The sequence below is a fragment of the Coloeus monedula genome (assembly GCF_965178545.1).
Source record: "Coloeus monedula genome assembly, chromosome: Z".
In the NCBI taxonomy this organism is placed as follows: domain Eukaryota; kingdom Metazoa; phylum Chordata; class Aves; order Passeriformes; family Corvidae; genus Coloeus; species Coloeus monedula.
In genome coordinates, this window is record NC_138822.1 from 71,356,116 (window position 1) to 71,500,294 (window position 144,179).

At 41.7% G+C, this 144,179-nt stretch overlaps 2 protein-coding genes across 2 annotated transcripts in view; both read left to right on the top strand.

Moving 5' to 3' along the window:
- Positions 1–9,219: 9,219 nt before the first annotated feature.
- Positions 9,220–93,921, top strand: PLCXD3 (phosphatidylinositol specific phospholipase C X domain containing 3; the record flags this gene model as incomplete). Its single annotated transcript, XM_082300968.1, has 3 exons — positions 9,220–9,322; positions 57,911–58,619; positions 93,765–93,921. 3 exons carry the CDS (start codon positions 9,220–9,222, stop codon positions 93,919–93,921), a joined length of 969 nt encoding a protein of 322 aa, XP_082157094.1.
- Positions 93,922–127,792: 33,871 nt separating this feature from the next.
- Positions 127,793–144,179, top strand: part of C6 (complement C6) — a gene marked incomplete at both ends in the record, with an annotated part of 21,171 nt that continues 4,784 nt past the window's right edge. Inside the window, 13 exons of the mRNA XM_082301699.1 lie at positions 127,793–127,935; positions 128,787–128,943; positions 131,202–131,346; positions 131,962–132,103; positions 132,950–133,088; positions 135,067–135,267; positions 136,995–137,235; positions 137,913–138,035; positions 138,989–139,155; positions 140,084–140,309; positions 141,506–141,677; positions 142,676–142,787; positions 143,249–143,381. Of these exons, the coding sequence (XP_082157825.1) occupies positions 127,793–127,935; positions 128,787–128,943; positions 131,202–131,346; positions 131,962–132,103; positions 132,950–133,088; positions 135,067–135,267; positions 136,995–137,235; positions 137,913–138,035; positions 138,989–139,155; positions 140,084–140,309; positions 141,506–141,677; positions 142,676–142,787; positions 143,249–143,381 (2,101 nt within the window). The remainder of the gene's footprint in view (positions 127,936–128,786; positions 128,944–131,201; positions 131,347–131,961; positions 132,104–132,949; positions 133,089–135,066; positions 135,268–136,994; positions 137,236–137,912; positions 138,036–138,988; positions 139,156–140,083; positions 140,310–141,505; positions 141,678–142,675; positions 142,788–143,248; positions 143,382–144,179) is intronic.

Below are 144,179 nucleotides of genomic sequence, written 5' to 3' on the forward strand. Positions count from 1 at the left end.
TGTGTGCAGATTCCTGCAGAATTCTTTCGCTTTTCATTGTGTTGTCTGGCTGAGTCCCTACTAACCTCCAGAGGGCCTGGAGCCAACGTGAAGAAGAGTAGACACTGCACATTATAACACAGTCATGTTCTGACCTGTCCAGCCCTTGCAAAAATTCGTGTTAAAGCAGCTGGTTTGTGGACAGGACAGGGAATATTTATTTCTATAAAGTACTGCTTTTCTCTATTGCCCTTAAAACTTGTAACTAGAAGACTGAGTATGTGAAAAAAAACCCAGAACAAGTCAGATGTATATTAAGGCAAAGTGATGGTACGCTGAGTTCAGTCTATGTGTCAAGCAAAGGAGCTGCCCAGCACTGTTGTGGGAACCACTGGGGCTTTGTTTTGTCATTGGGGTGATGCTCTAGTTTTGCAAGTGAGCCTTGAAACTCAGACTCCACTTTTGATGAGAAATCCTTGTCCCTTAAAAAAATACAGTGGATGACCCATAGTGCTTGCAGTGGTTGTTGTGGGGATAAGGCAGACACAGCCATGCTCCCAGCCCCACACTAGTCTTGCTGGCAAGGGTGCAAGCACTGTTGTTTCCTCCAGCTGCTCATCTTGAATGGCCTCATCCCTCCCTCTGTTGTGCTGCTGGGATCTGTCCTCCCTGTTACCTATTTGACTCAGTTCATGGCCAAAGATTTTAGTTTGGTCAATGTGTATATTTCAACAGGACTCAGGACGTCAGGAAAGTGCAACCATACTTTAAGGTCTTGAAGTCAAAAAAGCAGGTGCTGAAACCCTCTTTGTTAGACTATAACCACAGTAGGTGTTTCAGTGGATGAAGGCATTATTCTGATTACTAAGCTACTGCATCCAATGAAAAAGGGTAAAAAAATTTTTAAATGAGAAAACACTGTTAAGATACTGTCAGGTTGTCAGAAGCAATGTATTAAAGCCGCAGCCTTTATGAGCTGCTGGAATCCTGCAGCATATGCAACACATAGGAGGGTGAATTGCAGGCTCTCCTGCCTGCTCATGAGCAGATGAAGGAGGCTGGCCAGAGAAAGACTGCTCCCTCTGTCCTTTGCATTGGTTTATGGTGCCTGTGGGTTACCTGGGGAGACGCCTCTGATCCTATTTAATCCCTCAGCCTATTTAATCCTGATTTTTTCTCCAAGAAATTTGGGAAAATACTTTATGGCCTAGAAGCTAAAATGTTTGACTTTGTATTGCAAAGAATAATGAATTTTAGTCTTAAGGGGATTGTATTCGTATTAGGAATTCCTGATATCTTTTATTCACTCAGTGTCATATGGATCATTACAAACTTAATTATCTTGATAATCCTGAGCTGTGCTGCATTTAATGAAACTGTTTTTAACAAGAAGAAAGTCGCGATGAACAGCAAGTAGGGCCCAATCCTGCTGGCAGAGAATTCTTTCAGAAACTGATGTCTGATTTCCAATCCCTAGCTAGAAATATTTACAGACTTTTGGGATGGTTCACTAGGTACAGTGCAGACATGAAATTAAGGTCTTAGGTGCATAATTTAATTTGCCATGAAGGCCAAGGGTGAGGCAGCAATTCAAAGCAGAGAGATGTGGAGATGAGTCCAGAAAAAACAGAAGGAGTTAGATGGCAGCAGAACAGACACTCCAAAGGAAAAGCAAGACCAGCTCCTCCACCCCATTGTCCCAGAGAATGGATGTTCAGGGGCAGAGATAATCCCAGAACCTGGTTTCTACACTCGGATTCCTTTCCTTTCTTTGTTACCACCCACATTTTCCATTCTATTGTTCCATCTCCTCTCTCACCCTATGTTCTTGGGCTAGAAGAAAAAAAATCCCTGGTTTCAGCTAAGAAGTTTTATGCTGTTGGACCTTGAGTAATGACCACATAGTGTTGTATCACATCACAAAGTGGAGTGGAGAAATGTAGACCATGCAAACGCTGACTTCTCACACATAATTGTCATTTCTCTTTCTCTAGCGTTTGTGCCAACCTCATCCTGCCTCTTGCCCTTCAGAAGTCAGATGTACCACCCTTTTGTTTGGGGTTGAGACACTGCCCTGTACCCTGTACTACCCAACCTGCAAATGCCAGGCTGAAATAACTGCACTGCTCACAGTGATCATGGGTGCGTGTAATTAAAAAGGAACATGACCTCTCATCCACTGAGCAGGCACTGACTGCAGCCTGTGAAATGTGGCTGGCATACTGATTTGAGTCATGTGCTAAGATCTCATTAGTCCTGCTGACTATTTTCAACACCTTTTGAGAGTGCTTCATTACCATGCAAACAGCAAGAGCTTGTTTGGAAAGCCTCATCTGGGATGCAGACATGCATCTTTCATGAAACATGACTCCAGTTGCCAAAAGTAGTGATACACAGGACTCCTTTAAACACAGGACTCCTTCAACATATGAAACATAGAACTCTTTTAACATTAGCACTTCAGTATAAAGTGTAGATTAATAAAAGTTGGCTGTTGGCTGCTATACTCGACCGCAACTGCTTTTGCAAGACAAGAAGCCTGGCCCTGGAGGGGGCTGTGATGATAACTGAATAGGAGATGTTATGCCTAACACTAACTGCTCTTGAAAAAAAACAAACCCGAGCGGACTAGGATGATAAGGGACTGGAATGCGAGCTAATGGGTTTGTCTCACCGCCTGTCTGCAGAGCAAGGGCCTAACCCCTACAGGCTAATCGACAAGGGGGAAGACGCATGCTAACTGCTGTTTTAATGGCAAATATAAGAACTGTCACAAAAGGGTAGAAAAATGTAATAGGAGAATAGGAATATAATCAATACACAATTATAAATGAAGTATAACAAATACAGCAACAAAGTGTGTAATAGTAAAACTAAGTGTGTATTAGCAAAATAGATGTGATAAATGTATTAAGAATAGCGTACTGTGTTTGTAACTCTAAGATAAGGAAACCAGTCATGTGAGACCCCTTAGGGCTGTAACTTTAAATAAATGACCAAAACAAGGGCAGATTATGAACTTGTAAATGTATAATTACAAACTTGTAAACGTATAAAAAACCTCTGTAAGATGACTATGGCGGACATGCACATGGAGGTGTTAACCCCTGCGTGCTCCTGGCCTGGCCAATAAAGGTGTGTTTTACTTTATAGTACCTTGCTATGGAGTAGATTCCTTTGAATCAGGAGAACTGACCACTGCTAACACTCTGGAGTTCCTGTTGGAAAGTCTCTGTGTCATCCATCATCTTTTCTATTTAAAAATAGAAAATACTTTTCATCTCCAGTGGCTTAGAATATAAGTAGGTGCATCAGCTATTAACCAACCGATACCAGTTTTACATCCAGTGGATGCAAATTTGGTGGAGTATTTTCATCATCTCTCTGATTTTGGACTATTCTTCAACAGGCACAGAAATAAAAATACTTAATTATTGCCTAATATTATTGCCTAATATTTAATAAGCCTAATATGCTTAAGCAGTCATTATACTTCTATTTGCTTTCACTATTTTCTGATTTAATGCAGTTCCCATTTCTTTAAGCATTTTTAAAAAATGTTTACTACAGAGCATGAACTGTTTCATTTACTCTTTTAAAAGTAATCATACAGCAAAGAGATGGGAACTATGTAATAGTATGTATGTGCTGCTAGCCATATCAATTACAAAATGCCACTCTAAATATCTTGATGGTAAACAAACTGTTGTAAAACCTGAGAGTTTCTTTTTATAGGAATTAATTTCCATACCTCGACAAATTAAAAAATACTTTAATATCTATTTAGAAACACTGTTTTCCTCTTTTCTCTCAGTTTCTAAATACCGTGCATGGTAGTTCTGAACTACATCCTAAATAGCTTACACATACAAGCAGATTGCATCTTCTGTTTCTGGTGGTCCATTCTAAAATCCCGGAAGCACTATCCACTTCTGATTATCTCATCCATTTAATTCCTGCTACTTTCATTGATTTTTCTGTGTATGGACTTGTTTTTATTTACCACTATGTGATAGCCTAATAAATAGTCAATGAAAATAACTTTTTTATTTCACTTGATTTTTTCTTGCATTTTTAACAGTTTTTACCCTGCCTTGAACATTCCTAATCTGTCTGTGCTGGTTACAACCCAAGGGAGATCAGACATCATCTGGACAATCTTCTGGAATGTTTTGTCTATTATTACTTTTTAGTGAAGATTTTAGTTAGACTAAAATTTTCTATTCGTACAAAGGGCTGTATTTTCTGACAAAACTAAATAGTCATGGGAATATCCAACTGCCTCAAAAACACCACATACTTTTTTGATAGGGCTAGAAAACACAGGAGGGGAGAGGTTGGTTTGGGTCTTTCAATTATTTTTTTTAACCAGAGTAGATATTTTCATATGGATAAAGTCTTTTTTGATCATGTCAGCACTATTTTGGGAGGTTACAAGGATTATGATCAGCACTGAACCTTCCTTCTGCATTGCTAGTGGTAAGCCCACCACTAAACTATCTTGTTTAGCTTTTGTTTTCAATAAAACAACAGTTTTCTACCAAGAGAATGTGCTCAAATTCAAATGCTTAAATCAAGATTTCTCTGCAAATTCTTAACCATGTCAAACATGGGACCTTCAAGCCTCACAGATGCTTATTCATGACAAAATGTTCATGAGCTTCTATAGAAACCTTTTAAATGTCATCAGGTTGGTCTAGAAATAAAAAGCAATCCCTTTCTCACCTTTCCCTGTACCAAATTTGCTGACTTTGCTGTGATCTTATAGCACTGGCTATGAGAAAATAGGGTTTTTCATGTTCTGCCACTTCTGCTTTTGGTAATGCCAACACAACCAAACTTGCTTGTTTTTAACCAGGTAAAAAAGTAGCCACTGGTGTGCCTTTAAGCAACTATTTTGGGTGAGACACAGCAGGATTCTGCTTGACAAAGTTAAAAAAGAAAAAAAGAAAAAACAAACCTTCTTCCAGAAACCTGAAAAATACTCTTCAGAAGGAAGTAGCTAAGGTGAAACTGATTTCCACCAGAGGACTGGATACAAAGACTCGAATTTGCCTTTTATCCTGTTTATTTCAAGTTTCCAGAATTTCATTAACCATAACAAACTGTCTTGTCAAACACTTCAATTATTATATTTTCTGTATATTTTTGTAATGTCTTTGCTTTAGTTATAAAGTATACAAGTAAAAACATGTGCTGTACCTTTATATTAACCCATCATCTTCACAGTCACTGTAATTTACCACAAGAGAGTTGGGATAACATTAACATCAACCTGACATTTGTCAGCTGCTTAGAGCAAATATTGTTTCTTCTCAGATTCATTATTGGCACAAGCAAGGATGCTCAGGTTTTCTTAGTAAAGAATAACAAATCAGAATACAGAATAAACCACATTTTCTTCTGCTTTAAATTCAGAAACATTTATTCTTTCAGAAAAAATGAATCAAATATTATTTTCCTGTTTCCACAAGGTTTCTCACTACTGAGGAATTTTGTAATCTGTTTTGACAGGACAAATACTGCTAAACAGAAATTGCTTAATAAATGCAGGGTGAGATTGTCACAGTAGCCAGGCAAAGTATGAAATGACAACAAAATACCTGTCACGACTTCTATTCACCCATATGGATATTGAATAAATTATCTCATTCGATCAATATACTTTGACTCCTTGAGATTTTACATGCTTTTCCTACTTATTATACCTCTTAGCCATGAGAAGTAGCAAAATTGAGAATATCATGGATCCACTGTGTTCTCAAGTAACAAGAATATAATTGGGAACCCAGCTGCAAACAACTGGAAGAGCTTTACAGCCCAAATGTTACTGATACAGTCCCTGAAAGCCTTGAGAATTGCAAACATGGGATGGCAGCCAAGATTTGTTCTGAGAAACTTCTATAACAACAGAAATGGGTAGTAAGAAGAAGGAAGAAACCAAACTTCAGAAGAAGAATCCACTGAAAAAGTTCAAGTAGTTAAACAATATTAATTCTTCAGTTCAAAGCCTCATTTTGAATTCATTAACAATAAATTTAAAGTAAATACATCAGATGTAATAGGAAAATCACAGAAATACAATGCTCCATTAAGTATTTTTTTCTTTTACCTTTCAGAATGGAATGTACTTTATGGAATTTACAGGAAAAGATCCTGTTAGTCCTTTGTTATTCACATGATTAAAATAGATGCCAAGAACATATGAAAAAGCAAAGTATCTGACTGTTGAAATGAAAAAGTGTAACAGTGAATGTATACTGTTAAAATGTTATTTTTTTAGGAGAATAAAAACAACAGTAAGTCTTTTTTAATGGTGTAATTAATTTTGAATGCTGAAGAAACATTCCTACTGGCTAAATTACTCTTTTGCCATTCCATGGAAGCAGAGGTGTCTCTATTAATCCACACTGCAGACTGGAGAGAACACAATACATGATGAACAGATAGCACAACTTCAATTTTCCATCTCTTCATGGCATCTTCAATGAGCTCAGCATTGCTGTGAATAAAAGAGCAAAGATGGTAATTTTTTGTATCTTGGCTCTGCTTTTAATTTTCATTTTACTTGGTATTTTTAAGCTCTTAAATTATTTGATTCCTGGAAGCTACTTTCTTTAACAGTTCGGACTTGTTATGTATAAAGATTTCAGTAATATATCTGAAAATGTGATTTTTTGTTTTTCACTGTTTTTCAACGGGAACAAAAGTTTTTATGGATACTCTGACTTTGATTTACAGGCCGCCATTATTTATAAATCAGTGAAAATTAGTAAAATGACAGGTTCAAACTAAACCACAATGAGCTGCTCTTCAACCAAGATAAACGGTTTGCTTTTTTAAAATTAAACAAGCAGATACAAAGACAAATGCTGAAGTCTCATACCACCAAAAAGCTAAAAAAAAAACCTATTTATTTGAAGTCAAAGCTTCAAAGTCAGTGTTTCTCAGTTTGCTTGATATTTCTGACTTTCTGTCCCATAGAAGCCTTCTTTCCTATTCCACTTCCTTCCAAATTATTTAAGCCTGTGATTCCCAAATTCATAGAGGCACAATGACAGATTGTTATGCAGTTACATTGCATTAGGAACACAGGCAAACCTCTTAGAACACGATTAGTGTGAGACATGTTAGAGTGGATGAGCTTTTATGAAGCAGAGTATCCATGGTTTGAAAATTCAGACGATAAAGAATCTTACTTTGGGCATTAAGAAAAAAGAAGATACAAAAGCTCTAATTACTTGAGAAAGCAAATGCAAACGAGTTTCTAGTCAGCACAGAGAAGGATATTTACAGTTCTTCAGCAGAGTAGAAAGCATTATTGAATGGTTTTTTTAGATATTATTATACATATTAATACATTTTAAAGTGACAATGAGTTTGCTGGTATTTGTTTTATTTTCCTCTGAGCTATACCCAAAGCTTCAGAGACCATAAGAGATCAACAACAGCATTAACAACATGTCTAACCTTTCAAAAAGATGTATACTTCAGTTTTCTCTCAGAAAAGGTAGGCCACATAGTGAAATGGATGAAAATTTAGCAGCAATTTTCCAGGTAACCAGTGCAATCCATGAATCACTTTGCCCCTTAAATAAAAAACCTGAGTTTATTCAAATGTGTTGATAGAAATATTCATTGCTTCTTACTGGAATGCTCTTCAGAAATCTTGAAATTTTTACTAAAATTTCTTCCTGTTCTTAGAAGATGATGTAATATAACATCTTCCACCTTTACGTGAGTAACATCTTCTGTGTTTTTAGCGAGGTCTATGTCTTCATATCCAAAATATGGATTTGTCTTTTTTTTTCCTTCATGTTTGCTAGTACCAGTGATTTTGGGGCAGATTTACATCTTCGTACACAGGATGCAATACTGCAAAAACCTAACAGGCCTTGGTGACTGTTTGCAGTCTCCTTCCCCTTTTTAATGTATTGTTCAAATCAGACTCAACATCGCCCCCAAGGTCAACCATCTGATCACATTTCCCCAGTCAAATCCCACCTTAAGAGCTTTTTTTATTGCAAAAAGCGAGTCAGCAAAATTTCCTTCATTTAAATACCTCAGAAACAGTCACTCAATTTCCAAGAAATCGTGGCTGAAGGAAGAGCTTCTCATCATACTTGCCCTGGAAACTTCAGACACAAAGAGAAGGGAGGGCTGTTATTACTCCTTCCCTGAGTTTTATTTTTAAAGCCAGCTATTATAGAAGCATTTGAGTAAGAACACAAGCTACAGGACCAGAGCTGACCCTCATAAGAATTCAAGGTGAACTGATAAATTGAACCTGTCTCAATCACAGCTCTCTCCAGGCACTGCTTTTGACAGCTCTACCATGTGAACCTCTACACATTTATAAACAACTTTCACGAAAATAGGTAATGCTAAAGTTGAAAAGACCAGGCTTGTTCTAACAGTTCAAAATGGCTCACATAGCTTTATCATGTTCATTCATTCATCCATCTGGAGGCAGCCACACAAATACTTCATTACTGCCAACACTAAGATGTTTCTCCAAAGTCAGGCTGGGGATGAGAATAGAAGATACTACTTTGGATCATCTTCAAAGAAGAATAAAAAATAATTGCCAAAAAATTAGATTTCCATGGCGTGCTCAACTAAGGTGCCCAGTTTTTTTTTCATGTGAGCGACCCATTGCAAAAAGAGACGTTCTTAGCAAAGGCAGATGAAGCCGGCAGGGATGCGAGGGATGCCGGGTCCAGACGCGGGGCACTCAGCCGAACCATCACCAAGGTCAGGGAGATTCTGCTGAGGCCCAGGGACACCAGCCGCCAGCTGGGGCCCCGAGCGCCATCCCAGGCACGGACGCCCGGCCAGCGCCAGCCCCGCGCTCCCGGGGGGTTCTGCTGCCGCCCCTGGCCCGGGCCGGGATGGTGGGGCCGGAGGGCTGCGAGCCCGGGGTGCCCGGGGCCGGGGCGGTGCGGACCCGCCACGGCCGGGCCGTGACGCCGCTCCCTCCCCAGCCCCGCGGCAGTCGGGGCGGGATCGCCAGCCGAGTGCCCGGGCCGAGCCCGCCGCTGCCGTCCGGCCGCGCAGCGCCCGGTACCGGCCCCGAGGGCGCTCACGCCGCGCCGCGGGGAGGCGGCGGGGGCTCGGCGGGGCGGGAGGAGGCGGTGCCAGGCGGGCGGGGCCCGGGCTCGGCGGGGCTGTGGTAGTGGCAGGGGCCGGGACTGGGCGAGTTGGAGCGAGAGGCGGCGGTGGCACAGCTGCGGCGGCAGCATGGCTTCGTCGCAGGGGAAGAACGAGCTGCTCTTCGCCGACTGGATGGCAGCGCTTCCCGGCAGCCTGCACAGCACCCCGCTCACCAACCTGGCCATCCCCGGTGGGTGCTCCCGGCTCCCCGCCCCGCGGCCGCCCTGCGCCGGGAAGGGGAAGCGCTCGGCGCGGTTCAGTGCTCCACGCCGCTGGGGAGGCGGCGCGCCCCGGCCATGCTGCCACGGGGCTCCGCGGAGATCCCTACCGCGCTGCCGCGGGGCTCCGTGCCCGTCCTTTGCCGCGCTGCCGTGCACTGCCTGTGGGAGGGGGGTGGGAGCGAGCCGGGCAGGTGCGGACACAGGCGCCGGCGGGACGCGGCTCCCGCAGCCCCGCGCTCTGAGCGGCTGGGGGCGGCGGGTGCGGAGTGCGTGGCTGTACCTGGTGTCGGGGTGAGAAGGGAGCCTGTTCCTTCCTGTACCGCCGAATTGGCCGATCAGTAAACCTCCCCTGACTTAAATGCCACATACTGACCCTTTCCCCGTAAAGTTGTGCGGCGAGGTCGGTCGGAGCGGGAACGGACGCAGGGCTGCGGCTGCGGGAGGGGAGGCAGGCTGCGGCAGTGTGCGGCTTCATGTCATGTCGCTGTCAGAAAACGCTCGATCTCAACACAATTTTAAGTAAGATCAGGGATGGCAGGTGATGGTGCTCAGACTATGAACTCTTTCCTGCCCTCTCAGCATTTCTTTTTTTTTTTTTTTAAGATATTAACTACGGTTGTAGACTTAGGCAAAACACATGTTAGAATGCAAACCAGTAATTGATTCAGATGATCTCTGGTTTGAGGGAGCACCTCAAGGTTTTGCAAGACCTCTTTACCAGCATCCTTCCTCTCTGAGGTGTCTTACTGGAATGAGGTTTTGGAGATGTTGAAGCTCTAGTGTCTTTTAAGCTTCTTATGAGAACGTTCACTTCTTCCAAGTTTTGTGTAGTAGCTGCTCATGTTACACCAGTTTTTACAACGCTAAAGATACTTTAAGACAATGTAGCTGATATTTGCAGAAATGTGTTTTCTACAGTTGCATTTAGACACAGGTGTGCCCTTCTAAAATTGCCTCTTAGTTTCTTGCAGTTCACACAAGCTGTGTCTAGCGTTTTAGTTGCTACACGGAGTGCTGCTGTTGGTTGAATAAATCCTGTATAAAATTCTGTCCCTCCAAGGCATAGGAACCCAGCATCTGCAAGTGTTACATCAAATTCTATTGGATCAAAATCTTTTAGTTTTAATAACTTTTCATTAGCCCACACACTGCAGAATGCTCTTATGGAATATTGGCACGATGAGAAATGAATCTCTTTCAGATGCATGGTGGCTTTTCAGGTTAAATGTATTGTTTTAGAGACTTTTTCCTGGTTCGAGGAGATATGATGAAACATAACTTGCTTCCAGATGCAAAAATTGCCTTTTTTATGCATCACTGTTAAGTGGCTTCCTTTGCTGAAGGAAGCGTCATGAGGCTGTTACAGGTACATCCATCTCACCAAGATCTCTCAGTTACTTTCTCACAGCCTCTTTCTAAAAACTGTGCACAGTTTTTTGCAGTGGACATTTCTCAGAGCTTTCACAGTAATAATACAACCTTTCACACCTTCTTAACATGTTTAAATTAAAAACAAACAGACCAACATAGAGCAGGCTGGGCCAGTTAATCCTAATATAGCATTATGCAGTGGACAACTTCTGCAGGCTGTAAGTGCAAAGACTGATCCCACGGCAGCACGATTTTGTTCATGTAACAGCCACACACACAGTCTTGCCTTTGGTGAAATTAGCAGAAAAACTTACATGATTTGAGTGGCATAGTGTTAAGACCTTTGAAAATTGTCCTTCTATTAGTGTAAATTGACACAGACCTCTTACCTACCTGTCTCACATTTTAAATGCCAGGTTTGGCAAGTAGAGTCTTATGGGGAGGGTGGCAATATAGCCCATATGAATTTGTCAGCTAGGGAGCATGGCACACAGATTATAGGTAGCAGTGCAGTTAAATACTACCTTTTAACATCATTATTATTATTATTATTTTAACATTATTATTGTGTTCAGCATACAATGTAGACATACACAATATTAGGTACAAGGGCTAATATGGGATTGATTTCATCCTTTAAGAAGAAATAACCTTTCAGACATTCATAATATTTATTTGAAAGTTTTCTCCCATATGTCTACAGGTGAGCATCAATGATGTGTGCATTATAGCTGTTAACATATAACTAGAATTCAAGAGGTTAATGCAAGGACTGTGTGTAATCCAAACCTTCATGTGTCAAATCTTCATAGTTTTAACTTGTGAATTTTTCACTGTTTTTGAAGCTAGTGTTTAACTACTAATGTATTCATAGAAATACTGTCATATCATGTGAACAGCATTTTATTTACATTGCCTTTTATTTCTCTTTACCAGAAGAAGTTAACAGTGCATTTTTTTTTTTTTTCCCCAGCAGGATTTAAACTTCCCTTGCACAGTAGGAATACTGATTTTGACCTTAATTCAGCTGGATGAAATTCAGTTCTGGAGCCAGAGCTAACAGTCAGTCCAATGCTAATGTTGAAGAAAACAAACTCTTAGCTTGAAAATGTTAGAATGAATTTTCCTTTACAAAGGGTGATCCACTGTATTAGGGGGGAAAAGTTTTATTAGAAATCATCAGTACATTTCTCATCGTCTAGAAGGAATGCTTGGAACTGAGGTGATACTCTCTGTTGTCTTTGCACAGATATGCTTGTATCATTGTAACTGTTGCAAAGAGAAGCAAAAAACCCCATAATATTCTGTCATGTCTATATTTAAACAATATTGTTGAAGGAATGTTCTGTTCATAATATTTTTTAAAACATTGATCACACCCTTTTATTGTTCAGTTGCTAAGCTTATGCAGGTACAAATTTATACTACTTACCACCCCTTATACTTTCGTAAATAACAAATCTGTGCTGGATTTTGCTAGTATTTCAGTTAAGTTCTTCTACTCGTTTCATTCTCCACAGTTCAAGCTAGGTCCTTTTGTTTTCCCAACTTCAGGAACCCGCTAGATGAGACAGAAATCTCTAATATAACATGTGCCAGCTTTGTCTGTCAGAAACTTTTCCATTTGAATTTCTTCCAAATATGAGGATGATGCATATTCTATGAGGTTTTCTTCTTTCTTTGAGCTGACTATGTCTGTGTTCTCTATGCTGCAGGTTTTCCTCAAGTGATAATAGTAGCAAATAACACCATACACTTTTTGGAAATAAAATAATCTGTTAGTTTCCAGAAAATGCCACACATATTTAATCTTCTATTGCTATGACAATTAGAATAATTAAAGGATATATTCTTAGGACTTTGGGCCAAGGTGTATGTCTTCTAGTGTTTGCAAACTGCCTCTTATGTTAAAGGATCTGCCTGGCTAGACTCTCAACTGTTTGGCTAATAAAATATGGAGGACTGTGGATTCTGGTCTTTGCAGGGGGGCTGTCTTTCAGTAGTTGGTAAAATGGGCTTTGTCGGTGCCTGTGACACTTTGACCAAGATAAGAAATAGGTTTTCGTAGATACTGCATGTTTATAGGACTGAAATCTTTGTGCCCCCAAGTTCTGCCCCCAGGTTGAGGCTAAAAGGTGAGGTATGGAGAACCTATGTATTCTGCTGTGTCAATGCACTCTTCTAATCTGAGTTGAGCATATCAGTTACATGCAGTGCAGTAAATAGACATCAGTAGGCAGTATTTCCTTATGAATTGTTCCACTTACTGGTCAATAAACTTTCTTATTGACAGTCTTTAAATATATGTCTAGTTTAATATCAGAGTTTTTGTACAAATAATTTGTGTAATCTTTGTTGCCTTTTCTCCTGGTGCTAATATTCCAAGATTCTGAGAAGTCCATAAGAATAATTTATGATGGAAAAGAGTATTTTCTCCCTCAGGTAATTCATCCCTCAACCAAAACTGGTGCTAGCCTAAGATCAGACATATGAGCAGTCTTGATGCATGCTAGGGACATGTCTGCCCTACATATAGTGTAGTTAAAATCTTCTAAATGGATTAAAGACCCAGAATATCTCTTGAGTGCATAACTTTGAAGAGCTGTGATGCTTCAGGCATTTGTTTCATAGGAGAGTTTCTGATATCCTTGTGCAGGTGCGACCTCTGTCTTCAGCAGATGTTCTTGTTGCTCAAGGATGCAAGATGAACAATACAATTTTCACGAAAATTATTTGCACGGGACCTCATTGGCTTTCATTGTTTTTCAGATGAGTTTTGGGGTTTTTTTTGCATTTTGACATATGAAGTTCTTTGTCCATCAGCTGGAAAGCGATTTCTAGACATAGCAGAACTACCTTGGCTCATCTTTAAGAAGCAGTTGTCAAGTGAAAATTTTAACATTATCTCTCTTTAGAAGGAGACTTTGAGGCTTGAAATTTGTATTTCCCACTATCATCACACTTTGAAAAGAAAGAGCAAGACCTCATAGGGAGTTACTTTACAAAGAGGAGGATGTGTTTTAGTGTCAAATGTCAAAGATGTATTGGGATATTGAACATGGTATGGGGAGACTTGGGAAAAGCAAGTTAATGCAGTTGGAATATTTTAGCCATTTTTGTGAATGATAGCACTGCTGCATTACCATAACAGCTCTGTTTCAAATATTTTAACTTTCACTGTAATAGCTTGCAAATGTTCAAGTGATAATTTTGTTTCTTGGACAGGCATGTCTCATTTTCAACCCCATGGGGAAATTCTTTCATCTTAAAAAAGGCTATAAGTTATTCCTTGTTGGTTATGCAGATGCACAGCATTTTCACTGTTTAAATGTTCTTAGGAAACTCTTCAATTTTGAGCTTGAATAGCCGATGATTTGGACTTGGTTTAAGAGTGAAGGGTGATTGTCTTTGAGAAGTGGGACCTCTTTCATCCTTGTCTTTCTGCTAGCGGTCAGCAGAATACCTCTGCTTCACTTGCCTGGGTCTAATTCTGTACAAAATTAGCTTTGCCTAGAACTGTAAATGAATGATGCAGGTAAACTTATAAATAAAACTATAATGCAAGTTGCCCATTAGCTTTTGACATGTGTATGTACCTAGGAGAGTTCTTTCTTTTTCCGCTGTGCCTTCCATTCCATTTTCAGTGTTCTTCTACCAGAAATAAGTACCTTATGCTTTCTTTTCTGATCAGAAAATGAGCAAATATCCTTATAACTGACCTTCTTTTAGGATAGCTCTTTTTAAATTTGTTGATGGTCTTCTTTTTTACATCAATCACTTTTATCCACAAAACAGTTTCTCACTGGCCTTGCACATGCTAATGTGTCATTTTCAACCCCTTCAGAAACATTTCTGTGTGATACAGTTTCCTGTGGCATTTGCCATTAATTTCTCCTGCTGTGACATGTTTCTAGCACAGACAAAATAAAACTGTTTGGTTACTCACACTGCCGTAAAAATCAAACAGTTCAAGCCCTTCGGTTACTTGCCCATCTGCTACCAGAGGTAATTCGAAACTGCCTTTGCTTGGTTTCCCAACAGGGGCTGTTTATTAATCCAGCAGTCTCTGTCCACTGTGTCTCCCGTGGCTCAGTTCCAGCAGAACTGCCTTCTCCGACCTGCCTTGCATCCTGCCACTGTGGCAGGTGTGGCAGAGGGAACAGCTTTGTTGCCATCTGGAATTATTTGTGTCTTTCCAACTCAATGAACTGCTGGGTTTTTTTCTCTCATCTGAACATTTCTTGACTGTTCTGTGTATCCAAACTGCCCTTACTTTCTGACAGTCTCTAACTTTGTGCTTGGTGTGTGTTTTATGTTTGGTAACTTCCTACAGTTCTTACTATAGTGCAACTTGAACTCCTGTCTTTCACGCAGAATGGATCTTCCTTTGAAGATGCTCAACTGTGAGACACACTCAACTGTGTAAGTAGTTTAAAATGCAGGTCCCAAGTAGACAGAGTTATGCAGACTGCAACTTTAAGTCCCCTAAGAGTGCTATGCAATCTCTTCTACAGTTCTGTATAGAAAAAAAAAAGAAAATGTTCACTACTTTTTTAGAAATTAATTGTATATAATTTATAAATACCATTCAGATTTAGTAGACAGATTTGTGTTTAATTGCTCTACTCCTCAAAGAGCAGCCAGTTCCAGGGAAAATTACTTTCGTTCCCATTTTGTCCTTTCTTCAAAGTAGGTTCAAATTATAGGTGCTTAATTTGTGAACATACCTCCTTGTGCAATTTCTACAGTATAGCCCATGGGACACTGCAAACAGTATAATTGGGAAGAAATGTGGTTCAAAACTTGAAGTTTTGGATTTTAATCTAAACTTTTGCAAAGTTGAATGGTTTTTCATTTGACCTACTGTAGCAAACCTTGGTTTAATCTTTTCCATTATTTTTAACAGCTATATAGTGCCAGCTAATAACTGTACAGAAAGGCTGAAATATATTATTTCATTTTAGAAAGTCCAGGTTTCTATTTTTCTGTCTATTTTAATACCATCTCAGTTTTCACCATAATCTAATTTGAAACAAATTGCTAAAACAGTTTTCAGATGCTTTGCTGTCCTTTAAAATGTCTCTGTTCATATTAAATAAAGTTCCTCTAATCTCTTACCTGGTTAGCTCACATACCTCATGCTTAAATACTTAGTGTTTCAACTGAGAAAATAAAATACTGCAGAATAGCTTAAAAAAGATAGAGGATGGAAAGAAGAAATGGATTTCTGTTGTTGTGGTTCCAGGCTTTGCTCTCCTCTGTGTGTGTCACTTAGGATGTTTCAGATGATTGGAGATACATGACACGTGCTGCTGCCATCAAGGCAAAAACCTATCCATGAAGTCTGCTGGATTATGAATTTTGCTTGTAATTTAAAAAAGCCCAGATAAAGGGCACTGAACTAATGTAGCCTTCAATAAATTCTGTAGCCTTTTTTTTTTTTAACAAAACAAACTCCAGTGAGATGAATACTATACTTCTTGTTTTACATTGTTGTTATGCTATCATCCATAATGTTTTTGTGTTTGAATAGAAGATTTTTAAAAATCCTATTAAACATTTGGCTTTTATTTATACATTGGCAGACATGCAGCTTGGTTTTATAATTATGAAAGATTACCAAACTGTGATTTAAGTTAGAGTGGGAAAAATGTAGAATAGATGAATTATGTGTAGTGCTGTGCAATCAAATTGATGCTTTAGAGCTTCAAAAGTTATTAGTTTGTTAGTTTTGCTAAATCCTTCTGTTAGAACTTGAACCTTCAAAATACACCCTTCAAAAACACATGCTTCAGGCTAGTCTGGGTGTTCACACCAAAACCAAATGGCATGTTTGTACATCTCCTGAACCACCATGTGACTGGAACTGTCTTCTGCTATTTCACTCAGATGCCTGCCATTAAAAGGTGAAAGAGAAATGGAAAAGTTTGACACATTTTCATTAACTGTGAGGCTGCTGAATGATCTTAAGACAGCTGTTAGAAATCTCTGCCATGTTTTCTGATTTGTAGACTGGGTCTGGTAATCTCAAGGAGACCACTGATACGGAGGCTGGCCTTGCTCTTAGGAGGAGAGCTGGGTTAGGAAGTCTGCTCAGTGAGTTACGAAAGATTTCACTCACCCCTGGACTGTGCTTTGGAAGAAAAAGTGCTGTTTTACACTTCTCAAGCTCTAAAAGCTTTTGGTGGAGTACTGCTTTCCATCCATTGTGAATGCTACCCAAAAGTTGCTTTGTCAACTGAGAAGTTTGAGCAGGTACTCATTCTAGGTGCTAGAACAGGAATTGCAGGAGATTTGCTATTTTGGGATTAGTCTTCTTTCTTTCTGTTGAAACCCTAAAATTTTGCAAGACTGTTCTAATTGCATAGATCATGTTCACAAATACTGTATCAGAAGCCATGCAAACTGGGGTAGTGGTGTCCTATTTCATGTGTGAGGATGCATGTTCCCATCATGTGATCCAAAAATGTGAGACGCTTGGATGGGTTCCCTCAGACTTGAAGTGCCAGCATCTCCAGAGGGGCTCATCTGTGTGTGGTGGCCAGATCAGGAGATCACTTTGCAGCTCCTGCAGGAGGCACCTGCCAGTTGCTTTTTCCATTGCTGGAAAGCATTGAAGCCTGTGTTGGCACTCTGCATGGCACTGCAGTAGCCCAGAATCATTCACTGGGGTTAACAGGGACTGGATGAACCTGGTTTTGAACAGGAATTCCGCAGTCACTCCAAGCCACAAAAAGGAGGAGGAGGGTATTGATTGGAAGAGGCAAAAATCTAGCTTGGACACTGAGTAGTGGATGTTGTCATTGTTTGTATTCATCTGTATCCTCAGTGCACTAAAAAAAAACCCTTTTAGGGGGGTTGCATTAGTATGTTTTTGGTATAGAAAAGACTTGTATGTTTAAATTCAGAACACCTATACCATATATGTGTATCCAAATCTGGAATTGTCTGGTTTGGGCCATGTTTGTGTATTTGTTTGTTTGTTTTGTTTTGTTTTGTTTTGTTTTTAATTCTTCAACTTCTATAGTTCCACCTTGTATAGTTCTCTCACCATTTCCATGGTTAAAGCAAAACTTGGCCAGTAGTAGGGAAATATTCAGTTTTGATGAACTGTAATCTACAAAGCATTGCTCAGTGGGAGTTCCGGCTTCCTCTGCTTCTGGTGCAAAATTGACAGCCGTTCTTTCAAGTAGGAGAGATCACCTCAAAACAGCTGCTGTCCAGGATGGGAATGGGGAACACATGTCTAGACGTGCTTCAAGGCTTATCTAGGAGTGCAGGCTCTTGCTGTGAGAGGGAGCTGGACGCATGCTGCTAGCCAAGTGTTATTTAGTGCATGTGCCTAGTGAGTATTTTGAGAAACATTTTATAAGTTGACAATACATAAGGAGAAAACAAGCCAGCTTCAGTAATTTTTGGATGTAGCTGTATTATAGGGGAAACAAGCCAAGGGACACTGTGAAGGACATGTACAGCACATGTACAAATGAATGCTGTTGCTTCTAGTGTGCATGAGGCAGGATTTCCTTTAGAAATTGTAGTGTGAAATATGGAGAAAACTGGGATTTCTAAGACCAGTTTTAATGAACTGGCTGGGAATGCTTCAGACTCTTCTCTCTGAAAATAGAGTATGAACCAATAAAATGAACACTGACTTCTTTGAGAGCTTAGGATGATATGCTGGTGGTACTGCAAAGAAATGACTGGCTTTTGTGCCATTGTGTATTTGGCCCTGCCACATCCTCCTGCCCTGCAGGGGTCAGAACAAGTCACTGTAGAGTTGGGTGGTCTGGTCCATGTTAGGATTTCAGTTCCTAGCTGCTTGTTAATATGCTTTGTACCACAGAATTCTTACAGTTTCCTTGGAGGCTGCATCCTTCACAAAACCAAAAGTAATCTCTGCTATTGGAAAGTGACTTCAGTTTGCAGGCAAGCCCTGTTTGTACCTGGATATATAAACACAAAGAAGATTGAAACAGGGTTAAATTCGGTGATGTGAAGGTGGAGGTCTAGGGCCAGGGGGAGAAGTGTTGTGCTGAAGGGCGATCAATGGTGCAGTTAGTTCAGTGCCCTAGCTCTGGTGTCATCTCTGATCTGTATCATGGAAAAGGCTCAAGGACAAGGTGAGAATAAATGAATATTCCCCCCTGTGTGTATCCCTTTACTCTTCTGGCCTGTGTAGTTTTCAGAACTGGATTTTATCTTTATTTGGCATTGCTTTGCCAGATGTACTAAGAGAGACAACATTTCTTAATCTTCAAACCATCTACCCTAGGCTGTGAATTAGCTTGAATTTTCCCATGGAGAAGGAAGATGATGGTGTTCTGTTGTCATTTTTAGGTTTAATTAATTGTTTTTGTATTTCAGAAGGTATTCAGAAGTGCTGATAAAGAAACTAAATTCCTTGAAAGCAGCTTCTCCAAGTCAAGTGAGAGATAATACCTTTTCATTTTGAAATTGCTATTGTCTACAATAGCATGCTGTTCTTGCAATGCAGAAGCCAAGAAGCAAAATGCAATCCCTTTTACATCTCACTTTCCATCAGGTGTTACTTCAGCTCTGTCTTAAGTGTGGGATACAGGCCAGAAATAGTTAGGGGATTTATAAAACCAATAGAGACATAGAGAAGTATTCTATGTGGAAATCGCATTTGAAAGTAAGTAGGGACAAGCTAACAGACCTGGCTTTCTGCCTGCTACATTAAATCAGTGCTTACAAGTTACTATGTAAGACAAAGTAATGTGTTTTAAAAATTCACTCCAACTTACGGGCAAACCAGGAAAGATCCAGGAGGAGAGAAGGGAAATACTATGTTTAAAGTGAACTTTTTTTACCTAAGTTCTACTAAGTTCATTGTTCTGGTGGGTTCTTTTCCTCTGGTTTGGTTCTCAGCAGTTTATTGGATAACAGGATTTACTCAGTGAGAGGAAAATTTTAACAGGAATCTAACTGAGTCTGGTTTCCCACTGCCATATACCATGTGTAAATGCAGAGCTGTATGAAATGTCACTAAATCAGAGGAGGAATGGTATTTTTACTTTGTACACTATGCAAGGTGGAATTGAATCTCCCTCAGTTAGCTCTTGATGAATAAATTGCTCTGAGCAGCTGAAGAAAGCAATGCGGACGAGATGATGAACTTAAACATGGCCCTCTAAACCACCCAATGTAATGCATTTGTCAGAAAGAAGAGTACCAGTTTATGTTGCTTATAGTTTTTAAGTGAACCATGATTAAATAGCTACATGAAAGAAAAAATAATCTATCTTCAGAGTGAAAAAACCACAAGCTTTATAGTTCAGCTTTATGCAAAAATTCCATTGTCTTTGCTTATGACCTAAATATAAATCAGGGAACAACAAGAGAAAAGCAGGTTCTGGGATTTTACCTATTGCATTGCAAAGTCAGCTGACATATACACTGTGGTGACTAATGGTGCTATATCAGGCCCTTGTGTACAGAAGAGGAGGAAATAGCATATAGTCTAATTGATTATTTTGAGACTGAAATACCACTAAGTAATATTTTGGGTTTTATCTGTACTGTAATGGTGTTTGAGCTAGGAGGCCTTTCACAGACTTGCTCCTTTTTACTGTAGAAAATACTGTGTATTTACATTTATTTAATAAACATTTACGTAATAACACACTTTAATATTTAGCCCAAAGTATTTCAAAAACAAGCTAGCTTATTTTCGAAGTCTTAACATATCTTTTAAGATATCTTTTAATTGAAGTCTAGAGAACTCTTGGAACAAGAGTAGGTAAAGGTTAAAATTTCTGGGTTTTGTCTCCCAATGCAGATGTAGTGATTTTTTTTCCTGGAATTATTATGGAATTGAGATAGACATTGAAACAGAAAATACTCTTCAAGAAAGGGCTTTAAAATTTGGGTTATTTGAGGCTGTGTATAGTTGTTTCATAACAGCAGTATTGGTCTGTTTCCTGAAACCCTGGATCACCAAGGCTCATCATGTTTCTTTTGAACAGCTTCTTCCAAAAGACCAGTCCTCTTGCTTTGGTCTCTGATCTAGGCTGGATTTTCATGTTGTATTGCTGTGTGATGGCTTGAAAACAGTAGTTTAAGTTATGCTGGGGAGAACAGAAGAGTAGCTGTCAAAAACACTACATGGATTTCTGTACTGCACTGAAGGTAAGGACTTACAGACTTTTTGATACCTGGACTGGGCACAGAGAAGAGTAGTAGAGCTGAAGATCCTTGAGACATCACAGTGCAAGTGGCCAGACATGGTGACTTCGACATTAGGCCAGGCGAGTAGACACAGTTTTATACCAGCATGTAAAAACACTGGTTACTGGTGGTGTGGCTGGTCCAGGACAGGGCTTCTGACTTCTGGCTTTTGCTGATGCTTGAGCCAAAGACATAGGCTTAAAGCTTGTCTGAAAGAAATGGTCAGAGCATGGAAAGTGTGTGCATGATTTAACCATCTCCATAGCCTCCATACTAAACACAAATTATAAAGGATTTATTTTCTGTATTATGACAGGATGTTTTCCATGTTTCATTGACAGGAAAACTAAATTACGTGATTAAAATGGGGGATGCTGAAGCAGGAATAGAAAATGAACCTGTGTTATATAGATCTTAATTTAGTGACTTGGCCTTTAAACCATGCATTTTCCTAAGCATAGAGGAGAAAGAGGATATCCAAAGCTTCTCAAGACAGCAGACACATCTGATTTTTATGCCTTGTACATGAGATTAGTGTGCTTTGCACTATGACATAGCAGCAAGGAAAGGAAGCATTTTTCATAGGAAAGCAGCATGTGTTCATCAAATGTGATGGCATACGGAGCACTGCATTGCATTGCCCGCCTCTGAAGTGGTCTCTGAAAAGAAGGACCAGTCAGAGGTGAGACCAGGCTGTAAGCGGTTTGGCAGACCTCCATGGGTTAGAGGGTGAGCTGCAGGAGATAAGGTTTCTGGCCTCACTTGAAAAGCAAATAAAGGGTTACAGCAGCTCCAGCCAAATGGGAGGTTTGCAAGCTCTGCAGAGAAAGGGAGGCCAGTTAGCAGCACATTCTGAATTACATTAAGGGTGCATGTGGTGTCTTGGAGTTCTATGCAAACACTGCCTCGACACTGCACTGGATGTTCCCTAGTGCCATCCGGCAGCACTTCTTCCCCTTTCAGTCTGGGAACCACAGACAGTTGGTTTTATCTGTGTCCTTCAGTCACCCGTGCAAAGAACCAAAGTGTGGGATTGTTTCCTGATGTGAAGGTTATTAAGCAAGTTGCATATTGCTGTAAACTTTAATGTATTCTTGTGGGGAGAGAGGCAAGGTGTGAGCACTTGGAAGCCTCATAAGCATTGCCTGAAAGCATGAAGGCACCAGTAGTTTCATCCGTGCTCCCAAAATGATGCAGGAGAGAGAATAAAGTTAAAAAAAAAAAAAAGGAAGTAAATATTCTGAAGGCTGGAGGATTGTAGATGAGGCATTTAGGTTACTACCCTAAATCCCTGCCTGGAGACTACAGGGTGAGCGCTGCCAGATTTAGCTCCATCTCTTTGCAAAGCCTTGCTTCAGAAAGCATCTAGAGCATAGCCCAGGAGTCTTTTGTTGGCGGGTTTTGCTTTGAAGACTTCAGCAAAAGTTAAAGAAAATGTGTGCTCAGAAAGAGGGGACACAGGTATTAATTACACTGCTGTTGGGGAAAATAAGTGAAATTTACGGTAACAGGGCCCACATTTTACTGCTAAATAACAGGATATACCCAGGCATTTCACCAGCTGCTAAGTTTTTTGTGGGCTCTGAAAAGACTATTTTACTTCTGCTGTTCTCATGTGTGTTCCAAAGACATGCATTGCTGCAGTGCCCTTATCTAGTAAATTTTGTACTCAGGACCCCTGTTTGGAGAGAGCTGTCTGTATACCTTTGCTGCCCAGGCCTTTCTTTAAAAAATATGAGTGTGAGAGAATTTGCTGTGAAGTTTTAGTAAAGTGAGTGATAAATCATGCAGGTAAAAGGTTTCTGCAAGCTCACAGCAGAATGGGGCTGTGTTCTGACAATTTGGTGCTGTGATCAAGCAATATTGCAGTATTGAAATGCTTCATGAGTGCCAAGCTAGGATATTTAAAATGAAAACTGTTGACAAAATTTTTTTATAGTTTGAAATTTTTTATAGTTTGAATTTAAACCAAGATATCAAATTACTGAAGCCCTAAAATGATGTTTGCCAGGAGGCCTATGCCTGCTGTTACATACTTCTTGCTGCTTTTCTTGGCAGTGAATTCATGATGACTTTTAAAAAAATACGCTTCAAGGAATTTCTTTGGGGATGAAGGGTGGGGCTGATTAACAACTTTGTCAAAACAACAGGTTAAAACTTCTTTACAGTTGTCCTGTTATGTATGATACGTGCTAAAAAATCCAAAATAAATCTTGGTAGCAGTGTTTGAATCCAGTCAATCTGAATGGCTTGCTGGTGAAGGCAGCACTGAACTCGTAAAACTGGGTAGTGAACAGGTTGCCTCTTCATTGCTACCATGTTTGGGTCCTGTTTCATTTAAAATTTAATATTTTAATTTTTAAATTAATATTTCACCAACAACCTAGATGAGAACAAGCTCATTATTGAAATAATACCAATATAAAGAAGCACATGAAAACAGTGGCCTATATTGCATCACAGAGAAATGAACTTGATTTGGATAAAAATAAACTGAAAGTCAGTGGTTCTTTTTAGAAGGAGGATTTAAAACATGTTAAATCCAGGAAGAGACTTGGAGGGTGGCAGAGGCTGGGATTCTGACAGGTGAGGCAGCTGGGAAGAAATCACCACTGCTGGTGATTTCTGAGCCACATGCTCAGAAATGTGATGTTTAACATAGAGGTGGTGGATCTGGTGTTGCTGCAAATGAGATATGGTATTCACAGAATAAGCTGGGTTGGAAGGGACTTGCCAGGCCCTGCACAGGACCATCTCTAGGAATCACACGTTACACTGCGTGTGGATAACATCAGATGGATTCCAGGAACACCGGTCATTGTCTGTTGCAGCTGATGCACCTGTCTGCTGCAGGTTGGCAGCATGTTGGTGAGGGATTACTCGTGAGGGAACTCTCCACAAAACACTTCCAGAGACTTCTTAAGCAATGAAAAATGTTCATCCATGCCTCATTGGTTTCTCTTGAATTGAGATTATGTTCTGGCAGAAAGCATTTAGAAGAAGTAGTTTAGAGAGTAGCAATTAAAATGCATTTATATTTCTTCATCAGGGACAAGTTTGGAAGGGTAGTGTAAATTTAGTTTGCTGCTAATCCATACTGTGGGTGAGTTACCACAACTGTTGTTGTATAAAACTTGGTGCTGTGAATGCCTTGGTTAATGGTTTTCCCATGCTGTATGAAAAGCCTGGGCAGGCACTCGAAGACTGAGTTTTTTTACACAACTTGACTTGCTCCCTGAGCTCTTCTCTGCAGGGGGCATCTTAAACGCTGTCAAAATGCAGTACTCCTTTATAGTGAGTTTTGTGATGAGTAGCTGGTAAAGAGTCTGGTGTCTGGTGATGAGAGTCTGGTAAAGAGCCAGCATCTGTGAACTTGGAGCCTGTGTCTAGGTTGCTGTGTGTGTGGCAGAGTCTAAACTAATTGAATTACAGCCTGATGATTATGCAGAAGTCACTACTTACCAAGCAGCAAATTTTGGATTCTTTGTCTCTTACCAGTGAGGTCTTTTATATGAACCAGACTGCTGATAGCACTGTTTACACTATAAGAAACCTCCCCTAAACTGGAGGAGCCTCCAGATGAGCCTTAATTAGTCATTGGTGTAACTCAGGTAAGAAGTAAACTTGTGTTTTTGTTATTTGCTGGAGTCAAAGCACATTCTCTTCTAGAAGAAAATGTATCACAGGGAAGACACCAGGAAATACATTAACACTTAAAAGTAATACTACTTTTCAATATACAGTGATACTTTGAGGTTAGCTGTCCCTGACCCATGGGACACACCTGACCACATGCTGTATCAGGGCAGTTCCTTAGCTGTTGTCTGTAGCTCACTTTCCATCAGATTCCAGCTAGGCAGGCTCAACTATTATTTTTGGGTACTGCCTACACTGTCGTTGCTTCTCTGGCAGCATTTCATCCTTAACCTCTACAAGATCCAGGGCAGAAAATTTGATCTCTCCATGTGTTGTTCTGGGGTGCTAGTCATGTCTTGTGTTGTAGAAATATTCCATAAGAGGAAGACAAACAAAATGTCTGGTGATGTGGAAAAAATAACTAGTGTCTCCCTTTCTGAAGCTTTTTTTTGTAATATGTACTGCAAAAAATTCCTGTTACTTTCAATTTGGACAGTTTCTGAAAACATACATTAAAATGCTGAGGTACGTCTTGGGGAGTCCACATGATACCAAATTATCTTCTTTTTTAGGCAGCAATGCTGACTTTATGAGCTGTCCCTGTATCTGCAAAAGAAAGAAAGAACCAAGCCAAAACCCCACAATCACCACAGTATTTGTTACTCTGTTCATTCTGCTTAAACAGCCCTTCCACCCTTAATGCAATCCTCTTTTTACCCTCATAAAGGCATTATGCTTTTGAAGGCTCTTCAAGGTTCATGTATGTGACAGTGTCATTCTGTATAAAAGTATGTTTTTGACTATGCTGTTCTCCATAATCACAGTTCTCTGGTTGTCTAGGAAGAGGGTATTACTGTTTAGTATGTCAAAGTTGAATTTCAAAGCCTCAAAAAGAGCAAATGATGAGGAATTGCTTACCCCAGTCAAAGGGAAGAGGAGGAAGCTGGCGATACCAAGAGAAGATGCTGAGATCTTTGCTCTGCCTGTGCATTTCAGCCTCTGTATCCTTAGTTGTCAGTTGAAGATGATGTCCCATAAATTATTCCATGAGCTGTCCCTTTAAAGCTTTTAATGACACATTTCATTCCGATACTAGAAATTATGAAATCCTGAAGAGACCATTTGCTACATCAAGACCATGAAGAAAGTTGGTATTAGAGATCCTGTGAGAGTCATATTTTTGATGGAGCTGTCTCTTCCTAGAGGGTATGAAAATGTTTCTGAGTCTGATTAAAGAATATGAGCAATGATTTTTCAGAATGGCTTTCTGGTAGGAATATAACTATCACAGCATACTCTGGGGGTAGTCAAGAAGTGAAATATAAATGTCATTTTTCTCCATATATATTCAGCTTGAAATTAAACTGCATGTTTTTACCGATCAGACTGCTAGAACAACTGATAGATTGAGAAGAGAAATCTGTTAAAAGTGAGATCAGAGTTCTTTCCAGAAAAAGCACACCATCTTAGTATGAGGTTTCAGAGTTGCTGTAGGGTCTATTGAATTGAATTATTCCATGGCTTGAATGGACTTCCTCCATGCAAGGCAACAGTCCAGCATCAATAACCATTACCTATTGTGGCCTTAGAGGTCTGTAAAGAATCCTTGATCTGAAATGCCCTTACTGTTGTTGTCTGTTTTCCAGGAAATGCTGGAGGAAAGGAACTTGGGAAGTAAAAAATGCATTTCCTCATCAGCAGTTGATGAAAGACAGCAAAAAAAGAGTAATCCATTTGGGATGGAATGTAGGCATTCTCTCATTCAAAAATAAAAGTTTTACTTAAGTCCTTTGAAAGTGTATTATTCCAGTAATTGCAAGATATATCAACCCCAAAGTATTTATTTCAAATGAAGACATTATGTTTAAAGTGACATATAAATAGTGTACTGCAATCTCCCCATTGTCCTGCTCTCCAGAAGTGACCATATGCAGACTTACAGGGAAGAGCAAGAACAGGGGCAAGCAGATCTGCTAGTTGTTTTGTATACTCTTGCCATTTCCAGCTACTAAAACTGACATAAATTTTGCATTTGTTTCACTGAAACACTTCTAGTCTTTTGGTGCTGCTGGATGGAGAGATGCATGCATTTTCAGGACCATGGAAAATGTCCATCTAGTTCTGTTCAGAAAGCCTCTCAAGTCAAGCTCTAAGGATTTTCATTCTGTGAGTTTTTCCATACTGTGAGGGTTTTCTAACTTGTGTCTGGGTCATTTTATGAATAGTGCATTTTTTGTAAAGGATTCATTTGCAGGGAGCTGAATGCCCTGTACAGAATGCTTAACTTTAGTGAAAATACACATATTAAGATTTTTCATTGAAAGCTTCCCTTCCTGTGATATCTGAAATACAGATTTTTTTTTTTTTAATTTTGGTTTTAACTGCTTATGTTACATATTTCAGGTTTTGGTGAGTATGGACTTAGATCAGAAACAAGATTTGTGGGATGAAAACTCTTGGCAAAGAGCCAAGATGACCTAGAAATACTCAAGAATTAAAGAATGTTCCAGTTTCCAGTGTTTTAAAGCCACTTCTCTTGTGGAGCTGGTTGTTGCAATCTATGTTTGTTGAACAGCCTATTCTAATATGATTTTGGTGTGAATCTTTAGATGCTGCCTGTTAATCCTGTTGGGTTTTTCTGTTCTGTAAACCAATCATGTAAAATTACCTTCTTATAAAATACTGACTTTCAGGCACTCTTGAACAATAGAATGTGTAAGCATAGATTGATAGTTGAACACACATAAAAAATTAATATTATTTCTTAGTGACTTAAATAATATAGGAAATATTTTATGAAATAGACATGTCTTGTAATTTAGGTATAACAAAAAAAAGCCCTTTCTGTTACCTGCATGACCTGGAGAGTGTGGTAGTCTCACCACTTTGCAGAGACCTCTGTCAGAAACCAAACCATTATCACTTCTTTTTATTAAAAAAATAAAGTTTCAAAAAATTCTTCAAGAGGCAGAGGCTACTTCTGACAAGGTTATGGAAGGATATATCACCACAATGCCAAGTTTGCTGTCTGCTTCAGGGAGAATTTCACCTGGATGACTAAATGATTGCTTCACGTGTATGTATCCTAAAGCACTGAATAATTTTTTGGCTTTTAGGAGCAGAAATTTGTTTTTTAGGAGCCAGAAGCAGGCAGCGATATGCGAAAATACTCACTTAGACATTTTATAGAGAATAAGGGGGTGGGACAATATTGCTTTCCAGACTGAACTAGGAGCTATAGTTGTGGCACAGTTAATCAAGGACATTTAATCATGGCTTCAACAATTTCTTATAACTAGATTTTTTTTTCTTACTTTATTTCTTCCCTTCATAGTTATTAGACTTATTTGCCTTTCATAACAGATAGTGCAATCACACTGACTTGCAGAATTTTTGCTTTCCTCTTACTGTCTTTTCACATTAGTTGTGATATTTTTCATCTTCAGTATTTTAAAAATCATACTCTTATTTTGTAGCATTAGAATTAGATATTTTGTCTTCTAATCCATTTTTGGAAGAAACAATAATGTTTGGTAAGGGTTTTTCTTTGGATGTTTACATTTCCTGCAGCAGAATAAGATGTCAAATATGGACTGTTCAGAATGAATTTATAAACATAGACCGTAGTGGGGTAGATTGGGTTAGACAGAACAAGGTGTAGGAATAAGGTAACACATTGTTTTCAGCGTACTTTTATTCAGTTTTTCTGTCTAAAGTATAATCCTTTCATCATCAGAATTGCTTAGGTAGAGCTTTGTTCTCAAGGTGTTTTATAGAAGCTTAAATTCTGAATGCTTATTCATATGCTCAAAACAGGAAAAGTCAGAATGTGAATAGGGTGCAGTGTGGCTGTGACTCTGGTTCAGTAGCTTACAAACATTTGGGAAATAGTAAATTAAAATTACAAAAAGGTTGTTCTTGAATGCACTGACCAAGTGAACTTCCCTGAATGCTTGCATAACCTTTCTTACACAAAGCAATTATGTGTGGGAAAGCAATTTGCAGGAGTTTACTCACCGCTACTCATAGGAGGATAAACTGATGAATCTGACTGATAAATAGGCTGCGAAGTTCAGACAGTACTATTAGCCCCAGCCAAATTCTCTGTTGCAAAGCAAACTGTGGACTAAGATACGTAATATGAATAGTGAATCCTATACTTGGAATATGTGTAAGGACTCAATGTGTGAACAGCTGAGCTTTAACATAGTGAATAAAACCATACAAGCAATATAGAGACAGGGAGCCTTTTTGTTAAGTGATCAGCAGAAGAGTAAAGTTAATGAAAATATTTTAAATTCCTTGTTTATGACTAGCACTGGCCTCAGAAGAAACAAATACCTGTATATAGTTTTCAGGCTTCCACATGTTTAATGTCAAGTGAAGATTAACAGAATGCAAATATTTTTCTGTGATACTTGGCATATATTAAACAAGTGCTTTTTGGGATTTTGGCTGGCTTGCTCAGGTAACATGGGTACATGATTTTACTTCCATGGGAACTGGTAAAAGTTTAAATTTGAATTTCTAAATGCATCTGGAATACACAAAACTGTGCTCTCAGGAAGTCAGAATTAGGTCACTGCTAAGGTCCATATACACATTGCCCTAAGCTGATCCATTTGAACCTTAAGTAAATGCATGTCGGCTCCCCTGTGAACAAGAAGTTTTTTATGCTTTCAAGGCATTTTGAAAGTGACCCCATTCTGTGACCATGTTCAGGGTGCTTCCCTCTTCCCTAATGTGGGGCAGACTACTTGAATTCCTGGAAAGGGCAGTGAGTGAGATTAGTATGCAACAAATGATTGCAAGGATCCATCCCAGCCTTTTGAAGGTGTCTGTGTACATGTTTCAGGGTACTCTTTAGGCTCACATTCAAAGGAGTCTTGCACAATTTTTAATTCACATACATATATAAATACATATGTATGTAGGAATATTATTTTTAATCTCTGTGTGTATATATATATTTACGTAAGTGTGTGTGTATATATAATTCATTCGTTCATGACTTTTTCCAGCTGTCAAGTTAGGCTTTCACCTATAGTGATCTGCTCAATTAATTATCCTCTGTGTACAGGTCTTCAGGGTAAAGAGGTTAAAACACAGTATGGCATTTCTGCTCCGAGTTCATCACTATTTAATTGTTACATTGGAACTGGCGATATTCAGTGTCCTTACCCTTGTGTCGGACACCAGCTGTGCCACTAATCTGAGTGGTGGTTATTGAAAGTATCAGAAAGATTAACCTTCTCTTCATCAAATATTGTAACCAGCTGAACACAGAGCTTTGTAGCTTACTTATCTCCTTGAATCTGAGTGAAAGGACTAGCATCAGTCATTCTGGGCTTCAAGACTACTCACTCACTTTTACTACAAAGAGATGCTTTAGTCACTGGTGTTTCTTTCTTGAATTATAGAAGTTAGCTCTTTGAAACACATTGTTAAAAATGGACTCAGGACCAACCTGCCCCTCTGTCCTCTGAGAAAACTTGAGTATTCTATCTTGGGTGTTTTACTTGAGGGCTTGAAGATCAAAGATCTGCACTGTATTTGGGCACAGGCCTCGCATGCTGAAAGGAGTTATTTTAAATCTTGTTGAATTTGTGCAGTTGCTTAGAACTGTAGAGCCACAGAATAGTTTCATTTGGAAAGGACCTTGAAAGCTGATCTCATCCAAACCCCCTGCAATAAGCAGGTGCACCTTCATGAGCAAACATTTGCCAGAGATGAGCATGGTCTCACTTTGAGTCAGGTCCTCGTTAGATCATCCCTCCATGTAGGAGAGATGAGGAGGGTTACTCCTCCTGTGTGGGGTACAGGTAGGCCAAACCAACATCAGCATTAACAGAGATTTGAAATTTCTCTCCATTTTTAGCTGCCACCAGTAGTTTTCTTTCTCTTCCTTTGCAGTGTTTTTGTCCGTCCATCTCTTGTCCTTGTAGACTGTAAGATGTCCAGGGCAGACACTGCCTATAGCTTAGCAAACTTAAGTTCTACACAGGGGTAAGTTTAGTAAAATTTTTAATTCTTAAAAAAAATCTCAATAAACAACAAAACCCCCATGAAATAAACAAAAAAAACCCAAGCCAAAACCAAACAGGATAATGAACCACACTTGGTGTTGGACTGGTTGCTGGCCTTGTTTGGATGAGTGAGTGAGAGTGGAGATCTCAAGAACTGAAAAATTATCCTGGGCTGAGTCCTGATTGTTTCATAATCTGCTGTTTTGAAGATGAGATAAAATTTTTCCTCCTCAGGAAAGCAGATTTCCCCTTCAACTTATAAAGAGCAAGGCTTCACATTATGTAAGTGTAGCGGGCAGAAACACCGGGCAGAAACACCAATTAAGTGTAGTGGTTTAGTTCGAAATATCCATTACTTACTTATTTTGCTTCTGTGAGATAAGAATTAGGAGAAAAACAAAGCAGGCACAAAACTTAAAAGAATATAAAGAAGTTTATTAACAGACCTAAAAGAAAGGGAAAAAAGTCAGACTAAACCTTCAGAACACTTCTCCTTCTCCCACTGACAACATAAAAAAGACAACCCTTGAGATTCCCATTCAGTTTACCACCTCTATAATAATCTCTTTTTCAGTTCACTTAGGGAGAGTAGTCTCTCTTGCTCATGCTATGGAGACATCTCCACAAGAACGGTTCCCTTATGGCTTCAATGTCACAGCGAGACAGCCGCCCAGGTTGGTTCTCTGCTCACATGTGAAAGTCCCTTCCCTGACCTAACAGCTTTCCCCACAACTGTTTTTGAGGGTCCAATCTTGACCTACTGGGGTACCATTTTAAGGTTGAGCTGTTCAGAAGCAAAGGTTCTCTTCACCTCTCTCTGGGAGCATCTTCAGCTCCAGGAACAGAGGTCTTCTTCTTCCCTGGGAGCAAGGGTCTTCATCACTTTCATCTCTCTCTGTTCAAGCTTCTCATCAACTACAGCTACTTCAACATTTGCTTATTTCAGCACAGATACTTTTGCTCACAATTGCAATTTGAACGCTCCACCCCCCATGCTTTCATGAAATTACAACAGGTACTCTGATGTATCACAGTCCATCACCATAGCTTTACAACAGAATTTCAGCTTCTAGCTTTGAAGCATGTCCTCCTTCTCCTCCCTCAGGGTTTCAGCTCTTCCTTCTTCACTGACTTTGGTGTCTCTATGGTGTTTTCTTCACTTGCGTCCACCTTTCCTCTTCCTCTGACTCGGGAGAGGATTGATGTCTGCCGGCTTCATCTGTTCTGGAGGAAATTTACAAGCACTAAAAGGATTAATCTCACCTGGTCCTGCAGCTGGAATTTGCTTATTGCTGTTGGTCACATGAGCTTTGCCAGGCAGCAGCCTCAGATGAATCTATGGCTGCACTGGAGGTGGGGGGGAGCCAGGCTGCGCCGCCTGCACGGAGCAGGGCTGCGGGGCTGCCCCGCACTGAGGGGCCGTGGGTGGAACAGGGCCCCAGGGCTCCAGGATGGCTGTCTCCCGGCTGGCCCGGGTGGAACAGGGCCCCAGGGCTCCAGGATGGCTGTCTCTCAGCTGGCCCGGGCCGAGCAGGGCCTGGCCCGGCCCCACTGGGCTGTGCAGGCCCCTCAGTTACCTGTCCAAAGGCCAGAAGCAAGAGAGGTTTCCCGGGCTCTGTTCGTTCTTAAACGTGGATCACAGAGGTGTGTCGAGCTTCTTAAGTGGCTTAAAAAGTTGCCAGCATTCAAACTAGCCAGTTGATTGGTTCTGTCAGGTCATAGAGGAAGCTGTAAGCGCCTCTTCGCAAGAGAATCACTTCCATGGCTGATGGAGCCTTCTTTACCTATGCTAAACCATGACAGTAAGGTAATCACTTGTTTAGTAGATATAATAATTCGTATTAATCATTGCATTGACTCCACTGGATGTGTATGGATGTGTTTGCATATATGCACGTATATTTTTCTGTGTTTTTTTCCTTCAGATGACAACTCCCTTTTGAAAGTTCATAAGGGATGAAATTAAACTTTATTTTGCAAGCTGCACAAAGAATATGGGACAAATTGAATGATAGATGAACAAGCTACAAAAGGAAAACCTGTTTAGAAAGTTTTTATGTCTTTGTAAGAAACCCTGAAAAGCTCAACAGTCCTTTTTCAGAGTAAACATTACTACAATTTTCTCTAATTCTCTATTCCTTTCCTTTCTCTGTGTGTGGCAGTGTTGGACACATGGGTGCCCTACACCAGGTAGTGCAGAAGCAGTTGAGTGGCAAGAACCCATGTGGGACCTCTCAGAGAACATCCATAAGTTGTGCCTGCTCAGGTATATTATAGGGATTGCTGTAATGTTGGCCAGAAAATACCAGCATATTTGTCAAGGCAAATTATTTACTAGATAATATCTTTACCTCTTCACCCCTTGTAAATGCCAGGGAAGTTAATTTAAATTGCCAGATCCCATAGTGTCTGCATAACTCTCATTTAAAAGATACATTACGGTTATTTCCTTTCTCTCAATTTATGTTTTCCCCCCAACACCTATGCATGATCTATCTGATTTGGCTGGAGAAATCTGGTAGGGGGAAGAAAACTGGATATGGGAATTGTGTTTTGCTGTGGGATGGCTTTAATTCCCCAGAAGTTCTTTGTGTGTGAGGTGCAACCCACTTTCCTGCTGCAGGTGCATACCAGGCACTTAGAACATCCCCATGCTTTGAATTTACATGTTTACAAGATTACACTTCAGCCCAGTAACCCTGTCAGAGACATGTTCCCTGTGAATGACTTGGAGTTGATGCTCTGCCTTTTGTGATGAAACTCTAGGATTTAGGGCCACCAATCAAATGCCATTTGTCTGCTTCCAAGCGTCCTTAGTAGCTAAAACATCACTTGGGAAAGCACTGTCTCTGTGTGGTCAGCAGTGCAGGGTGAGCTCCTTCAGGACTTCTGACCAGCTTCAGAGGCAACCTTCTGTGGACTGCGTGAATTTTGTCTGTAGACTGAATTGTGTCCTCTGAAGCAACGTAACTTTTAGCAATGAAACAGGCCATAGCTTTGGAGGCCTTAGGCAAATTCTATGCCCTTCTAATTTCTTCAGTTAAATGCTTGTCATGCTCTCCAGCTTTGCTGTGTTTTGTAAGGACATGTGCTGAGGACATTCTCTACTGAATGGAACCTAATAGGGCATTGAAATATTGATGAGTAAAAGGTCAATTTTTAATTCCCTGTCTATCTGAACTGATAGAAATTCAGTGTGCTTCTGTCCAAGAGAATTGCTGACATGTGGTTTAATGCATATGTACGTTAAACGAGCATGGAGCTACAGGATTTTACTTTGCCAAAGGCCAAGGGGTGCTTTGTTTAATAGAAGAAAATCATGGAATTATTTCAGTTGTAAAAGACTTCTATGATCATCAAGTCCAACCATTGACCTAAAACTACAGATTCACCAGTAAGAGATGTCTCTTAATGCCATGTCTGCCCATATTTTAAATACCTCCAGGGATGGTGACTCCACTACTTCCCTGGGTAACCTGTTCCAATGCTTGCAACCCTTTCAGTGAAGAAATTCTTCCTAGTACCCAATCTAAACCTCCCCTGGCACAATTTGAGGCCATTTCCCCTTTTCCTTTAATTTGTTACCTGGAAGAAGAGGCCGACCTCCACCTGGCTACATCCTCCTGTCAGGGAGTTGTAGAGAGCGATGAAGTCCCCACTGAGCCTCCTCTTGTCCAAGCTAAACCACTCTACTACCTCAGCCACTTCTAACAAGACCTATGCTCCAGACCCTTCACCAGCTTTTTTGCCCTTCTCTGGACACGATCCAGAACCTCAAAGTCTTTATCACCATGTGCTATTATTTGTAGTTGTGCCAATGTCCCAAATTCTGCTCTTGCGTACCTTTGATGGTCACCATGTAATGGTGCATCCATTGAGCTAAACCAGCTATAAGGCCTTCAAAAGCTCATGCCAGAGATCATATATTAATACATTATTATTGAGCACATCTGAAGAATAATATCACGTAAACACAGATATAAAACTTATGTAGTTGCACGTTCGTTCTTTGTGCTCAATCAGTGGCCTGAAGTCTTGAATACTTGCATTTCTGGTAGTGTCTTGGGAGACCTGTGTCAGCTGGAGTGATGATTGTCTCACTTTTGTCCTCATTTGTGATGGTTTTGCCTGATTAAAATGCATTAATTTTTATTAATTTGCATTTTGAAATACATGATGATGGTCACAAATCCTGATTTTTATTAGTGAGATAGAACTCGAGAAAATATAGTGGAAAAGAAATGTGAATACCTGCTTTTCATGGTCAAGTGTTATCTCACTGAAATGGATGAAACACAGCTAAAATATTGGAACCTCTTCATGCTCCAAGATAAAGTAACACTAAAAGACTAAAGGACAAAGAACTTCAGAAGGTAAGGAAATGTTTCCTTATGCCCCAGGAAAATATATTATTCAGTGACCTCCCCTGTGCCTGACTGAGCCAAAATCCATCAGAGTCAGTGGTCAGGTTGTGTTTGTGTTTGAGAGAACTTGGATTGCATTTGCATAAACCACAGACTCTCAGTAGGTTTGGCCACAAGGAGAAACTGCTAATGGTAGGTCACCAAAATATCTGCTTTACTGGGGGCTGTCCAAAAGATTGGTTCCATTTACGTATTTGCCATCAAAGCATTTCTGTGAGGCCATCTCTGGCATTTTAAGTTTAGCTACTCTGCTGCCAGAAGAGATAAACTTGGACTGTTTTGCTCTTGCCTTCTTAATGTTTTGGTTTTTTTCCTGCAAAACTGGGGAGATGATTGCTGGTATATGCACAGTAATAAAGCTTGTCAGACACAGACAGTCAGAATTCTTCTGAATTCACATTTAATTTATTCACAGCACAGCATGCAGCAGAGCTGATGGCAAGTTAATGTGCTGCACTTTAATGAGATAACTGTTTGCCTCCCAGGTTTTTGAGGTTTATGCTAGTTTTATTTGTCAACCTGGCCAAGGCCATAAGGAATCATAGCTCTACACTAAAATATTTTATTTACTTAGCTGATGCTTTTGCCAGAGGAGAAATCAGTGAAGTAATTAAATAGCATTGCTTTTATTTTAGAATAGGAATTGGGTTTTTTTTGAGTTTACAATATGTCCTTGTTATAGTTCTGGCTCACAAATACTACCTAGATAAAAATATTCTATTCAAAATTTTCCAGTTTTGGTGGAATTAAATTTCCACCTGTCTTTGAATTGATCCCCTCTTCTCATTTCCTTTACAGGTGTATATTTCTGGGGTGGAGGGGCAGGGTGAAAAGTAGTATCAAATGCAAATGCAAAAACTTCAGTGTGACAGAGAGCTGCAAGGTCTCCCATTCAACAATAGATGATACGGCTCCACTCAGGTTTTGAAATCTAGTTCATGCCAATTGAGTTATTGTGTTACAACTTAGTCTTTTAGCAATGGCTGTTCTTCCTCATTAACTAATTGCTGCAACTATAATGAAAAGATGAACCCTAGTCAAGCAAAATGAGGTTATGATGTATCATTAATGAAACCATTTCTGTGGCACAGTGGGAACATGCAGGGGTTGGGAGGCACCAGGGTGCATCACCCTGCAGGTGGCTGTGGGGTTCCAGTCCCTGCCAGGATAGGTGGAGGAGAGCACAGTGTGTGGACGCAGTGTCAGTCAGCAGTCCCACAGTCTGAACTGCATGTACTAGTGTAGGTGTCCTCTGAGAGCCTTGCATTAATTTATCTAAAGCCAGTTAAAATGTAATTTAAATCTTGCTTGCACTCACGCCTCTCTTTGGCGGGCTCAGAGTCCATCAATGTATGTTGTTGGATTCGATGATCTTAAAAGTGTTTTCTAACATAAATGATTCTGTGATTCTATATAGAAACATTGCTTCTGTACACAAGAGTGCTGGGAAAAGGGTCTTTGAGACAGAGCTAACATCTCTTGCGTGTATTAACCTTTAATGTCTTAAACCTGTCAAAGTGAAGGTCAGATTGACCTTTCAATTCACCTTTGCATTATGTTTTCTGCAAAGCTAAAGCCACCTTTTGCAGGAGGAATACAGCCAGGTTAAGAAACTGTATAGTTATCTGTCCATTTCGTGCACCCTTTGTGATACAAACCATTGTATATTTGGCTAAGAATGCATAAATAAATAATTACTGGGAAATAACTGATAGATTTATGGAAAAATGCTGTAACAGACTTCAGTTGAAATAAACCTGATGTTGGTTATAATCTCCTCTTGTTTCTTTGCTGCTAACAGAAGGTTGACAGAATTGAGAGGGATGGGGAGGGAGTGTATAGGAGTGGATATGCCACAGAGCATAATCAGTTTTGGGAAGAAGGAAAATCAAATTTTGTGCAGCCCTGTGCTGAGACACTTCAGAAAAATACATGCAAGGTCTATATTTGGAAATATCAAACCATGTTTGGCATTCGAGTCAGGTAATACAATCCATAGAAATCACAAGATCGAGCCGACCTTGTGGGTGTTTCTTTAAGCGAATTAAGAAAATGTTAATTTCCAGTGCTGTGCAGGTGGGAAGATGCACATAGATGAAATATCAGCACATTTGCCAATGTGTAGTGCTTTTTATTTATAAATTTATTTCTTTTCTGTTGGACCATGAGGCTGTGTCTCCCCTTGGATGCCAATAGCGTATCAGAGTGAAAAGTTGGGCATGGGAGCCGGGAGGGCTGGTGGAGGTGACTGGGGGAGAGAGGCTCTGCCTCCCAAAAAGTGCCACCTCTGTACCCTGAGAGTTCACACATCTTCTGTGATTTCTTTCCCATCTGAAAAATGGAGCCTTTGATATCAGATCAGGCTTACTTCAGTAGTTATGAACTTGGCAGAGGAAAATGTAAACTTCTACCACAGATTGCTGGGTGTTGTTACCTGTATTGTTAAGAGCTGGCAGCTGAGTGTATTGACCAGGTATTAAGGGGATTAGCTTAATAAAGAACTTGCAGCTAACAAAAAATATTAAAGGCTTAAGATGTGTGGGGTTTTTATTGGTCTCCTTCTGTGGAAGAAATTTTTTAAGGACTTAACTTTAAGTTTGTGTCTAAGGGTGTTGATTCTGACATTGTTATTTCTTGATGCATTCATAGGGTATCCAGGTTAATTTGTTGCTGGCAGTGGGTGTTTTCATCTTAATGAGATATTTTTTCCCTCGTTTTGTCTGTTACCAGATTATATTGGCAGCGTAATAGGGTTTGCAGTGTAGTGCTTGGTTTTTTTGCATGAATGTTTAAGTGTTTGGGAGCACTTTTCTTGTTTCTGTTGTTTCCTGAGGAGTTGAGTTGGTTGAGTGAAACAGATGATTTCTCAGTGCTTGAAGTTCTCTACTTAGTTGTATATAGTAGTTAAAAATGAGTAATACTTAGAGATTTGGGGGTATAGGTCTTCTGGGCATGGTGTGCAAATTCAAGAAGTGGTAATGTGACTTCATTTTTCTTCATTTTGGACAATCTCCATTCAGACACCAAATTCAGTATCTTCCCATATGCAGTGGTTTCCTTATGACTGTGATAGTCCCGGGCATGTAGGAAAGGTAATAACTTTTGATGACCAGCAGCTATAATTGGAAAAAATTGGATAAACTTTTAGCTATAGAAAGCTTTCTCCAGGCCTGAAATGGAAGCAGCAGACTTCAAGCTATGTACAAAAATACAACCTGACACTAATACTAGTGCCATCTAAGAATATACGCAGTCTGAATAGCACAGTCTGTGAAACCTTAAAGTGTTACTGTCTGGATATCAAGTGTATTCCAGCCTGGGTTGTGCCGACTGTGTTCCAAGAAATGCTTTCCCTCAGTACATCAAGGGCTGACCATCTGGGCACTGTTCTCATGTCATGGTGGGAGAAATACTAAATTGGCTTGTGCTATTTTAGTTTGTCAAACAGAAAGTGTTATGGGTGATACACTGTTTCTCCTAACAAGATTTCTGGCTCTCTGGTAGCTTACAGAGAACACTTGAAGGTTGTGGTGGATGTCTCTGAGCTGTGTGAGGCCACGTTCATTCATTCCTTCACCACTCATGTACCTCAAACATGCAGAAGAAGGGTGTGTTTCCCTACAGGTGTTCCTGCAGGACCTGTGGCAGCAACTCTGGTCTTGTAGGCTCTCTCCTTTTGTCTTTGTGCATGCCTCCCTGCCCACAACACCAAACACTGGGTGCTCAAACCTGGTTCCAGAACCCAGCTTGCCTCTGCCCAGCTGGTAAGTCCTGGTATCTGTGGAGAGCTGGTTCTTGCCTGCATCCCTTTAGTAATGACCTCTGCTCTTGATCCTAAGTCAGCATTTCCCACAAAACACCATCACCTTTTATACTTCTATGTATTACTGAGGTAGAGAAACACTGTTTCAGACTGGGAGTCTTACTCCAGTCAGTCATGGTTTAACCCCAGGCAGCCACTAAGTACCACAAAGCTGCTTGCTCATTGCCCCACTAGCAGGATCAGGGAGAGAATTGGAAGAGTAAAAGCTGTAAAACTCAGACACAGAGACAGTTTATTAGAGAAAGAAAAGCCCACATATACAAACAAAGCAACACAAAGATTTCATCCACCACTTTCTGTGGAAAGCCAGGTGTTCAGCCAACTCCAGGAAAGCAGGGCTCAATCACATATAATGGTTACTTGTGAAGACAAATGCCATCACTCCAAATATACCACCACTTTGTTCTTCTTTCCAGCTACCTTATATCCTGAGCATGATGTCATATGGTCTGGAATATCCCTTTTGTCAGCTTGAGAGACTTGTCCCGGCTGTGTCTCCCCACACCCTCCCATGCTGGCTCCTTGCTAGCATGGCACTACGAAAAGCAGAAAAGACCTTGGCTCTCTGTAAGCCCTGCCCAGCAATAACAAAAGCATCCCTGTATTATGTCTCTGTAGAAGTTTCTCCAATTCCTACCTAAAGCAGAGCAGGCATGCTCCTTGTTGAGGACTTCTTCAGGCTGCCCCATACAGATGTAACTGCTAAAATTGGACCTCAGTGAGACAGAAAGGAGGTAAAGCTTTCTATTCATTACCTGTCTGCCACAGAGGGGTTTTCAAGGTTACAGTTTTAGACTTTAAACTTCTACATTCAGTGTAGATGTACTTTAAATTCTTTGAAAGTACAACTTAGAGCCTCTCAGGACTCTAACTTGCCCATTAGTAATACAGGGATAATATTTCCCTCTCCTTAAATATTCATTAATAGCAAAGATATGTATGCTGGGATACATCTCACCTAATTTTAGCTGACTGAAGTGGGTTGTTTTTTCTCATTTGAAGAGGGAAAAGAAGAATCACCTTCACTAATAAAGTATATTAGCTTATATTTGTCACAGATATGTGAACAAGGTAAACAGACACCAGAGGTCTTTCACCTCAGAAGGAATTTAGACGACCAATACCAGTTTAGACAAGAGGCTTCATTTTAATTGGTTGAAACTTGATGAAATAGTTGATGTGATAAGCATGGGCCAGCTAAGTGAATGTGCTTCTGTGTCATGAAATTAAATACCCAATGAATTGCTGCTCCTGCAAACAGAACCTCTTCAGATAGGGGAAGTTTTAGTGCTATAATTTTGTAGTGATTTCCTAGTTTGTGATTTATAATGGCAGGGATTCAAATCCATCCTGAAAGTGTGGTGGTCTAAATATCACCATACAATTGCAGGGGCAAAATCATAAAAGCATATCTTTCCTTTGGCTTGGTTTCAAACAGGGTGACATAATTTTTATCAAACTGCCTCTATTAATGCTTTAATTCAGCAAACAGATTGCTAAGTAAGGTTCCTTATCTAGCCAAAATGTCAATCAGAACCGTATGCTCCACAGAGTACTGTACAAATTAACATTTAAACATTGCTAGTGTAGTAATTATTTTGAGCATCTTTTTTTTATGACAGTCAGAAGAAAAGGGATGACTTTTCAATGAGTTTCCAGACTCTAATTTTCTCCCTATATAAGTGCTCTACTGACATGTCTTTCCCCTCTGGCTGTGCAGTGTTTCTCTGCTGCTGATACCCAGCTGGGAGCTCCCTGTCTTAGTTATTGAGCTGCCACAATAGAGGCAGAAAGGATCCAAACAGCTTTTGTGTATGTGGTTTGAATGTTCAGGGGATTTGATGAATAGACAAACATATGATTTGAATGCTAGGGAGATGATTTGATGGCAAACAAAAGGTCACATACCAGCAAAACTGTTAAATGGTGGCACGAGGGTGGGAACTGCTGTTCTGCTCACTGCTCGTTTTCCTCCTACACTGAGGGCCAGATTCTGCCTCCATTGCAGCTGCTCTTGCTGCACAGGATAGGGGAGCCTTTTGAGTGATGTGCCTGTGTGCAGCCACTAAAAGGAGCATGCAGCAGACGGGGTGGATTTCAGCACAGATTGTTTGCCTCCTATCCCTCCTTATGGGCTGTTGATGTGTGGCATCATACACAGACCCATGTCTAACACCTACATTCACACTTGCCTTGTCATCATCGAATATGTCATTAACTGTCCAGAGTGTAGTGCCCTTTTGTGCCTGTCTTCTCCTGCTTGGCTGGTGCAAATCAGTCACTGCCATGAAATCTGGCTTGTTGGATGCAAATAAGTGGACTATCTTGTTTCTGGAGTACTTCAAAGGATGCTGACTTGTGAAAGAAGGAAACAATTAGTGTTTAATATGGATTTGTACCTCATCACAGATGGGTATGTAAGATGAAATAAAGCAAAAGGTGGAATGTATCTTCTGTCTTTCTGGGTAGCTAAGCACATGGAGTGAGAAGCTCCTGTGCTTCAAGTACACTTCAGCAAATATAGAAGGCATTGTATTGCCAGTGTCTTCTCAGACAATAGAGCTTGCAATTTGAAAGCCTTTCTTCTCAAGGTTTTTTGCTGATTATTCCTTTGCCTTTCACTTACCTGCACCAAGTTTGTTTTTTGTTATTACTGCTTCAGGAAGATTACATTTCACCCAGCAGATTCAGCAAATGAATAAAACTCTGCACTTGAAAACTGAGCTCAAATCAAACTGCCTGGCACAATGCTTGGAAATCAACAGTGGATGTTGAAGAACTGTATGAGACCTGAACTTCAGGAACACCAACAGCTATATCACTATTACAAAGGGTTGAAATCTTTAATTTCAATTTTAAAATTGTGTTTCTTCAATAGCAGTATTACTGCATGTTGTAGTTAAACACCAACAGGCTTAAAACTGTCTTACTTGGAAGAGCCTAGATGTCATTGACTCACAGCAATAGACAGAATCCCACAAGTCAGGGTGTCAAAGGTCCTTGGGAACAAAAAGACCGAATGATACACCCCAGAGTTTTTTTCAAAAGAACTGAAGATTGGTTTCTGCATCCTGTTGAAATGTATTTGAGGAAAGTACTAGTCCCCATAGCAAAGGAATGCTTTTTTTTGTATTTTCTTGTTTCCAATGAACAGAGATTTTAATGCTTTTACCTAGTAGTTTGTAAATGATTTTCAGAAAACCAGAGTACTTAAGTGGAAGACAGGTATGTCATGATTCATGATGGGAAAAGATACCTTATTTTTGCATTAGTGAATTCTGTAATAATAAAGTGACTGCGTGTTGATAAAGATGCACAACTGCTTCATACCACGTGCATCACAATTTTTCTAGACAGTGATTATAATTTGTGAATTAGAGCTAATTAAAGTATGTCAGTAACCTAATGTAAAAAATGGCTGATTGCCAGTTGTAAGAAAGATTTTTGAACTTCCTACAAATTTTAATCTTGATTAATATATTTAGATTTAAAAACATGCACTCTGATAAGAGGTATTTATTTTTTGTTTATATGTCAGTGATATTGTTAATAACAAGATTTACAGACTAGGTGTTTTCATAGGTGAGAAACAATTTGCCATGCAATTATTTTTATACTTTCTTTTTAAAATACTAAACATTTTAAACGTATGCAAGTGTGAACAGTTTACTGTCATGAGCACAACACAAAACTGAATTTCTGTGAAAAGGCCTCCTCTGATGTCTGTGGGATCTGTCTGATTGTTGACGATGCTACCAGGGTGGAAGGGGTGGGCAATGTCCTTGCAACACCATCTGGAGCATCATATTCCTGCAAGGGCAGGGTACAGGCTCTGCAGCTGCTGTCGTGGCTGGTTTTGGCTGGATGAACTGGCAGCAGTGCTGAGGGGGGCCTGGCTGCCCCTGGTGTGCATGTGTGCGGGGTGAAGGGTGGTACTGCAGCTGCGCTTTTGTGGGTGAAGGCGACGTTCTTATGGTCCATGATGGGTATTAATGAGAATGTTGGGAAGCCACTGACTGAATGTCTATTTGCACCAAGCACTGCCCCAACTAAAAATCCAGCAATACCTAACTCCTATATGGCATTTCTTACTAGAACACCTTTAATGGGGGAGAGTGTACTATTACCCCAGTATTGCAGAAATGACTATTAAGTGATGAAGAGATTTCCACCAAAGATGTGTGCTGAATTTGCCTTTCACACCTCACTCTGGATCACAGCTGTGTATTGGAGGCATGAAGGGTCCTGGGAACTTTGGCTGCACAAGCCCTGCAGCTTCAGTGATGTCCCACCAGGAGGGAAGTTCTGCATCCAGTAGAGAGGCTAAAGTTGTGGAAAAGCTTTTTAAACAGAGTTAAATGTGAAGATCTGGGTCTCTAGCCAGTTGGTCCTCTTTAAGGTACTTGCAAGTGGCTTGCTGTATTGTTATTTTACCTAGTAGAGCTGATCCTAAAATGAGTAAATAGGACTTTCTTTTTCAAAATATCTTAGTTACTCAAAATTTTTCCAATTACCAAATTAATATATATCTCTATAACTGAAGGAAAGGTAGAGAGGAAAAAAACCCAAACCACTGATCATGGTGCAACTTTGACAGTCTCCTTGAAAAACAGCACTAGCAGCATTGTGGAACAGCTGCCATTGTGTTTGGGCATGAGGTGCAACTGTCGAACAGAGATACTGTCTGCCAGTGCCATTTTAGTGAAAAATTATTTAAAGATTTAAAGAAAAGAGTCTCCTTCCATGCAAACCCCTCACATCCTTATGCACCTGGGTCAGAAATGAGCAAGTCCTTGCACATATCTTGAAAATATTCAGGATGATATAGAGCTAAAAAGCAGAGAGGAAAGGGATGTTAAGGCAGTTTGATCTGTGATATTCCTGACCAAGTAATAAAGGTAATCTCTATCCGGAAGAGAAGGTGACACATAGGTTGTTTGAGAATTCAAAGGAAGCATGGAAGAATATCTGCTGGCATCATCACTAAAGTCAGCTTTACTAATATCCTCACCATTACCAGTATCACCAGCTATGGAATTACTGCAGATAACAATATTTTGACTTCCAAGCTGTGTAAAAGTCAGACTGAAGCCAAAGCACTGTTAGTCTAGGTGGACTGCAGTCATTGCCATTATGTCCAGAGAAGACATGGCTTCTTTTTTGGGCATATGCAACGCTCAAAACATTGAATTTTCAGATGATTTGAAAGGCCCTTAGTAAATGCATTTACTAATTTTAAGTTTTATTGAATTAAAGTTAGCTCTTGAAACTTTGAAAACAGCTGAAATGAGTTAGGGGATGACAATAGTATCCAATTACATGTTAAGAAGATACTATGAAATGATGGTATTTTACTTACTGTTAGTATAAAACAGCTAAACTAATAATTGCTTTTGAAGACACAAGAATATCCAGTGTAAATTAGATGTATCCTGAGTCTGGAAAAAGGACAGATCATCTGTCTGTTTTTTCAGTTAATCAGTAGTACCACCTGTGCTTTTTCATTGACTTCTTAATGCTGAAGTCTAACACTAACAGCCAGATCTGCAGCAGTCTAAATTGGCCTAATGGGTCATTACTGATAAATGCCAACTGGGGGTCTGGTGTGGACTGTAGGCTGGAAACTTAAGGAATGAAATAGTATAAATGCTGTCTTATAACTGGTTTCATTCATTTCTTGTAGCTCTCTGTATTGTGCAGTGGCTTATTTGATTGCTGTGTTGGATCCAGCAGGGATAATGTTAGCAGCAAATAATGCAAGAAGGACTTACTGAAATTGGATTGCTGGGCGTTACAAGGTGTTTGGCAGGAGTCTAGGTTGATTGATCATTCAGACCTTTAAATTGCCTCTTTAGCGATGGTAGAAGAGATGCATAGAAGACAGGTACTGACAGTTTGAGTTCTCTCTATTCTGTGCATCTTTACTTGTCTTTATTCTGTTTGCAAAATGAAATTAAGAGTGTCTTTATGTTACTGGGCTGGCAAGGACATACACCAGGTGATGAGGCAGATAGATACATTTTGCAATCCTAGCTAAGACTCTTCTAACAGTGGCACTGTTGATGCTTTTCCCGTATCACAGTGTGGTGGTTGGTTTTGATTGTTTGTTTGGTTTTTATTTCATCTACAGGCTAAAGTAGCATCCAAGTGTGACCTGTTTCCTGTCTGTTGATGAGATTGATACCTCTGGTGTTTTGCTATGTTTTCTGTTCTTTTGTGATATATTTTCATGGCTAAAAGCACAGCTCACCTTTGCTTATATTTCCATTTAGCAGTAACCAAATAAATAGTTTTATTTAAAGTTGTTCTCTGGGTTCTCCTTTTCCATCTGGGTACATCTCTCTGCTGTTTACCCCTATAAAGCCTCCTTGGCTCATTGTCTTCCAGTCTGGGTGCCACCTCACAGCAGGAGGCTATTTTTCTGGCATTGATCTAGTGTTTTACAGGTGTTGCAGTTGCTTTTCTTCATTCAGTGTGTAGCAAGTCACATTTTTATTTTCTGTACCTGCTCCTAGAAAGGATAGCTTACAGTGGCTAAACATGACTGGAGAACTTCCCTGAAAATCTGAGCAGCAAAGTCTGGTGCAAGAAGGAGCTGAGAGGCATGAGGGAAGCACTGTCTGAGGAGGACGTGCTCTGACACCTGCCTTGAGCTCTGGGCGCCAGCACGCTCAGAATGTGTTGTCGCCTGATGGCTCAGGAAGCCTTGCAGCTGACATCTTATGAAAGCCATGACTTGAATGCTCACATACAAAAATCTTTGAATACAACTGTTTTCCTTGTTATGCAGCTGGATGTAAAAGATGAATACTGATTATGTGGAGGAGACAGTAAGGCTTCCTAGGAAGGTTTTTTCTCTGTAGTTTCTTTCTGAGGCAGTCATGTAAATCAGTAGTGTACGTAACAAAGCAGAAGCTGTGCTGTTATTTGAGGACCTCTGGGCATGAGAAGGCCAGTGACACCATGGTGTGGTACCCTGGCAGAGGGGTTATGTTTATGGCCAGCTGAATGAGCCTGAGTGGTTCCTTGTGGTGATGCTGCTCCACTTGCCCATTCTCTTGAGTTACAGCAAAGGAAACTGGCTGTGTGGGAACCCCTGGTTTGGAGGGGTGCTCCACTTGAGCATGCATAGCTGATAAATTCCTAAAGTTTACACTTTAGCTGCTTAGGAATGTTTTTGTGGAGTTTGGCAGGAAAAAAATGCTTTGGGAGAAATGACATCGTGTTTTCCATTGGTATCTCAGGCTCCAAGGGAAATTGCTTCAGTGTTTCCCTCTAGTGCGCACAAAGTTGAACATTACAATGTCTTTGCTTATAGTTGAGGAGACCTTGGATGAGAGAGACTTCTTTTGGAGCACCTGGTCTCAGGAGACAAGTCTTGCATTTGGCAGATTGGCTAAGGGAGTTATTTTGCTTGTAGCTCTTTATCAAATCTGCCAAGCAGTGCACAAAAGTAGAACAATGTCTGATGTGAATGTTTCAGGCAACCAAATGATAAGGAAAGGTGCATAGCAAGGCCAGTGGTCAAAATATAAAACACCTGACAAGCTTCCCTCTTCCTCCTCATACTTTGCAGTATTTTACATCCTTTTGTTACCTCTCAGGCTTGGCACGGCCAGTCAGCTAAGCCTACATGGACAACTTTTTAAAGTGATATTTTAACAGTGTTTCTTTGTGAAAGCTTTTGCAAACTGATTCAGAAAAGGGTATAATATTTCTCCCATTTGCATTTTCAGCTTTTCTCCCCAAGCATCAGGTGAACTGCTCAGATTTGCCTCAGTTTTTCAAACTCAGTGACTGAGAAAAAGAAAAAACTCTAGCCTGGATTTCTTGTATGGTAATAGGAAACCTTATCCATACTGTCTTTAGGACGTCCCATTATAGAGTTCTGGTAAACTGACTGCCAGTGCACTTATTACAGTGCAGGAAGAGTCCTTTTTCTCTGCATTGCAGGTGTTCTTGCAGCACAGTTTGATACTTGTAAAATTGAAAAATCTTGCCTTTTAAATTTCTTGTGGCAATCCATCTCAGATGGCAGTGGCTGTCTTGTAGGGATCTTAAAAGTAACAGAAAACCTGATTTAAGGGATCATTCTTCCACTGGCTTTGCAATGCAATTTCATTTTATCCAGACACACCTCTTGGTTTTCCTTTTCTTGGCCTTAAAATTATGGGGAAATATGCATGTGCAAGTAGTTTCTGTCAGCTACAAGATCACTAGAACTGTTAAGTAGTGATGCTCAGATTTAGTAGAAAATACTGCACTTTTTTCATTTTGTTGGGTTTTAAAAATTATTACTGTTTTTTAAATAGAGAACATAACGAAATAAGAACTTTACTGGGCCTACTAGATGTGTCAATGCACTCATGAGTTAGGAAAAGGTGATATTGTGTGTGTCAGAGAAATAAAAAAGGAGATCAAAGAAGAGGGCATAGGCAAGAGATGAGGAAAAGGCAAAATCAAGTATCCAAAAAGTTCTCTGTTGACAAAAAGGTACAATAGGTAGCAAGAGAGATATCACTGTAATCAGAGGCAATTATTTTAAGGGAAATTTCTCACATTACCACAAGTATTAATGGATGTTTTTCATGAAAGTAAATCAAATAAAATGTCAAGAAGCAGAGGTTGTCTGATTTGATGCTATTTTATGTGTGAACTTTGAATTACCTGTGCTCTTTGTGTGCATGGAGAGAAAGAAATATGAGCACTCTCTTTCTTAGGAGCCATCTCAGGTGCATGCAGTCCTTCAAGGCTGTTCTGTCAATGATAGCATTTGGATTATGAACCAGAATTATGCTCACTGTTGGCAGATGCCATTTTGCATGCTCAGCAAAGCTGCCGGGGATCATCACAGCCTCTCACTAGTCCCAAAGCTATTGGCTCACAATTCTGATTGCCCAGGGGATATGACTTGGATGCTGATGACATACTCAGACTGAGCTGGTGCTGGAACAAAATACGCCCCAAACTATTCCTGGCACATTAATTTTATGCTTAGAATCAGATATACCTCTTCTATTTTTTCCTCCCTTTTTCCTTCCTTCACATTCTTGTCTGCTAGTCCCTAAATTAGGAAGAAAAATAGCTATTACAGTACTTCTGAGACTAGTGTTTAACTAAAATGTGAGATCTGATAGAGATCTCTCATGCATCTGAACACACAGCAGTGAACTTGCAGAGCAAAAAGAAAAGATAGAATACTAGATTTGTTTGCACAGTTCACAGAAAAGCAAAGACTTGAAAGAATTTTCATTTATGGAGTTTGGGTAATAGACAGTAGCTACAGCTCTGCTGCCATGAATTTTATTTCCAAGTGATTAGATAGTTAATTTGTCTTCAAATTATAGTTGTGCATAAAATAGAAGGTTATCTGTAATGCTTATTAACGTGATCTAGAATATTCTATTCAGTTTTCATATATGCAGTCAAATGCATAAACAGGAAGACCATGGCAGTCTACATACTACAGCACTCGACCTGCACCATGCAAGCTGTGGTGGTGTGTCCAGTCTACTGCTGAAGTTACAAATTCTTATGGTCTTAAACCATATGTTTGAGGTGCTTGGTCAATCCTGATGCAAAGATTATTTTTTAAAAACTGTTTATTTTTTTTAAACTTGCTCTGCCAAAAATTAAGACTTGATTTACTAATTTTTGTGAGTTTTGGTTGAAGTTTTTCCATGAATCCTCCTGGGTTTTAGCCTGATAGGTGAAGGGAGCCTTCTTCTATTACAGAATTTGTGCTATGTGTCTGCTCACAAAACTTAGTGAAATCATGTTTACACTTCCACCTGACTGAACAAATAAAAATAACTTTTCTAGAGGCTTGTTGTGGGCAAGTTTTAAAAGTTTTAAGCCTTCTGCACCTTATAAAATTTTCAGTGCAGTGCACAAGTGTTCAAAAGGGAGCTTTTTTGTATGTGATATACAGTGAGCAGTGTCAGTGCCTTCTTCCTTCACCTTTTCTTCTGTGTACAGATGAGAGGTTTAGATCACATCTGGAAAAAGCAGTGGAAATGATGCACCAGCTGAATCTCTCAGTTCTCAGCATGATCCTTTCCACTTGTACACCTATAATGCAAAAGTGTTCCCCAAGGTTCTGTTTGCCTTTGAGTGCCTGTAGGAGTTCTGGTGGCCTGACTGGTACTGGGCAAGCAGTGGGGTATGGCTCTGGGAGTGGAGAGCACTGCTGCTGCCCCGAGTCTGCCCCACTGCCCTGAGCCTGCCCTGCTGCTCCTGCAGCGCTGGGTGAGGGCTCTGCTGCCCTGGGCAAACAGGAGAATGAGTCTCCTCTGACATGTGCTGTGTCCTGACGTTGCTGCCCTTTTTCTGGTTTCCAGCAGTGTTAATCTTACATTTGCCTGTGTAAAATCTGCCTTGTTTAGAGCCTGCATCTGATTAACTAGTTATTCACTTAAAGGTGATCTTTTAGAATATGTAATCTGGGACTCCTGGAAAGTCCGTGCCATCCATGTACTGCTGCACCATGGTGCCTTCTGAGTGCTGGCTGCATGAAGCCTGCAAGAAAAAGTTTCTTTACCTCACCCTACACAAACAATTACAAGACAGTAAAGAAGTTACTAAGAGGGAAAACGCTCAGGAGGGCAGCATGTGCTAAACTTCTATTAAAGACCACTTTCTTTAGAAAAATGGAGCTTGTGATGGCCATGGTTGTGAATGTGCTCACACTATTTGGAGAACTAGAAATATAATTACAGCTTGTTTTTTCTTATTTCTTTACTTTTCAATACAGTATTGAGAATTTGAAAAGTGGAATTAACTGCTGCAGTGTTCTAAAAGGAACAGGAGCTGGTCTTTGTATTGGCAGGAGGGACCTTTGAGAAACTGCATGTGGGTACTATTCTATACATCAAACATATTAATATGAATTGAATAATGAGTAACTCAATCAGATTTATAGCCAAGCTTGCCTGTCATATTGTGATAATTACCAGCTACCCTGGGCCTTAATACCAAGTAGATCCCTCCCCACCTCCCAACCCGTTTTATTTTTTTAGAAGTGAGTTCTTTATCGGAAGGAAGCCGTGCTTAGGCAAGGCACTGGTCTTGGCTCAATCCAGTGACCAGAAACACTTGCTAGTGCAAGCACTGCAATATTCCATAAGCTGTTTCTTAAGAAACAACTTCAAATGGTAACATCTTTGGCCTCAGTCAGGAGCAGTTCATCATGGTTGTGGAGTACTGGCAATATCAACAGTAGTAGGCTCCCCTTGGAAGCAATTACAGCCCTGTTCAAATGTACAAAACAAAATGATTCTCAAGAGTATTTCACAGATGATAAGGACATGTAACAGGAACAAAAGTTGTTCTTGTTATATGAAAATTTTATTTGTTTATAGGGAGGACAAAATAAAGTCATTTCAGGTCTGACAGTTGGTCACTAGATAGGGAATGCCTTTTCCAGACTGATGGCCTACCAGTTCTGCTTTCTTCCTGGCTAAGAAGCTGGTTCAAACAGGTGTTTTGGAGAGTCTTCAATAATCTGTTGTCAACTGTGGATACATTATTTTTATTTCAGTCAGAAGAAGGAGGGATTGGACCGGATGATCTCCAGAGGTCTCTTCCAAACTCAGCTGTTCTGTGAATCTCTGAAAGATAAACTCTCTGTTCTGCATTACACTGAACAAGGAGCAGATGCTTCGTGCTAGGTTTTGAATGTTTTGTACTTTGCCACGTGCAGTTCTAGGCTGTGTCCATCGATCCAGTAGCTGGTGAGTCTATTGAAGTTGTGCTTGGATGTTTGATGTGGATTGAGCGGCTCCAGCTGAGATGTTTTGGCTGGGAAATGCTGATTTCCACCCATGGCAGAAGTAGCCTTAGAAACCCAGGCAGAGGTTGGGAAAATATAATACAAAGTAGTTCTGGTCACCCTTGCAAGCAAACTGTGTTAAAATGTTTGCATGGTGGTTACTGCACACCTGCCTGGTTTCTCAGATTGTCCCTTTGACACACAGCTTTGCCTTCAAGAGCAGTCTCAATAAAGCAGCACAGTGCAGACTCTCAATGCTGTGTTCCCAGGCATAGGACCAGGGTCTAAGTTACAGTTATGTGCAATTCCAGTGGCTGGTCCAGAGCTCACCTGGTGGTGGAGAGAAAATGCAGGAGGAGGGTGGGGATGGAGGGAGCGGCTATCAGTTCTGGTAAGTAATGGGGCAAGAAGGAAGCAAATGTTTCCCTTCATTTTTGTTTCACACATTGTAACCAAGGTCTTCAAGGCAGAATGAGATTCAAGGAGAGTGCAATTTCTTGGAGTATATCAGCATATATGTATATATATATTGTGTACATGTACATATATGTAGATTTTTAATGTCATGCAAGTATTTCTGTTCTCACGACTGGTTCAGTATCTGGATTTTTGGATTACCTGAGGTAGTGTGTACCTCTCTTCCCATTCCTTTAGATTGTGGACTCCTGAGTGTGAATAGGTGACTAAGCCCTGTGAACTTCAGCTGGGGTCAGGGACACACAGGTAGTGATGAACACTAGAAGAACAACTGGAAAGCGAGGCAATTAGCTGTGGGGACACTGAGACACTGGGTAATCTATAATCTCTCTGTTTTTCCCAGTTTTGGTTTTGTTTTCCTGGGTACTGTTGTTACCAAACAAAGCTTTTATCACCCAAGCAGTTTGCATGCTAAAGGGAACTGGACTGTTAAGTCTCAATTGCAGTGCTCTTGGCAGCACCTTTTGACTTCCTGAGATGTGCTATGGCTTTGATGAAGAGAACAGTGCTCAGGCATCTCAAAGAGAAGGCAGTACACAATACTGAGGTGCACTGGCTCTAGTGCTCATGACTAGGCTTTGCTGTTCCTTGAAGTGTTAGTGCAACTAGCTGAAGATTCATAGGGCTTCTCCCTTGACTGATTGATTTTAAGGTCAAAAAAGGCAGGGAGAACAGACCAAATGAGATTGCAGGAACATCTGCGCCAGTCTCCTGTGTACCAGAGGTCATGGACTTTGTCCTAGCTGTTCTCTACATCATCCAAAAAACATGTTCTCTGCTGTCAGTCACTATAGAGCCTTCATTGATAAGGATGTCTTTAAAGAAATTATGTGGCACTGCATGTGGCATTTCAGCAATAGTCACAAAGGGATGACATCTCCTAAATAAAGGAAAACAACAACAGGTGAAGTTTTAATGACACCCAAAGCACTAGTAAAAGATTCCACTTCCAACAGCCATTGGATAACTCCTAGCACAGAGACAAGCGATCCATTGAAGAAGAGGAAGAGAGCAGTACATACTGAAACCTGTGAAATGTTGCTTCAATTTGTTTGTGGATTTTTTCTGATACTTGTGGATCTTCAGGGTGTGATTGCTGCTGTTGGGAGCATATTGATCAGTGCTGTTCAATTTCAGGTTCAGTTTACCAGGCTGTATTTGCCAAGGGATGGCCGGAGCGGGCAGGGAAGCAAGGGAAGGCACAGCAAAGTTCAGCTACACTTGTCAGCTTTGTGAATGACATATTTAAGCTTAGCCACCAAAAATAGTAGCTCTGTGTAAATCTCTAAGAGACTGAAGAAACAATTCTGAACTAAAATGCATTCTCCCTTAGGGACTTTTTTCAGCACTGAGCCCAATTACTTTTTAAATCAGGAAGTTAGCCCTCCAGGGAAGCCATAAATATGTCCACAGTGAGCTCTAGTGGGTTAAATATTCCCAATTGCCCTATTACAGGAATCCAGGAAAGAAAACAGTAGACCGTTCTCCCTAGCAAAAGCTAGGTGTTTTGTAGCAACCTAAGTGATACTGCACAATTTACTCTTTAACGTCTAGTTTATGAAAATTTAGTGTCTCAGTGGTTAAAACTGGCCACTTCTGTTCTTTGAATCATGGCTGGTGTGGACATTTTAAGTGTCTCTTGATAATTACTTATGGAATAATAGAATGGTTTGAGTTGGAAAGAATCTTAAAGATAATTTATTCCTACCCCTTTGCCATGGTCAGGTATAGGTTTCACTAGACCAGGTTACAGACACTATCCAGCACTTGGTCTTGGACACTTCCAGGGATGGGGTATCCACAGCTTCCTTGGGCAACCTGTTCCAGTGCCTCATTGCCCTCTGAGTAACACTGCCCTTTTCTTGACATCTAATCTAAATCTCTCCTCCTTTAGTTTAAAACTGTTCCTCCTTGTACTATGACTGTCTGTGTGAAAAGTTGCTCTCCCACTTACTTATAAAACCCCTTTAGGTACTGGAAAGCTGCTATTCAGCAGCCATCTCCTCTCCAATCTTAAGAACCCCAGCTCTCTCAGCCTGTCCTCAGAGGAGAAGTGCTCCAGCCCTTTGATCATCTTCATGATCAAAGGCATTCCTTTGGACTGGCTCCAGCAGGTCCCTGTCCTTCCTGTGCAGGGACCCCAGAGCTGGATGCAGTGCTCCAGGTGGGTCTCACCAGGGCAAAGCAGAGGGGCAGAATCCCCTCCCTCCCCTGCTGCCCACAGGGCTCTGGATGCAGCCCGGGACACGTTTGGCTCTCTGGGCTGTGAGTGCCATGGCTGGGGCATGTCCAGCCTCTCACCCACAGCACCTCCAAGTCCTGCTGGGCAGGGCTGCTCTGGGTCTGTTCATGCCCAGCCTGTGCTGATACCGGGGGTTGTCCCTGCCCAGGAGCAGCACCAGCACTTGGTCTTGTTAAACCTCATCAGATCCCCATGGGCCCCTTCTTGAGTTTGTCCAGGTCTCTCTGGATGGCATCCCATCCTTCAGGAGGTCTCCTGCCCTGTTTTGTAGCAGACCAGCTTTCTCCTTGCTTTCTTTTGCTGCTGATGTATCAGCAGAAGCTGTCTGTTGCCTTTCCCATCCCTTGCAGGTTTCCCTTCCCAGTTGTGCCCTTCCTAATTCCCTCTGTGCCTTTGTCCTCTGTTCCTCCCAGGCAACCTGTCTTTGCTTAACCTTCTGTAGAGGCTTTTTAAGTTTGATGCCACTCAGAAGTTTCCCTTTCAGCCAAACTTGCCTCCTGCCTTACCTCCTTGTTTCTTTGCAGGGTGTTCATATGCTTTAGAGATGTTGCCTTTCAAGTTCATCCCTTTCTCCTGAGTCTCTTGACATTTAAGGTAATTTAGTTCTTCCAGGCTACCAGTTACCAATTTCCTGAGCAAGCCAAGACAGTTGCTCTGAAATCCAGGATCTTTATTCTGCTTTTTGCCTTCATTGATTTCCTGAGTATTTTAAATTCATATTTCTCCTTGTAACCACTCAGTCCAAGGCTGTCATCAGCCTTCATGTCCCTATCCATTTCTTCCTTAATTCATACAACATCAGCAACTTCACTACTTAAAGGAATACCTGCAGAAAAAAAATTCTTTGATGCTCTCTGGATTTTCTGCTCTCTGCTGTTTTGCTCTTCCAGCAAATTCTCAAAATTCCCCCATGAAAACATGTAATTGTGAAGTTTCTTCCAGTTGTTTAAAGTCTTCGTCCACTTTCTCTTCTTGACTGGGCAGTCTGTAGTATATGCGCATAGTATATGTTAACCCCTTGTTTGCTACCCCCATCGTCCTGATCCATGAGCCTTCATCCTTGACTCCTTGGATCAGGGATATGTTGGGTTGTTGAAATACTGGGAAAGCAGTGTGAAATATTTTAAGAAAATTTTGGATGATAAGTAAACTGCAGAGAAAATATGTTTGCACACAAGAGGAATATCATCTTTTGTTCCCTGAATGACTTGGGATGAGTCATTTCCCCTCTTTACTACTCCATGTCCCAGACTGTGAAGTCTCTGTGGTACAGACCTACCGTAACAGAGATAGATGATGTGCAAGAACTGCCATCTTCCAAAGATTGCAGACATAATTGCTTTTGTATTCCTGAATGTAACTTGCATCCTCTCTTCACGGAGGCTGAGGCTTGGTGATACAGAGAACCTGCAAGAACACTTTCCAGTGCAAATGTAGGAAGGGAATGACCCCTTGAATAAAAGAAAGATTTGGAAGGAAACACGGTTGCTAAAAGTGTGTTTGTACCGGATTCTCTCATTACCAGGAATGTGGTCATTTTGGGCATGATCATGGAAAAGATCATGCTCTAATTTGCTCTGCCAAGTGTAAAGATTTTGAATTTCTGTGAGTTACACGAGTAAGCTGCCTAGGACAACAGGGCAGGATTGTAGATGGAAGTGTAGATGAGTGCATGACGGAAATAAATATTTAATTGACCTGTTGAAATTACTTATACATGTGGAAAGACAAAACATTTGCTGTAATTTTTGTCAGGAGGAATCTTTACGTACTTTTGAAAAGCTGACACCTGCTTCATTTTGTGCCAGCCAAGTCAAGCCTTATTTCCTTTTTGTATTATGCTATAGGGCTTCCCTGTTTGGGTTACAAAACACGGAAATTCTCAGAGCACTGTGCACATTTTTCATTACCATCCACATAGGAATAGCTATTTTTAGGCTCAAATATGTGCACAAAGTCTTTAATGAGAAAAAAACCCCCTTTTCTGACCTATCCTACTTGCAGTGTTCATGTGTTTCTAACTGGTGTTTCCACACACACACACTTCTCTGAGTTTTTCATTACCAGTAGCTAAAAGCTACCCACCGATAAGTTGTTCACCTTAGTTTTCTGCTGTGAGAATTGTGCTCCCTTTCTTGACTAAAGTAGTTTTAAGAAGTGGTTTAAGCCAATATGCACCTACTGGCGGGGCTGGTCGGGTTTAGCTACCTATTACCACAGGCCTGGTTCCTACGGTATATCACCGTGTCCCACAGCCATAGGGAGGAGGAGAGAAGATCCAGCAGGCAGGAATTGAGCAGCAAGATTGATTTATTTAATTATTTTACAAACTCTTTTATAGACTTTTTTCTTCATAGTCTAACTGGACAAAGGACCAGCCACCCCTTGGGGGTGATTGGCCAAAATCCTAAAACATCCATTATCAAAATATTTTCTACTATACCATAAACAAGACTTTCCAAGGTTGCAGGTGGCTTGGTTGTTTACATTCCCTGCTACCTCTTCTGTGAGAGAGAAAAGTCTCTCACGGACTTAGAAAATAACAAGAAAATCCTCGCTAACAGCATTTTTGTACCTACAGCCACCACCTTTTCTGCAACTTCAGGTTACCAGTGTCTGCAGATCAGAAGACAAAAGACAAATGGTTTAATTAATCTTAATACCATTTTGAGCCTACTTCTCTAATCAGTTGATCATGTTTACACAGGTACTTAATCTGGCATAAAACCCTACAAAAATAAAATAGACTTCAATGCACAAAGTGAGGGTTTGCAAAATCCATCCCTTGCTAATATCAGTAGCTGTGCTTTGTTTTAAACAAGACTGGATTTACTTTGATTTCTAGATTAGTGCAGGTTACACTGAGCAGAACATTTAATGCATCTCATTGATTTTCCCTGTAATACTGTTGATACACAGGTCATTGCTCTAATAATTTGTTTTACCATTAGAATTCTGTATGTAGATCTAGTCCCCAAGGATATCAATGTGTAACCAGATACTGCATGATCTAATCAGGTTCTACAAGAAATACATTATCGCTTCAACACTTAGCAGTAGAAAGCTTCATCAAAATGGAAAAATTGTCTAATATTTAAAGCAAAATGCAGTTCAAAGAGACAACCACAAGAAGCAGGTGTGTACAAAATTTAAAGACATTTCTCAGATTAAACAAAGCCAAATCCGAGACAGAGTCTAAGATGTTTTGTCATGACTCCATTTATTGTTAAAGAAGAAAATGTTATAGCTGCTGCTTCAGTTTACGGGGTTTATTCCAGTTCAGGTAAAGTAGCATTGCTCCCAGAAATGACTGATTAGCTGAATTTCATTAATGTGATACTTACTTGCTACAGCATGCGTGCTTTAGAAAGTAATTTTGAAAAGCACCTGCAAAAGCTTTGGTAACAGGCAAGTGCTCTGAACTCATTTTGATGTAGGATTTGGATCTCTGAGTGCCTAGCACTGCAGTCCATTTCCAGAATACAAGTCCTGCTGACCTTGTTGGAGGAGTTTTGCAAGCAGTGTGTCTGTCTCAGGCTGAGCAGCAGACCTGCTTGCTGCTGCGAGTCTGACCAGAAGCATCTGCAGCTGGAATAGCAGGAGTGTGGCTCTGCCAGCAGCTGGACAGTGTTTCTGTGTAAGCTGCCAGGTCTCAGCACGAGGTGTTCAGCAGGGTGATGGTTGACAAAGGTGATAAGCATCTCCTAGGGTCAGCTCATCTCTCCATAAAGCTGCATTCATGTAGATGTCTGAATGCTGAGCATAGTTAATTGGGGCTTTTGTTTTGAGATTGGGGTTTTTTTAAATGGATGTACCTTAAGAGAGAGAATTTTGTATAGTGAAGTGCCACACATATTTGTATTAAACTCTATGTTGTAGAAAATGGTAACTCCTGTACATAGTCATGTTAATTTTTACATCCCATTCTTGTGAAGAGCATGCAGCAGAATTTCTGAATTTTATCAGTGAAATGCAATGTTATCCTTGGCTTTATCTGTTGTACTTATTCAGCAAAGGAAGGTAAAGAATTTTAGAAGTAAATTTAAGAAGGAAAACAACATTCAGTAACCTTGTGGATGACCAGATGAGACTTGAAATAAAGATTAGAAAGGTTATGCTCCTTGGCATTTTTTCAACTCCTATTTTAGCTGGCTATAAAGCTGTGTGTGGAATGATGTTGGTTTGTTTTGGTTTTTTCCTTTGGTTCTACAAACTAGACAGTGCACAATCAGTGTGCAGGGCCAGGCTCTCCTCCTTGGCTCATGGGATTTATTGTGTGACTAGCTTTGCTACCACAATTACTTTGATGTTCAGAGCCCACTGGGTTCATTGAGCCTAAAGGCATAAGCAAGTGCTGGATGACAGTGACTGAGCATCCAGACAAGCTGAAACAGACATTACCTTTCTTTCAAGTTCCTACAAGGTGCTGGTGGGGCAGATGCTGCCAGACAAATGTATTGATGTTGAGGGAAAGGGCAGGAAAGGTGGTTGGTGAGTGTGGGTACAGGTCAGAAATTTATTTTCATTGAGAAAAAGCCATTAAAGGCTTTTAATATAGGAGTACAATGCTGATAATTTTTCTCTCTTGTGTTTTTAGGGTCTCATGACTCTTTTAGCTTCTACATCGATGAAGCCTCTCCAGTTGGGCCTGAACAGCCAGAGACAGTCCAGAATTTTGTGTCAGTTTTTGGGACTGTGGCTAAAAAGCTGATGAGGAAGTGGTTGGCTACACAGACCATGAACTTCACCAGCCAGCTAGGGGCAGGTATACGGTATTTTGATCTCAGAATTTCCACCAAGCCCAGAGACCCAGACAATGAACTCTACTTTGCTCATGGTTTATTCAGTGCCAAAGTCAAGGAAGGTCTGGAGGAGATCAATGCATTTCTCACTGATCATCCAAAAGAAGTGGTCTTCTTGGACTTCAATCATTTCTATGGGATGCAGAAATGTCATCATGAAAAGCTTGTCCAGATGCTCAAAGACACATATGGAAACAAAATGTGTCCTGCTATATTTGCCCATGAAGTCACCCTCCAGTACCTGTGGGAAAAGGAGCACCAAGTGCTAGTGTTCTACCACAGTCCAGTGGCTGTTGAGGTAGCCTTTCTGTGGCCAGGCCAGATGATGCCAGCTCCCTGGGCAAACACAACAGATACGGAAAAGTTGATTCAGTTCCTGCAGGCATCAATCACTGAAAGAAGAAAGAAAGGCTCCTTTTTCATCTCTCAAGTAGTGCTGACACCAAAGGCTAGTACGGTGGTGAAAGGGGTTGCAAGTGGTCTCAGAGAAACAATCACAGAAAGGTAAGTTTGTGGCTGGTAACATGTGCTGGATGAGTGTGGGTAGAACTGTTTTTCTAATTCCATTTAAAGATGCTCTAGCAGATCCATTTCTTCCATGCTACTGTGGCTACTCAGAACTTGGCATAATCCTAAAATATTTAAAGAGAAACACATTGAAGGACATGCTCTTGTATCGTGAAAGAAAATCTGCCACTGAAGCCTAATGAGATATTAAGGGATTGGCTTAACCTTCTCTTTTTTCTGAATGCAGGTTTTACTAATTTGTTTTGTTTTCCAAATGTGTCTTTTTTTTTACCTTAAGCATTGAATATCTTGCCTAAGATTTCCTTACTGGAAAATCTTATCTATGTTGCAGTATCCCACAGCGGTAGGGAGGAGAAGAGAGATCCAGCAGGCAGGAATTGTGCAGCAAGATTGATTTATTTAATTATTTTACAACTCTTTTATAGACTTTTTTCTTTGTAGTCTAATTGGACAAAGGATCAGCCACCCCTTAGGGTGATTGGCTAAAATCCTAAAACATCCATTGTCAAAATATTTTTCTACTGTACTATGAACAAAGCTTTGCAAGGTCACAGGTGTTCATAGTTTATAGAACTCTGCTGATATATTCTGTGTGAGAGAAAAGTATCTCACGGGACTGGAAAGAAGCAAGAAAAATTCTTGTTAGCAGCATATTTGTATCCACATATCCGTATGATCTAGATAATTTAAGCTTTTATTTGTGCATTAGGCTTCGGGTATGGAATAAAAAATTTTTCATTCTGCCTCACTAGCAAAGCCTGATGCTGCAGAATTTGCCTTTACACACCTCAAAGATGCATGGTTTCTCTGTCTCTATACCATCACACATTGTATCGAAGACAGCAGGACACCATCAAAGAGAATTTGACTCCTGAAAGTCTTTCTTCATTTATGATAGAGGAAAGAGACAGCAGACCATTGCACAGGTTCTGTACATGGAATAGTTTGTTGACAGGCCATTAGTTGTTACATTACAAAAAAAGCTGCTTGTGCAAGACATGCATTATTTATACCATTCTGACTTTGATAAATAACATCCAATTTTGAGCTTAAAGGCATATATATGTGACTATGTTCTTGACAACTTGGTAGGAAAACTGAAATTTAATGCCAAGACACAAGAGCTATTTTCTTTTTCTCCTTAAAAATAAAGAAGAGTTGCAGAGTGTAAAAAACATTTACAGTGGGGGTCACTGCTAATGTTTTTCTCTCTGCACAGATGTGCCTGTGACAGGAAGGTCTGTGGCAAGCATATCCTGTTCTATGAGATGAAAATGCAGTGTCTGCAAAGAAAACACTTCTCATATTTGAGAAAGGTTGAGCTATTTTTATGGCAGCTTTCCCAAGCAACTGTGAACTTGAAAAAATAGGTAAAAACTTTACCTGACATTGTACAACAATGACACGGAAGGTTTTATGAGCAGTGGAACATGATTTAGAAGTGCTACTGCACTTGCAGCTGTTGGTATATCCTTCATCTATGTTTCATGGGCTCCATTGGACTGGAGAATCTCCCTCTCTCCTCAGTCTGAAGAGTACTTCTCTATACTAAAATACCACTTTGTTGATGGGTTTTACCAAGAAACATCTTGTTGTTAAGGGTTTTTCGCCTGGTAAACATCTTTCTGAGTGTTCTTTAGAATATGAAGTAGCAAAATCAGGAAGCTAACAGGTTGTTCTTAAAGCTTGTTGTATCAATAAAATAACCATCAAAGCCCATTTTCTTCATCTTTGGCTCATAATGTGCTTTTTTGAAGTTGTTTGGAAAATAAAGATTTGAAATAGATGCTGAATATGTTTGACTGAGCTCTGAATGTCCAGAGCCTTTGAACTCTTAGTAAGCCTTTCTCAACAGCAAATCTTGAAATTGTAACTAACTTCAAATGTCAATAAATAATTGGGCTGAAAAACCTGGAAATGTTGTTTTGCCAGATTCCAACTGAGATTTTTCACATGATCCTCAATTTTGTAGTCGTGTCTGCTACATGAGAAGTTGTTTCCTTTTTTGCATAATTCCTTTAACCATTATGAGAGAAATAGACCTTCAAAATAATCTCCAAGTCTAATATTTAGTCTTCCAAATGTGGTATCTTATTTGGAATTTTTATTTTTAATACAAAAAATGCACTGTATGAAGAAACAGGCTTGGAATGTATGATAATGTAGATAGAAACTGAGCTTGTATTTTGAGTTAACTGCTCTAAAAGTAAACATCAAATATATTCAGAACTGCTCTTCAGATGATTCTGTTAAAAAATAAATGGGCAAGCAATTAAAAGATGAAGTACAATTTACACACTAGAATTTACACAGTTCTCTTCAATCTCACTGCCATAACGTTTCAGTAGCTTAAAATCCATGCAAAAGGTATCAAGATGTATGTTGCAGCTGTGCTGTTTTTGCCACTTTGAACCATCACTCAGTAAAGAGATTATTTTGTCTTTTTCAGAATACATACCCAGATCAAATCCCATCTTTGTGTCCAGGTAGATAATATATGTGCTTTTTTTGCCAGTTACTGTATAGATTTATGTTATACTGTTTTCTCCTCATTAAGAAATACTGGTGAAGAGCCTTACATTAAGAATGCAGTTATCTTGCTTTTGGCAGCAGTTTTGTAACCATACTTGCATGGGGTTCTCCCCTTCCACTGAATTTTAAAAGATCTGAATGCAAATGAATAAGGTTGAATTTTACAAATAGTTCTGGTGTGGGGGGTTGTTTTCAGGTTTGATTTGGGGTTTTTTCCTAAATCAAGTATTACATTTAAGAAATGTTTCTTTGGCATTTTAAAATAAAACATAGAGTAATTTCTTTTGTTTTGTTTCTCCATCTTTACAGTGGCCTTTTATATATTGACTTAGTTTTGAAAATAGAGCAAAGTTTAGATCCTCTCAGATGCAGTAAAACATACCAGGTTTTGATCTCTGAAGTTGTTTGTTAGTCATGAAACTGTTTATGAGAAGAGCAGTGGCTACCTTAGAGGGAGAACATGATTTCCATGGTCCTTGGACATCTGTGAGCAGGCAGATGCCATGCAGCAATCCAATCCACGCTCCATTCCGCTGTTTTGTAGCTTATGTTGGGAAAGAGCACAGTGAAATATTCCTCTGTAGCCAAGACTGTTGGTTTAATGGCTTTTCATCATGTTTGCCCTGTGGTGGTGGAGGTCCACACAGGCACACTGCAGTAGAGCAGCTTTCCAAGGCAATATATATCAGAAGGAGAAGGGATGTTATTCTGTAACTTGTTCCCCACAGCACAGATATGCAATCTGTGAGGCCTACAATAGCCTCAATTTAAAAAACAAAACATTTTCACGCTCCTAAGACTCAGCTCAGTGAAGATATACCAGGACTGTTTTCTACTGATGTTTGCTCACAGGCTTTGCTGTCATCACAGGTAGTATTCTGTGGTACAGTAATTAGAAAGAAGGGGAAATTATAAAGTTACGAAGCTTTCTGTCCTGCACAAATACAAGAGGGAAAAGCCGTTTCTTGTAATGGTCTTCCTAGGACCACAGTTCAGTGTAACAAATCTTGGTATCACTGATTTCACCTTCACTACTTGAATGAGGAGAATCGCTTACATGTGTGCACATTATGTTTCTTGGATTTGATGAAAAACTTTGAGGACTCTCAATACGTTTCCAGGCTTAACATTCTGTCACACACACAGTTTAGATGCCAAGAAATGCTCTTTGATTAGCAAACAGTATATGCCAAATGAACTACGTTTGCAGTTCTCATTGAACTAACTTCACAGTGAGGCAGCTGCCTTCAGTATATCTGAAAGGTGGTTGTGACACACCCTTTTGATTAGTGTAGAGCTGTTCTTCCTAAAAATCTAGTTTGCTTTCTGATTTGCAGTGAAATTACTAATTTTATCTATGACACTTGAGACAAGCATGATACTCTCTTTGTTGTCTCTGTAGTTTAATAATATAGGAGAAGAATAGCTCTCCTTCAGGGGATGTAGAAATCCAGTGGTACTTTTAAAGCTTTCAAAAAATAGAAAGTAAACATATACCCCGCCAATTGTCACTTGATTTCCAAATTAATCTCTAAGGATAATGTTCCCTGTGGCTCACATATGACTAAATCCTTGCCTACCATGCTAAAGCTTCCTCCTTAGCAACCAAACCAAATTAAAAAAAATATATCCTGCACAGGAAAATGAACCTTTTGAAGTGGAGGCAAAGCATCCAATCCACACTATTAACAGAAGGGGTGGTAAGTAGGCCACAGAAGCTGTCAGGAGAAAATCCGTCTCTGGGTACAGTTATGAACTAAGCGGAGTCAGATTTAGCTGGCGAATAGGTGGATATTGTATGAAAAATGATCCCTGAAGTTTCAAGAAGTGGGATTTTTTGAGTCAGTTACTGATGGTGCCACACCTCCGTCAGCTGAATTTTTTAGTTTCTGTGTGGCAGGAAGAGTGGGAATTGATATTTTAATCCACACTTCATACTGACTGATGACATTCTTAAACTATTTTATATGAAAAACAACAGAAATAGCAACTGTGGCAACTGTATTTTCCTAATTGTCTGCATCCTTCCTGATTGTAACCTTGATGTCTGTCTCCATTGTGGTCTGCAAGAGAGCAGGAGGCTCCAGTGAGCTGGTTCAGATTTCAGGACTTAAGAAGCTGATGTGTCAGCTCTTTAGCTGCTGAGAGGTGAGGGGAGACTCAGTCTCTCACTATTGTGTGTGGTACAAGCACGCCTGACTGCACCGTGTTTGCCTTGGAACACGGCTGTCTTTTCCTTTCTTTTGTTTTTTTTTTATTTCCTGACCTCAGAAGGCACAAAATGGCATTCTGGTATATTAGTAGGCAATCCAAAAGCACTCTGGGCAATCCGGACAAATCCTTAGTATTTCTGTTCTTCCTCAAAGTATCCTTAATTACTTTTCCAGTCTTTCTACACAAGAAGCAATCTCTGTGTTTACACACAGAACAGCACAGGGAGATTTCATTGGAAGAATCTATCTACCATGTCAACAGGCCTGCTCAGTAAAATCCTGAATGGGCTGTGTACGTGTAGTGGCATTTCATCATTGGACTGTCTGTCTGCATGAGAATTTTAGTATGGCATTCCCACAGGAAGGGTTGTGTTGTTGTTTGATGGCTTTGGTCATGAACCTGGAATGGTATTAAATTGCCACAAAACAAAGGAGCACAGATTTTTAACAACTTTGCTAAAGTATTTATCTACATACCCACCAGTAGCCTGTGGGATTTGGTGACAGAAGAAGATTGGCATGGTGATCACCACAGTGACCTCTGTGATCAGTGGCTTGGCTTTTGGGTGTTCGTTTGGGGTAGTTGTCTTGATGTTTTCTTCTGGCAGGTATAGGTGTCTTACAGTTTTTCCCTCTGTTTGATGTGCTTGTGAGTTTTATCATGTTGGGCACCAAAACACCTGCTTACAGTTACAGTATATGCTGTGTGACTGCTTGTAAATATACTTTATGTTTTCCTGCCACTGCACTCTGGGCACAGTGTGACCCTACACATACAGACAGCAGCAAGTGTTCTTCATCACAAAAAGGAAATGTTCATTCTCTCAGCTCCACTGCTGTAAGCTGTCACTAACATCTACTTGTCTCAAAGATTTCACACTTCAACTTACGGCTGCTGTAGTGAAATTGCAAATGTCTCATTAAGTCGGTTGGGTTTTCTTTGATCTTTCTGCATTACTCAGATCACTAAGGAAACTCAAAAGCTAATAGATGCTAACAAGTGCTGACCCCAGGGAAAATGCATTTGCTAATGCTGGGCCTGATCTGTGTAGCTGCTTTTAGTTCATTGTGAAGGAAATGGTTCCTTGATGGGTTGATGCTTCTGCTCTTCATTTGTAAGGTACAAAATGAGCACAGAGATTTACACAAACAAGCTTTTCCAGATGTATTCACAAAATGGTGTTCAAGTTGGTAATAATTTTCTGTAAAGCAAAGATGTTTCATACAAACTTGAGCAAAAACAAACTCAGTAGGTATGGCAACGTCCATGTTTCTGTGTTGTGTTAGCTCTTGCATGCTGCAAATCATTGCTTTCAAGACTATATAAGTAGATCTATAGGCACATCCTTGTCAAATTTCAAGCAGAGAACTGGACAGTTCTGGACAAACTATCATGCTCATTAGGTTTGGAAGTTTGAATTTTTAATCTTCTGTAGATGCTCCAGAGTCCTAGAGCGGTAGGATGTGAATAGAAATTGTCAAAACAAAATTCTGTCAGCTCTTAAAACCATGTTGAGCATTCTGTATAATTTCTGATAGGTTTGAGCAATTCTCAGCAGCCTCTAAAGCCTTGGACGGCTTTCAAATGCAATCTGGAGAGAATGCATCCACACTGTCCCTGGAGAGGTCACCTGCATACCCCAGCTTCTGCAGCAGCTATCTCCACTTGGCTGGTAGGAAAGGTTTAAGACAGGACAGGCTGTTAAAGAAGCCTTAGCTACAGAAACCCCTTAAATCTATTTTCAGAATTCACACAAGCCTGCAATTAATTTCATTAAATGCTTCCCTGTGCTTACAAACAAGTAGGCTTTGCAGACTGAATGAACAGTCAGCCATGCAGGCTGCAGCCAGGGACGTGTTGGATAAAGCATGCAGAGGAAGCAGTAAGGGATTCTGGCACACTGGTGCCACATTTGTACAAAAGAGATCACTGCAACAGGGGGCTGGAAATAGCGAAGGCAGCCAGGCCAAAGGTCTTGCTGCTGTACCACCTTCTGTATGATGCAGAACTTGCATAGTCCATAAAAATGCCCATGCTTTTCTTCTGTTGAAACAGAGGTGGTACAGTTTTTTCCCTATGAATTTGGTAATGTCTGTGGGTTGCAACGTAATTTTTTCTTAAGGAGCCACTGTCTCTGTGAAAGGTGCTGGTTTCATGAATACAAATCCTTACAAATATCTAGCCTTCTTTTACTGATCTTTTCTTTACACCTTTATGGTTAGGCAAATGTTTTCTAATTCTATTTTCCTTCAGGACTGATATTTTTTCTTTTTTTTCAGGGGATGAGGGGAGGGCTAGGTCTAACATACAAACTTGATGTAGTCAAAGATTATAATAAGAGTTTGTCTGTAATTATAATGATATAATTGCATGTAATGTCCCAGGCTGTACAGTTGCCCTAGAGAGCACGGCCTGTTATATTAAAATGTCTTTGAGTATTTATTTCAGACACTAAGAAAAATAATAAAAGACATATCTATAAGATGCTGAATGATCATACAGTGGGATTTGACCTTTGGCAATATTTTAATACCGTAGCTGTTGATCTGAGGGTCTTTGTAACTAAGCAACTGTCATCCAGAATGTATTATATCATAAAAGAGTATTAAGATATGAAGACTAAGTAGTTAGAGTGAAATAGGAGCCATGGTGAGATGCAGGCACTTTCATATTGAACATTCTTGTTTTCTGAGCTATAGCACAAAGGATGAACTTTACCATGATTTGTTCCATGGTGGGGTATTGAAACCTGCACTCTGCACTCTCAGTTCTGTGAGCAGGCACTGTTGTGTAGTAAATCAAGTATGATATTAGATCTTGGGTAACAGACATTAATTTTGCTGCTGGACAGCAAAGAAGGACTGCCATGGTTCTTTATTCCCTTCCTTCTTGGATTTAGAATCAAAGACTCACTAAGAAGAGATCTCCAAGATCATTGAGCCCAACCTTTGACTGAATACCTTCATGCCAGTAAACTGTACAACTAAGTGCCATGTCCAGTACTTTCCTGGACACTTCCAGGGATGGTGATTCCAGCACCTCCTTGGGCAGCCAGTTCCAATCCCTAATCAACCTTTTAGTGAAGAAATTCTTCCTGATGTCCAACTTGAACCTTCCCTGGTGCACCTTGGGGCCATTTCCTCATGTCCTATTGCTGATTGTCTGGCAGAGCAGGTCAACCCCACCTTGGTACAGCCTGTGCAGCCTTGTAGAGAGCAAAAAAGGCCACCCCTGAGCCTGTTTTTCTGCAGGCAAAACAACGTCACTGCCTCAGCCACTCCTCATTTGACTTACTCTCTAGACCCTTTCTCAGGTCTGATGCCCTTCTCTGGACTCACTCCTTCACTGCCATGTGTTTTTTGGAATGAGGCTCCCAAAGCTGGACACAGGATTTGAGGTGTGGCCTCATCAGTGCCCAGTACAGGGGGGCAATCCCTGCCCTGGTCCTGCTGGCCACACTATTGCTGATCCAGGCCAGGATGCCATTGGCCTTCTTGGCCACCTGGGCACTGCTAGCTCATGTTCAGCTGGTGGCAGCCAGCACCCCAAAGTCCTTTTCCACAGGGCAGCTTTCCAGCCCCTTTGCCCCAGCCTGTGGTGCTGCCTGGGGTTGTTGTGACCCAAGATCAGGACTCAGCACTTGCCCTTGTTGAACCTCCCAGCACTGGCCTCAGCCCTTTGATCTGGCCTGTCCAGACCCCTCTGCAGAGCCTTCCTGCCCTCCAACAGATCAGCACTACCACCCAACTTATTTACATACTCTGATGTCTGAAACTGGCTTCTTTGCTTTTCCAGTGAGACCTGCTCAAATTACAGCTCTGAGGCAAGGCTGTAATCCCAAATGATTCCTGCAGGTAGAGTAGTGTACTGTGTTGCTTGAATAATGGGGAAAGTAACGCAGTTTTGTGCTCGCAGCACGAGCTCTGGTGTGCCCTCGATCAGAGAGAGTCCAGCTGCATTACTTCTGTGCGTCACAGAAGCGACCTCGGCATCAGGAAAGGCACTGGCTGGGCACGCTCGCTGGCTTCTTTGTAGGGAGACATGGCAGGAGCCGATGATCTAGGCTCACGTTAGTTTGGAGATAAAGGAAGAGACAGGGGGTTCTGGTTTGGCTTCCAACAGGTTTATTGTCAGAAGCTTAGCAACCAGAATATGGCAATAATCTTAAACTTCCCGAGAGCCTTTTCCCTCAGTTTTATAGGGGATTTGAAAACTGCAGGGAAAGGGGAAAACAACCAGTGAGTTACAAGCCCGGGGAGGATACAATTCAACATAGAGTTACAAGCCAGGGGCAAGATACAATTCAACAAGATCCAATGGGGGAAACCGGGAGGCAGGAGTTATAACAAAGAACCCATGAACAACCAAGAGAGAATTTTCCTGAACAAGGGGAGGCAGTTTGGACCCGGGCACAGCCCAGGGGGGATGCAGCTTAAGCTTCTGAACCGCCCCTCAACCCACCCTCCGAGTCTGTGTCTTGGGGAAACTTGATCCGCGGGAGGGTCTGGGATTGATTGGCATCTTGCTGCCCCAGCCCCGCAGTGGGCTGCATCATAGCAACATCTCCTCCCTTTTTATTATATTGAAATGAGGGAGGGGACTTAAGGGATTTTAAAACCAAACACTTAAAAATGGGAAGGGCTAGTAAAATTAACAACACCATAAACAAAATCCATACAATGTCTTTGACAGTGGAGGGAATCCAGCTGCTGAAGCTCCCAGTGCACAGGAGGAGCTGCAGCAGCAGGTGGGACAGCAGCAGGTAGGATGTCATCACGCAGTCAAGGGTGGTAACTTTAGGAAAAGTGTAACACAAATATAATTAACACAAGTACAATTAACTTAAATAACAATGGCTCCCTTGGGCTCCCCCTCTTTCAATAAAAACAGATCATTTTTGGGAAGGGAAACACAGCAGGGAGTCTGGGAAGGGGAGGGTTTGTTTTTCGGGCCTGGAGGAGGAGTCTTTTTCCTAAGTGGTTTGGTTTTTCTTCTTTTCCAGGCTGTGGCAGCTTCTTTCCTCTGTTTGGCATCTGTAGGTGGTCTCAAAAAGGGTTTGATCCACTTCCCATGGATCCATTTTGGACTCTCTGGGGTGGAAACACACCCATAGCCTCTACCCCAGGTGACTAGGGGGTATGGGCCACGTATTTGTAAAGTATCAGGGTCCTTTATTAGGACCTCAGGTCTCTCATTCAGTCTGTGTTTGGCAGAGTTTGTGAAGTGTCTCATGATGGGAGGGTTGGGTTCCTCATAGGAACAGTTTAAAAAGTTCTAAGTGAACAATGCTTTGGAAAGTCTTATGATGGGGGCAGCGATCTCATTGCCGCCTTTTTGTTGTTCTGACAGTCTTCTTAGTGTTTGATGTTTCCTTTCCACGATGGCTTGGCCTGTGGGCGAGTGAGGGATGCCAGCGATGTGATCCACACCCCACTCACTCACGAATCTTTTTAATTCTGCGGAGGTGTATGCTGGGCTATTGTCAGTTTTTATTTTCTTTGGTGTCCCCAACACAGCGAAGGCCTGGACTAAGTGGTTGACAACATCTTTGGCCCTCTCTCCACGATGGGCTGAGGCAAAGGTTGCGCCAGAAAAGGTATCCACAGAAACATGAATATATTTTTGGCGGCCAAATTGGGGGAAGTGGGTGGTATCTGTTTGCCATACCTCACAACTGCCTAGGCCTCAAGGGTTAACCCCTTGACCTAATGATGGAAACTGATGTTTTTGGCAGTTGGGGCATGTGGCCACAATAGTTTTTGCTTGGTCTCGAGTGAGGTGGAACATTCGGATGAGCGCTGGAGCATTTTGATGGAACGTGGCATGGCTCAGCTGGGCTTGCTGGACTCTGTTAGGCAGATTCGCTAACTCGATGGGCATTGCTAGGGCATCTGCAGTCCTGTTCCCTTCTGCAATAAATCCTGGCAGGTCAGTGTGTGAGCTCTCATGCATGACATAGAATGGTTGCTTTCGGTGGGAGATCAGTTGAATCAATTTTGAAAGCAAATTATGAATTTTTGAGTTTGCAACCTCCTTTAGTAAGGCTCTCTCTGTCCTGGAAACTACACCTGAAACATAGGCCAAATCAGTTATCAGATTAAATGGCTCATTTAATCGTTTAAATGCTCTGACCATGGCTGCAAGTTCTGCCACTTATGGGGATCCTTCGACTACCTGCACATCAGACTCCCACTTTGGAGTGCAAGGATCCTTCCAAGTGATTACAGATTTACGAGATGCACCAGAGCCATCTGAAAAGCTTGTCAGGGCATTTAAGGGTTTTCTGCTTTGAATTTCTTTTGGAATCAGTTTGAAGACCAAAGTAAACAGTCTGTGTTTTGGATGGTGTAGAGAAATTTGGCCTGGGTAGCTGTCTAGGGTGAACTGAAGGTGCACATTGTTTTGAAGGAGGTTATCAAGTGAATCGGTTGTCAATGGTAAGTAGATGCATGTAAAGTCAGACCCTGCAAGGGTGCGGAGGCAGGATCTAGCCTTCATCACCAGCTGAGCTGTGAGCTCCTGTGGTGTTGTGGTACTTTTGGGTGGCTGCTGTGAGAGGAAAACCCACTCGATGATTAACAGGGGATCACTCTGCACCTCGTCCCATTGAAATATCAGCCCGTGGAGGTATGGCATTTCCCCTAAAGCAATAAATTGAAAAGGCAGACCTAGGGAGCAGCGGTGTGCCTGCTGGGACGACAGCGCTTCCTGTACCTTACAGATGGACTGTCTCGCCTCCTCTGTTAGATGCCTAGGTGATGTGAGGTCATCTTTCCCTTGCAGAAGGTTGAACAGAGGAGCGAGATCTTCTGTCGTCAGCCCTAGGAGTGGCCTCACCCAATTTATGGTCCTGCAGAGTTGGTGGAGTTCCTGCAAGGTCTTAGGGTTATCATTAATTTTGACTTGTTGGGGAACCACAGTCTGTTCATGGATTTTCAATCCAAGGTATTTATATGGAGAGGTTTTCTGGACCTTTTCAGCTTGGATTTCAAATCCATTTGCCTCTAAGGCCTTGATTACCTTCCCTAATGTCCACTCTAAATAGGATTGGTTAGGAGCACACACCAAAACATCGTCCATATAGTGGAGCACTACTGCCTTTGCTGCTAACTTTCTGATGGAGAACAGAATGCGGGCAACATACCACTGGCAGATGGTGGGTGAGTTTTTCATGCCCTGTGGCAGAACTCACCACTGGTAGCGCTGCATGGGAGCCTTTCGGTTGATGGAAGGTACCAAGAAGCAAACCGGGGCGCATTGTCTGGGTGTAGTGGGATCGGAAAGAAGCAGTCCTTGATATCAATGACTGCTAACTTCCACTGCCTAGGGAGCATAGACGGTGAAGGCATTCCAGGCTGCAGGGCTCCCATGTCCTCAATGACTGCATTTATTTTCTGCAAGTTGTGTAGGAGGCGCCACTTGTCTTTCACTGGTTTCGCTGGTTACAAATACCAGGGAGTTCCAAGGGCTATTTGAGGGTTCAATGTTTCCCTTTTTCAATTGCTCCTCCACGAGTGCGGTGAACGCCTTTTACTTGTGTTTTTCCAAAGGCCACTGATCTGTTTAGATATGTTTGTCAGAGATTCAATTTAATTTCTGGAAGGGGCACTCCGCAGTGGCCTTTATTAAAAATTCTGGGGTTGAGATGGAATTTCGACTCGAGTCCCCTACTGGGACATGAGACCCCTGCCCACAGTGTGAACCCAGAGTTAATTGCAAAAGGACGGACTGATGCTATCAGTCCCTCTGGACCCTCAATTTGGATAACTGCCCTGCTTCTCTGGGCAGATATAGATCCCCCCGCGCCTGTCATAATACCTTCTGCCAGCTGCAGCTCCCAGTGTGACGGCCACTTGTGGGAAGAAATGACTGTCACGTCTACTCCCGTGTCCATCATTCCTGCCAGGCTGATGTCCGAGCCTTGGCAAGACAGTTTGCAATTAAGCATGTGTTTGTCGTTCTCAACTACCTCAGCCCAGAAGACAGAAGGTTTGTAGTCCTGTGGCAGACTGCTGGGCACGAGAATAGCTTGGGCCACAACCTGGTTAGCAGCAAGAAAAAAGGGAGGGTTAACACACTGGATGTTGATAGTAAACAACCCTTGTGGCCCCACTTGAACAATTTCTGGTGTAACACAAATGTCAGCTAGTGTGTGTACAACATCTTTTAACACAAACAATATACAGTCTCTCAGATTCTCACAACTCACAACCATTCTCTGGTGTGTTACCAAATCCATTTGAGTTGCAGTGGTTGTGGTAACAATTTTTCTGGCGGCAGTTTTTTTTATTTGTTCCCCTGCACGGCCCTGCCAAACCACGCAGTCTTGTCAGTTTTTTGGCTGCATCCCAATGGTGGCAGGCGATGTCATTTGCCCTGGGGAGACAGCTTGGAAACCCTGATTAATTGGAGCCAGGGCTTGGCAATTTTGGGCTAAGTGCCCTGATTTGCCACACGTGTGACAGACCCAATTAGCATTTCTTTTGTCCTGAGAGGCTGTAGTTTCAGCAGCGGCTGCAGTTCCTATTAAATTCCCCCATGTTTTTAAATTTGGCTGGTTAATTGGCACTAATGTCATGCAAGCACGAATCATTTGGTTTAGGGTTGGTGGAGGATTGAATGGAACACCCAAAATCACTCTTTTACAAGCTTCATTGGCATTAGTTTTTGCAATTTGCGTTATAATATGCTCTCTTGTTTTTGGATCTTCCACTTGTCTTTCCACTACGAGCCTCAGTTTATCCATAAAATCAATAAATGGCTCATTTTGCAGTTGCCGAATCTCTGTATAATTCAATTGAGGCGCTAATTTAGGGGGCATCTAAGAACACTTGCTCTGCCACTTGCTTTACAGCATTCAGGACTGGCTCTGGTGTATTTTGAGCCTGGCTCTGTGGCTTGGCTAATAACCCCTGACCGGTAAGGTGATCCATAGAAACCATTGCATTGTTTGGATCCTGCAGTAAAATTGGAAGGAGCTCTCTTAGTCGTTCTCTCCAACTATCATCCCACATTTGAAATTCTGATGGGGAAAGCAAGCAGGAAAATATGCCTTTGATATCATACGGCACCATCACTGCAGTAGTGAGGGTTATCTGCAGGAGGTTCTTAAAATACTGACTTTCCCTCCTAAAATCCTTCTGGGCTTTGCAAAGCTCTTTCAGCCCTGCAGGATCAAGAGGTTTCCATGTGGGATTATTGCCTGCTCTGTCATAGGTAACAGGAGCGGCGAAGGGATAGGAGGAGGCTGAGGGGGCTCCCGGACCCAATTTCAAGACAGCGTCAGTTCCGGGTTCTACCCTGTGGGAACCGGAAGTGGGGGTGGTGGGAACCAGGAAGTCCTCCACAGTGGGCAGGATTGGAGGACAAGGAGGAGTGGACACAGGATGGGCAGCGATTCATGACGCAGGGAGCAGTACCCGACATGTGGGAGGAACCAGAAGATGTCATGTCTGGGGGTGGAGATAGGAAAGGCGTGGGGGGGTGAGAGCGAACGGGATTGCGGGAAGAAGAGGGGGGAGGGTTGGTCTGTGCCATGCAGTCTCCCCCATTATGTAGACATATGGAGTGGGGGGCGGATAATGGCAAACAGCATTTAGAACAGTTTTCTGGGCTTACAACTGGGGAAGAGGGCGAGGGATACGGGGTTTGGGAAGGGGTCGAGGCAGCCTGGCCAGGGTGGTTGAAAAGACCGAGAAGGGTCAGGGAGAAGGTAGCAACCCTGTGCCTTTGGGCTTTTTAATCTTTTTGGTTTTTCCAGTGAAGGGGAAGTGGGGTGAGGGATACGAGGAGAGGAAGGAGGGATATGGGAAAAACTGGGGGTCGGGTTTTGTGCTTTTCTTTTACTTTCCGGTCCACTTTATGTAAGTCTCGCAATACCAAAACTAAGGGGAGATATTTTTCTCCAGAGGTGTCTCCTTTCCAGTTTAAATCAGTAATTTTATCACTCACAGGCTGCCAGAAGGCAGGTGATTTTAAATTTGTGGGAGACGCTTGAGGAAGGCAAAAGAAAAGCCAGCGAACCAACTGTTTTATCAAACCCTTTGAAAATTTAAACCCACTAACTTCAAGGGATTTTGCAACTTGGAGAAAAACCTCTTTGGCATTAAGAAAGTTTTGAAGCTGTGGCTTTCTCAACGCTTTTTCCACCTGCCACCCGCAAAAGGAAAAAAGAAACAAAAAAGTCTCAGGGACCGGGGATACTCACACAAGTTTCAGTTCAGCACAAATCAGCACAAATTCACAGTTACAAGCATCCGGTCCTGAAACTAAAAACACGGGTGGAGTCCTCTGAAGCTCGGCTGCTCTCCGAGGTCAGTTCAGTGCAAAATAAGTGGGAGTTAGCAACCTTCTTTCAGGGCACCACTCCTAAAACAGAGTGAGCTGCACCAAGGGGCGTTGGCAGCTCCAAAGTCACTTTTTTCGCTGTCCACCGACAGCCACGATGTCACAGGGATCCGCTTGTATGAGCCCCACACTTGGATGCCAACCTAACACAGTTCTATCCTCACTGCACAAGCTCTGGTGTGCCCTCGATCAGAGAGAGTCCAGCTGCATTACTTCTGTGCGTCACAGAAGCGACCTCGGCATCAGGAAAGGCACTGGCTGGGCACGCTCGCTGGCTTCTTTGTAGGGAGACATGGCAGGAGCCGATGATCTAGGCTCACGTTAGTTTGGAGATAAAGGAAGAGACAGGGGGTTCTGGTTTGGCTTCCAACAGGTTTATTGTCAGAAGCTTAGCAACCAGAATATGGCAATAATCTTAAACTTCCCGAGAGCCTTTTCCCTCAGTTTTATAGGGGGTTTGAAAACTGCAGGGAAAGGGGAAAACAACCAGTGAGTTACAAAGCAGGGGGCAGGATACAATTCAACAAGATCCAATGGGGGAAACTGGGAGGCAGGAGTTATAACAAAGAACCCATGAACAACCAAGTAAGAGAGAATTTTCCTGAACAAGGGGAGGCAGTTTGGACCCGGGCACAGCCCAGGGGGGATGCAGCTTAAGCTTCTGAACCGCCCCTCAACCCACCCTCCGAGTCTGTGTCTTGGGGAAACTTGATCCGCGGGAGGGTCTGGGATTGATTGGCATCTTGCTGCCCCAGCCCCGCAGTGGGCTGCATCATAGCAACAGGAAAGGGTCATTTTTTCCAGTGTGCTCACTGCTGTTTCCCAAGGTTTGAGGGGATATTGAAAAGAAACTTGCCTCCTTGTGAGCAGGCTTTTTTCTCAGAGCTATGTTTATTGCGATTCGTCTTGGATTTGCACATCTTATCAGAGAAAAGCAGCTCCAGGGGCACCTCTCTGTTCCCTGCTTTTGGCTGAGAAAATGCTGAAACAGCAAGGACTTGGCTCTTCACAACTTTTCATACTCTCTCAACTATCTGTCCAGCTGTGTGGGGCTTGTGCCAATCACTCTGTGTCAGAAGGAGGATCTGCCTCTGCTAAAGGAACACTGTTGTCACATCCCTTCCTTAGCCACTTTTCTTCATCTCTCTCCTCCCACACATGCTCTTTTTACTTAGATTTGCTTTTTTCCTCTAAGCTGTTGCAAGTAGTTAGCCCAGCAAGCTTCATTTCTACTTCAGCTAACTGTGAGGTGATGGTTAGGGTTTGGGTAGTTAGGGTGAAAATATAAATCTGAAGCCAGACTGTTACCATCAGCCTTTAAAGATGGTAAAGATTTAGGAAAGGATATTTTGTGCCCAGGAATGCTGTTTCAGGCTATTGTCAAGTGCCAGGCATGTGATCCTGAAGCTCATTGTTGGAATGTCATCAAGGTATTTGTGTGTTGTCCAAGCCTGGTGCTATTTCCATGAAGAGTAGGAGCACATGGCATGGGGTGTGTCTGTGACCAGTTTGGTCCATCTATGAAGCAGCCTTCTGCTTAAGGTGAAGGACAGGACTCAGCTGAGACAGGTGAGTAAGGTCACTGCTGTGGCACTGCAAATGAGAGCCGTGCTCCTGCCCTGTTTTCACACCAGGCACAGTGAGGTCTTCTGAGCCTGTTGCTAATTGCAGCTCAGAACATTTGGCTGATAATGATCTATCTCACCTAGTGGTATTTGCTGCTGGTTTCCTCTCTCCATCAGACAGTGTTTCACTGCTGTTGGTGTCTGGCTGTACTAGAACAGGAGACACATAAATCCAGCTGAATGGTTTTCTCTTGGTGGAAAGCACCCTCATTTGAGCTCTGCAATCTGAGGAATTTTTGTGGAGGTATTCATTCATGTGATGAACATCTGGTTTGGTGGGGTTTTTTTCCTTCTAAGCTGTTTCTCATAAGAAATACAGGTGGATTGTTGTTTGAGAAATATTTTTCAGCTCCGGAAGGACATTGCTTTGTCCTTTAATAACTGGAAGTATGAGTATCCAAAAGAGATCTACAAAGATGCAGAAGAGTCTAGAGAGATACTGTATGAAGAGTGGCTGAGTTCACTTGGGCTTGTTCAGCCTGGAGGAGTCTCAGAGGAGACCTCATAGCAGACTGGAGCTTCCTCACAAAGGGAAATGGAGGGGCAGGCACTGGTCTTTCTGTTCAACAGTAACAGGACCATGGGAATGGCATGAAGCTGTGTCAGGAGAGGTTGAGGTTGGATATCAGGAAAAGGTTCTTCACCTAGAGGGTGATCGAGCCCTGGAACAGGGTGCCCACGGAAATGGTCACAGCACTAAGTGTGGCGGAGTCCAAGAAGAGTTTGGACAATGCTCTCAGGCATATGGTGTGACTCTTGGGGTTGTCCTGTGCAGGCCAGGAGTTGGATTTCAGTGATCCTTGTGGGTTCCTTCCAAGTCAAGAAATTCTATGACACCATGAAATAATGTGTTTTATGGAGTGACACTCAGGATCAGTTACTGTAATTCCCTCTCAGTAACCTTCTGGACTCCTGTCCTGCCAGCATTGACTGTACCAGCTGCCCAGCTCTTCTGAGAAGAAAGGGTGTATCTCTGGAGATACAGACTCATACCTGCTTGTTGAATGTTTTGTAAATGGTCTGTGTCTTTCTCCAGGCCACTCTTTGTGAACTCGTGTTGTCTCTTAAGTAACATCTCTGTTGATGCATGTTATACCAATGCACTGGGTCACACTGATAGAGGTTGAGCTGTCTGGCAGATTTACCCCAGTCTGTGAGGCAGAGATATGCAAGGTCTCTCTGCCTGGTCTTTGATGCAAGACAGGTGCTTAGCTGAGACTGACCATCAGCCTCTAGTGTGAGAGTTTTATTGGAGGAAGAGGACTGCAGCAGCTCTGTGATGAATGTGCAGCTTGGTCTGTAGTCCACAAGAGGAGTGTGAGCTAGTGCAGGGGATCTCATCAAGCACCATGCCTGGCTGATGTGGCAGGTCTCCTTTTCCTTGTGCTGATGAGGCAGCATGACTCAATGTCATGATGATGGAGAAGGGAATGACTTCTCTTGGCAGCCTTTCCTCCCAGATATCTGAAGTGAATTGACATTAAGGCAGGGGAGTAAAACCACAGTAAGAGGAAGATCAGATTTGTGTTCTTTTTAGGTAGTATCTAAGTACATGGGACCTGATGAGATGCATCCCAAAGTCCTGAGGGAGTTGGCTGTTGGAGTTGCCATGCTGCTGTCTGTGATGTTTGAAATTCATGGCAGTCAGGTGAAGTCCCAGGCAACTGGAAACGGGGGAAATGTTGTACCCATTTTTAAGAAGGGTAGAAGGGAGGACCCTGGGAACTACTGACCAGTCAGCCTCCCATCTCTGCCAGGGAAGATGGCGAAAGGGATCCTCATGGAAGTTACACTAAGTCACATAGAGGACAGGGAGGTGATTCAAGACAGCCATCACAGCTTCACTGAGGGCAAGTATTTCCTGGCCAACCTAGCAGGCTTCTGTGGTGGAGTGACCACGTCACTGGACAGGAGATGTCATCTGTGTTGACTTTTGTAAAGCCTTTGACATGGCTCCCTGCAACATCCTTCTCTCTAAATAAGAGAGATATGGATTTGATGACTTTGGTGAATGATGAATGGCTTGGATAGATATCCAGAGTGTAGTGGTTAACAGCTCAGAGTCCTCCTTATGGACATCAGTGACAAGAGGTGTCCCTCAGATGACTTTTAAAGATCCATTTCAACCCAAACAGTTGAGTTATTCCATGACCTCTTTGCTATAGTGTTTCTCAACCAAGTATCTCTCTTGGCTTCTCTCCAGGGGGATTTTACTTTATTGCTGATGCATGCTCTGTAGTCCCCTGGTAAATTTTTACAAGATATATAATGTATTTTTCAGTCTACCTTTTCCCTGATGGTTGGCAACCATGGTTCATTGCTGTGGAGTTCTTGTTAAATAAAATATGAGATCAATTGAAAAGTTATCAGTATTACTGGAAACATGAGACTTCTCACAATGTCTGCCTATTTTTAGTGCTGATCAGAACCAGTAAGAGTGCTCCAAGTAACCAAATAAATTTTTGTTTTTAAAGCTAATTTGAGACCACATCAGCAGTATATTGTTTAATATTTTATTTCCTTTGTTAGGAGTTTGGTCTGCAGTTGTTAGTATTTTAGATGTGACATTAAGTGCATGTTTGTGTGAATTTTTTCAACCCAGAGATTACAAAACCATTTATTCTCTTTCCTATCAATGCAGCTTTTTATTGAAAACTGCAGGTATTTTAAAGTCTACTCTTTTTTTTTCCCAGGAATTCTCCTTTCAGTGTTTTTCCCCAGGGAAAAATCTATTTTAGCAAAATGCTTTATATCAAAACATTCAATTTTCACTCCTATTAATTCTGTCTTGTCTTTAGATTTATGTTAAAGTCTTAATTGCAATATTTAATGCTGTTTCTATATACACAGCTTTTCATTTTTAAATTCAGAAATAGGTCTTGGGCTTTATTTTGTGGAAAGGCCAACATTTTGGTTTTGCTTTCTAACATGAAACAAAATCACATTTTACAATGCTGGAGTCTATCAGAACAGCAGTTCTTGGTTTCAGAATCTTTGCTTTAGATCTATTTCATACCACAGCAGATATCTAGCACTGAAGCATTCAACCTTTGCCAACTCTTGGTATCACTGTTTATCAAGTGACATCTTTTTCTCTCATTCCTAATATCCATTTTGACTTGGCTCATGACTATTAGAACCTGCAGTTTTATCTGCTATCTATAAGGTGCATACCACCAGCCAAGCAATGCAGCAGTATTATTAAGTGTATTAATTAACCTGGTGTGCCTGATAATAAACACCATAGGAGGATGGAGTTCTTCAAGGAGACTCTATTGTCTAAGTAATATTGTGTCACATTTCAGGGTCCTTTACTTTTTTTGCAGGAGAAATAAATCAGAATCTGTCTTTAATTTTTCTCTGAGAAAGTTCAACTGCTTTATTTTGGCTAAATAAAGAAGTTAAATGGCCTGACTACCTTCTCCAGAATCTAAAATTATTTGAACTCAAGGCAGACAACATGTTGGCAGATAGCCTAGAGGTAGTGATTCAGGACTATGCCATGTGGAAGAGTCTGACTCAGCTTTTTGACTGATCTGGATTTTGCTGCCAGTCATGTTATGCTGCCACTGATGGTATCATCTAGACTTTTCAAGACGGTTAGCTATAGAGTTAAAAGGAAAGATTACTATTATTGTTTGATTACAACAGGTGCCAGTAATGAATGCTAAAAAGGGTGTCTCAGAGGTTAGCAGAGCTATCTAACAGAATGAAAGAAGCAGATATTATTTCCTCCAATATCTCCCCAAAGCCTTCTCTTCTCTAGGGAGACTAACCCCAGCTCTCTCTCATGCTGTATTCAGAGGAGAGGTACTTTAGCTCTCTGATCATCTTTGTGGCCTCCTCTGGATCCACTCCAACAGGTACATGTCTTTCCTGTGCTGCGGACCTCAAAGCTGGACATAGTGCTCCACGTGGGGTCTCATGAGGGCAGAGGGGCATAATGACCTCCCTTGACCTGTTTGTCACACCTGGTATGGCCCAGTGCAGCTGGTAAATAATGCATAATGCAGTTGATAAAGTATTAAGTAGTGTATTATCAACTGAAATAGACTTTGGAAATCAGAAATTAAGTTAGACTTTTTAGAAGTACCAGGCTGTAGAAATGGTAGCATTCCTCAAAGATCCTGGTCATCTTTAATTTTGCCACTAAGGACCTTGAATTCTGTTGTAAAGAATAAGAGAGTTTGCTGATAACACAGAATAAGAGACTGTCGTTTTAACTGAGGAAAGCTGAGGGGTAACATACAGCAAAACCTGGATGCCTGCAGAAGACATGAGATGAAATTCAGTGGCATAAAATGCAGGGTGTGCCGGTTTGGCCAAATCTAGAAATACATCCTCTGAGAGAAGGCGGGTCACAACCATCCCTCCCCCACCAGGTTCAGGAAAAAAAAATTTTCCTCGAAGGAAAGTGAGAGAGATAAAAACTATTTATTTAACAAACACACAGAAAAAGGATAATAATGCTAAATAATAAAACCTCCCTCTCTGCTGAGAGAAACCTGGGAAAATTTCAGAGTCCTTCCATAGATCTCTCTCTCCCCCTTCTTGGAGCTGGGACCGGGTGGTGGGCCCACCTCCAGGGCCAAGGCCTCGATGGAAATTCTTCCCGATGTATTCTGATGTTGAAACAGTCCAGCAGAGGGAGAAAAAAAGGAAAAAACAAAGTTCCAAGAAAACAAAATTTCAGCTCTCCATCTCTCTCCGGAGAAAGAAAAAAGAGCTGGAAAAAATGGCCGAAAGCAAGCTGGGTGCCTTCCCCACACTCGCTCTCCTGCCACAGCTGAAAAAAAGTCTCTATCTCTGTGTGATCTTGAACAAGCTGCAAACTGCTTTGAAGAAGTTTTGCTCAGGTTTTCCTCCCCCCTCTCAGGCTCAGTTTAAAGGCACAGAAAGGCACAAAATTAATTTTCTGGGCATAGGGCAGCGATAGGGGATACACATCACAAAGTCACCCCAAGACACAGGGCCATATTGATGGGAGCATGCTCTTGAAAGACAGGATCTTACCAGCTGGGAATGCCAGGCACGGTAGCTACTGTAGCGTCACCCACGGTTGGCTAAATCTTAGGCCTTGGTGGAAACTGTGTGGAAGAAAGGGTGGTATCCTCTTGTTGTGCACCTAGACATTTACAGCATGCACAGAAAGATACTCATACTACCATCCGAGGTGTGGGTAGGATATCTTTTTGGATGCCCAGTGCAATTTTGGTCATCCATGTTCTGAGGAGTAGATAAAACTGGCACAGTTGCAGAGAGGGACTATTAACTAGAAGAAACAGGGAGTGAATTGCTGAAGATGTCGAGAAAGCTTGTCTTGTTTATCCTGGCACAATGAAGCCTGAGAGGCTCTGTGATTACCTACTCTCTGTAAATATCATGAGAATAAATACCAGTGAGGGAGAACAGATTAGACTAAGGGCCAGCATTCTTACAAGAGCAACAGGTATACACTGACTAAATAAATTTAAGCTGGAAGTGAGAGAAGGGCTCCCTACAGTGAAGTTTTCCAGCAGTTTTCCAGCTGGAAAAGTGGGAGTGAGAAAACTGACTGCTTTTAAGATGAGCATCATCAGCTTTTGAAAGAGGAACAGAGTTCACTAGTTGGCAAGTTCCTCCCAGACATTCTACAGGAGAATGTCATGGCTGCTAACCTCCCTTAGCAGAGGCAGCTATGCATGGTCTTGTCCATGGCATTTGCTTTGTCACTGGAGATGGGAGGACAGGACCTCACCATGTTCTGCTCCCCACTGGTCTGCTTGTGGGAGCCCTGGGAGCACTCCGGTCTTGAGACATGGGATGGCGACTCCCGCCTACGGGTGGGGAAACAGGTGCTCTTGTGGGTTTCATTCATGACCCCACTGGTTATTAAGAAGTCAGAGAAGTCTGTGTTAGGGACACAGTTCCCCAAGGTGGGACCACCTTGGCAGAAAGTTAACCTGGTGAGCCTGTCTCCCCCCGCTGTAAAAGAGCACTGTAAAAGAGCAGTGACTATTCTGTAATATCTCCTGGGTACTGTATTTTGGATAATTATAATTGGCATAGTAAAGGGTTTATCATATGAATGCTTTAGGCTTGTTAATTCTAGGTTGTGAGAAAAGTTAAGTAGAAAGAATGAGGAATAGCTCTGGGAAGGCTGCTCCTGGTAAATGATTCACAGCAATGCCCAGGATGCTATTTAGGAGGATAGTACCTCTGGGATCCAGCTGATTAACAAAGCTTGTTTAGCTGTGGGAGTCCAGAACTAGAAGCCAGAAGATGTATAAATTATAATAAGCAGCTTAATCCTTCTCTGTGGAAAGATGAAGCAGTTTTTGTGGAGGAGTTAGTAGGTGTGTGCCTGTGGCCCAGGCACCAGGCTGGGGTTGTGGGGCACGAAAGCACTAGAAGTGGCCATGAGAGCAGAGAAATAACCATCCTTATTATATGTGCTGTGTATCCATTTGGTACATGCCTTGCAAGGGAAATGATAAAGCCAGCCTTGCAGATGAAGGCTGGGTGAAGAAAAAAATAAGACACCAGGAAGCAGAAGAAGTGATGCCTCAGGTGGAGAGATGTGCAGAGAGGAATTTGTGTGCTAAATGAAATGTGCTGGGAAAACAGAATTGTAAATGTTGTTGATTCTATTTGTCAAATGGGACTAACCTGAAGACTAGTTGTATTTGAAGAATATATGTTAGAAAACACTTATGAATGATATTTCCTATCTTAGTGTTTTAGAAATATTGAAGTGTTTTGACAGTTTTAAGAGACCAAAGAGTGAGAAAAGAATGTTTAATTGGCTACGCTGAATATGAACTACACATTTAATATATTTTTAATTAACTAAAAAACTGTGTGTTCCTATATCATTTTGTTTCCACCATCTAATTTTCTGACTTGTTTTAATCACAACATCATTCAAATCAGAGCTGTAATTATGCCCAATTTCTGTTACTTGGATGTGCTGCCTGAAATCCTTACTATATTCTTTGCGTCTTGCTGTCCAAATAGCAGCAGGGATGAAAAACTATTTCCCTTTTTCAGAGGTAATTGTTTCTCTTACAATTTTCCATTTAAACTTTGTTAGGTGGATTGCTTCATTGTAGTCTGTTTGCTGAATGTTTCATGAATAAAGCATGTTTTCACCTTTATTCTAAACACTAAGAAAATATTAAACTCCTGGGAATGATGTAAGATGCACCTCTTTACTGCAATTTTCTCTTTTATATATGGGTATTTTCCTTGCATTTTTCACCTTTGCCTTCCATATGAATTATTCTACATATATCTGTCTGAATAGTCTATTGTGAAATATTCTGAACTAGGTACTATGGCAAACAGTTGCCTGCAGATTTGTACTTTTTGGTTGTCTCTGTATTCAATAGCAAAGAATTCAAATATTGTTGAGATTCACTTTTATTTGAAGGTATCTGCAGGAAGAAACAGTTTTGCAGGCTACACTATTATTCTGAAAAAAAAAAATCCATGTTTTATCTATTTACTTAAGTAATTTAGATTTATTGTAGTAATGATTTCAGTGGAAACTGTACGATGATGTGTGAAATTCTGTTACAAGTTGTATACCAGAGAAATAGTGCTGGCAGTCAGAAGTTTCTTAAATAAACCTTGCCCTCCACCTAGCTGCTCTGCTTTCTCTGCTAGTGTTACATACCTTTTTACTAACTTTTCCTGTTACTCAAAAGTGGGATTTTTGTAACCACTCTGCTAATTCATCTGTGTTCCAAGGCTCTGGGCAGGGCTAAATGCTTTTAAAAATCACCTCTTCTCCTTTGATGTGGTAGATTCTCTTTCATTGTTCTCCATGTCAAATTTCAGAGTATTTCCTCTGTGTACTACCTATTTTTTTCCTCTCTAAATCTCTGTCTTCTTTATTGAATCATTCAAATTTTATATTTTCAAGAATGTGATTTTTTTTAACAAGGAAATGAGCCAGCAGCAGCAAGTGAAACTCTGAAATGGTTGCTGAACAGTTCTATACCTTGAGTCCCCAGCTAAGTTCCTCAGCAGGACAGCTCTTTGAAAGGTCCCAGATAACACATGGTGGCAGCTGTTGGAGAAGACAAAGCCCTTGGCTGAGTCTGGTGGAGGGAACTTTGGCTGTGAGTTGTCTGGTACTGGCTACAACATATGTCTGTGACAAAGCAGTTCCGGCTCTGCAGTCAGATTCTAACACCTGATTTGAAAGCTTTAATACAGGTGTAGTGGTTTGGTTCGAAATATCCATTACTTACTTATTTTGCTTCTGTGAGATAAGAATTAGGAGAAAGCAAAGCAGGCACAAAACTTAAAAGAATATAAAGAAATTTATTAACAGACCTAAAAGAAAGAAAAAAAGTCAGACTAAACCTTCAGAACACTTCTCCTTCTCCCACTGACAATGTAAAAAGACAACCCTTGAGATTCCCATTCAGTTTACCACCTCTATAATAATCTCTTTTTCAGTTCACTTAGGGAGAGTAGTCTCTCTTGCTCATGCTATGGAGACATCTCCACAAGAACAGTTCCCTTATGGCTTCAATGTCACAGCAAGACAGCCGCCCGGGTTGGTTCTCTGCTCACATGTGAAAGTCCCTTCCCTGACCTAACAGCTTTCCCCACAACTGTTTTTGAGGGTCCAATCTTGACCTACTGGGGTACCATTTTAAGGTTGAGCTGTTCAGAAGCAAAGGTTCTCTTCACCTCTCTCTGGGAGCATCTTCAGCTCCAGGAACAGAGGTCTTCTTCTTCCCTGGGAGCAAGGGTCTTCATCACTTTCATCTCTCTCTGTTCAAGCTTCTCATCAAATCACAGCTACTTCAACATTTGCTTATTTCAGCACAGGTACTTTTGCTCACAGTTGCAATTTGAACGCTCCACCCCCCATCCTTTCATGAAATTACAGTGGGTATTTTGATGTACCATAGTCCATCACCATAGCTTTACAACAGAATTTCAGCTTCTAAGCTTGAAGCATCTCCTCCTCCCTCAGGGTTTCAGCTCTTCCTTCTTCACTGACTTTGGTGTCTTTATGGTGTTTTCTTCACTTGCGTCCACCTTTCCTCTTCCTCTGACTCGGGAGAGGATTGATGTCTGCAGGCTTCATCTGTTCTGGACAATCTTACAGCACTAAGAGAGTTAATCTCACCCAGGCCCCGCAGCTGGAATTCGCCTCTCACTGTTGGTCACATGATCTTTGTGGGGCAGTGGCCTCAGATGAATTTTGGCCACGCTGGGCGAGGGCCAGGCTGGCCGAGCCATGCAGCAGGGCTGCCTGCGCGGAGCAGGGCTGCGGGGGCTGGCGCGCACGGAGCAGGGCCGCGGAGGGAAGAGGGACACGGAGGGAGCAGGGACACGGAGGGAGCAGGGACACGGAGGGAGCAGGGACACGGAGGGAGCAGGGCTGCGGAGGGAGCAGGGACGCGGAGGGAGCAGGGACACGGAGGGAGCAGGGACACGGAGGGAGCAGGGCTGCGGAGGGAGCAGGGACGCGGAGGGAGCAGGGACACGGAGGGAGCAGGGACGCGGAGGGAGCAGGGACGCGGAGGGAGCAGGGACGCGGAGGGAGCAGGGACACGGAGGGAACAGGGACACGGAGGGAGCAGGGACGCGGAGGGAGCAGGGCCGTGGGTGGAGCAGGGCCGCACAGCTCCAGGGTGGCTGTCTCCTGGCCGGCCCGGCTCGCACTGAGGGGGCTGCGCTGGGTGTCCAGCGAGCAGAAGCAGCTGAGATTTCAGCCAAGCTGTGCCGTGGCTGACCCAGCTGGGCCGCGCCCTGGGCCCTCAGTTACCTGTCCAAAAGCTGGAAGCAAGAGAGCTTTCCCGGGGTTTGTTCGTTTTTAAATGTGGATCACAGAGGCGTGTCAAGCTTCTTAAGTGGCTTTAAAAAGTTGCCAATATTCAAACTAGCCAGTTGATTGGTTCTGTCGGGTCTAGAGGAAGCTGTAAGCACCTTTTTGCAAAAAAGCACTTTGGTGGCTGATGGAGCTCTCTTTAACTAAAAACCCAAACTATGCTAAACCATGACAACAGGGATTCAAGTGTAATGGGTATGTGAGTAAATCATAACTCTTTCTAAGAGTTATGATTAAAGAACTAGAAGATGGGGGAGGAAAAAAAACCCAAACCTGTAGCTGTTCCCTTGATTGGTGACAGATATTTTGTTCTGTAAAGCAGAGGTTTTCTGTTTCACAGAAAGGGGAATAAGTTCCAATTCCTATTTCCCTATCCATGCATATTGTCACTTACATGAATTTCTTAATGTTTCTTGAACAGTCAGATTTCTACGTGGAACTGGGAGCAGGACAAACTGTCTCAAGCAGATAAAATATGCCTTGTCCAGGTGCCTGTGTAAATGAGTGTTCAGGTTTCGTGTTTGTGCTACAAGAGGTTGAAAGGAATGATGACTGAGCACCACTCTGACGTCCCTGATCACCACTCTGTGATCTCCAAGAGATAACTGATTAACATAGAATCATAGCATGGTCTGTGTTGCAAGCAACCTATTAAAGGTATCTCATGCCAGACCCTGCCATGGGCAGGGACAACTTCCACTAGACTTGGTTGCTCAAAGCCCCATCCAAACTGGACTTGAACACTTCCAGGGACGGGGCATCCATGACTTCTCTGGGCAACCTGTTTCCATGCCTCACCACCCTCAAGATAAAGAATTTCTTCTTAATCTAAACCTGCTCTCTTTCCGTTTGAAGACATTCCTCATGTCCTATCATTACCTGTCCTTGTGAAAAGTCCCTCTTCGGCTTTCCTGTAGGCCTCATTTAGGTACTGGAGGGTGTTCTATGGTCTCCCTCTCTTCATGCTGAACAATCCCAATTCTCTCAGACTGTGTTCATAGGAGAGGTACTCCAGCCTTCTGCTTCAGCCCATCATCTTCATGGCCTCCTCTGGACTTATTCCAACAGGTTCATTTCCTTCTTTTTTGGGGACTCCAGAGCTGGATGCAGCAGTCCAGGTGAGGTTTCACCCCAGCGGACCTGAGGGGCGGAATCCTCTCCGTCAGCCAGCTGGCCACACTGCTCTGGATGCAGCCCAGGTTGGCTTTCTGGGCTGCAAGTGCACATTACTGGGTCATGTTGAGCTTCTTATCCACCAGCATCCCCGAGTGCATCCCTGCAGTACTTCTCTCAATCCCATCAGCCCCCAGCCTGGGGGGTTGCCCTGACCCATGTGCAGGACCTTGCATTTGACCTTGAACTCCATGAGGTTTGCACAGACCTGCCTCTCAAGCCTGTCAGGTTCCCCCTGGATGCCATCCCTTCCCTCCCGTGTGTCGACTGCCCCATGCAGCTCAGTGTCATCAGCAAACCTGCTGAGAGTGCCTTCAATCTGACTGTCCATGTGACCAAGAAAGATGTTAAACAGCACCAGTCCCCATACCAACCCTTGGGGAACACCACTTGATACAGCTTTCCATCTGGGCATTAAGGCGTTGACCAATGTTCTTTACGTGTGACTATCCAGAGAATTCCTTATCCACCTAGTGATCCATCTACCAAATCCATGTCTCTTCAATTTAAAGACAAGGATATCATGACCATGTCAAGTTCTATGCACAACTCCAGATTAGAGATGCAGTTGATAAGCTTCTCTAATTTGATCTGCTGAACCACTGAGGAAAACCAGCCTTTGAACAGAGACATCCTCATAGCAAGTAGTATTTTTCCTTTCAATCCATAGACTATTGTGTATTTTCTGTATTAGGGTAACTCATGTTTTACAAGGCCTTTCAATCATAATGTAAAAGATAAATGCCACATTTTGTATGGCAGCAGCTCAAACTTTTAGCTCTGGCTTTGCCACTTCAATTCCCTACTGCATTTACCAAGAGAGTAGCCAAAATACTATCTCCTTAGTGAGATCTTTTATACTTCAGAGTCCACTGAGTCCTTTTCCTACTGCCTGTATTCCTAATGCTATTAGTTAATGCTCTAAGTGCAATGGCTAAAAACAGGGAATCAGGGAAAAATGGGATGCTGAACATTAATTACCTCCAGAAACCACCATTTGCTGCTATTAAATATCCCATTGCATTTTTGTACAAGATGTAGGTTTAACAAGTTCAGCTGAACTGGTTTTTGAAGGGAGGGCAGGAATATTCCTTTTGAGCTCATTTCTGCGTCCCTTTATAAATGAAACCCAGAAAGGCAACACCAGTTCAATCAGAGAAGGAAGATGTTTGGCCCTTGGTGACACTGCAGAGTATGCTGCTAAGATAATTACATTGAAAGATGCATCTGACCCCAGCATGCTTGTCTGTGTCATGTGTATAGATGCATTTCCAAATTGTATAAAGCAACTGAGGATGACTGAGTTAAAGACAAGTTTTCCAGAAGAATAAATTCAAGGTTGTTAGATACTACTGTAGGTAGTTCTTGCAACAGGGCAGCTCATGTGCAGTAATGTTAATTCAGGATCCAGGGAAAGAAATTCCCACCCAATGCTGCCCAGATTTTATGGTTTGGGTCAGTCTGACCTTGGTGGTGCCAATTTTATGACAATGCTGCTGCTGCCTAAAGAGGATCCTTGGGGTATGGAAGTGCATCTGAGGAGTTCCTTTCCAGCCTTTTTGTGCTGAGCTCATGTAAATCTCTGTGCTTGAGTTAATTTGATCCTTGTTTGTCACATTTCAACAGTTAGGAAGGACCTGTTATAAACTAAAACTTGTCAATGAATTAGGGACAGAGGGAGAGCAAAACCACTTGTTTTGTTTCTGTTAATTCAGACCATTTCCATGTGCTGTATTAACTTTGTCTGTACAGGTCTATTAGCACAGCTGAGAGAACTGTAAATTTTATCAGGGAGTAGAAATAAATGTCTGGCATATAAAAGCAGAGGACCTTTTAAACTAGTTTTACCATAGAGAAAATTACGGTAGAATGATGTAGTGTAGAATGGTACCTAAGGCTTATCGTTCACAGGGGAAGTTATTTGCAGATGCAGAGTAAATCTTTAGCAGGAGCAGAGTGAGGGCATGGTGAACGCCCTTGAGCAGCGTGCCGTAATGCCATTATTTCTGGGTACTCCCACTGAAGCTAATGAGGATGCATAAGGATGTCTGTATAGTGGTGCTCTGTGTACAGAGAAAGGTTGTGACATCTCCCTCACTGGGGGCTTATAAATAGATTAAATTGAACATTTACCAGGAGTGATCTGTATCACTGATCTTTGTGTAGTTGATCCTGTTCAGGGTGGGCTGGATGAACGTGAATGACTTTTCAAAGTTCTTTCCAGTCGTGATTTTCATGCTTCAGTGACACACAGGTAATCCACTGCTCCCACTGAAGCAGTGAATTCTCAGCATCCTTGAAAAGCCAAGGTGAGCATATGCTGAATTACAGCTCTGAAATTCAGTGTTCTTGCAAACAGTGATAAAATTGAACGGAGAGGGGGGAAGTTAAGGAGTATAGGGATTCTGATTCAGGCTCGTGTAAGCACAGCCTCCTGCACATGGGTGCTGGTTTTGTTCAGCAGTAACACCTATTTGCAAAAGACTGCAAGGAGTAGGGTGTGTGCTTCACTGGAGAGGGAAGAAATGCCACGTCAATTTGCCCTGTGCAAGGAGACCTGCTGCAGTTCTCACTGGTGTTACGGGTAGCGGGCACTTAATGCTTGGCAGCATCACACCCTCTGAATGGGACCAGTTTCTCACTGTGGATTAGGTTGTACTGACTCCCTGCACTCCAGAAGAAAACCTGTTCTGTGCCTTTAATGATCAAACCCATTAAATAGTGAATAGACGTTCTGTTTTGTGTTTGAGTGGCTGCTTTTCCTTCTCCTCTCCCGTGAAAGCTCTGCGGAGAGGAGCGGCTGTTGCGCCATGGGAGGTCCTGTCTTAGAACACAGCTGTCATTAGTCTTCTGTCACATTGTCAGGCTTTCATGACTCAGGCATTAAAAAAATCAGATAACCAACCCTCTTTCTGAACTAGAATAGCCTAAGAACAGTTTTTTAAAAGCAAATTTTAATACAGCTAATTAGATCATATTTTCTTTCTGAAAGCTTTTAATGGGACTCACGATTTTACTGCTTGAACTGAAGCTACTTGGATGCTTAATTATTATTTATTAAACAAAATTCAATACCACTGAAGTCACTTGAGAGCTTTGATAGATTTTAAAAAAAGAAGAAATACATCTTGAATACTCAGTAGCTTTAAAAAGGACAATGCCTGTTTTGTAGTTGAGGTCAGTATTTCTCAGCAGAGCTCCTTTAATTCATCAGAAAATGGTTCCTGAAAGAAGAGAACAACTTAAAAATAAATATGTGCACATTTCTGCCTATATGAGCAAGCAAGCAGAACAGGGAAAATAGAGGTAATAAAAGAAGTGTCAAAGCTGAGCCTAGATTTTACTATGTTGTAAATGAAAATCTTTGTAGCAATGCTATATGAGAAAGTACGTGGCTCCTCACGAAAAAAAAAGGCTGAAAATGGTGATGTGGGACATGTTTGCAGTCATGTTGTAAACCGTCCTGATACCCAGGTCATGCCCAAATTATGAGTACCTCTGACTGATATAGTGAGATACTACCTGGAGATAAAAGCTTAGGTCTCAGAAGAAATACAGCCACATAAGTATCTCTGTGTGGCTTTGCACTGTCCAGCACAGGTAGGTCCCTATCACCCAGATCTCCACTTTCCCCCTTCTCATGCAGTATTTGGCAGGTGGAAAGGCTGCTCCAGAAAGCTGCTGGGCATCACGGGTGGTGAATTGGATCTGTCTGCTTATGCATAGGGGCAGTGATGGTGGCTGGGGCTGGACCACAGCCCTTCCCGTGAGGTCCTTCCACTTCAGTCAGTCACATGGCTTTACTCCCGCCATCCTGGTAGTGAGGGGCAGCAGTCTGGTACCTCCTAGTTTCCAGTTAGCAAAAAGAAATTAGATACTCTACATATTCCTTCAGGCCAGAAAATTTATCACCAACATTACTGATCTTAATCCATGGTCAAACCCAGGTAACATGCCATTCCCCTCCTTCCCTGCCAGTGCTCAAGCCTCCCAGCCCTGTGTCTTTGCACTCCCTACACTATTGGTACCACTAGCTCCTCTGCTTCCACCAGGGATGTGGAAAAGCAAGTTGACTTCCGATGCTGCTTTGTGGGGCAGTGCTGCGCTGGCCTGGCAGGGTTGGACCTGTGAAACTCCAACCTAGGTCAGAGGAGCTGCAGCAGGTTGAAAAAAGTGCCTCAGGTAGTGAAATAAGAGGAGAGGACTTCTCTTTCTCCTGGCACAGGTCTTGCAGAGGAGCACACCTACTCTCCTCCCTGGCTCTAAGCAAAGACAAGCAGCATCTTCTGTGCCATGTGGCTCTGGGTTACATAGTGGCTTTGGAACCCGTAGGGGTTAGAAATTATTCCTTTTGAGAACTGGGATTGTGGCTATAGGGGCTGGACTGTACCAGCTGTGGGAGGCACCTTAAAGCATGGATATTCTCCATAGGAGAGCCAGGACTTGCCTAACACAGAGGCAGTGATGCTCTTAGGGTTTGCAGGCTGAGAGGATTGTGTGTAGATGCTTGGGCATAAAATCATTCCTTACCAACCTAGCAAGATGGATTTGGTTTGCGTGGCATGGTTTTGGTAGCAAGGGGTGCTATAGGGTGGCTTCTGTGAGAAGTTTCTAGAAGCTTCCCCCATGCTTGACAGAGAACCACACAAGAATATCTATGAAGACCACGGTACATACTGGGCTTTTGTGAGCTCAGTCATGTAGGTGGTTTATTCTCCTGACTAAAACCCTTGGTGAGAACAATCATTAGTTTGAGGTACAATTTGGAAATTACAAGGCAGGGTGAACAAGGTTTGTACTGCTATCACAAAGGCACCCTGAGGACTATTAAAGCAGGCTTATTCTAATAATTATTGTGAGCGTGTGACATATTTGTGCTGAAACAGAGCAACATGTGGTTTCTTAGTGTCATTGGTGTAATCCACTTTCAAGATGGCACTAGGGGAGGAAGACGATCCATATGGTTTTTTATTAATTTCTGTCATAAACAGAGCTACAGAGCCTAGATCAAATCTTTAAGGTCAGTGGAATCTTTTCTTCAGCTATCTCTTTTCTACAGGATTGTGTTACTTGGTTTTGCTATGGAAATAAGCTTTTTGTTTGATAATGTGATTCATTTCTGACTTTAAATGCTCTCTAGTCTCATGAACAAAAGATTTCCGTGACTTTATCTAGCAATTTACGTATGAGCAGAGGGTCATGCAACTGTGTTCTGTGTGAAATATCAGTAAAACAAAAATAACCCGTTCAACTAACCAAGCCAACTGCAGATGAAAAGGCAAGGCAGGCTAACTTAAGATAAAGCACTAATCAAAAGGAGGCATGACTGTTTGGTGGAGTCTGACTTACTAAGAACACATTAAGAAAGGAAAACAGTATTTCAGTCAATATAGGTAAGTGTATGGATGGCAAACTCTATGGCGTGAAGAAAGAATTACATCAAAACTAGCTTCAGAACAAGTAAAAGACACCAAAATAAGTAAATTATGCCTCAAGGGGGAGTAAAATATCAAGGTCATCAACTTATGCAGAAAGAAGGAAGGAAAAATATGTGCCCACCTACAATGAATCAGTTCACCTTTAAACCTGAAACTCCTTGGGCTTAAATAGGATGGTATTAAATACAAAAGTAACATACTGCCATCTCGTAAGTTCAATCTGGTATCTGTGTGCAGAGTTCAACAGTACCTTTCACATGTGAAGGTGCAGTGGAGTTTACAGCTACTCTGAGCTGCCTTTTATCACCTTGGTGGTCTGTGCTGTTCTGCTGAGATCTGTCTGATTGCTTGCAGATCTTTTCAAACACTCCAGGCATTGCTGGGTATTTAACACCTGACCTGTGCTCTGTTACAGTTCTACAGAGTGCAGCTTTTCAGGATTACATAAACTTAAATCTGAAGGTGTTGGCTGGGTTCACAAACAGCAGAATGCTTGAATTTGGTTTTATGGGCTGCTATGCATAGAAGTGCTTCAGTCATACTGAATCAATGACTGAAATAAAATGTATTGCTTATATGTGGATCTCACAGATTCAAGTACATTTTGGTGAAATAAAGCCTTAGTATTCTCCTGTGAAATCATAGAGAGGAATTTTAGCTGCTTGGGTTTTATTCTGTATTAAATTATTTTTAAAACTGACTGATTCTAGTAGCCACTGACAAGTACAATCTCTGTCTGCTAATAGTTCTTTTCTTTAGATCTGTTTTCCCAATTTTGAGAGAATTAGGTTCAACATGTTCAGCTTCATTTAGATTACTGTCTGACCAAAATTTTCCGTGTACCTTGTGTCTGTGCAAAAGGCTGCACAATATGCTGGTTTAGGGGAAATCACATATTTATAGATCTTAGAGCAAAGGGAGAACAGAATGTTCATCTAAACTGACTGCAGCCCTGCCCAGACCTTAGGTTCTTTTATTTAACTCAGCAGCTTGAGGTTGACCAGGAGTATAATTTTGGAACTATATCCAGGCTTGATTTAAAGACTCAAAGTGCTGCACAGTTTGTCACAGTCATTGGGATTTTGTACCAATGGTCAATTACCCTTTCTCTGAAAAATGCCCTTTCTCTGAAAAATGTGTACCTTATTTTTTTGGAACTCTGGTAACATCTTTCTTCTAAAGACTGGATTTTGCTGTTTGGCAGCCTCAGCAGGACTAAGGAGCCTTTTATTTTTCTTATAGATATTTGTTGTTAGTTTGTATTTTCACAGAAAAATATCAGAAAAATTTCTTTATACTCAGAAACAGTTAGGCAGATATCTTTTATACCCCAGTATTCCTGTGCTAAGGATTTGACATAATTAAAATGCGCCATTTTAGAAAAGAGTTGATGTGACTATGGTGCTTTTTATTTCAGTTACTAACTATGGATTTCTGATTAATTAATTCATGGCTCGGGTATCAATACTGGTGAAGAAAGAGTTTTTGGTATATGCTGTACTTCTGTAGGAATCATGGTTGCTTCTGTGTTCCTCAAAAATACTATTTTCAGCATTTCCTTGAGTGTGTCAAACATGCTTTGCAAATGGCTTGAGTTCTCAGTGGCTTGTTTTTCCATAAACAATTTCCTTGGAGTCATATGGCGAGATGATATCAAAAAGTATCTGGTCCATTCCCTTGTGCGTAGGCAGAATCAGTAATTACTCTGAGCCTGCATGATCTTCCTTCCATTCTTTTCTACTGAGAAGTTGAAGTACAATCAACATATTATTTCCTCACAGAATGAAAATTTAAAAGAGTTTTTAAAAAGCTTGAGCAGTAACCTGTATCCTGTCTGACTTGGTTTCTTTCCTTTAGAAACGAAGTAAGATCAGTTGGAGTCGCTGTCAGTAAATCCTGCCTCAATGCATTTGTCTTGCTGATTTATGAGTAATTATTGTTCCTCTTCTCTCCTTAGGGCTCTTCCTGCAATGATGGAGTGGGTCCGAACTCAGAAAGCAGGAGAAAGTGGTGTGAATATTATCACTGCAGATTTTGTAGAACTTGGTGACTTTATCAGCACAGTCATAAAGCTCAACTATGCTCTGGATGAATGTGAAGATGACACTACTTGATAATACTGTGATATGTGTGTTGTTGCATTATTCAGAATTTGAAAAAAAGATTGTATTCTAAAAGGATTATATTGTAACACACTCATTTTCTTGTAACACACTGAGGTGTTTAGGGCTTTAGTGGGTGGGCATAAGGGAAATGTTTTCATCATTTATGATCATTTTTCATATTTGTGTTTCATGTGAAGAGCAAAACTAAACATGTTTACAGTGTTTGATAAAAGAAGGCCATTTACAGGTTCTCCATGAGGTACCAAATGTGATTCATGTGTCTTCTGTGGTTATGAACAGTGCCAAGAAATTTGTTGTTTTCAGAGCAAGGGGATGTATATATTGTCCTCTTCCTGCTCAGAGCAGGATTCTTGGTGGTGTGAGCACTGCAGCAGGAGACTGAGGACAGTATATCTGGCATGAAAATTTTAAGCTGCTACATTTCATCTGTTAGGTGGTTTAACTGATCACATTTATCAATGAGCTGCAGGTTTAAATGCCTTTGTGATGTAAATCCAAAGTCATGCTTCTAACACATGCATAATCAGTGGACAGTAAACATGATGTACTGTGTAGCTTGCACAAAGCACAGACTAAATCCTGCTTGTTTTCCATTCTCAAAATGGGGTACTCCAATGTCTCTGCCTCAGGTCAAGCCAGCAGATATGTGATACTGGCCTAACTCTAACTGTAATCACAGAATGGCCTGGGTTGGACTCTTAAAGATCATCTAGTTCCAACCGCCTGGCTGTGGGCAGGACACCTTTCACTAGACCAGGTTGCTCAGAGCTCCATCCAGCTGAGCTTTGAACACTTCCAGGTGTGGGGCATCCATGACTTCTCTTGGCAACATGTTCTAGTGCCTCACCACCCTCACAGCAAAGAGTTTTTTCATAATATCTAATCTAAACCTACTCTCAGTCCTTGTCCTGTCACTACATACCCTTGTAAAAAGTCCCTCTCCACCTTTCTTGTAGGCTACCATCAGTATGGCCAAAATTAGGTCGCTCCAAAGCCTTCTCTTCTCCAGACTGAATAATCCCAATTCTCTCAGCCTTTCCTCATAGGAGAGGTGCTCCATCCATCTAATCAACTTCATGCCTCCTCTGAACTCACTCCAGCAGGTCCCTGTCCTTCCTGTGCAGGGACCCCAGAGCTGGATGCAGTGCTCCAGGTGGGTCTCACCAGGGCAGAGTAAGATGGGCAGAATCCCCTCCCTCCCCTGCTGCCCACAGGGCTCTGGATGCAGCCCAGGACACGTTTGGCTCTCTGGGCTGTGAGTGCCATGGCTGGGGCATGTCCAGCCTCTCACCCACCAGCACCCCCAAGTCCTGCTGGGCAGGGCTGCTCTGGGTCTGTTCATGCCCAGCCTGTGCTGATACTGGGGGTTGCCCTTGCACTTAGTTTTGTTTAACCATATGAAATTCCCTTGGACCCACTTCTCTAGCTTGTCCAGGTCCCTCTGGATGGCCTCCCATCCTTCAGGTGTGTCATCAGCACCACTCAGCTTAGTGTCATCTGCTAATTTGCTGAGGGTGCACTCGAATCCTTTGTCTGTGTCATTAACAAAGATAACAAACAACACTGGTCACAATATCAACCTCCAAGGGACAGCTACTGGTGGATATTTTCCCTGGTTCCAGCAGGAACATAGGCCAGCTTTGAGCAACACTTCTTCCCAGGATTAATCTTAAGTAAGAGCCTGATCCCATATCCATTGAATTTAATAGGAAAACATCTGTGTTTAGCATGGATTGAGCATAATGTAAGTGAGTTATCTGTACTATAAGGTATGCAGTATTTTGTCCCATTGTGGAAACCTGACTTCTGCAAGACTGAAACTGCACTTAAAAATAGGTGCAGTCTAAGCTTCTCTTTAAGGCAGCTGTGAACAGAACACTTTTCCACTGATTTCAAAAAATCAGTGCCAGTTTCATCAGTCAAAAGTTCCTGTACTAAAGAGTGTAGTAGTTCAGTTCTAGCTAATAGCAGTACTCTATTGTTCTTAAATTGTCTGTGGGATATAATACTGCAAAACATAAGATTGAAAATTTACTGAATGGCACTGTTCTAGCAACAAAATCACTGATCATCCTAGTTTTAAAGAAACATATATAAAAAGTATATGGAAAACTTAGTAATTTATAAAATGAGAGCATTGAAACTGTATGACACCTAACTGGATAAAATACAGGCTGTCCTATCTCCTGGACACATCAATACACAGGTGCACAACTTTGGAAAGTAAAACATCTCATCTGTGCAAAACAATAGATGCTATAACATCTTACAAGGAAAATGCTCCTTGAAATATTGCAGGGATTTATGGTATAGAATTAAGATCAAATTTCTGTTGATATTACTAGAACTTTTGGTTGAGTGAGAGGAGAGAATGGCATCATACTGTCCTTTGCTATTTTCTGTCAGATGATAATGTCTACTATCTTCCACCAGAGTTTAGAACTTCAGAAATGGTCATATTGAACAGATGGGTAACAAGAGCATTATAGGGGGTTTGTTGGTTTTAGTTTAGGGAGTGGAATAAAAAGAACACTTCCTGCTATTTTGTACTGAGAGGGTGCCTTGGAAAAAGTGTATGCACATGTGAGTGTAGAATAAAAAATAATTTAAGTGGATATGTAGTATATTGACACATTTAAATGTATGTGTATAACACAGACATCCATGTACACTTGCATAATGATATTTAAGGTTCTGGACAGGATTAGTATAAATTTGTTTAAAAAAACCCATGCAGCTGTTACAAAGTCATGACGGCTCTTTCAGTAGCATTCTCTTCTGCAGAGGTTAGGACTTTAAGAGTCATCCCCAGTGAAATCTGTGATCTAAGCCAGTTAGGTTTTTTACAGCATTTAAATTTTATCCAGACTGCCTCAAAAATTTACCTAGCATCACAACTCATGGTTTTGTTGAACAAAGGGTATGACTTTAATGCTTTCACCCACAATTAAGCAAGTTATAGAGTTACTTGACAGACTCTGTTTCTGGTTTCCACAGGCTCTCCAAGTAAAATTTATGTAACAGACATGTAAAATGAAACATGAAAATGTATTTTTAAACCCACACCTATGTGGGTGTCCTACATAGAATGTGAAAATGTTTGCTTATTTATAGACAGTGTGGTGTGAAATGCTCTTTTTTCCTTTTAGCTGGAGTTGGTTGTTTCCAGACTCCTCCTGTGATTCTTCAGCTGCTTAAATATAGTCAAAAGAGTTAATCTATCCTTCTAATATAGTAAAGTGATCTGAAGTCTTGGGTGGAGTGAAAATTAGGTTTCTTTTTTTTGGATTCTGGCTGAAATTCTTTTGCATCTGAGAGCATCAACATCAGGTTCCTGCTGGTACCCCGTGCTCAAACACACACGAGACACACCAGGCTTTTTGCTTGCTCAGAGGTGTACTCAAGGCAAATGCTTTGCTGTATTTTAAAAAGTGTATGTGTGTGTACTTATATATATGAATAAGTATAGAGCTATCTAGAGTTTGTTAGCATTGTTATGAAATGTTTGCTTAGTGTCGGTTTTATTGTAATTCTCATTTGGAAATAAATAGAAAATAAAAGCAAAGCAAAAAAAATTCCTCTGACAAGAAACAGTAATAGACAATTGTATCATTTGTCCATTAATGGGGAAAAATACTAGCAAAATGTTAAAATTCTGGTCAGAAAAATATGTTTTCATTTAGCTGTCGATCTTTCTATTGGAGAAGCACAGCACTTTATGGTAGGAACAGGTAAACAAACTTGCCTTAATTACTAAAAGAAAAAAGTGCATGTGGGGATATACTATCCATGCTCTTCTGAAGATTTCATCTGTGAGGGCCTAAAACTGTAAGTCCTGATAGAGATACACTCCCTGTTGATGTTGTTTGGGGATCTTGCCAAAAAAGAACAAGCCAGAAAGTACTATGCAGCACAACTGGACCATTCAAGAGCCCAGTTTTGCCACCCATATGCAGCTAAAACTGTCTTTGATTTCAACCAGAAATGTGCTTGCAGGGTTGGGTCAGATGTGTTATTCTGACCTTATTAATTTGGAAGGTTTCTTCACATGTATTATGAGGCATCTTGCATGGGAAATTAGTTGTCTGTAATCGGCCCACCAAGGAAAAATACCTGTCTACACTATTGATCTGTATAAGCATCTGCTTAATCAAACTGTCATGTCATTCACTGCCAAAACATTTTTTCTCTTCCTCTGCTTATTTTCCTCCTCACTATGTTCATGATGCATACCTCAAATACTGTTGTTTTCTGGCAGTTTCATGTGATTACTTGATCCTTTCTTTTCACCCATACTTGAAAAACTGTGCCTCTGCTACACACACAGAGTGTCTCAGCTATGTAAACCCATCTGGCTCAATTTTTCAGTTTACACATGCTGAGACATCTTTGTTCCGTACTGATCTAACCTGCAGAAATCCAGTCCAAACAGGAGGTGGTTCCTGGAGTGCAATTCCTGCCTTGTATGATGAGGGGTAAATCAGAATCAGACCACAGGAGCATAGACCACAGTTTTAGAATTAGTGGGTTATTTGCATTCTTTTGCTGTTGGATACATTACTGGTTTTGTAGGTCCTGCCATTTCAAAACATTCTTTTAAACATACACATGTATGTATATACAAATATATATGCATGCATGGCTGAGAGGGAATGAATGATCCTGTATGCTGGGCTCAATCTTTCTGTCTATACAAATCTAGACAGTTTCTACTAACTTCAAAATGGTTACTAAGCCTTTACCCTGAGATGAGAGTGAGCAGATAGTCACTGTGCAGTAAGTATAGGCTGTGTTGCAAAGGAAATTTAAAATTGTGGAGCTTAATTCCTCAGAATAAAAAAAAGAAAGCAGAGTGCCCTGAAAACACAGTTCCAGTGCTGTTTATCCTCAATTTAGTATATGAAGCACTAGTTACTAGCAACTGATTAGGCTATTGGATGATTTCAAGAGTTCAGGTAACACCGTTTAAAAGTTTTAAATTCCTTTTCAGTGAAGTAAAAGCTAATAGTGTAAGATGTATTTGCCATATTTCAGTGGTAGCTTCTGTGTTGCATACAGTCAGTGTTGTTCTGAATTGTATATGTTTACCCAATGATGAGGTTAAAATATGCTGTATAGTATGCGTAATGTGTTGATTACAAGTATTTGGAGTTCAGTGGTCTATTTAGTTTTTACTGTGTTGCTGTTTCGTAGGTATGTGTCTATATGGGATTATGGATTGTCTACAGTGTACAAGGAAATAATAATTAATCCTAAAGGAAAAGGGCAGTTATGTGACCTGCCTTAATGCATTAGGATAATATTGTTAAATCTCATAGTTACCAGTTCTGTTTCAGATGTTACGAAGGGTTGTCCATAGAGCTGACTCCCTCACTTTTTGGCACGAAGGAGTTAAACTTGAAGTTACTTGGAGCTCACTTACATATTTGTAAATAAAGAATAGGATGTTTGCCTGATCAACTGCCTTGATTGTACAAGGTGGCAAAGACATGGTTTCCAGTGTGTTACAGATCAAATCACTTCTGCGCACACACAACTCCTGCTGGTGTCAGTGGGAGTTGTGATCATGTAATTGAGTGGCCTAAAATTCATCTTCTGGAATACAGTCATGATAGGAGGATGGGGATATCCTGGCTTTAAGGAAGTGCCTGGATGCTATGCAATACTGCTCATGTCCTGTGTTGGAACATAGCTTTAAATTTGCAGGAAGAGCTTTGAACTTTGCTCCAGTGTAGATTGGACCTATCAAAAAAAAAAAAAAAAAAAAAGAAAAAAATCCTTAAGTAAAAATTATGAATGTCACAGGCTGATCGGCATGGCCTGGCCTGCCCAGGTACAGTATTCTGCTTTCAGGAACTGTGTCAGCTTTAAATAAAAAAAGCTATGACAATTTCCCTGTCCCTGCAGGACCTACTTAAGAATCTCTACATTGCCTACTGGAATGACTCCTGTACTATTCCCACAGCCAGGTCTAGCTCTCCCTTCATGGCTTAAGATGCCTGATGCATGATGCCAAGGGTAATTAGGAGGGAGGTACTAACAAACAGAGAGTATCCACCTTGTGCCTGGCTGGTTGGAGTAGGGTGCCTGCCCTCCAGCAGCACATTTGGTATGAGGTCAGCTTCAGTCAGATCCACCTGAACAGACTGAGGCAAGGGACAAGTCTGATTTCAGACCCTCTTCCATTGTCCAGTCAAAATGCAGCATTTCCCACTTCTCTCCTTTGCCTCTGCTTGGTGCTGCTTATCTGGACTTCTGCATGCACATCTCTTTACCTGCCAGCTGTGAATATTAGATATTTTTCAGCCTCAGTACACCATAGCAGTCCATAGGGTCGTGTAAGAGATTAAGTGTGTGGGGCTAAAAGATGGCAGTGAACGTTGTCTGATGTCCCAGGATGGTTTCTCTCACACTCCAAGTTAGGCACACATATCCTCTTAAACAGGCATCACCTTGGCCAATGAATATCTCCTTAGAGGGAGGTGCACTTAGGGGTTTTTTTCTGCAGTAAAATGGCATGTACTAATCTCTTCCTTTAGCTTTAGGTCCTGTAAAGGTCAGTTTGATTGGAAGAGATTCCTCAAGTAGCTGTAACTAGTTTTGCTGTGAAGCAGGGATCCTTAAAGCAGAATCCTGGAATTATATGTAATTACTATTACTGAAAATAAAAATATGTGGTTAACAACACAATTTAAAAAGAAAAATAAAAATTATGTGGGCTTGCCAGGATGGTTAAGTTTTTGACTGCCTCAGTCATCAGTAGTTTAGTATCATCTAGGTGATGATTATTAGCATTAGTTATTGCCACACTGCCTCCTGACACTGTTCAGGGTCTCTGTACAGAAGCCTTATTATTCCCAGTGAGCATTAATGCATTTGAATGACTTGTCTCCTTTTTGGTGGAAAGGATGATTGTGTAACATTGAGAACATGGAGCTCCCTGTGTGTTGTGCCCACAAAGGTTCACAGAGCTGCACCTTCTCGTTTTAGGATCTGTTTAATGGTACTTTAATAAATGTTGTGTTAAAAATGCCTACAGTTCTGTATAGCAAATGTGAATTTTTATGACAAGAATGTGTATTTAGAATAAAAAAAAAAGTAATATGAAATCTAGTTTCTTTGCATCCAGTGAAACATCTAATAAAGCTCTGGTACCTGTATTCTTGGTTTATGGCTCCATTGCTTCATTTAAGACTATTCATGTAGGAGGCTTTTAAGCACAGTTTGGGGTTTTGGGGTGGAGCCATATATTAGACACGGGCTGTGCTGTTTTGTTAGGGGTTAGGATCTTGCAAAGGTTTTAGAAGGTTGGTTTCTTGATAAAAAAAATCACCACATTATTTTCCTGCAGTAATGGGAAGGTTTGCCTGTGTTCATTAAACACTTGACCCAAAATCTGAACAAACTCCTTTTCCATGTTAGTTCCTAACATACAGGGACTGCCCTGTGAGGGCATTGCTGTGGGAGTGTCCTTTTCCCTTGGTTGTTACAGGGACCCTTCAGTACCACAGGATGCTGTAATATGTTCATGCTGCCAGGGCCACTGCAGACTCTCAGCCACCTCTTTTCCCCAGTGGGGCTCTCCAGCCCCAATTTGCCTCAAGCACCAAGGCACAAGACCTAGCTGTGTAGCCTGCTGGCTCGTGCTACTGGTTGTATCTGGAACCCAGGGACTGCACTTCAAAAATGTCTTGTTGTCCCCTGAGCCCTCCCGGCATTGCTGGCCACAGTGAGCACTGCTCACCATCGAGGCAAACCAAACCCTGCTTGCCTGCAGGTGCAGTGGAGCAGGCTGGCTGCTGCCCCAAGTCTGGTTCCAGGATGTGCCAGTGAGGAGATGAGTCCCTCCATCTTCTCCCTGCTGTCTCCTACGGGGTGTGGGGACCCCCCTCAGAAGGGGACACAGGCAACTTCCCAGCATGAGCACTCTGTACACAGGAGCATGGCCAGCAACGCAGAGTCCCGCAAAAGCGTGGTGTGGCGTGTTAAAACCTTAAAGCCTTTCTGCATGACAGAAGCTTTAAGTTTCGTGTTTGGGTTATTTTATCTTCCTAGCAAGGCCAGAAATTATGTTTTCCAGGACAGACTTCTTTTGCTCATCTCTCCTACTGCATCCCAGGCAAACTGAGCCCAAGTGCCCTACTCTTTGTGACCTCTCACTTGGCCCAGGTGAAGTCAAGTGCAGGCTGCCAGGGTTGCAGGACAAGAGGTCATGAAAGATGAGCAAGTCTCTCAGTGAGTCCCTGCAGAAACCCATGAATTAAATTTGCCTGCTGCTTAAAATGTCTCCCCACTTCTTCCTACCCCACAGGTGCTGTCTTACCAACAGGAACATGTTAATTGCTCAGTACACAGAATAAATTTCCCACCATTGCTGAAGTGGTTACTAAACAGTAAATGTAGACTTTAGTTTGGATCAGTATCAATCAACAAAGTTTTTATCTCTTCTTTAAAATGTTAGAAGTAATACCAAATTTTCATATGGTTATTAAAAGCTAGCCAACCTGCACGCAAAGGAGTAAAAATCTGTAGGTCTTGGCAGTCTAGTGCTGCTGGACTAGCAGCACAAATTGCAGTAGGAGCTGGTCAGCTGGAAGGGGCATCAAACACAGGGCTTGAGTTTAGCATGATGGCTCTTAGTGCTTTTAGTCCCACATCCAATAGCAAGTGTTGAGGCCAGATGTACTCTACAGGCATCCCTGCTGGGAAGGGGCAGGGGGGTGTGGAGGTGGGGTTGGCACAGGAATATGCCCACAGAAACTGCCTGCAATCTTGAAGACCCAGCTGCTCCAGTGTCCAGCAGCATTTCATACCCTTTAGCAGGCCAATATGCACCAAAGTCAATGCAAACATCTCAGCTCCCCCATCTCTGGAATATATTGCTTGTGCAGTCACACAGACAATTCCTCCTGCAACACCCACCTGGTGTTCCTATCTTAGACAAACTACACTGAACATCAGAGACCTTGGAAAGGGAGAGGGGCTATGCTGGGGAAGGGGAGGATGCACTTGAAGACCCAACCCTCTTGTGTCTCTATCACAATCACACAGATTCAGCCCAACCTGAAAGTATGGCCTGAAAGACATACCTGAGCACTTTCACCTTCAAACAAGAATATTTGAGCCAGATGAAGCCATGGAAATAGAAAAACTTAAAGACTGAACAATAATCTGCAGGCAGGTATGAGTTTGCAGTGCTTCTTGCTAGCTATTGCTCCTTCACAGCTTTCTGATTAAAAGGAAGAGAGTTTTTAAAAACTCCTGCTTGATTTACAAGATGCACATGCTCCTTTCCCATTAATGTCATGCCATTTATGCAGATACATTCTGTTTCCTTGTTCCTGTATAGTTTCCAGGGCTGCAAGCACCACCCTCATTAGCAAAACTATTGTCTGAACAAACCACTTCCATTCCCTGAGTAGCCATCACATTGCTGAAGCTTGAAGCTTGTAAAGTTTTCAAGGAAGAATTTGAGGGCATGAGCTGGGGTGTGTTTCGGATATGTCAGGTACTACACTGGTGAAACAGCCAGGATAGATCCTACCTAGGAGTACAAAAGCCTATTATTATTAGGGAGCGGTCTAAGTCCTATGGCTTTGCTTTTCTAGAAACTCAGAAACATGGACCCCATCTCCCAGTTTGCATTCAAGGTGCTGTGTTACCGGGTGATACCTGAATGAATTCCTTATTGCCAAGTTTCCAAGCCCTGCCTGCCTCAGTGCAGATCTGACTTGCTGTGGCCAAGAACACTGACACCAGCCAGGGTTTGGCACTTTCACCTTTCTCTAGTGCTGTACTCATAAACCTGGCAGTCATGGAAACAAGTCATCAGAGATCTTGCAAAGGTTTTAGAGGGTTGGTTTCTTGATAAAAAATCACCACATTATTTTCCTGCAGTAATGGGAAGGTTTGCCCATGTTCATTAAACACTTGATCCAAAATCTGAACAAACTCCTTTTCCATTGTGTCATGTATCTGCAACCCCATAAAATACATCTCTGCTTTTCCTCCAATTATGTTGCAGTGTGTGAGACTGCACTAGTCAAGACCAGAGAACCAGCTGGCCCAGGGACAAAACAGGTCTCCTGGTGGGACCGTCCCCTTTGCACAAGGAGCCTTCCCACATCTTAATATATTAATATATGCTGTTCCAGTCTTTTGGATTGGCCCGTTGGCCTCCGCCCCTTTATACCTTATGTGGTCCCTATCTAGAAAATTTCCTTCTCCTGGTTCTCCCACTGGTCTCTGCTCTCCTGCCCACCCCTCTCTCTTCCCCATTGGTTGTTGTACCTTCGTCCTGCCCTTACCCTGCCTCCTGGCCCTCAGTCCATTGGCTCTGGTTTCTTCCCACCCCTTCCAGCCCCATATAAAAGTTGTACCCTTGTCTTTCATTTTGTCATTTGTGCCTGGATCCTCATTGTGTGGAATATATTCTTGTTGCTGGAACCTTATACAAGAGACCCTTCTCGCCTCTTCTCCCCCGATCGCCGCATTGTGGATGTGTGAGTGGCTGCACTATCTCAGGTGTGTGTCTGTGCCTTCATTTGGCCCCAGCGCCGAAGCGGCTCCCTCCTGTTGGGTACACTTTTGGAAGGCCACAGCACTTGACCACCTCATCACGCCGGCAGCACAATAACAGCATTGAAAAACAGAAAGTGTGAAAGCTGTTGGAAATACAACATTCCGGGTATACTTTTACCTTCTTTAGACTTCGTTGCTCATATAGAGTCACTGCATGCTCCCGAAGTGGCCAATACATTTTAATAATCCCATTGGGATTGCATCAAGAAAAAGTGTCTGTTTTTATATTTTAATTGAAATGAAATATGCAGTTAACAGTGAATACAAACAGAGAATGTCTGCAGTCTATTTTCCACGTTATTGAGAAATGTGCATTTGTCATCTGTCGACCTTTCAATCCTCTATTGACTGTTACCATCAGCACTGAAATAAACTTTAAATAATGGAGAAATAAAATTCATTTGGTTTGGCAGTCAAAAAAGCAAATCCCGGTAGGAATCATGGGGGAAAAAAAAGGAACAAAGTAAAGCACATCATCCAGGCATCATCAATACTGAGTGGAGTTTTGTTAGCCAGCATTAAGGAGCATGTGGCAGGCCTAAAAAGAGTCAGTGAGGGCAACAAGGATAAGCAAAGTTGCAACAAACTTCCAGCTCAGGAAAGATGAAGTCAGGACTCCTTGGACTGGAGATGACACTGTAGGAGGAGGTGTCATAGCTGGCTATAAAAACACGAGTGGCATGGCTGCAAGTGGTGGCCCACAAGCAATGGGATGAGACATCACCTGAATCTTTCCAGAGGCATGTTCAGAGCAAACGTAAAGAGAGAATTGCACCTGCTGGGTAGTTATACCACAACACTTCTTGCCGTGGGATGCTGGGATGGGTGTCAAATGTTTTCATCAGCCCAAAGGAACATTAGGCAGGTTCACAAAAAATAAACTTATTGAAGTTTGCTAATACAGAGACAGTGGATTCATCTCAGGGAATTCCTATGCTGTGAACAGTTTTGTGCGGGGGCGTGCTTAGGAGCAGTTGTTTCCTAACAGTAAGAAAAAATATTACTTTTGATAGTAAATAAAGAGTAATCTTTCACAAAAATCAAACTCTGATTGCACTTTTCTAGTGACAAATAGAAAAAGTTAGTTCATGTTATATGCATGTGAAGGTAAGCTCTGCTTGGATGCTCCCCCTTGAGCACCCTGCTGATTTGTTCTCATAGGGTCACAGATACTTCAGTTTCATTTATTTCCATGTTTAATCCTTCATAATACCCTTGACTAGACAGGATTATCAGGTGCTGAAAACATTTTCTGTGAGGAAGAGATCTTGTTGTGTCTTCATTAATCTATTTGATGTACTGATTTTCATAAGACTGCCTGGATATTCACATGGTCCGCATTTCTGTAACAGTATTTTTGTAGGCTAAATATTTGTGCATGTAATTTAGAGCAGAGTGGAGAGCCAGGAGTGCTGTATTAGCTGTAGTCACAGCTTTTACAGGGCCTGGTATCAAACCAACCCTCATGCCTTGGCTCCAGAGTCCAATCTAACAAGATACTGAGTTTTTCTGCCCCTGTTCAAGGAAACAAGGGCTACAATAGCCTTTTCCAGATGAAAAGCAAGCTTCCACCTGGAATGCTTTGGGGTGATTAACTATGTAGTTATACAAACAGGTAATCATATCCATGATTCAGGGACTTGGGCAAAATAGCAGCGCTGCAATTAATCAAATATTTTAGAGATGAGTTCGTTGCCTACTTGAATTATTGCATCACTAAAGCTCTAATATGGTCAGATCAGGTGCTTTTTTGTAATATGAGGATTATTACTCTGTACATCTGTTTGTGCAGACAATACAGTCTGCAAGAAAATCAGGTAATCTATATTCTCCTTACTTACACAGTTAAATGTGCAAGCTAAACTTGGCTGAACCTTTTTTTACATCTGCATAATTGGTCTGTGTGTAGTGGGGAAAGCAGGAGGAAGCTTTTTCAAAAAGCTTCTTGCAAAACCCGACATTACCAGTGTAAGAACTGACCACATAGTCTGAACTGTGATTTTAGCTTGCAAGCTCACAGCTGACAGAGAGGTACGGGCTAGGGCCATTAGCTGCCCCCTCGCTGAAAAGCAGCAAGGCCAAGCTTGTGTATGTCATGGCACCTGGAAGCTAATGGGGGATTACACCACATGTTGCTAGCAAGTGCTGAAGTACACTGGGTGTTTCAACAAGGACTAAGGCTCATTACATTTACTACAGAAGAGGAGCACGAAAAACCCAGCCAGCCATTACAGAGTACTTAAGAAACAAGAAATTTAGGCTTTTGGCTTTTATTGGCAATAATTTATTAAGAGCTGGTGCCCTGGGCTACCCATCCACTCTGTCCAGAGACAAGGAGATTGGGTAGGATCTCAGGTTTCCAAGGGGTCAGGTAAATGGTTCTGGCTTTATAATATTTGGCTGCAGTTTCGCCTGATTAGGATAAATTAGTGACTTAAAATCAGAAAAATGAGCAGATGAAAGCAAATGCAAATCCATCCTTCTTGGGCTGTTTGCTGATGAAGGAAATAAACATTGCTGTTGCTGCTGCTGCTGCTGCTCTCAAATGTCTGTCATTTTCCCTCTGCTATATTTTTAATTAAACCTGAGTCCTCAATTAGGGCTAAAAGGACTTGACAAAGATAAATGTAAATCAACAATTTACGATGAAGCTGCTGTTCAGCTTTCAGGGCTGTTCTTTCTGTACGTTTCAAGCATCAGTTGTGCAAAGGCTGCAGTTAACAAATACGTATGTGTAAAAGTGCTTTTACTTGCCTGCAATCATAATGTTTATCAAAGGAGAGCTCTGAGGAGATTTTTCTCTAATGTTCTCTTTGTGCAATAAAGATCTGCTTTTGGATTAAATAAATACAGCTCTTAGAGAAAAAAAGCAGCTTAGTTTGAAAGACCAAGTTATTGATACGGAGAACTTACATATACTTTACTGAATTATTCAGTGAACCTCCTGCTACTTTTTTTTTAATTGGTCCTTTTCCCAGACATTCAGAAGAAATCTCTTGACCTTCAAGAAAAATTAAATAAATAGCTTGGAGAATTATGCTGACAATTTTTGTAACAACTTCTACTTCATAGCATTGAGTAGAATAATAGACAATTGGATTGGAATATCTCACTTTGCATATCAAACAAAATTCTTGGACCTGCTACTGCTGTTAGTCACTCTTTTCTTCTCTTCCTTGGGCATGATGGACAAAACCAGGACAAAAACCTTATGCTGTTAACCAGTGGTGTGTCATGGCAATGTTTGGCAGCTCCTATTACAGCCTTTTAGCATTGCCTAGGTCAGGTGAGTGCAGAAAAGTGTTCTAGTGGAATTCTGTGGGGGCAAAATATCAGTATTAACTTCTGGTCTGTTTTATCTGATGGGACCCAGTGCATGCTCAGAAATAGTTTATTAATGAATATAAATGGGAATTATTTACAGGTTTTAGAAGCTTTCTCCTACTTAAAGGCAAGTGGTAAATAATGTAACATTAATGATCTGAGTGCCATTTTGATGCATTTGGAATTTTTCCTACTGAGTTTTAGGAACTTTGTCAATTTTTTTTGAAAATCCATGTAAAGGAGCTGAACCAAACTGTATTTAAAAATATTTGTCAGTAAATATTTTTTTATTTTATTTTTTATATATATTTACTGTCTCTGAAAAAAAGAAGCAGTGATTCTGCCCTGTAAGCATCATGCAGGCATAAGTGTGACCACTTTCATGTGAGTATGCACTTAAAGGAGAGAGAGGACCTCCTTCAAAGAGGAACTGTCCTGTGTTTTTTATTAATATACAAGATTATGTATTAATTAATTGGTTTTTTTCTGTTAGAAGCTTGTTTCCAGAAACATGTTTTTTCAACACAAAGTTGCTAATCTCTCTCATGTTAGACAAATATCTTTGTGGTGCAAGATCACTGGGCTTCAGCCCCAGGCAACTCCCCAGGAACAGGTCTATGTGCCAAGCTGGTCTGAAGCTCTTCCATTCTCTCCTCCTGGGGCTCTTGTGTTGCATAGAACACTGAAATACTGATGTGGGAAATAGAGTGTCTTGATTTTAGTCCATACTCTCCTAAAAATTGGGCAAGTTGGAAGGGAACAAAATGGTTTGGGGACCTTCCTGTTGCTATTTTTGTGATTATGAAGGGGATGGGTAGCTTCAGATGAGTAAAGGAGAAGAGAGGACAAAACATGTTGGTCTACTGTTTTTTTCTCGTACATCTTTCCTTGAATTACTGTACAAAACCTCTGGGGCAGATGGTTCAGAGCACCTTCCAAACAGAAAACCCTCTGCAAGGAGATGTTGATTCTGATATGTATTTGCATATATGCAGGTGTTTGGGGGTCATGTGGCATCTTTTAACAGATACTTGTCTTGTGCTTGCCTCTTACAGCATTTCTGGCGTAGGGTTGTGCCCTAGTTATGCTCTTTTGCATGTTCTTGGGTTTTTTTCTCCTCTACCCTGGAGCTTGCCTCACAGGCATTTATACCTCTGCAAAGTGGATAGGTAATACGGGTGCTTGAATTTGCAAACACTTTGTATTCATTGGGAAAAAGCATAAAGCCTTGGGGATGGGAGTTTCTCTGTGGATGAAGTAGCTGGGACAAGAGTGGTGGAGGCTCGGGGTCCAGCACATGGCCAGCTGCCCAAGGGTGAGAAGGAACAGCCTTCCCATCTGCCAGCAGAGGCTTTGCATCATTTGCAAAGGATATTCCATTTTAAAGTAAAATATGACTGCCAGTTTCTAAGCCTTCAAGCTGTTTTCAGAAACAGCATTTTTGACTGTTGTATCTAAGCTGTGTTATTTGAGATCCTGTTAATTGCTTTTTTATGCTTGATGGAGATGGCTCTTCCATTTCTTCACGGTGTCTCAAAGTTTGTCTTCACAGGTGCACCTGGCTCTCCTGTCTGGGTAACACCTGCCTGATAGTTCCTAGTCATGTCAGGATATAAGCATGGCTCCATAGCAAGCCCCTGTGTCACTGCTGTGTGTTCAGATGGCAGATAGAATACTTCCTTTGAAACACTTCCTCCATGCTACATTGATCCTGTTGCTTTGAAGGTGATGAACTGTGCCATTCTGACCATAGTTGTGTGCCATTGAAAGAATTTTCAGGAAATTCAGGAGAGATGTCTGACTCTGTAATAAGCTCATTCTTCAGGCTAAACTGGGGCTTGTGCAAATCTCAGCCTTTAAGGACCCACTTCTTGGTTATTACAAAATCCATGTTGCAGTTACTGAGGCAGCATATGTACTAGCTTATTGTCTGGGTCTCATCTGTGTTTATGTCTCACTTATGTTTAATCAAACTGAATCCATTACCCTGGGAATCATCAGTGGTTCAAAATACTCCTGGTCAGACTGAGCTTCATTTCCCCTGGAAAGATTGTTTCACCAGTATTGATAGTTTTACAGGTATTTTGCAGTGGCTTGTTGTGAGCTGAGCTGTCCTCAGGCACATCTACTGGTTCTTCTGTTTTCAAATCCCAAGTCTAGCATGGACTTTTTCTTAGTGGTGGAAGGGAGAAGAAAACATCTACTTTCAGGACAGTGTCCCCTCCTTCCCCATCCTCTCCTGACCCAAAACTGTGCTCGTGAAACCTAAATGCACTGACTTCTGATAGCATTTAGAGGATCTGGGCTGCATCAGTCTGTGATAATTCCTTTCCCAGTGTTGCTCAAGGATGAAATCGGGTGAAAAAGGGTTTTTGACAAAGAATGTGTAATGTGGACAGCCGTGAGGCTGCAGGCACAATTTACCTTAGTGCCACCAGCCAGACATTGAAACGTGTTTGTGTGGTACTTTGAACAAATCAAGACTTAAATCAAGATGAGTTGGTGCTTTACAGCAGTCAGCAGCCGACAAAATCCTACATTAAGACTTGCTTGTCTTGTCCTGAAGTCCAGTGTTGCTCTGCAAGTGCTCACTGCATTATTTCCAGTGCCAGCCACTGTTCAGGGTTGCATAACTTGTTCTGTAAGTCTCTGGTGCTTGATTCAGCGGTGTTGTGACCTAAAAGTGATATTGCCATGACCTACAGGTAACTCTTACGCTCATCCATAAAGTCTGACCATGTGTTAGCCCTGGACTTAGCACTGTGTTTGCTTTCCTTTACAGGGAGTGATGGTGGGTCTGCAAATCACACTCCTGAGTGCTGATAACAAGGTTCTGCTGTGACTTCTTACATATCCGGCTTTCATGGTTATCCCTGATGACTTGAAAAAGATTTGTTGTTGTTCATATTTATAAATTCTTAAGTGAATAGTGCAGTGAGACTTCAAGTGACATTTAAGAAACTAAATCAATATTATAGTAGCACCTCTTCAGCATTCTTGTCTTGTGTTAGGCAGAAAAGAGTAAGCCTGGTTATAATAAACATGCATGCATTCTCAAGGCTATATTTGTATCAAGTAAGTTGTGATTCCTCTTGGGAGAATATTCAGCACAAGCTCCCTCTTGTACAGCACTGTGCTGAGTGTGTCTTAACATATTCACCATGTATACTTGGTGCTATCTTTATTTAAATCTGGTAGTCCTGAAACTCCTCCTGGATCACATAATCTTCCATTTTAGTCAGATTGTGAGGATTCTAGAAGGGACTGTCTATATTCACAGCTGCTATGAGGCATCAACTGGTTCATGTTTAATTAGATAGCTCATATTCTTTTTTTTTTAATAGGCCATGGATCATCTCAGCTGTTTTCCTCAACTGTTCTAATTCTTCCACCAGGATTTTATGGTCATCAGAGCAGTAAAACCAAATTTCTGTCAGTAAAGCTGAATCTCAGCTGGTTCACTCATAAGGAAAAAGGAAGCTGAGTTAACGTGGTGATACAAAACCCCTTTATTTACGTATCTTGTTCAAAAATAAATAAAATTCCTCTATGAGCTTGGTCATACAGAATGTAGTCCTCTTTGTTATCATATGCTTCTCCAAACTTCCTGCTCCTACTTGCTCTACTAATTCCTCCTCTTCATAGTTGTGTTACACTCATTGAATCTGTCTGGGAGACACAGAGAAGCTTCTCATTTGATTTTCTCTTATATTTTTAATAATAAAAAAAATCCAGCCAGTATGATCACAAATTACCAAAAACATTTTAAAATGAAGAGTCTTTTACTGTTCTTCCCATTGTCTGTTTATGACCTTTCTTGTAAGCATGACCTTTCTAAGCCTCGTCAGAAGGAACAGCCTGTTTATACCCAGAGATGGAACTGACCGTGGTCACAGCATTGCAGTTACATGGTGTCTATGAAAAATTCAGGTCACTGGCCATTTTCCTACCTCTGCAGAGCAGGATTAACACTACAGTGTCAGCTTGACATTAATGACTCAGATTGCCTTTAATGAAATGAAAGATATTTTGCATGACCTTGTTGGCCAGAGTGAATAGCAAAGAAGGCAAATCTGTCATATATGTTGCCTCATTTGTTTCTACAGGTTCCCTTAGGCTAAATTACTGCAGTGATGCAGTCAGCTTTCTTCACCATCATTAACAGTGCTGAAAACCCTCTCATTATGACTGTCTTTATACTGCAAAGGTGGTGTTGAGCAAGTGTTCACGTAATGTTCTGTGTGCCTGGCAATTGCAGTATGCTGATGCTGCAGTAAGTGTTCAGCTTGTTCCAGGTTCTTTCACCAAGACTGACTTCAGATGTTGAAATGGGAACTTGTACAGCCAAACCCACCATCTTGGAACATCCTTTCATAAGTCACCATGAGGCCAACATGCAGTTTGTGGTGCCAAGTCTGTGGTGTCGTGACGGCAGTGTGGAGCAGCCTGTGAAGGAGAAACCATAGCCAGGGCAGCCTAGAGTGCTGCCAAGCCTCTGTGCAAATAGGATTGAGTGAGTGCATATAGTGCTGGCTGGCTGGCTGGAGAGAACGGGACTCATGGAGGACAGTGGCAGCAGGCCATTGCTGCGTTATCATCTGGACAAGGAAAGATGAGTGTTACGGCTGTGGTGGTTATGTACTGTGAATGTATAAAGAATCTGGGAGCAGGGTTGTCCATGCCCATACACTGGGAATAGGTGGATTTAGTGGAGGAGGTGTGGGTGGGAAAGCAAGGCTCGAAATGCCTGCAGTTAGCAGTGTTGATGTATCAGGGGGCCAAGTGTGCAGTATTATTCATGAGACCTCTTTCTTGTGGAGTTAAATCCTGGAGGGCACTGTAGGCTTGAATCTTCACCAGCTTCTTCCATCAGCAGACTTCTTGCATCCTGCATCCCTGTGGTTCACAAGCAGAGAACAAAAGCCCTTCTGGTATATTCCCCTGTCCTGCACAACATTGTCTTCTCAGTCTCTTGTGTGAGTTCATACAGCTGAAGGGAGTGAAATGGGAAGTCCAGGCTGTTCCAAAACATGTCATGAGAAGCAGACCTGGCTGTCAGTGATGTCTTTATCCAAGAAAATTAGTAACTTGAAGATCATGTAGGGGATATAGAGATGAACAAATCCTTTTTTTAAGGAGGTGAATAAACCCCTGAGTCTAAAAATAGATGAAGGGCAAGAAAAGTGAGTGACTTGGCATAATCCATAGAAAAGGAGATGTGGAACCAGGTGTTGTAATTTCTAGTTCATAAATTGCTGTTCGGTTGTCTGACTCTGCTTCCCTGTGCTGCCCTATCTTGAATTTCATTAATTTAATTACTTCAATGACAGTAGGAGCAAGACCTTAGACTAGGATTTTCAGGGACAGTGTGGGGAGTCAGAGACTCACTGCTGGTTTCCGGAGCGATTTTATTGCTTTTGAAACCAATTAGAAAGGTCAAGATTTCAGTTACTTGTAAATGGTGGCTTAGGGGATTTGAAGTTCCTTTATTTGCCTCCTACTTCCTAAGCAGGAGGTCAGAAGAATTATGTGGACCCTGGTCAAGCTGTCAGTTGATTGTGTTTGTTGGCACTTGCATATAACCACTGAGTTCCTTCATAAATATGTACATATACCTCCTGCAATACATTTTTAAGACAACTAAGAATAAATGTTAAACCAAGAATTGGGTGGTGGTAAAACTTACAACAAAATCACAGCATGACCTACTGGATCCACGCCTTGAACACCTCAAAATGTGTCAATACAGGTAAGGCTGAAGATCAGACACTCAAAAATGACTCACTGAGGATCTACTGACACCTTGGGCAGGGGAAGGGACAGCCTGTGACTGCATGAATATTCACAGTGAGGGGCAAGGCAGAAGTTGGTTTTCCCTCTTCATCAGTCTAACTGTATGGGTTTCCACCCATGTCTGCTGCAGAGGAAATAGCTGCATGAGTAGATCATGCAGGCATACTATAGATCCCCCTTTATTTTCCAGTGTATGGAAGGCTTCTCAGCACAGCTCAGATGTAGCCAAGCTGGGAGCTGGGTCAGCCTGAGGGTCTGCCTGAACTGTAGGACGTATAACAGCGTATAATTTTCTCCCTGTCTTCATACAGGTGTTCAAGGAGTCATGCATGCAGTTATCCTTGCATAGAGGCATGCACATCAAATTTACACTGCCAGCTCCACTCTGCATGCAGGTCACATGCAGATAAATGCACATGCAGCAGGTTCAGAATGCAACTCTTCTTCAAGCATGCAATGTCAGTGTAAAGCATGAGAGTTAGGGACTCACAGCTGAAACCCTTGCCATTAGCATGCAAATGAGTTCCAGTATCATCAGAGTTCCCTGTGCTTTGTCTTACCATAAACAGATCATGAATAAAACATTCTGAGTCATGGAGAAGAGTGCAGCTCCCATAATTGCAGGTGGCTGATATAAAGGTGGCATGGCAACACCAGCAGCTCCATCCCACTGTAGGACATGAGAGTGACAGAGAAACAGTAGTGGTGACTCCACAAGCAGACCTGCCTTGAGAGCCTGTCTGCCTGCACTGAGGCACGTGAACCTGCAACCATCCCAGCTCTGCTGGGGTGTTGGACTGGGAGTTTAGGTCCATCCCAAGACTTGTGTGGAGAGCTTAGAAAATGCCTTTCTAATGCAATTCCTCCGTTGACATTTGGCTTTGATTGGAAAGTTCTAGCCAGCACTGAACAGATGTGCATCAACACAAAAATTCATACATGTAAACAGTTATTCATGTTTGCAGAACTGCAACTAAAAAGGGGGCAAAGCTGACTTTGAGAAAAAGAATCCTTTCAGGATTTGTAGAAAGCTGTGGTCATTGACCACTTGCATTGGGCACAAGGCAAAGATGTTACTATCCAGCAGGAGCTGTGGTGAAACCTGCCATCTCTAAAGCTTTTCTACAGGGACAGGGACACTAATGGCAGAAGAAAGAGGTCATATTTAGTCCCAGGAAAAGAAAAGCAGAGCATAATTTCCAGATCTGCCCTTTGTATAGGGTTCACTCTATGAAGAAAAATCTGCTGCTTAGAGGAACCTCTACTTTTGTTGTGGGTGACCTGTAAAACAGGCACACAAATACAGCATGCACACGCCTGTCATTCCAGCTGCAGTTCTCATCAGAACGATCTAACCACATACTTGTTCAAGTTACTTTCTAAACCCATCGTGATTGGTATTGTGTCATGTTTCTTGGAAGCAGCCTGCTTCAGGTCACAGAGTGTAATTAAAGGCAATTAATGCAATTACTCACAACTGCGCTACTGATAATGTTCCAGATGCCATTATAGCACTGTGCCTCCTGCTGCTGGTCCTCACAGGCTGTGCCTTTATGTTCTCTTAGTGTTGTCATTGTGGTTAAATCAGGGGGCTAAAAATGGGAATACAGTTTATTGCTCCCAACTCCCTTCTCTCTGAAAATTTGAAGTGTGCTAGGCAGAGCCTAAACCCATTCGTTTATTCACTGACTGATGAAGAGTAAGAAAGAGAGAAGAGTGAAGACTGCCACTGAAAATTATCAGAGCTGAAAGGTTATAAAGAAAATATATGCAAAAGTGTTTTACAGTAGTCTGTTCTACAATTAAACATGTACTAAATGTGCTGATTTCTTGTAATGAGTTTTATAATTACGCAGTAACTTTTCAAAGGAACTGTAAGTTTAGGCAGTAAAATCTGAAAGACTTGAATTACCTGTGAACTTCAAACTTTTCCTTTGCAACCCAGCCCTGCCTTTCCCTTTTGTCTCAGCCTCTGCCAAGTAATTTACAGTTCAAGAAAGGCTAATGGAGCTATAAACAAAGCACAGATGCCTCTCACATTTCCTTTATTGTGCTGAGGTATGAAAGTAGCCACTGCTTCCAGAGAAGGGCACACGTGTAACTACCGAAATACCTCAAGTCTCCTGTTTTTCTGCAGAACAGGTACACCAGAAACCATCTTTCATCTTTGGTAGGGCTTGCTTAGGGGGCTGAAACCTACCTGAATTCACTCCCTGCCTTCTGGGTTTATTTTTGTAAAGTGAGTGTCGGTCTACTGGGATGATTGTTAAACTCATTAAGTCTCTAAAGAAGGATTGACTACTGTAAGCTTGATTTCAAAAGCTGTCTCAGATAGATAGTGGGATATCTTTGGATCCCCTTGTGAGCCTGTCAATCACTGCAAGCACATTAGAGTTTAACATTTCCCACTTGCACCAGCATGAAACAAAAATATCTCAGCTGAGCTGAATGATGTTGAAACAGCTTTATAGCTATGCAGTTGTGACTGAGTTCATTAGTACCAGGTCAGGGCTGCCTCCTGTTCTCCTGGGCCTTTCTCAAAATGCAGGTTCAGCAGTGCTGGAGCCTGGACAAACAGCACTGTCCTGCTGCAGCTGATGTCTACAAACATAGCCTGTCTCCAGGACCAGATCCTGCTGCTGCTGCTGGGACAGGGGAGTGGGGTGGTCCAGGAAAGCCAAAAGCTATGGCAGAGAGGGCTTAGTCCATCTTCCTTCTTCCCATGGGGATGATTGCAGTAAAGGGAAATCTGTGTCCTCGGAAAAATGCAGTAGGATCCATATAATGCTTTGTTTGAAGAAGGCTGAGTATGAGCAGACGCTGGTAGCTGACGGTCAGAATCACTGGAAGCAGGTTTTTTGATGCATAGAGGGGTATTTCAGGACATGAGTGCAAATGAGCAGAGGTCAGCAGCCTGTGCATGCACCTGGGCAGTTCACTCCCCTGTTGGCTGAAGCTGTGTTTGCTGGCTCTGGGGCCTTGCAGGGCAGGCATTGCTGTCAGACACAGATAGGCTCTGTGCAAAGCTGAAGCTGATCTTCAGCTCTTTAGTAGCTAGCAATGTCCTGCAATGTATAGGCTGGGTCACAGATGTACCAGCCAGAGCAAAATCTTTCCAGACCAACAGCATTCATGAGCCCTGATTTTAACCATTTGCATCTCAACCGACAAGAGCCATGGTTTGACTTTTAGGTCTGCTCAGAAATATCCCTGGTGAAAGCACATCAGAGTTGCAACAGAGACCTTGGGACCCCTTACAGCTCAGGGCTCATTTCATGCACTCCTGCCTGACACCAAACTTTGACTGTTTGTTCCACTGAGAGCGTGGCTCACAAGCACTGTGGAGAGCAGACATTTAGATGGGTGGTATGAGTACAAAGGGAGGTCAGAAATCAGGATCCTAAGACAGGATTTAGTAGTTCTAATATTAAAAGGGAAGCATCTTCTACCAACATATGGCATTGTTTCATTTCTGCTTTGTACAGTCCATACAACGCCCAGAAACCCTCAAGGCTTTCACCCTCTGTATGATTTTTCCTATCCAGATTTGCAGAGTATCAAGCATAAATCAGGTGTGTAGCTACTGTTCTCAGTTTAATTTGCCCTCAGCTGCCCAACTTCTTCTTCCGCTCCCATTTCCCTCAAACCCACAGTGCTCGGGTGGACTAAGGAGTCCTCAGCTGGGCACTGGCATCCCTGGCCAGCCCAGCAGCACCACAGCACTGAAACTGTCCCTCTATATGGGATCAGGAATGTCACCTTAAGTGTCACTGCAATGTACAAGTGAGCAGAAGCCTTCCTACTGAGTTGAATTACACTTTCTCGTGATATTTAGAGCACATTCACTACAGTGATGTGACTGTTGGGAAGGACAAGGTAAGAAATAACATACCACTGATGAAGGTGAGAGCCTTAATCCAACTGCAAATCATGGTAGCCCATTGATGAATGCAGGCTAGTTTCTATGAAATAACCACTGCAGCTTCCATAAGAGTGCTCAGTGTGCCATCATCCACTGCATCAGGTCTGTAGAGCTCTGCATCATGCATCTTTTCACAGCTATGGCACAAGCATGTTTGTTTGGAGAACGTCCTTGCAGCCATGCCTCCAAACAGAAGACATCCCCTATGAACAGTGGCTATAGAACAGCCTCCATTTAAACCTCCTCTGTTTTGTGGGAATTGGTGTGAGGTGTGCCAGGGTTGCATTTCAATTGGTGCACATCCTGGTTGTTGGGGAATATGAAGACTAGGAAGACCTGCAACTTGAGTGGTTCCTGAATCCTTGAATCATCGTCTAATCCCATCTTCTGGTGTCAGAAACTGAAGATGTGAAATATTACTTTTAACAATCAATTATATGCTTTGATCTCTATCTACAAAGCCATTTACTAGTCAAATTTCTGCTGACTTGAGCCTTTGCCTTCATTTTGTTATTGTGAGGCTCCTGAACACCCTGGTGCAACCTGGCTGATGGAGCATACAGATAAAACCAGAACAGCCAGAGCAGTCTGACACATCCTTAATGTCACCCCACTCTGCACAGGCATTTACAGCAATGCTGATGTTTTTTGTCCAACTCTGAGAGAAAGAGAGTATAAGGAGGACTTGTGGTCCTAGCGAGAGGAAGGGGAACTGAAGGTGTACAGGTGAGCTGTTAACTACCATCTCTGGTCAATCAGTTCTGCTGTGTGGACTGGGGTTTGAGCTACAGCTCTGAATTTTCTTTGTCTGCCTCTGAGTCACTGCCAAACACTGACAGGCACCTCTGATCTTGATTTGCCACAGAAAGAAACAAGCTGTTTGTTCTCTTGGCTCTGTAATGTATTTTGGATTTGACTTAGAAAGTTCATCTCTGGTACAGAAAGACTCCTTCATTGCCTAGTATTCGTGGGTTTTTTGTGATGATAAAGTTACCAATCATACAGAAACTTCAAAAAAATTATCCATGAATTGCAGAGATGAATCAGCAGAGCTCTTGGTAGGTGTCAATTTACAGGCCTTGCCTAGTGATCAAATAAACTAAAATCTCTTGCCCCATTATTTCTGATTCATCTAGTTTCTCAGTGGGTAGTTATAAAAAATTGCAATTTAAAATATTTATTGTATCATTGTTAAATGCATTTTGTAGTTTATGTTTTGTAGTTTGATTTCATCACAGAAAAGCTCTGAAAAACTTTGTCTGTTGGTGCTCCCTACTGGTGAAATCTGCCTTCGGTAGAGCTGGAGGAATTTTGCTAGTTATCGTGTGATTCCACATCTTAATTGAATTAAGTCACCCAAAAAGCCTCTTTGGAGGTGTAAGGTCATTCACGCATTGCAGGTTTGCAGGATTAACATTCGTATGGCACGGGGCCTTTATGATGTGAAAAATGTACATTGCAGGAAAGAAAATCCTTTTTCCCTCCTGGGCTTTGTTCATGCCTGCCCTTGGTGTTAATGTGCTACATGAACTGTCCTAAATAAGATGAGATATGCCATTCTTGCTCTTTTTCTCACTCTGTGTCTGACAGAAAGCCAGACACCAATGCAGTGTGTCTGGCTCCCTTTCCACAAGCGTGCCAGGCTGGGGACAAAGCACTTGTGGGAAGGACTTGTGCACACCAACTCTTGCCTGCAAAACAGCTGTACACAGCCACGAACCACAGATCTGTGCCCCATGGAAACTTCTGCTAATCCTGGGCAAGGCTGACAGGCTCAAATTCTGCAGAGAAAGGAAATTTGTCCCATGAGAGGCCCTGGAGGAAACAGCATAGACCGAGAAACACCACTTTCTGCATAGAGGCAGTGAGCTTGAGCTGGGAATGGGTACACTGGGGAAGGAGCACATGTTAGGGGTACACCCAGTTCCCTTCACCTCTTCCCAGTGAGGTGGCTTTCAGGTCCTGTTTTAATCAAACAAGGTGACTTACTTTGATTGATAATTATCAGACTTGTTTGTTAGTAGTTATCATTGTTTATCAAGGATCCTATTGCTTCGTACTGTTCCTTTTTAAGCTTTTTCTATCCTTTTTTTTTTTTCTGTCAGGCAGGATCTTATCTTCCTATCTTCAGTGTTTTCAGCAACAGTTACCTCATTCAGGAAGCTGAGATCTACCAGCAAACTGTCTGGAAGTAAATTGAAATAAGTCTGTGGAACCCGTAAAGGAAAATTTCAATTTCTAGTAGTTGCCTTATGTACACACATTACTGGACCTTCCCTCCCCAGGCAAGAAAGCCCAGCACAGCAGATGGCTCGTGCAGTTGCCAAGTGTATTTCCAGTGGCCTGGAACAGAGCCTTTCTCCCATGCACTTTCCATGACTTGGGTCAGCTTCTGGGAGGTGGCTCCCAGGGAACATCCAAAGCCTGTAGGCAGGCAATACACACCCTGTGTGCAGCTTCCTTGCTGCAGACAGATGTCGCTGATAATATTGGTGAAATCAGCTGTGGCACAAGCTGCTGCCTCCTGAACTCTAGGTATGCTTGCAGGTACACCACCATCTGAACAGAGCAGAGCTGGTTGTATGAAATGACAAGTATTTTTTCCTGTCTTTTATCTAGAATAATTGTTCAGCTATGGGGTACAAATGCCTCCACAGCTCTGTTGTCCCTCCTGTTTGACAGCACTCCAGAAGTAGCATTTCTCACATAACTAAGCACAGATGCAGTATCCAGCACATTTTGCTGGGTGATGTTTCAGCGATTCCAAATCTGGTCTTGTTCACAGTCTTAGACCTCAGCATCCATCTCTCACTCCAATGCTCCAGTGCCTATAGGCACCAAGAGTTAATTTGCTGAATGACTTGAACAGTGGCGGGGAGTAATTTAGGTGGCAACTGCAAATGGGAGACTGTGGTCTCACACTGCCATGTGACAGACACTGTCTGTGGGATAAAGTGGTGGTGCCAGTTCATGTGCAGTGATGCTTGTGGTCCAGCCATGAACCGTGGGCCAGGTTGATGAAGCAGAACAAGAGAATGTGGCCAAAACCCTGCCATCCCTCCCCTGCATTTACCCATCGGTAGTCTTCCAATGGTGGCTGCTGCAGGCTCCTTGCTGTGGTGCAGGAGGTGCTCTTACTGCAGTCAGTACTACCGAGGATGAGTGGCTCTCTTCTGGGACAGACCAGCTCAAACTCTTCATTCAGATGGTGTTTCCTTCTCCCTTGGAGGCTGATTTGGAAAGCGGGGTGCTGTGCAAATGGTGGCTGCCTTCCCACCCACCCTTCATGATGAGGTGAGGTGGTTGAGCACTGAGTGAAGATGCCTGCATCCAGTGTTTCTGGTTGGTTCCAGTCCCCTCTTCTGCTCATAAGGTGCTGCTCAAGCATGGAACCTGGGACTTAGTTTCTTCATCATTTTGGGTCGTCACTGTGTGATAGATGAAACCCACTTTTTGAGCATTCCAGGCCCTGGCAGAAGGGGCGTTTTTTGTTTCAGGGGAATGTGTTTATGCTGTGATTGTGCTGGGGCAGGCCCGTAGTCATGCTTCTGTCTGTCTGAGCCATTGCTGGGTACTCAGTGGGGATATCCATTGTGGCTTCTCAAAAGTGAAAAGCTTTAAGTTAATTTCCAGGTAACCTGTGGCTGAAGAAGTGATGAGACCCTGTCCTGAAAACGAAAGAAGGTGCTGAGCTGGGGTTTCCCTCCTTGGCACCAGCCCAACCATTACCATGAAGTGTGGCTCCAGCCACTCTGTCTCCTGAGGAGACCTCAAACAACCAGCTGTGGTAGTCAGCAACCCAAGTTTAGCATGTAACTTTGCAGTCGTGCTGAACACCCATGATTCCTTTGTTCTGCTGTTTCCATGTTTTCCCCTGATTGGTTAATGCTTTTCCCTCTTGCTTTATGTATGAGGTTGTATATATTCATTTCCCAAGTTTAATATGTATCAGTTCTAGAAAGTTCTTTGTTCCTCGATGTCCCATTGGTTCCTTCCCTAAATCCCTCCTTTGTGTTATTTCCATTGGTTCCCTTGCACACAGCCCTGCCTCCTGTCAAGTATCCCATTTGCTGTATCCCTTATCCCCCGCCTTTCCAATCCCCACTATAAAATCCCTGGACCCTGTTGAGATCCTTGGCTTTCCATCTCCTCCTCCCGCACTGTCTCGCTTCAATAAACCTTCTGCGCAGAAATTACACGGAGAGTCCCCTCTCTCTTTTGTTTTTTGTCTCTGCCTGCGTGCCTTCACACCCTGTTCAGGGACAGCCCCCTCGGGTGAGGAGCGCACCCTCTGCCTGCGCTTCTGTGTGTGTGTGCCTGCCGCAGGGCAGTCGGGTGCGGCTGGACCTCCGGGCTGTCCTTGAGCTAGCACGCAAAATCCTGACAATGGAGTACAAGCAAGAGGGCTGAAACTCAGCAAAAAAGGTTTGTGCTGAGTCTTCTTGGCGGTGCAAGCAGTGGATGTGCATTTCAGAGCTGAATACCCTGAACTGTGCGTAATCCAGGGCAAAACATCTTGAACATATTTTCAGAAGCAGTGGCTAGTTCTGCTTCCTGCTGCCCTGAAATTGCCTTGATCAGACTTGCACACACCCCCACGCTCCCCAACCTGATGAAGTCCTTAGTCTTACTACTGGTGCTCCAAATACTTCCTATTATTAATTAAACTCAAGGAAACAGAAAATTCTGCATAACAGAAATAATGCCTGACTTAGTTCATTCTAAAAAGCAGCTGGATCTGCTTGTCCAATCCTTGGACATAAATTGTTTTTCTCCACAGGTGCTGCTGTTTCACAGACTCGTCCATGCTCATACAACCCCTCTTCTCAAAGCCTTGACTCTGCTGTTCAATCCCACACCTCTTTCAGCTCTGCAGTGGTAGCCTGGGAGGAGGCATGGGCCTGGGATCCATGGTGAAGCATGAAGAACAGCTCAGTATTGAAGCCATTCAGACTGCCTTTTGTGCTTACAGGTGTCTTCAATATCCCTTCTCATGGGGGGCATATAGGGAGGAAAAACAACTCTCTGAATTATTAAATTAAGTTCAAGGTGTATTTTCCTCCCACTCCATCCTGATAGTAAATTTTCGTCTGCCATGTAGGGGTGAAAGATTTTTCTTGTGCTTTGTTTTCAGGAAGATTTTGAGGGGAAAAATGTCTAGTGAACAATACCACTTAAAGTTCTTAAAACTCCAGATTTCATCAGAGCACAGACAGCTGAAGCTGTGTCTGTAAGATCAGTGTGAAATGAGGGATGCAGTGCGTAAACTCTTGCTATTCATTATCTGAAGAACTGAAGGGTGGTGGTAATGATGCTATGATGATTTTTGCCTTTTCTTTTCTATCCCTTTTATACCTTTTTACAATTTCTGTACTCTTAGTGCTTTTTGCCTGCATTCTTGGACTTGTCTGTTCAGCTAAGAGACTAAACATTTTAGAAGCTTTGTAGGTAGGGGTTAATGTGCCCCAGACGCCAAGGTCCTCTCCAGAACACGTTCTGTAAACTAAGATAGAACCATCCAGGGGAAGGCTCCTTGGGGAGGGGGGGCTCATTCAAGCCTCTCACTGGGGAATTTTTGATAGATATGCTAATTAGTAAAACCTATAATGTTATACCAGATCTTTTGGGGGTGCATTGTGGTGTGCATTTTGGTGCGTTTGACCTGGACGTGGTGCACCTAAGGATCCTTAAAATAAATACCAAGGTAAAATCCTTTTTCCCTTCTAACCGTGTTTGACTCTTGATTTTAAGACCAAGAAAAGGCATCAGCGACAGTGCACAGATACAAATTTTATGGAACAGCCTTTCCCATGTCTGTCCACAGGGAATATGGAAAACACAATGGAATGCCATTTAAGTTGAAGAGCTGTTTTATTTCTGTTTTGCTCACCTCTCAGAAAAGGTTGTGGTGTTGCCCCCTTCCTTCTGTTCTTTCCCCTTTGCAGTTCTAGATTTTCTCCCTTGAGCAGAGGTTTGCACAGAGAACATGGGCTGCTGTAAGAGGGGAATTAGAGGTTGGCTTGGGAGAATAATGAACTTTTTCTGAGTATGAGGAATTTGATACAGGGTGAAATAGATGAGACATGATCTTGTGAAACCCAGCTAGAAATCCTACAGTATCAGACAGAATACTCACTGAGTTTCTTTGAGGTAGCGTTTCCACATTCTTTGAAAAATGATCTTTTGTACAGACATTGCAGCAGAGATGAAGAGATGTTATGTTTGTTTTGCTGGATAAGTATTTCTTGCAGAAATAATGAAGCTGAGGCCATGATTATGTTCATAGACATTTCCAAAGCCTGGGGGCACTAAAATGGCATCTACACACTGACCTCTTTGGGTTGTTCCCAGTTTCATTCCAGTGTTAGTGCTTTGGTCTTCAGGGAATAATGCTCCAAAACTTGAGACCGGAGACTCAGTAAGAGACAGCATTATGTGAGACTATCTTTCCATGTTAATGCTTTTCCACGTGGAAATCAGTTGTAGAAGGTCACCTGATTTGCACAAGCCATCATTTGCCATGTTGCTGACTGAATTTCTAAGTGCTTGTATCTCCAGCTGACTGTCAGTACGGAAGGTGAACACAAACACTAGGGTATTGCCCAATGTTTAAGATGCCCTTGGACATCCTGTGGTGTAAGGGAAAGATGCACATATGCAAGTGCAAATCTCCATCCAGGGCAGAGAGAGTGAAACTGCTTTGAGGGTATCCTGTAGACAAGACCTGTGAGATACAGGTATAAAATTGAGAGCAGTCCTTCAGGTGCAGGCAGTGAGCTGCCATGCTTGCAAAAAATCCTTTCTTTATTCACCTTGGTGACAGCATGGATGCCCACTTTGTTGTTCTGGTGTAGACCCTTCATTCATCTGATCACCTTGCCAGCTTGCAGATGAGCTGACAGCCTCATGGGGCACATCAACAGCTGCATGCAGCTTTGTCAGAAAGTGAGTTAGCCCAAGCAGGCTCTTTGCTCCTGTGGCCCATAAGTTTCAGGCAACTGAATTAAGTTCACATGAACTCTCATCTAAGCATTCAATATAGATGCAGTCTTGCTGTTCTCAAGCCCTGGTGAGAGGTCTACCAGTGCCCATCTCCACCTAATATTTCTGCTAATGCTAAGTGTGGTGCTTGTCTGTGAGCTTGTTCTCTAAGCATGAGTGGCTTTTTTGTAAGACTGCTTTTGTAAAAGACTGCTTTTGTTAATGACTGCTTTTACACCATGTGACGCACTTTCCTTTGTAACCTTTTAAAATTTAAAAGCTCTTTAGTAACTCTTAGTTTTTCTGATAAGGAAAAGTAAAAAACTAGTTTCTCAGCTAGAAGGTTTTAGCCATTTGCATTACATAATGTGAACACTGACTTGCAACTCACAGCTGTGGTTTGTTTCTGCAAGGCTGGAAGAAACCAGCATCTCCTCTTTGGGGTCTCATTGGGGCTGGAGGGGCTGCCCTCAGTGAGCTGTGAGTGCTGAGGTTTAGAAGATGCCCTCTGGAGGGTAGAACACAGTATTTTTCACATGACTTTAAAAATCCCACCCTGCAGCAATGATAGAGCCAGTGATGACTGTTTTGATTTCCTGTGACAAGTTTACACAATGTCATAAGGATCTGGCAGAACATCACTTTGCTAATTGTGTGCTCAAGTTGTGTAACCACACTTCTTGCCCAAGCTCAGAATTTAAAAAATCTGCAAAAACAACTGGAAAATGAAGCTATGCAGGAAGTTCTGAGGTTTGGTTTTTTTCCAAGGATATAGATGACCTTGGATCCCCAAAAATTGGGAAATATGTTGTGAGGATTCTAACACCTTGACATGTTTCTGTCATTTCAGTGGAGTCAAGGGGATTCAGTGCAGCATTGCTCTCTGGATGGAATGCATGCTGGGTATTTGGGATGTCAGGGGTTCCATTCCATAATTTGGTTATTTTTTTAGGGCACATTATTTCTTTGTTTTGTGCTTGCTATTGCTGTTTCTGTTCTGTATGAGTGTATTCTCATATTTTCTATTTTAATCCCTGCCTTGGCACATCAGTCATGAGGTGGTGCCCATGCTGAAGGACAGAGGCTTTCAGCAGTCCTTGTTTGCTGGCAACACTTCCCCAGGGTCAGTGGACAGCTCTCGCCACCGAGGGCAAAAGGCAAAGGGCTGTAAATAACCTCAAATGTATTTGTACTTCTGTTTTCTCAGGGAGCCCCCCCATTTGTGGAGATGGTACAGCAGCAGACAGATATTTTGCCTTAGCCTGGACTCTGTCCCCTGTTTCCTTGTGAAAGCAGTAATGAATTACAGCCATGAGCCTTCTTCCAAATTCTCGCTCTTGCTGTCAGGCTGAGAGCAGAGAGGTTGTGCAGCTCCCTTGGGCAGCACAAAGAGATCTGTAGTGCATTGAGCCACTATGGCCTAATGCAAATACACTTTGATTCCTCTTGGCTCATCCTGGGCAGCTGCATTTGTACAAAGAGGTGGTTCTCCACACTTCTGTAGAACACATCTCCCTGGGGGTGCAGGTGCAGAGGCCGTTTTGTTCTGAGCACTCCTGCCACCAGATCAATCTGCCTTCATTAAAAGATAACCAAATCAAACAAAGCCTCTGGCCTTTCACTTGAAAGACTGCAGCAAACCACACCAGGGTCGCACCAGTCTGCAACGTAGACTGACTTTTCCGGTAACAGTCTTACAGTAAGTTAAAAAGGAAGATCTTTTTTTTTTGGTTGGTTTCAATGCACACAGGTTACAAGACCTATGGAGAAGTGTTCTGTGGATTTTGTTTTGTTCTATTTCTTTAAAATGTTGAATTACTTTCTCATGTGCTAATATTTGTATGGCTTCTGATGCACTGTTTGGTTGGTGTTTTGCTCACTGATGAGAATAAAGAGTGTTTTTGTATGTGCAGCACAGTGAAGGAATGAAGCAAATAATTGTTCTGTAGGGCTTCATGTTTTTTCTAAGCCAGCATTGTTGGTGCAAGAAGCCAGGAACTCTTAAGGAAAAAGATGTAATATCTGTTCTCTTCTTGGTCCACTGGCAAGACTGCTACTTCCTCTGTCTTACCATATTTTTTATTTGATTATACTTAAATCTCTCTGAAAGACTTGTTCATTGATGGGCTTTCCATGTAAAAAGTGCTGCAAGTTCTCACTGCACAGCAGTGTGAAGACTTACTGTCTTTCCTTGCTAGGGGAGGAAGTAATGTTTTGATTTGATGCAATTCCCTTTTTTTCAGCAAAGTATACAAATCAAAATAGCACATGTGGCTAAAAACCTAAATGAGAAAAGAATTGCACAATTAATTTCAAACTTTTTGAAATTAAGTATTTCAGAGTATTGTTTTGAAATAAATGTTTTGGGTTTTAAACTTCATATTTGGGTCTGGGATTTATTTGGGGTTTTTTTTTGAGGTAAACCCAATTTATAATGCTCTACTGTAACAGCCTGTCAAATTTAGTGTTGATTCAACCTCATGATAATGTTTGCATTTTACAATTAATACGTATTTTTCTGGAAGATGTTTGGGTGTTTTTTTTAGTTTGCCAAGTATTATTACTTCCTAAAGACTGCCTATAACCTTCTGTCTCAGCAAATAAAGTTTGATTGACCACTGGAGTGAGAAATAGGCTAGATGTTCTGTTTCTACTGCTGGTGGAAAATTCAGAGTAGCTTTGAATAGTGATAGTTTGCAGTTTCAACAGGCCAATCAAAACTTTGACAAGGGAGAATTCGCTGCAGTAAAATGCTTATGCAAAGGAGATTTATAGGCATGTGAAAATGAATTGGTTACAGGCTAATAGATGGAGTTGCTTAGTCTTAAGGTCTTGTTTGTTGTTTTACATACTGTATAGGAATAACTCTCACGTTATTGTATTTCTAGAAAATACTTTTGAGAATACTTCTAAGCAATGAAGAACAGTAGCAGATCTTTATTAGTCACATTCAAAATAATTTATAAGCAACTTCTGAAACAGAAATAATGCACAGCTGTGGTTAGTACTCCTGATAAATAAGTGGCCATAAAACCCATTGTGACTTCTGGTCCTTAAAGTATTGACGGAATTACTGCTGTATCTATCATGCATGATTGCCCCTTTCTAGGTGCCCTGCTTAACACCTTTGTATTTTGAAGCAGATTCATAGACTCTACCTATTAGAAGAGACATCTCTGTAAGAACTCTGGCATAACTAAGTGGTAGTTTCTTGAGCTTTTGTTCCTCGTCTCTGTGATGTAGATGGACACCTTCATCATGGGCGTGACTGTACCAGTGCACCTGGTCCTGCTGAGCCTGGTGATTGGGAGCAGCCAGGGGTGCTACTGTGAGCATTACCCATGGGGGTCGTGGTCTGCCTGCTCACAGACTTGCAATTTTGGCACACAGACCAGGCACAGGTAGGACCAAGCCATCTCATTACTTCTGTGTTTCTTTTCTGTGAAAGTAACACTTCTGGAGAGGGGGGCATGTGTCCAAAGCTCCACCTTCCGTAATATATTGAGAAAAATTATCATGCTCAAGTGTTTATCAGATAAATAGTTCATCTTTTAAGTGCAAGACTTTAAAATTACAAAATTTTGTATATACAACATATATATTGTATATACAATACAATAGCCCTCTATGAGGCAGGGAGGCAAGGGGAGGGTTGGAGTTAAATGATCTTTAAGATACCTTCCAACTCAGACCATTCTAATACTATGATCCAGTGCCGCCAAACAAACCAATGTCTGCTGATAGATGTAGTGAGGAGGACAGCCAGGTCCTACAGTGTCCTTGCTGGCAGCATGCACTGAGCATTCAGCCCCTGTGGACACACGCAGCTGGTGTTCAGTGTCCCACCCTGGGAGCCCTGCACTGGGCACAATGCTGTGGGAGGGGGGAGTTCCAAATTTCCTCCCTGCACCATTAGTTTTATGGCAACAGTTGAACTCAAATAAAGATTCAGCAGCATCAAATTTGATGCAGCTCTGTGGTATAATCTAAACTTGTGAGAAATCCCCTCTTTTCTTCCTGCCTTGGCCTGTAACTGTCCTCTGGGACATGTGAAGTGACATGAATCAAAAAGAATTGCTCTTTAAACTTAAGGCATATTTGGATTTTTCTTGTAATCAGCGTTCTGCTATTTTGTATTATCTCTCAGGGTTTCTTAGTTGGGTTCAAATCATTTTGTCAGGCTTCACCCACAGGTAGAGAACACCTACGATCTGTCTATTCTTTCCTAGCATAATTTTTTACATTTTTTCAGGCAAATAAGAATGGATGAATATTATAGCCAAAACTTCTGTGATCAGCTGTGCACAAAGCAAGAATCTCGAGCATGTAACCAGCAAACATGTCCTATCAACTGTCAGCTTGGATACTTTGGCCCTTGGTCAGAATGTGACCCATGTGTTAAAAAACAAGTAGGTAGAAAATACATTATATGGGTTAAATGCAAGAAATTATGCTAAAGAGATCTCCTTGTTTCAACTTTATGGCAGTTGATCTGGAAAATGACAGTTTAAGTTAACAAGGGAAATTGGTTATGAATTATACAGTAGGAGCTGTAGAGAACAAGTTAAAATAAGCAAACCAGAAAGGGATGATTTAGTAGAGTAAATCAATTTATGACATTGCTTGTGATGTTTATGATAAACTTGCTTCAAAGTTTCCACTGTCATAATTAAAGGTGAGTTTTTCACATAAAGAATAAACTAAACTGTAAAATGTACATGTCTGCTTAAGCAGGAGAAAGTCACAGAATCTTAGCTTATCCATAGCATTCTGTATGTTCTAAAGACAAGAAAAATAGGATCAAATAATCTCTTGAAAAGAGTCAACAAATCCTAAGTGCCACTGGCTAGAAATTCTCAGGCTGTGTCTCGCACCGATAGGATCAGTTTGACATTGCTGTTAAGAAGTACAGAGCACCATTCCCTGAACCTTCACAGAATGCACAAAAAAACTCCTGACAGGTAGATGTGCTACTATCTGTGGGAAAAACCCCAGGGTGGTGTTTCTTCCTCTTGGGCTTTTCTTTGTTGACAATGGTAGACTTAGAGGTGAGACAGCAGAGAGGGAAGAAATGAAAAGTCAGATTCAAGTGAATTTGACCTAAATAAACCAAGCCCTGAAAAATATAAGGTAGTAGAGGATAGAGGGGAGTGGATTGCTGATTGCTTGGGGTAGTTGTATGGCTGGTGGGTCTGAGCTTTGACACTGACCATGAGAGCAGCTCTGAGGTTCTGTGCAGACACAGCCTACATCCCTCTGTGTGTACCCCTTGGCTTCAGAAATTCATGCCTGAAAAGCAATCCTGAAAAACCTGTCAGACATCATAAGTATAGCTTTACATTTACATATAACTTTCGGATGCCCAGACAGGATGAGAAAGACATGAAAAAGCTGTTCTAGATGTGGAAGTGAACCAGGCTGTGGCGTTGCAACTATGGACAGTGTGAGAGCAGAGCAAGGAGAATCAGTGAGAGACTGGGAGGCAGAAACTTCAAGAGCTGAAAGGGAGTGTTCCTCTCGACTGATTTCAATACCTTCTTGTATGTCTAAGTTTCTTACCTTACATCCATATATAAAATGGATTCATTTTTACTAATTTTAAATATTGATTTAACATATATGCTTCTTCAAGCAAAAAGGTACTTTTGTGGACTGTGGTCCATTTTCCCCTCCAAACTATAAAGATCATTGCCTGTGACCTTTATAAATAAGAACAACCTACAGAATGGAGGACCTGACTCACAATGTAAGAGTGAAGATCAGTGTAAGCAAGTTCCCTGAGGGGGAGGCATAAACAAGTGGAAGCTCTCACAAATAATACAGCGAGTTTTAAGGAAATGAAATAGAGTGTAAGGAATGGTTCTCATTAGCTTGAAAACTTTCTGGTGTTGCTCTTTGCACTGTCCCTTCAGAGTCACTTGGTTACTGATTTTTACTAGAATCTTCCTGCATTATTTGTCTCCAGGGTCTGTCTACAGGGAGGGAAGTCTGCAGGCAACCATACTTTTCCAGTGGGAAAAATTCTTAGAGGAGAAACTGTTCAGTCACATGTGGACAGGTCTCACCAGAAGTTCTGTGGAGTGGAAAACATGTCTGAAGTGCTTTATCTACAACCCTTCAACTTTACTGTTCTGTGTGGAGGGCACTGTCTTGGGGAAGAAAAACTCAATGAGCTCCCAGAAACTTTCAGGAAAAGCATTTTTGTCCCCTCAAGTCATCCAGTTTTCTTCAGACCAGAGGTCCCACATGTGGGAGGCAAGCTGGATGGGTTGTCACTGTCAGGGTATTTCTATTTCAATAGAGATGGCAAAGAACAGGAAAAATCTCTGTAAGCCTGTTGTCACACCATTTCCTACTGTACATTTAAAACTGGAGATAAAGGGACTGAATTTCTGATTCCTTCAGTGATGTAGACCAGGTTGTCTCAGTTTAATCATGCATGCTCCATCAGGACTAATGAAACTCTTGGATATCAGTTCCCTGCCTGCCTCACCTGGGATGATGGCATGGTAGAATGCAAGGACAAGAATGACTGATTATTTCCTTCAGGGCTCTGGTTTCAATAAAGCTTCAGCAGCACTGAGGTGTGTGGCTCTGCCTGGGGTGGCACTTAACTACAAACACAGCTCACAAAAACAACCCAGGGTTTATTTCTTCTGCCTTTCAGTTCCGTACCCGGACACTCCTGCGACCATCCCAGTTTGGGGGTCAGGCCTGCACCGAGCCACTGGTGGAGTCCCGTCCATGTTTCCCAGCTAAGCTCTGCAACATAGTGGAAGTTGACTGCAAGAATAAATTTCGGTGTGAGAGTGGTAATGATGATCCTCATTGTGTTACAACAGTATTACCAGTTAGTTAAAAGATTAGATACTGAGACAAAAGAGATCCATACATTCCATGCATAAATTCCAGGGGAAAGGGACCAGGGAGAAAAGTCTGTGTGAGGATTTTATGTATATTACTAGCAGCTTATGTCTCCAGTTTCTTCTATAAGTAATTAAAATACAGTCTCTAGCCTGGGATGTCGCTATGATAATGATAGCTGGATGGTAGCGCTGTTTCAATAGCATTTCTTTGCACAAATTTTTCATTTACAAACGTATCCATACAGCTTGTCTGAACATAAATTCTCACTGTTTTTATTAGGCTTGGGCCTATTTCTTGTTTGCTTCAATTTAAATATACCTGATTAGACTACATAATTTTATCCACATATCCTTTTGCCAAACTAAAATTAAGCCTTTGCAACTTTGAAACGAGGCAAAACTCGCAGAATTGAAACAGTCATTTCTTAATTGGGATAATCCCGGTCTTATACTAACTCAGCCTCAACATCTATGGCAACCTTTGCAAGTGAAAAAGACAAGACTGCCCTTTTCTGCATTCAGGCATGATGAACCTTTGCAGCTGCTGTTTCTCTGGTGCAGGTCGCTGTATTTCAAAAACATTGGAATGTAATGGAGAAAATGACTGTGGGGACAACTCTGATGAAAGAAACTGTGGAAGGAAAAAGACTGTGTGTAACCGAAAGTATGAGAGCATCCCAGGTGTGCAATTAATAGGCAGTGGGTAAGCCAACTTTGCTAATTTTTTCCTAAGCTTTAGTTGTTACCTCACTAATTTACATAAACAAAATAATTCTCAGTTAGCATGTGAGAGCATTCATTAAAACATATAATCTCTCAAAACTGGTGAGAAATTATAAAAATACAATAAACCTATCAGGCTAGAACTTGCCTACTGCATCTTCCAGTCTTGCTCTGCACTGCTGGTAGACCAGATGAAGAGGTGTCAAGGAACACTGTCCCTGAGTGATTTTTCCTGTCTCACAGCAACCAGAGCATCAGCTACGGGCAACTTCCAGCTCATGGAATTACTTGCCTGTACATTGTGCCAAGTGCTTCAGAAATTTTGAGGATGTTCCTCTACAGATGTCATTTGTCTGTGTGACACTTCACAGGGTACCAACTACTTCCAGGCTATTAATTAAAGCAATATAAAGCCTAAACATGGGATGCCTGTCCCAAGCAGGCTTGTATTTTTAAATTGAATTTTCATCTCAGTGTTGTCCAGTAACATCACTTATGGTAGAAATGGAGAACCACTAGCTCATTTTCCTAGAACAATTTTTAGGTTCTCTGCTTAAGACTGCCTTATGCTGACATTGGGGTTATCAGTAACATTAGGCACTGCTGGAAAGTAGGAAACTGGATTGATGCTACTGCATTTTTCAGGTGAATTCAGTGTGAATGAGAAGTTGTTGTAGAGTAATTTCTTTCAAAGTAGTAACATCACCCAGATGCTCATGCTCTCAGTCAAATCTACAATACCTCAATGCAGCCATATATCATTACATGTTTCAAGTCCGTATATCTTTCTGGAGTTGTTAATCCCTGGAAATAATTTTTTTGTTAGATTTCACATTCTGGCAGGAGAGAGCCGAGGGGAAGTTCTTGGCAACTCATTCAATGGAGGACAATGTACAACAGTGAAGCACAATGAGACAAGGAAATTGTATCGTGTCCCTGCGAATCTGGAGGCTGTCAGCTTTCAGGTACTCTCAAGCAGCAGCTCCCAGCTGTAAAACCCTTGCTAAAATTACAATCCAAGTTAAGCGCTCAAGTGTTAGGCAGTACCATATTTTTTAGAACAAGATTTGTCAACCTGGTGAGGCTTGAACATGCTTCAGTTGATGTGTGGAAAGCGGATAAGTTTTCTGGCTCCACTCATGCCTTTAAGATCTGTGTTAACTGAATGCATCATATATCAGAGTCAATATGATTGCTTTGAATATCTCCTGCTTCCTTGTGGCTGTGGCCTTATGTTGTTCTGACTTTGTACCAAGGGCCTTCTCCTAGGCAGACATCACCTAGGCAGAGGCTTGTTCAAATCTTATTCCAGCATCACTTCTGTATACTTGAAGTACCAATGGCTGCAGCTACTGACTCCAGCTCCCTTTCTGTCACCTGCAGCCTTGGAACACAATTCCTCCCTGAGCCATTTCAACCCCTCAGTCCTGCCTGTTTCCTGTCCAGCCCCTCCACAGTGCAGCAAGGAAAGGAGGCAGGCACTGAGCCTGGGAAGCAGGAGGAAAAAAAATACATGGACTGGAGAGGAGGCTTACAGGACAGGCCAAGGAATGGCCAAAATGAACAGGGAGTATATCTTATAGAAAATCTAGGAACCACTAATACCTTTTTGTTTTACACTAGCATTTAGAAAATGCTTTGAATACTGTGGCTGGGGGACAACATCTGGTGGTGTACATATGTGCCAGTAGATGTTTGGTGTTTGAAGCCAGTAGATGCTGCATTGGGAAGGAAAGAATGCAGGATGTGAAGAAAGCTCAACTACGGGATGAAAACTGAACTGCTGATTTTTGCCACACGTTGTGAGGTTTTAGAATTACTTTAACAGAAGCAACTGAAAAAAGGACACCCTGCTACATTTCACAGAGACTGAAATTGAATTGTCCATGACATGTAGGATTTGTCAACAACAGTGAAAAATTACTGTGTGCAGAAATATTCAGAGGGGAAAACCAACACTTGGTTTGCCCAGGTCTCTTTATAGCCTATAAGGTTCATTTAGTTACTGATGTCTATTTGCAGAACTGTTAAGGGTTTGTGAAACTCACCTTTAGGAGTGCGTCTTATCTTTTAACATTTAGAGTAGCTTCTCATATAGAAGGGTCACTGGATCAGGCCTTCTTGGAACTCCAGTGTATTTTCCCACAAAGCCATATGACTTGTAAAATGGAAGTGGAGTGGGGGAATGGACCACCTCATCTCCCAAAATCCTTAGCAGCCCTATTAAACAGACAAGTCTAGAGGAGGGGAAAAAAAAATCTCATTTTTCAAAAACCCACAGGGATTTTTCCAAATTTTGGGAAATAAGTAATTTCTGATCTGATGCTGAGGTTGTCTTGGTGCTTTGCTCAACACCACCACTGAGGTTTAGCAACTTGATCAGCAGGCTTGCTCACAATTCCTCTTCATCTGCCTTTAATCCATCATGTAGTGTAGGTGCTAACTGTCCAAGTACACTCTAAGACCCTCCTCTGGAAACCTGTTCATTCTTCCAGCTGGGAATTAAGAAAAAAGTTCTGGAAACATCAAACTCTGTCTTGTACAATACAGAAGCCATGGGGTTGGGAATTAGTCATAATGTGGACAGAACATACATGTCTGGAATTCTCTTAAAAGTATGTTGAAACTTGTTGAAAATTATTCCTAAGCTTTAGGGCACAGGGGTGCAAAGCTTTAGAAGAAAGTGTTACATGCTTTTTTGTCATTTTAGTATAAATGGCTATTAGTAAGTCTGCTTCTTATCTTGTATTCATCTTGCCTATTAGCCTTTCTCAGTCTCATCTTTTGTGTTAAGAACAGTTTTGTAGCTTATTTTACCATCTGAAATAACCAGGCATATTTTTTCCATTAAAAAAAATCAAGAAATCAAGGATTTTTTTCTTAATAGTTTTCTGTTTCAGATTATTATTTGTGCAAATACATTTTGCTTTACTGAATTGCCAGGTAACAGATGAAGAGGATGATGTAACATCAGATTTCTACAAAGATTTAACTCCCCTGAGTGATAGTGCTTCTGACAGTAGATCATCCACTCGCAGTAGTCAAGGTTCTTCTGGTATCCCATTTTTATTCTCAAAAAAGAAAAGGGTCCGAGTTACATCGTCTTCCTCCTTCAAGAAAGCTATTAAAGCCTCATATGAAAAGGTAATTGAATGTTGCCTTCAGTTTCTTTCTTTCAATTGATTTCTGTCTGCTCATTTTGGAACTGGGCTACCAAAGGCTACTTTCCTTATCAAGACATTGGACCACTAGAATTAGGGATTAAAAAAATCCTCTTCTGATACTACAAGATAATCCTGTTTGTAAAATACTTTTCGTAATGCAACATGATTTTCTGGGTTTAGTACAGAAACCATAGGCTTATTCCACTTTTAAAAAGTGTAGATTTGACATTATCATACTGGCTAAGCCACTCCTTCCCCTATCCTATATATAGATTAACAGGGCATAATACCTAACAGTAGCAGACAACTCTAAAATAAAGGAAGTGCACTCAGGAATGTCATACATATGCATTTACTGGGTATTAATCTGCATTATTTTTTTATCTGGTAACTAACTTACATACTGCAGTCTCATGTCTGCCAGGGTGCACTTGGTTGTAAAGATATCTCGGGAATAACACATCCATAAAAAATTTTCTCAGAACTGAAAACATTTTTCCCATAAGATTCTGCATCTGTAATGCAAATGAATATTATAGGGTATATAATACGTGTCTTTATAGGTTAATGGCAGTAAATGATGGGCCATTGTTTGCACTTCTGCATGGGAAAGGCCACAGGACTGAATGAAGCTAAGGCCTGTTGAAACCCAAGAGTTCTAAAGGGATTAGAGTGAAACTTCTGCAAAAATATTAGTCTTAAGATTTCCTGTGATGGAAGTTTGCTGCAGGCCTTGCTCACTTGTCCAAATGGTTAAGCAACTTGATTGCTTAAAGAGTCCATTGCTTCTAGTTTGAATGTAACTATCCTGAAGTTCCAACAGCTAGAAACCAGTTCACTTTCATGGCCACATAGATACCTCTACACAGATCAAGCTGCTCTCTTGTACAATTGGCAAGTTTTTTTTCTGGAACAGTGGCTTCTTATTGGCTTAAACCCAGACCAGTGATAATTACGGAAATGTTAGTTTCAATTAAACTTCCACCAGATAGGTTCTTTTGCATACATTGGTTTTCAGCCTTGTTGTCATGGAAGGTGGTGATGTACAGGCACAGGTTGCCCCAACAAGCTGTGGATGCCCCATCCCTGGCAGTGTTCAAGGCCAGGTTGGATGGGGCTTTGAGCAACCTGGTCCAGTGGAAGTTGTTTCTGTCCTCAGCACTGGGGTTGACACTAGACGTCTTTAAGGTCCCTTCCAACCCAAACCATTCTGTGATTCTGTGAAATCACCGAAACACGCCAATAACTTAGTCTGGTGTTGGCTAAAGATGACAGTTTAAAATCCTTTGTTAATGAATCCGCAGTAAATAAGAGTTTTACCTTGGGTCTTCTTCGTGTTCTCTACTGTACCATACAGGAAGTCTCTATTTTTATCTCTATCTCTATAAATTGTATTAGTGGGTGTTTGTAGATAGATGTGTACTTGTGTATGTTTGAGAGACCTACAAGTAAATTTGCAACATTTCCTTAAACAGTGAAAAAAGAAGTTTATACTGATCACTTAAAAGGAGGGAGGAATTTTCCTGGGCTTTGGGAGGTCACATTCAGATCTATATGTTAAAATATGTATATCTATCTATCTATCTATCTATATCAATACACATTTATATGCATATATATATTTTTATATATCACATGCATATATTTTGCATATATGCATATAAATAAGCACATAAGGTATTAAGACTTCCCTTTTCTTATTTCTAGAATTCCAACTTTATCAGAGTCCATAAAGTAATTTCTGTTGCAAACTTCACAATGAAACAGTCAGATCTGCAGCTTTCAGATGCCTTTCTAAAAGCACTTAACCACCTGCCCCTGGAGTACAACTATGCTTTATACAGCAGAATATTTGATGACTTTGGCACTCATTACTACACCTCTGGGAAGATGGGTGGTTCCTATGATATTCTTTACCAGTACAGCTCTGAGGAACTGCAGAACTCAGGTATGTAAAGAAAATATCATTATTTGTTTAACAGCTTTTCTTATCCCCGTTTTAAGGTCTTACACCACATCGTAAGTTCTCCAACAGCAAAAAAACTTTTGACATTCACATACTTGGTAATTACTCACATTGCTTGCATATAGAGCAAGAAGAAATTTTTGCTTTACACTGTCTTTGAAAAGTTCAGGAGACTCCTTATTTGGTAAATGTCACTGTGTTCAGGGAAACCACTTAAGACCTTCAGACCAAGACCAGGTGCCACCAGGAAAAGGTGTTTGAGCATCCTACAGCATGGGACTGAGGTCTGAGAGGTATAAGTGGTACTTTTTGGGATACAGTTAGTAAAACTGATGGTTTGCATTAGAAATTACTTTAAAATTTTCCCATGACTACAAGACTGTCAGAATAAAAAGACAATAGCACAAAAATGGAAATCTAAAGTTAAAAGCTGTGATCTTTAATGTGACTGCTGTAACTTGCATGGGAATGGGAGGGTAACTAAAGCATGACTCGGCTCTTTGTACCTGGGGAAGCAGGTGCCTGCTGTAGTGAAGTCTCCAGAGGTGGGTGAGGAGCAGAGGAACCTGCTGGCTCACCTCAGTGTGGGAGCCTGGGGCATGGTGCCTGCCATGTGTCATGGTTATGGTGATGAAGATGCTGCTCTCTGGTATTTCTAGGCCTGTCAGTTGATGAATCAACAGAGTGTGTCCGAACAGAAACAACCAAGCGTGTGTTCTTCTGGAAGAAAAAGAAAGTCAGTACCAGATGCACCACAAACAGGATGACTGTGACACATGAAGGTGACCATGATGAGAATAGGGCTCATGTCCTGTTACTTACCCTGAGAGTTATCATTTGCCTCAGCTGCCCCAGGTGACCTCTCAGCTTTGTTGAACTACAGATGCGCTTCCACCACTGTAAGAGGAGCTGGTGTTTCACTGTCTGCCTCTGACACAAGCACTGGGGTCATTCTCATTTGCAAAAGAAATTATTATGTAGGGGTGCTATTCTTCTGCTCTGGAGCACCATCATTGGGGATCTAGTGGCACTGGCTCTCCAGTTGGTCACAGATCTGTCAAAAATTACCCCTGTCCCTGGGTCCAGGGCCAAGCATGCTGAACTGGAAAATGAGCACAGCTAGAAATTTGTGTCCATGACTGAGTCCCTGGTCCTCTTTAAGAGTTGCTCAGAGCTCACTGAGAGAGCTGGGCAGCAATAACACACTCCCTGACTTTCCCTTCCCACCTTCCTCATGCCAAGCAGACATTTAGGTACCAGGATGCCAGAAATATGTCTCAGACACTGCAGAAAGCTGGCACATTTTCCATGAGAATGGCAGGAGTCAGGCATCACTAAGAATAGGGATTTCATCACCTCTACCATGTTTTTGTCCCCAACAGTTGATTAATTTCTGTTACTTGGGTGTTTACAGCCAGAACTAAAGATCCTCCTGCCGTGTTGTGTGTTCTAGAGCAGGCTGCTGCATCCTCTGCATTTTCCACAACTGTCTTACACTCTGAATGTCCCATGGCTCAGGTCTCAAACACTTTCATTTGGAATATTATCACAGGCTGCTGTCATAGCAGAGATTGTTCTTCTGAGCTTTGACTTCATTTTTCTGAGGATAGTTTCAAAAAATTAATCTTAGTATATTCTTTAATATCCTCTTACACTTTTTCTTATAGTTCTGTTGGTATATCAACTGTCTTTGGAGGCCTTTGTCTGAAAATACTGTGATGAAATCATCTTTCAGGTTCCATTTTGGAGTCAGCTGAACGATCAATCTCCCTGGTAAAAGGTGGCAGGTCAGAGTATGCAGCAGCTCTGGCCTGGGAGAAAAAGGGGGCTTTTCCAGGACACAGAGTCTTCACAGACTGGCTGGAATCAACAAAGGACAATCCTGTGGTGATTGACTTTGAGGTAAGAGAAGAACAAGAAAAACACTGAGACAGCAAAGGCTAACTGGTTAGCAGCTCTTCATAGATCTGTGCAGATATTTTTTCTTGTAAACAAGGATGATGCTGGGTGTGATATGAATGTACATAACTATGGGCATAACATAAACGTACAGAACTTTCATTAGGACAACTTCTTGTGCATTTTGGTTTATAAGGCACAGTGGTTTTGCATTGTCCATGGACAGTGGGAGTAAGAGCGAGGAATGTGAATGAATTGCTCCAGCACCAACAGGAGCTCAGGCGTAGCTGAGGGGTAGTTACCATACAGGAAAACAGTGCATGGTGCTGGGAGCACTTTCTTCCCCTGGGATCATTCCCTTGTCAGGCCTGTGCTGCAAAGTATGTCACATAGCTAAACTGAAACAAAACAGTAACTCCCCCCATCTCCATCCTGCTCCTTTAATGCAGAGTGCTGGTGCTGCTGTGAGTGCACCGATCTGTCTCCCTCCCCAGCTGGTACAGCAGCTGCTCAGCAGCACTTGAGGCAAATAGCAAAACCTGCCTGATTGCAGCATCCACTGAGGTCTCTCCTGCTGCAGCTGCTGAACTCCTGAAGGCAGCATAGGGATGTCTGACATGGCAGGGACTGGATGTAAGCAAACCTTACATCACATAGTGATGCGATGTGTGACAGAGAGTGTCCTGAATTTCAGGACATAGTATCCCACTTCGTTGATTTTCCCCTGGTTCATAGAGTCCTATACTGGGGAAATAAAAGCAGTATGAACAGGATAATATAGGTGTATAGCACTGCCATGCACCTTTAAAGCATCCATAATTCCTGTGTGACACAGCTTCATAAGTAGGCTGTAGCACCTTAAAAATCCTCCGGCTCCCCCGTGAGGGCCCTGCTGTGTTTCGGTTCCTGCTGACTGTCAGCTCTCTGCCAGGTGTCGCCCATCGTGGACCTGGTGAGGAACGTGCCATGCGCTGTGACCAAGCGCCGCCACCTGAGGAGAGCGCTGAGGGACCACGTGGGCAGGTTTGACCCATGCCAGTGTGCCCCCTGCCCCAACAACGGCAGGCCTGTGCTGTCCGGGACAGAGTGCCTCTGCCTGTGCCAGGCCGGCACCTACGGCACCAACTGCGAGATGCGGGCTCCGGGTTTCACAGCAGGTATTTGGGGTGATGGCCTAGTCGTGCAAATATGGTCCTTCTGGTATCTCTTTGTCAGGGGTTAATCTGCCACAACCTCCCCTTACTAAATCCACAGCACGTCTAACCACATGGTGATGTCCAAAAAGCATAAGAATAAATGTAGGGATTAAAAACAAAAAAATCAAACTGAATAGCCATGACTCAAAAGAAAGTGTAAGATATGGTAAAATATTCCTTAGCTACATAATTAAGATCATATAACATGAGCTCTTCAGCAATAAGGAGGAAATTCAGATCAAAGATAATTGATGCGAAAAATTAAGAAAGCCATTGCTTAGTTTTCCCTATAGGCTATTATGCTTAAGACTAAATGGCTAATGAAGATAAAAATTGTTGATTACAGTTTAGAAGGAAAACTCAGTTGTCATAAGGAGAGAGAACATAATCATCATTCTGGAGAACTTAAAGAGCAATTTAATGCAAAACATTTTTGAATTAAATTGGCACTAGTGCCATACCGAAGGGAAACAAAAGAGATGTTACACATGTCTATATTCCACGACCAAAAGGGAACGTAAGGTAAAGTCACTTAGGCAGATACAGGTCTCATTATCTGACCCTGTGAGAGGAATATTTTGAAAGAAATAAACAACTGAGGACAAAGATGGATACAGAAAGTCCATAGCATGCACAAAAGAAAGGGTGTGTAATAAAAAAATTTTATGCATGTTTCATGGTGGTACAGATAAAACATGCCAGGGGTTAAGAGAAGGCAGTAGTAGTAGTGATGTTTTAATTTAACTAGCATGGGATGTAGATTTGGGGTTTAGACATGGTATTAGAACTCAGATTTATTTAAAAACTCATTAAATAATGACCTATCTAAGGAACTTGTCAGTACCATGAAAACTTACACATCTGTGTGTGCAATAAAAGTATAAAATATGCTGCTTCCAGGTTTTAATGTTACTTACAATCAAAACTGGAAAGGTAAATGTATTTTAGGGTTTTGTGAAGCAGCTGGAATTTGGCTGGCCACCTTTTGGAAAACTTAATATTCTAGATGCAATCTACTCCCTTAACAGTAACAATTTTAAATCTTCTGAAAATGGCTATTTTGAATTTACCATTATCCCTGTCATATGTGTCCTTAAAATAAATACTGTGTATGGTACTTGTCTGCCAAAAGACGGTGTTTGTTTCACTTCTTGCAGTTGCTGTCGATGGCCGATGGGGTTGCTGGTCTGAATGGAGTCCATGTGATGCTTCCTTCAAAACCAGAAGGACGCGGGAATGCAATAACCCCTCCCCAATGAACGGCGGGAAGCCGTGTGAAGGGCAGAGGGAAGAAGAGGAGGACTGCTATGTCTCTGTGTTCACAGACAGGTAAGAAGACCAAAAGATCTCCATAGTCACGGAATAGTTAAGGAGCCCTCCATAGTGGCTCTGTAACTATCAAGGAGAAGTAGCACACAGCTTTCCCCTCAGAATTAATTCAGTGGAGCAGAGAGAAGGAAAAGTCTCAAAATCTCTTAAATTTGCTTCACATTTGGATTTATTAATTGTTTATTCCTAGAAAATTGCTGATGAATTGCACACTAAAGTATGCTTGTAGATCTTGTATGCTGCTTTGCATGGCTTCTTTTCCAAAGACATGGAGAAATCTTTTGCTTCTCTTTGTTGGAGTTCACAGTTTCTGGTTTTTTTGGTATCACATCCTCTTTTCTTAGAGGTTTAGATCTGAAAGTCTCACAGAGAGTTCAGATGAAGTTACCAAGTTTCTCATATTCCCACTTTAAGTATGCCTGATGTACCATTTTAGCATGGTTTCAACTTCAAATCCTAACTCCAAACTGACTCAGTTTTTTTCATCTTCAAGGCCAAGTCTTCATTTTTTTCCTCTGGGACCAAGAGCTGAAACAGGATTTTCACTATGCCTGCTATAGTGACTGCAGAGGGGATTCCCGAGTGAATAGGAGAGGATTACAAGCAGTGGTTCCACAGTTCTTTGTTACTCAGTTAGACACCGTGGGCTGTACAGTTCCATACTCACAGAGACCAGCCACCTATAACTACTGCCTGGTTGCAGCAGAATTACATGGATTATTTAGAGACTTCCTGCTATGTTGCTTTTTCTGCCTCTTTTTCTTGCTGTATAAAGATATTTAATTAATTATGTTGCTAGATGCATTTAGCACTTTTTACTTCTCTCACGTTCTCCCCCCTGTCAGCCTGATGCTTTGTCCACCATCTTTTATTTAACAGAATGAAATTATGGAGGGAGGATGACAGGACACACTTGCAGCTTTCCTGACATTCTGCCTTTGTTATTTGGTGACATGAATGCTTAAGATACATCCTTACAGCAAATTTTCGCTTTTCAGAGGTGCTCCTTGTATAAATGATGATGAAGCCAGGAGAGAAGAGAATGTCTTGATTGGTGAGCCTGAGTCTGGATGTTCTAAGCCAGACCCACCAGAATATGGCTTTATCAGGGTGAGCATGAAAAATGATACAGAAGCAAAGTATAGCAGTTGCAGAGATTGGAAATTTTACAGCTTCTCTGCTGTATGTGTCTGATACTCAATCTAGCTACTGTGCTAGTGAGAGTGGTGCTGTCTTCAAGGAATGCTGTGGGACTCTAGCCCACCACACTACACCAGCAACTGAAGAAAAGTCAAGGTAAAATTCATTTTCAAGTGGTCCTTGAATCCTTGTTTTGTAGCCATGACATCAGTTACTGCTACTGGACAAACTAATCATTATATCGGTGAGTGGATGACTCATATTTCAGAGTAGGAAAAGCATGCATTTATTACATCTTATCAGGATTTTGCTATTGTTTCCTTTGGCAATGCCCAATCTTGTTACCATAGATTCTTGCAGAGGATTTTGGTTCGGGTTTTTTAATTTTTTGTTTTGTTTTGTTTTGTTTTGTTGTTGGTTTTCTTTTAAAGAATGAAAAGAACCAGTATGCTGTGGGGGAGGAAGTTGAAATTGCCTGTGTGAGTGGTCATAGCCTCATTGGCTATCAATACCTTCGGTGTCTGCCAGATCAAGTCTGGACACAGCAACACGTTGAGTGCCAACGTAAGCAAGAGGAAACAAACAAAATGCACAGCAACAAAATAGAAGTGGAAGAAAAAGACACAAAAAAGATTTTAATACAGGTTTTTTAAAAAAGAATCTCTAAGATATCTGAAAAGATAACATTTTAAGAAGGTACTTAAGGTAGACATGGCAAAAACATCATGAGTCACTACATCACTCCTCTTTTAATTCAGAAGCATTGCTATTATGTGCTTTATAAGGATATTGTAATATCCAGTGCATAAGAAAATCCTCAGATGGATGCTGTGAGATCCTTCTCTTTTATAGTTTTAAATACCTTTAACAAAAGGACTCACCTTTTGTTTTCAGACTTACAGAGATATCTTTAAGTTGATACAGTTATGAAGAAGAAATAATTCTTACAGAAATTTGTCTACTATCCTTTATATTAAATGGATGATGTGTTTCTAACCACAAGCTCGCAGGCTGCCTTGAAAATCTCTACCATAAATCAATGCTTTGAAGGAATTATAGGTCAGTTAAGAATTAAGAATCAGAATTGGTCTGTTTGCTAACAAGAGAGATTTCAGTAGTGTTCTAAAACTTGGTGTGATTTAATTACTTAGTCTTCATTTTAACAAAAAAAAAAAAGTGCCTGAATATACTTGTGGGCTTTCTATTGCCATTGACTTTGTTTAATTTACAAAAGAAAAATTAAAATATGCTGTTAAATGCTATTCTTACTATTTTTAAGCAGCAAAATTAAATTACTTATATTGGTATACATTAGAAACATGTTGTCATTATTTAGTTATTACTTGAAAAATATTTTAAAGA